Source organism: Scyliorhinus torazame, chromosome 2 (assembly GCF_047496885.1).
Source record: "Scyliorhinus torazame isolate Kashiwa2021f chromosome 2, sScyTor2.1, whole genome shotgun sequence".
In the NCBI taxonomy this organism is placed as follows: Eukaryota; Metazoa; Chordata; class Chondrichthyes; order Carcharhiniformes; family Scyliorhinidae; genus Scyliorhinus; species Scyliorhinus torazame.
In genome coordinates, this window is record NC_092708.1 from 307,803,063 (window position 1) to 307,947,241 (window position 144,179).

Sequence of the window (144,179 nt, forward strand, 5' to 3'; positions counted from 1 at the left end):
GAGATGAGTGGCCTCCTGCAGCTGCTACCAGAAATGGGAGCAGCTCGGTGTGCACACACATGTATACTCTGCCTACTGGGCGGAGCCAGCAGGCAGGGATCTACCCCCGTACCTGTAGTACAGGAGCCTTACCGTATTACCTCTAATGCAACTATTATACAAACAGTGGTGACTACCACATTCACCCCCTGTTAAAAAAGAGTCCAGCGGGGGTGGTGGAAAAAAGGTGATAGGTTTGTGAGAATTTAAAGTTTGCAATCTGGTGAAAATTTACAAATTCAACCGGTCGGGTGCCTTGATCCTCCGCTGTGAGCACCTCGGTCCCGGTGGTGATGCAGGCGCCGACTTGGTCGCCTGTGACTCCGGGAGCATGTTGTCCTCATCTTCATCCCCGGGTGGAACCAGTGGGAGGATGGATCGCCCTAAGGCGGGGGCTGTAGTGAGGTGCGCTGGGGGGAGGGGGAGTGGCCTGTGGATGGGGATCCAGCTGGTGCTAGGTCCCTGAGGGAGACTGTGTCCTGGCGGCCGTTGGTGTACGCCACGTAGGCGTACTGTGGGTTTGCATGAAGTAGTTGTACCCTTTCGACCAATGGGTCCACCTTGTGGATCCGCACGTGTTTGCGGAGGAGAACGAGACCTGGAGCTGCCAGCCACATTGGGAGCAAAACCCCAGAGGTGGGCTTCCTAGGGAAGGCAAGGAGATGTTCATGAGGGGTTTCATTAGTCGCAGTGCAGAGTAGCGATCGGACGGAGTGGAGCGCGTCGGGGAGGACCTCCTGACAGCGGGAGACCGGGAGATTTTTAGACTGCAGGGCCAGCAGGACGGCCTTCCAGACCGTCCCATTCTACCTCTCCGCCTGCCCGTTTCCCCGGGGGTTGTAGCTGGTCGTCCTGCAATGCCTTTGCCGAGCAGGAACTGATGCAGCTCATCACTCATAAAGGAGGATCCCCGGTCGCTGTGGACGTAAGCGGGGAAACTGAACAGGGTGAAGATGCCGTTGAGTGCTTTACTGACTGTGGCAGACATCATATCGGGGCATGGGATGGCGAAGGTTCTGTCCTGGGCATTGTACTGTCTGCTCCTGGTAGCGACGGGTTTGCAATCCGGGATGTGGTTTGCAAACAGGGAAGGTGGATCGACCTTAAGGATCGTGAGGCCGCAAATGGTGACGGGCGGTAGGGGTCCGCCGAATTTTAAAGTTCGACTTTGGAGGTTGCATTGGAAGTCCAGGCCAAGTAACAGGGCAGCGCAGAGGTTGAGGAGGACGTAGAGCCGGAAGTTGTTGAACTCTGCTCCCTGGATGGTGAGGGTGGCGATGCAATACCCCCGGATTTCCACGGAATGGGATCCGGAGGCCAGGGAGATTCTCTGGGTAACGGGGGCTACCACGAGGGAGCAGTGCCTTACCGTAGTGGGGTGGATGAAGCTCTCCATGCTCCTGGAGCCAAGAAGGCATGATGTCTTGTGGCCATCGACTTTCACGGTCGTCGTCGCGGTTGCGAGGTTGTGTGGCCGGGACTGGTCGAGCGTGATGGAGGCAAGCTGCGGCTGGTGTTGGTAGGCCCTGAGCTGTTCGGCGGCGGTGGCAGGCGATGAGCGACCGGATGAAGTGCCCGACGAGCAGGGGTCTTGAGGCGCCGTCCAAAATGGCGCCGACCATGGCAGTGCCCACGGGGCGCACATGGCGGGCGGCATTAATGATGGCAGCGCCAACGGGCCGCACGTGGTCTGCTGGGAGGAAGATGGCAGCACCCACGGGCCGCACGTGGTCTCAGCTGATGAAAATGGTGGCGCCCACGGGTCGCATGCGGTGGGTGCAGGAACACTGGGCCTAGATACAGCAGTGATCGACCGGGCCTGGCACACAGCAGCGAAATGTCCTTTCTTCCCACAGATCTTGCAGATTGTACTCCGCGCCGGGCAGCGCTGCCAGGGGTGCTTTGCCTGCCCGCAGAAATAGCATTTGGGCCCCCCGGGGTTGGCTGGCTGCCACGCGGCGTAGGTTTGGGGTTGGCTGGGGCAGCCGCTGGTGGGGCCCACGATGTCCATGAGGGCACCGTGCGGTCGGGGGCGTATGACTGTACGTTATGGGAGGCTACCGTTAGCGAGTTCGAGAGTTGCCTGGTCGCCGCGAGGTCGAGCGTACCCCCTTCTAATAGGCGCTGGCAGTTTACGCCGACCCCATGCCCGTAACAAAAGCATCCCTGATTAAGAGTTCTGTATGTTCAGTGGCCGAAACTGCCTGGCAGTCGCCAGGGTGTGCAGGGCACGCCAGAAATCGTCTAATGACTCACCGGGGAGTTGCTGCCGTGTGGACAGGAGGTGCCTGGCATAGAGTTTGTTGATCGGCCGGATGTAGTGTCCTTTAGAAGCTCCATAGCTCCAGGGTAAGTGGGCGCATCCCAGATAAGGGGAAAAATCTCACAGCTCACCCGTGAGTACAGGATCTGGAGTTTCTGTGTGTCCGAGGGTTGTCCAGTCGCTGATCTGAGGTAGCTTTCGAAACAAGTGAGCCAGTGGTCGAAGGCCGACGTGGCGTTGGCTGCTTGAGGGTGCAGCTGTAGGCGATCTGGCTTGATGCGTAGTTCCATCGCAGTAATAAATAAATTGATGCACTATCAATTATGACGAGACAAGAGTAGAGAGTAATCAAGGCTTTATTAAGCAGCGATGTGTGGCCTCCTGCAGCTGCTACCAGAAATGGGAGCAGCTCGGTGTGCATGCATATTTATACTCCACCTACTGGGCGGAGCCAGCAGGCGGGGATCTACCCCCGTACCTGTAGTACAGGAGGCTTACCGTATTATCTCTAATTCAACTATTATACAAATAGTGGTGACTACCACAGTGGTATCCTATGGAGGCATTTTGTGATGTGATTTTCTTTGGGGATATTTTGTGAGGTGATTTTCTGTGGGGGTATTTTGTGTTGTGATACTTTGTGATGTGATATCCCATGGAGGCATTTTGCGATGTGATTTTCTGTGGGGATATTTTGTGATATGATATTCTTTTGGGGTATTTTTTAACATGATATTTTGTGATGTGATATTTTGTGGGGGTAATATATGATCAATGTCAATGTCGCTGTCATGTTTTTTCAGTACAGCTGCAGCTGATAATATAGATTTCTATGTTCATGCAAACATAAATGCAAATAGAGAAACTGATCACACAATTGGTTAAAATATAAATTACCCAGATATGGAACAGATTTCCTAAGCCTCTGAAAAAGAAAATAGTAGGAGGCAAATCCTGTCAAAACAATAAATGTATCTAAATGTATGATATTATGTAAGAAAAGCGAAACCATTAAAGCTAAATAATAATTGTAAAAATAGGCAAGATGGAATTCTGAGTTATTCTGCAAAACATCTCGATATACTAAATGCTGAATGTAATGATTAACCACCTCGGGTGCAGTTTTCATTTGAGTTTAGTTTCTGAGATAAATGTCCATATTCTAATAAATCAAAAGTCCATCCTGTTATGTTCCTTTGATTGCAACATTAAAAAAACAGATTTATGATTTTGAAAGAAAAACTGAATGGAGGGAATCATCAACAAGGGGCTGGATTCTCCGGCCCGGAGGAAGTGTCTATTTTGAAGACATGTAAATCAGCGAGGCCCCAGCACCGATCCTCTGACCAGTGAGGGGCTAGAAGCTGCGCCATGTAAAATGCACGGCCTACCGGATATAAACAGCTGGAGAATTGCCAGGTCCGTGGCCGCGCATGCGCACGCGACGACCTGCAGCATCGCAGTGTACAACATGGTGCCAGCTGCGCGCAGACCCGACCTGCCAGATAGTGCCCCCCTGGACACCTGCTCTCTACCCGCTCTCCACCCGCGGGCCACACCCCACCACTCTCCGCAGTCCTCGCCGAAGCCCTACCGGCCAGCAGCACGGACCCCCCCCCATCACTGTGGTGACGCTGGACACAGTCCGCAGCCGCCATGCTGGGTTCACGAAAATTGAGAGCACATGTGTCCTGTGCCGACAGGAAATAGGCCCATCAGGGGCGGAGCATTGGGGAAGGGCCTTCAGGTAATGTCCTGGGGCTGTCCCAATGGCGTGCGGCGTACTCCTCGATGATGCTGTTCTGGAGTGGGTGGAGCATCCAAAAACAGGCGCTGCCCCCGATTCAGTCATAAACAGGGATTCTCCCCCGATCGCCGATTACAATATTGGCGTCGGACAACGGAGAATCCCACCCAAGGTGTTTACATACAGCTGAATACTGACCCATTAAAAAATGTTTTGCCTTATGTGTTGTAATCGGTGATAAATGTAGATCGAAAGGTCTTGACAACCTTGGGCTCATTCTGCTGAAATTACCAGGGGTGGGATTCTCCACTCCCGCACCGAAGTGGCCGCGCCGTCGTGAACGCCGTCGAGGTTCCTGACGGCGCGAAACGGCCCCGATCCCGACCGATTCAGGCCCTGACAATGGGCATGCGTGGTTGCCGTCCTCGCTAAGTCCGCCCCGTAAGAAGATGGCGGACGGATCTTGCGGGGCCGCGGAAGGAAGGAGGTCCTCCTTCAGAGACGACGGCCCGACAATCGGTGTGCACCGATCGCGGGCCACCCCACATTTGAGGTACCCCCCGGTGCAGGCTCCCCCCTCGACCCCCGCAGGCCGCCCCCCCCACCGTTCGCGCGCTGTTCCCGACGGCAGCGACCAGGTGTGGATGGCGCCGGGGGAACCCGCCGTTTTGGCCTGGTGGCTCGGCCCATCCGGGCCTGAGAATAGGGGGGTGCCGGAGAATCGCCATTTTGGGTGTCTGCGGCGATTCTCCGGCCTGCGGCCCACGGAACTCGACCGGGCCGTTCCCGCCGCTTGGGAGAATTGAGGGAGGGTGTCGGACCGGCGACCCGGGAAATCTTGGCGGCCCAGGCGATTCTCCCAACCGGCGCGGGAGTCGAGAATCTCGCCCCAGATCTTTTGCCTGATATTCTGTTCCACTGCAACCAATGAATTAAATATCTCGTGTTGTCTGCAGTGACCAACCCAATGCTGCCATTTTGCACCTCTACCTGAGTTCAAGTTTTTATCCCCCTGATTTTCTCTGAAGCTTTATCTGGAGTTGTGTTTATTTTACACATTTTGTACCATTTTAAGCACCTTAAACACTTGAGATATTTTAATTACATTTTGAAGAGCATGGACATTACACGCTGAGCTTCCCAGGCTATATTTTGGTTGGCCAAGATTGCTCAAACCGCTGCAGTCTCAGGAATCTGTAAATTCAGAACAACATCTAAAATAGCTCCTTTGGATCTTGCAATCGTGTTAATGCATTTTTCAGATCTCTTTATCTGTTCTATGGAACATTTAATACAAGTCACGCTTAACTTATAGAGTTCATACTTGTTATATTTCATGTAGCATTGACCTTGGCTCCTGTTTCTTGGTCGTCAAAAGAAATGTTATCAAGCTATAAAGCTTCTTTTTATATCATCTTCAGAAAATGGGTCAAACTATACCTTCTTCGATATTCACCTCGCAAGTATTAAATTATGTATTTGGCATGTTGTGCTCACTGGATTAAGTTATCTCCCTGTCTGTCAAAGCCTCAAATTTAAAATTCTCATCCTCATTTTCAAATCCGTCCATGGCCTCTTCCCTCCTTATCTCTGTAATCTCCTCCATCCCAAAGCACTCGGAGATCTGCAGGAGGTATTTCCAGTTTCAATGTGTCTCCAGCCCAGAGTCTTCAACACATAGAAGGTGTAAAAGCTGGATAGAATTGTGGCAGTAATATGGAGCATATAATTGCAGGGATAGGTAGTGTCCTCTGCAGCCAAGAAGGAGAATTCCAAAGTGTGTGTTCCCTACTGTGAGCCAAGGTGAGGGATATCTCATGGCAGCTGCAGGGAAATTGAGACTGGAAGGAGCAAATCCAGTCGTCTTGGCCATATTGCATCAAACAATATAGGTAGTTACAGGGAGGAGGTCCTGCTTAAATACTCTTTTTGTACTCTTACACAGGATGTAGGCATCACTGGCTGGGCCAGAATTTATTGCCCATCCCTAATTGCCCTTGAGAATGTGGAGCTGAGCGGTCTTCTTGAATCTCTGCAGTCCCTGTGTTGTAGGCACACCCACAATGCTGTTAGAGAGGGAGTTACAGGATTTTCACTCAGCGACAGTGTTACCACACCCTGGGCTAGGGCACGGTCAATTCCAGCCCCCCCTTGACCTGGAATTGCAACACAATTGAATTGGCAAATAATTCTTTGAAAAATACCCAAAGTCTTTGACCCTTGGCTGCCCATTAATTACAGTCGCCAAGTTTGTCAATGTAACCACAATTACTTTTTATTTATAACAAGAGCTATAATGAAATATGCAACAAGTACAATTGCTAACTATTCCCCCCACTCTCTACACACGCACACCCAAGACAAACCAACACAGAGGGGAAGGGAGAGTTGAAAATAATAGGTAAAAGATGAAAGCCTTTGTTTCAGATAGTTGTTTCTAGCACATTTGCTTTCAAACTAGGCTTTCAGGTCGAGATTTCTGCTTTCCAGTCCGTTATGATTTTCTCAGGAGATTCATTCAGGTCTCTGCAGTTTCAGAAATACAACAACTCACAGCATTTCTAGAAAAAACACAAAGGAGAGAGAGCAGTATCTGAAGAGTTACGAATGGTGCTGAACATTGTGCAATCCTTAGTGAACATCCCCATTTCTGACCTTATAATGGAAGGAAGGTCATCCATGAAGCAGGTGAAGATGGTTGGACCGAGGACAGTACTCTGAGGAACTCCTGCAGTGATGTCCTGGAGCTGTGATGATTAACATCCAACCAGCACAATCATCTTCCATTGTGCCAAGTAGGACTCCAACCAATGGAGGGTTTTCCTCTTAATTCCGATTGACTCCAGTTTTGCTAGAGCTCCTTCATGCCATCCTTGGTCAAATGCTGCCTTGGTGTCAAGGGCAGTCACTCTCATCTCATCTTTTGAGTTCAGTTCTTTTGGTCATGCTTTTCTAAGGCCATCATCAGGTTAGGAGCTGAGTGGCTTGAAGAACCAAAACTGTGCATCAATCAGCAGTTTATTGCAAAGTAAGTGGCACTTGATAATACTGTCAATTATACTTTCCATCATTTTTCTGATGAAAGAAAATAGATTGATGGGGGAATAGTTGGCCGGGTCTGATTTGTGCTGCTGTTTGTGGACAGGACATACCTGGGCAATTTTTCACATTGCCGGGAAGATGCCAGTGTTGCAGGTGCAATGAAGTAGCTTGGCTAGGGGCTTGGCAGGTTCTGGAGCACTTGTTAGTACTATTCCTGAAATGTTGTCAGGGCCCACAGTCATTGCAGGACATTTAGGCATTTCTTGATTTGGGTGAATCAAATTGGCTGAAGACTGGCAGCTGTGATATTGGGGGCCTCAGTAGGAGTCCTGGATGGATCATCCAGTTGGCACTTCCATCTGCAGATGGTTGCAAATGCATCAGCCCTGTCTTTTGCACTGATGTGCTGGACTGCCATCATTGAGAACGGCGATGTTTGCAGAGCCTCTTCCTCCTGTTAATTATTTCACTTTCCATTCCATCAGCATTCAGATGTGGCAGAACTGCAGAGCATAGATCTGATCCATAGGATCGCTTTGCTCTGTCTATCGCATGTTGCTTTCACTGTTTCGAACATAGAACATACAGTGCAGAAGGAGGCCATTCAGCCCATCGAGTCTGCACCGACCCACTTAAGCCCTCACTTCCACCCTATCCCCGTAACCCAATAACCCCTCCTTACTTTTTTGGTCACCAAGGGCAATTTATCATTGCCAATCCACCTAACCTGCACGTCTTTGGACTGTGGGAGGAAACCGGAGCACCCGGAGGAAACCCACGCACACACGGGGAGAATGTGCTGACTCCACACAGACAGTGACCCAGCAGGGAATCGAACCCGGGACCCTGGCGCTGTGAAGCCATAGTGCTATCCACTTATGCTACCGTGCATATAAATAGTCCTATTTTGTAGCTTCACCAAGGTGACACCTAATTTTTCGGTAAGCCTAATGCTGCCCCTGATATGTCTTCCTGTATTCTTCATTGAACCAGGGCTGACCCCTTGACTTGATGATAAAGGTAGAGTGTGTGCCATGTCATGAGGTTACAGATTATATGCGGTGGTCACTCCTACCAATACCCTCCTGGACAGATGCATCTGTGACCAGGTAGATTGATGAGCACAAGGTCAAGTAGGTTTTTCCCTCATTTTGATTCCCTCATTAACTGTTACAAACACGGTCAAGCAGCAACGTTCGTCAGGACTCAGCCAGCTCAGTTAATAGTGTTGCTACCGAGCCACTCTTAGCAATCGACATTAAAGTTCCCCCACCGAGTGTACGTTCTGTGCCCTTGCCATCGTCAGTACTTCCTCCAAGTGGTGTTCAACATGGAAGAGCACTAATTCATCAGCTGAATGTGGGGGTGGCGGGTGGCAGGTGGTAATTAGCAAGAGGTTTCCTTGCCCATGTTTGACCTGATGCCATGAGGCGCCATGGGGTCCAGAGTTGATGTTGATGACTCCAAGTACAACTCCCTCCAGGCTGTATACTGTGGGACAGGACATACCCAGGTGGTATGGTGGTGTCTAGGACATTGCATGCAAAGTATGATCTGTGAGTATTGTCACGACACCCCGGGCTAGTGCGCAGTCAATTACAGCCCCACTTGACCCGGAATTGCAACACAGTTGAAATTAGATTTTATTTGAAATATCCAAGCTCCTTGGTTGAGTTATGAGTTCAGTAAACTACGTTCACCAGGTTTGTAACCTTTTCTTAGTAAACTGAACTTCAGAAAGGCACTGGATGCAAGTAACCTTTTATTATGTACAGTATTATAATTAAATGAACAAAACATGTAAATATCCAATACTCTTTTCACAATCCCCCCTTCCTAACTACCCCCACTCTCTAGACACACAGACAAACAAATCAGAGAAGAAGATGTGGTGGAAAGGGAAAGAAAATATTAATAAAAATAAAAGAGTAAGTATCTTTGATGCACTGGGATGACTTCTATTTAGTGGACACGATCTACCGGCTGCTTTGCACCTGAATGGTGGTGCAACGCGGTCTGTAGATGCCGGGAGAGGCCTATGTCAGGCTTCCAGACAGCCGTTGCGCTTCACAGGGTATGATTGGATCTCGCGAGCTGTCACAATCTGGATCCCACCCTAAGTAGGTTTAAGAACCCACTCAATCATGCTGACACCGGATCTAACTGGCTCCTGGCATCAATCAGCCTTCCAAGGAGACCCCAGCCAGGTGCCGATTAGTACTGGCACCTGGGGAGGGGTCTCACAGGCCATTGAAGGCACCTGGGTGGTCAGGGGTAGGATAGGGTGGCATTTTAGCTCTTCTCCTGGCACCCAGGCACCTTGGCACTGTCAGGTTGGCATCTTGCCATTGCCACCAAGGCACTTCCAAAGTGCTGGTCTGGGCAGCAAGTTCAGCTCCTCATTGGTGGAAAAAGTAATAGTGGGCTAGCCCAAGGAGAAACTCCCCAGAGCTCGAAAAAATGACTAAGTGTGGTTAGATAGCGCTGAGGAACTCACAGACGGAGATCAGGAGAAACCCCCAGCCAAACCCGTCTGAAATTACACTTGGAACCATTTTCATTAGATTGCGTCAGTGTCTTTCTGAAGTTCAGTTTTTATTTTGATATTTCTTCCTTCCAGGTTTGAGATGTTTTTCTCTGGCAAGGTTGTCTACCTTCTCTGCAGACTCAGTGGGCGGGATTCTCAGTGAACCGGCACGATGGCCTGAACCCGGCGGCAAAACCGGCGCGAATCACTCCGGCGTCGGGCCCCCTGAAATGTCGCGAATTGTCCGGCCGGGAATGGGCAAGTGGCGGCGCGACGGCGTCACCCGTCACGGACGTGCGCGTCGTCACTGCATAAAAGACACCACCCCCCTACCTAGACCCGGCAAAATGTCCGCCCTCCGCGTAGTGCCAACTGAGAACCCCCACTACCTGCCCCCATTTCCCCCTTCCCCCTTCCCCATCCCCCTTCTCCCATATCCCCCCTTCTCCCATATCCCCTTCCCCATATCCCCCTTCCCCCAAATCCCCCTTCCTCCATATCCCCCCTTCCCCCATATTCCCCTTTCCCCCATACCCCCCTTTCCCCCATACTCCCCTTCCCCTATATCCCTCTTCACACATATCTCCCTTCCCCCATCCCCCCTTCCCCCATATCCCCCCTTCCCCCATATCCCCCTTCCCCCATATCCCCCCTCTCCTCCCCGGCACGCACCCTCCCCAACTGCCACCCCCTCTCTCCTCCCCGGCACGCACTCACTCCATCAATCACCTTCCCGCCCCCCCCCTACTCTCATCCCCGGCACACACCCTCTCCATCACACATCCTCCCCAACCCCCCCTCCCCCCCTGCCCCCCCAGTCCCTCGCCCAGCTCCCCACCCCCTGTCTCCCAAGTTTCTCCCCTAGCCCTTCCCCTCCCCTCCCCCCCAGCCGCTACTCCCTCCCCCTCAGCCCCTCCCCCGCAGCTGCTTCCCTCAGTCCCGCCCAACTCCTCCCCCCAGCCCCTCCACCTCCAGCCCCTCCCCAGCCCCTCCCCTCACCCCCAGCCCCACCCACAGCCCCTTCCCCCCCAGACCATCCCCCACAGACCCTCCCTTCCCCCCAGCCACTCCACCCAGCCCCCCCACCCAGCCCCCCCCACCCCCGGCATGCACACTCCAACGGCTCCTGCGACCCCCACACCACCTGCGGCCGTGCCGTCACTTCTCCGGTGGCCGCCCTATGCCGATCCCTACCTCCGCACTAGCATGTCAACTAGCATGACTGGTTGACACCATTAAATAGTTGGTTTGATTTATGCCGGCGTGACCCGTGGTCACATCGGCGGGACTTCGGCTCATCCGGCCCGGAGAGTTGGGGCGGCCCCGGGACCCGTTGCGTCGCGCCGATCCTCGACATTCTTCGAGGCGCACGCCGTGATTCACGGCAACGGGATTTTGGGGGGACCGGATAATATCACGGGGCGGCCAGGCAGGATTTACGCCGCCCCCCCCCCCCCCCCCCGGCGATTCTCCGACCCGCCGGAGGGTCAGAGAATCCCGCCCAGTATCATTACAGGTTCACAGCTAAGGATGTTCCAGGCACTCAATGCTTTCAGAACAATACAGCAGGTCTTACACTTCAGCAAGCAGGTGAGCGAGCGTTCCTTCACTTCCAATGTCTAAACCCTTCTGCCCAGTTCTCTCAGAAATCATTACGCAGGAACCAATCACTGTCCGTTGTCAGGCAGAACACTGTCCCTTGCCAATCAATCGGTTGCCAGCTAACCAATCAATCCGAGTCCCTCCAAACCTGATTCCTTGGATCCACTCGGTGCCGAAGTGTCTGGTTTCTCCCCTCCAAAGTCAAAACCTGGGAATGCAGTGACCTTGAACAAAGAACAAAGAAATGTACAGCACAGGAACAGGCCCTTCAGCCCTCCAAGCCCGTGCCGACCATGCTGCCCGACTAAACTACAATCTTCTACACTTCCTGGGTCCGTATCCCTCTATTCCCATCCTATTCATGTATTTGTCAAGATGCGCCTTAAATGTCCCTATCGTCCCTGCTTCCACCACCTCCTCCGGTAGCGAGTTCCAGGCACCCACTACCCTCTGCGTAAAAAACTTGCCTCGTACATCTACTCTAAACCTTGCCCCTCTCACCTTAAACCTCTGCCCCCTAGTAATTGACCACTCCACCCCAGGGAAAAGCCTCTGACTATCCACTCTGTCTATGCCCCTCATAATTTTGTAGACCTCTATCAGGTCGCCCCTCAACCTCCTTCGTTCCAGTGAGAACAAACCAAGTTTATTCAACCGCTCCTCATAGCTAATGCCCTCCATACCAGGCAACATTCTGGTAAATCTCTTCTGCACCCTCTCTAAAGCCTCCACATCCTTCTGGTAGTGTGGCGACCAGAATTGTACACTATACTCCAAGTGTGGTCTAACTAAGGTTCTATACAGCTGCAACATGACTTGCCAATTCTTATACTCAATGCCCCGGCCAATGAAGGCAAGCATGCCGTATGCCTTCTTGACTACCTTCTCCACCTGCGTTGCCCCTTTCAGTGACCTGTGGACCTGTACTCCTAGATCTCTTTGACTTTCAATACTCTTGAGGGTTCTACCATTCACTGTATATTCCCTACCTGCATTTGACCTTCCAAAATGCATTACCTCACATCTGTCCGGATTAAACTCCATCTGCCATCTCTCCGCCCAAGTCTCTAAACAATCTAAATCCTGCTGTATCCTCTGACAGTCCTCATCGCTATCCGCAATTCCACCAACCTTTATGTCGTCTGCAAACTGACTAATCAGAACAGTCACATTTTCCTCCAAATCAATTATATGTACTACAAACAGCAAAGGTCCCAGCACTGGAAAAGCATCCTTCCATTGCTACTCTCTGCCTTCTATGACCTAGCCAGTTCTGTATCCACCTTGCCAGCTCACCCCTGATCCCGTGTGACTTCACCTTTTGTACTAGTCGACCATGAGGGACCTTGTCAAAGGCCTTACTGAAGTCCATATAGACGACATCTACTGCCCTACCTGCATCAATCATTTTAGAGACCTCCTCGAAAAACTCTATCAAGTTAGTGAGACACGACCTCCCCTTCAGAAAACCATGCTGCCTCTCACTAATACGTCCATTTGCTTCCAAATGGGAGTAGATCCTGTCTCGAAGAATTCTCTCCAGTAATTTCCCTACCACTGAAGTAAGGCTCACCGGCCTGTAGTTACCTGGATTATCCTTGCTACCCTTCTTAAATAGAGGAACAACATTGGCTATTCTCCAGTCATCCGGGACATCACCTGAAGACAGTGAGGATCCAAAGATTTCTGTCAAGGCCTCAGCAATTTCCTCTCCAGCCTCCTTCAGTATTCTGGGGTAGATCCCATCAGGTCCTGGGTACTTATCTACCTTAATATTTTTTAAGACACCCAACACCTAGTCTTTTTGGATTTCAATGTGACCCAGGCTATCTACACACCCTTCTCCAGACTCAACATCTACCAATTTCTTCTCTTTGGTGAATACTGATGCAAAGTATTCATTTAGTACCTCGCCCACTTCCTCTGGCTCCACACATAGATTCCCTTGCCTATCCTTCAGTGGGCCAACCCTTTCCCTGGCTACCCTCTTGCTTTTTATGTACGTGTAAAAAGCCTTGGGATTTTCCTTAACCCTATTTGCCAATGACTTTTCGTGACCCCTTCTAGCCCTCCTGACTCCTTGCTTAAGTTCCTTCCTACTTTCCTTATATTCCACACAGGCTTCGTCTGTTCCCAGCCTTTTAGCCCTGACAAATGCCTCCTTTTTCTTTTTGACGAGGCCTACAATATCTCTCGTTATCCAAGGTTCCCGAAAATTGCCGTATTTATCCTTCTTCCTCACAGGAACATGCCGGTCCTGAATTCCTTTCAACTGACACTTGAAAGCCTCCCACATGTCAGATGTTGATTTGCCCTCAAACATCCGCCCCAATCTATGTTCTTCAGTTCCCGCCTAATATTGTTAGAATTAGCCTTCCCCAAATTTAGCACATTCATCCTAGGACCACTCTTATCCTTGTCCACCATCACTTTAAAACTTACCGAATTGTGGTCACTGTTCCCAAATGCTCCCCTACTGAAACATCTACCACCTGGCCGGGCTCATTCCCCAATACCAGGTCCAGTACCGCCCCTTCCCTAGTTGGACTGTCTACATATTGTTTTAATAAGCCCTCCTGGATGCTCCTCACAAACTCCGCCCCATCTAAGCCCCTGGCACTAAGTGAGTGCCAGTCAATACTGGGGAAGTTGAAGTCTCCCATCACCACAACCCTGTTGTTTTTACTCTTTTCCAAAATCTGTCTACCTATTTGCTCCTCTATCTCCCGCTGGCTGTTGGGAGGCCTGTAGTAAACCCCCAACATTGTGACTGCACCCTTCTTATTCCTGATCTCTACCCATATAGCCTCACTGCCCTCTGAGGTGTCCTCTCGCAGTACAGCTGTGATATTCTCCCGAACCAGTAGCGCAACTCTGCCACCCCTTTTACATCCCCCTCTATCCCGCCTGAAACATCTAAATCCTGGAACGTTTAACTGCCAATCCTGCCCTTCCCTCAACCAGGTCTCTGTAATGGCAACAACATCATAGTTCCAAGTACTAATCCAAGCTCTAAGTTCATCTGCCTTACCCGTAATACTTCTTGCAGTAAAACATATGCACTTCAGGCCACCAGACCCGCTGTGTTCAGCTACTTCTCCCTGTCTGCTCTGCCTCAGAGCCCCACTGTCCCCATTCCCTAGTTCTCCCTCAATGCTCTCACCTTCTGACCTATTGCTCCCGTGCCCACCCCCCTGCCATACTTGTTTAAACCCTCCCGTGTGACACTAGCAAACCTTGCGGCCAGGATATTTATGCCTCTCCAGTTTAGATGCAACCCATCCTACTTATATAGGTCACATCTGCCCCAGAAGAGCTCCCAGTGGTCGAGATAACGGAAACCCTCCCTCCTACACCAGCTGTTTAGCCACGTGTTTAGCTGCTCTATCTTCCTATTTCTAGCCTCACTGGCACGTGGCACAGGGAGTAATCCCGAGATTACAACCCTCGAGGTCCTGTTTTTTAACTTTCTGCCTAGCTCCCTGAACTCCTGCTGCAGGACCTCATGCCCCTTCCTGCCTATGTCGTTAGTACCAATATGTACCACGACCTCTGCCTGTTTGCCCTCCCCCTTCAGGATGCCCTCTACCCGTTCGGAGACATCCTGGATCCTGGCACCAGGGTGGCAACATACCATCCTGGAGTCTCTTTCACGTCCACAGAAGCGCCGATCTGTGCCCCTGACTATAGAGTCCCCTATTACTATTGCTCTTCTGCGCTTTGACCCTCCCTTCTGAACATCAGAGCCAGCCGTGGTGCCACTGCTCTGGCTGCTGCTGTTTTCCCTGATAGGCTATCCCCCCCGACAGTATCCAAAGGGGTATACCTGTTCGAGAGGGGGACAACCACAGGGGATTCCTGCACTGACTGCCTGCCCTTTCTGGTGGTCACCCATTTCTCTGCCTGCACCTTGGGTGTGACCACATTTATATAACTGCGATCTATGATGCTTTCCGCTACCTGCATGCTCCTAAGTGCATCCAATTGCTGCTCCAACCGAACCATGCGGTCTGTGAGGAGCTCTAGTTGGGTGCGCTTTCTGCAGATGAAGCCATCCGGGACGCTGGAAACCTCCTGGACCTGCTACATCTCACAGTCAGAGCACTGCACCCCTCTAACTGACATTGCGTCAATTAATTAAAATTAAAAGTTTTTTAAATTTTTTAATATATTTAAAAAAATTTTTTTTAAAGTTACTGTTAACTATCTGTTTCCTAGCACGAGATTTCTAATATAAATGCGAAAGCTAAATATAGTACTCTCCGATCTCTGACTTAGATACCCCTCTAAATTATAATTAAGTAATTATGTTTAATTAGTTACCAATGCTTAATTTTTAAATTTGGTGTAGATTCCCAACCAGCCACTCAGGTCACAGATTTTTTGTGATGTCACTTCAGTTTCCCCCCGACACACACAATTTGAAAAGGTAATAAAAGTAAAAATGAGTAAAAAGCACTTACTTACTTTCTTACCTTCTGAGTGTCTTAGATGTTCTCAGGTTCTCTCCCTGACAGAGACTGCTCCTCCTCAACGGCTCCCGAAACTAGGCCGCGAACTTTTAAAATCTCCGCTCTGACTCGCAGCTTGCAAGCAGGCTGTTTCAACTTTGAGTTTTCTGCTTAAAGGGACATCCCAATTATGGGTCCATGGACCAAAATAATGAAATAGAAGAAATGGGAAGAAAGGAGATAAGCAGGAAGTACTCTTACAGTATGAATGTGTCAGGCTGTTGCTGGACTCGTCATTAGGACTGCTCTCCCAATTTTGGAACAAGCTGCCAGTTGTTCGGAAGGAGGACTTTGCAGGTCAATAAGGCTAAAGACAGATGGGTGGGGGTGAATTCTCTGCCTCCCCAGCCGAGTGTTTCTCGACGGCAAGCTATTGCTTGCAGCGGGATTCTCTGCTGATCAATGGAATTTCCCATTGTAGCCACCCAAACCACCGGGAAACCCACCGGCAGGGGTACGCTGCCAGCGGAACAGAGAATACAGCCGGCAGGGAATTCACGCCAGGGTATCAGGAGTTAGGCATGCAATGGGAAACATTTATGTGTTTCATTAATGTCTGTGATCAACATGATTTCTGTGTGTGAGATGTATGTACTTTTACCTTGAGTGATAGTCCCAATTTAATCATTCCCAACAGCAAGCCGTTTGTAAATTCTAAAATGAAGAAAATGATTTATATTACATGCTTGCTTGAGAAGTTTAAAAATGTGGGGCTGGATTCTCCGATTTTGATACTATGTCTGGAGGAAGTATCTAGTTTACTGATGAAAAAATCGGCGAGGTCCTAGCACTGACTCTCCGACCGGTGAGGGGCTAGCCATGTAAAACACCAGGGGCAGGATTCTCCCCTACCCGGCGGGGCGGGGGATCCTGGCGTGTTGGAGTGGCGGGAACCACTCCGACGTCGGGCCGCCTCAATGGTGCGGAAGTCTCCGCACCTTTAGGGGCCAAGCCCTCACCTTGAGGGGCGAGGCCTGCGCCGGAGCGGTTTCCGCTCCACCGGCTGGCGGGAAAGGCCTTTGGCGCCACGCCAGCCGGGGCCGAAAGGTCTTCGCCGGGCGACGCGGGTCCGCGCATGCGCAGGTGTGTCAGCGGCTGCTGACGTCATCCCCACACATGCGCAGGGGAGGGGGTCTCTTCCGCCTCTGCCATAGTGAAGACCATGGCGAAGGCGGAAGAAAAAGAGTGCCCCCATGGCACAGGCCCGCCCGCAGATTGGTGGGCCCCGATCGCGGGCCAGGCCACCGTTGGGGCACCCCCCGGGGCCAGATCGTCCACCACCCCCCCCACCCCCGGCCAGGACGCCGGAGCCCGCCCGTGCCGCCTTGTCCCGCCGTTCAAAAGGTGGTTTAATCTTTGCTGGCGGGGCAGGCATTCCAGCAGCGGGACTTCGGCCCATCGCGGGCCGAAGAATCGGCGGGGGCTGGGCCTGCCGACCGGTGCGGTGCCGAATCTCTGGTGGCGGAGACTTCGGGACACGGTGGGGGTGGGATTCACGCCAGCCCCCGGCGATTATCCGACCCGGCGGGGGGTCGGGGAATCCCGCCCAAGGTCTTCACAAAATAAACGTCCGGAGAATTGCCGGGTCTGTGGCCGCACATGCGCACAGCGACGACCTGCAGCAGCCGGGCCGTAAAACATGGTGCCGGCCGCACGGACCAACCTGCCAGATAGTGCCCGCTGGACACCCCCTCGCCATCCCAGGCCAACCCCCACCAGTCCCCCCAGCCCTCGCCGAAGCCCGCCTCGGCCAGCAGCATGGCTTCCCCCCCCGACTGTAGAGCCGCTGGACACAGTCTGCAGCCGCCACACCGGGTTCGCCACTGCTGAGACCATGAGTCCACCACACGTTTCGGAACTCGGCCCATCCGATATCCCTGTACCTGCAGAGCTATTTCTTGCTGTTTAAATGCAGATAACAAACATAGCTGTCTCACTCATGTGATGTCCAAAGTCTTCTAAATAAGGTGCGTGGTCAGGTTGATAAATATCCTATGTTGTTTTCTGACTCTTTGCAATTTCCCCTATTTAGGCCTCCTTATTTAGAATGCCTGTGTGGGGGTCTCCCTATTTAAGGGGTCTCTGTGGGGGTTCTCTCTATTTAGGGGGTCTCCGTATTTAGGGTGTCTCTGGGGGGCGAGGCTCGGGTCATCCCCGAACTTGGAAAGAGAGGGACCCAGACCCAAGGTAGGGGACTGATTTGTGATCTGGGGTGGGGGCGGGGGTGGGGTCTGATTTGCGATATGAGGGGTGTGGCGGGTTAATTTGTGATGCAGCGGGTTAGTGGCAAGCCTCAGGACCTCGCTCTCGGCTATAAAATACAGTTATAGAATAGGAGTCTAAAAAGATGGATGAGCATAAATTGAAGTGAAATCCTATTAAAATAGATAAAATGTCTGGACTGCAGCCCAGAATTTCACATTACTGGATGGGTCACAGTGGCAGAAATGAAAATGTGCATTGTGCCTGCTCCCACTCAGCCCCGTGACCCTGGGAAAATAAGTTCTGGCCAGCCAATTAATGGCCAATCGACAGAACTGCCAGCACATATATTGAAGAATGTGGGTTGTCAGACGGCAGGGGGGCAGATACTCACCAGGGAGCAGCTACCATCCCATGGGTTACAGGGCTGTCGGGATTGTGGATCAGGGCAATGGAGGGGCGGCATTGGGATAGCAGTGGGCAGGGAAGGGCAGTCCATAAAAATCTCTGTTGTCAGACGACCTACTGCCATCTATGACAATCTCGGCCTTTCTGAGACCCCTACCATTGCTGTTGATTGTTTATCCAGATCTCTCCACATTTGTACTGATTGAGAAACAGGAACACCACTGTCTGCCTAGATCAATGGCAGAGACATGGACATGAATGGCCCACAATTCTATGATGACTCACTGCATGCCCTCCTCCTTGCTCTGACCACACAGCAGGAGATTCTCCTCCCAGGGGATGGGAAGAGGAGACACCAATGGCTGATAAAGCGAGCCTGGATAGAGGTGGCAGAGTGGGTCAATAACAATGGAGTCTTCTCTTTAACCTGGTCACAAAGCCGCAAAGGGATGAATGATCGTCTCCATGTTGCAAGGATGAATGAAGGTACTATCATTCGGTATGGGTAAACAGCGATGGGAGAGAAGTTTGAGTGTAGGAGGTGTTAGCCAAGCAAATTGATGAAAGGACTCAAGGAGCCTTGCAATTGCCTGGCCTCCTGTGGGGCTAAATTGTGGAGGTGGGAAAGGTTGGATGGCCTGGGGAGGAGTGCTGTGACATGGAGGAGACATGCATCCCCGCATTGGAGATCTCTACTGCCTCCCAAAAATACATAAGGCCAACACACCAGGCCGCCCTATCGTTTCAGGCAATGGGACCCTGTGTGAGAACCTCTCTGGCTACATCGAGGGCATCTTGAAACCCATCGTACAAGGTACACCCAGCTTCTGTCGCGACACGACGGACTTCCTACAGAAACTCAGCACCCATGGACCAGTTGAACCAGGAACATTCCTCGTCACAATGGACGTCTCGGCACTCTACACCAGCATCCCCCATGACGACGGCATTGCTGCAACAGCCTCAGTACTCAACACCGACAACTGCCAATCTCCAGACGCAATTCTGCAACTCATCCGCTTCATTCTGGATCACAACGTCTTCACCTTCGACAACAAGTTCTTCATTCAGACGCACGGAACAGCCATGGGGACCAAATTCGCACCCCAATACGCCAACATCTTCATGCACAAGTTTGAACAGGACCTACTCACCGCACAGGACCTTCAACCGATGTTATACACCAGATACATCGATGACATTTTTTTCCTTTGGACCCACGGCGAAGAATCACTGAAACGACTACACAATGACATTAATAAGTTCCATCCAACCATCAGACTCACCATGGACTACTCTCCAAAATCAGTTGCATTCTTGGACACACTCGTCTCCATCAAGGACGGTCACCTCAGCACTTCGCTTTACCGCAAACCCACGGATAACCTCATGATGCTCCACTTCTCCAGCTTCCACCCTAAACACATTAAAGAAGCCATCCCCTATGGACAAGCGCTCCGTATACACAGGATCTGCTCAGACGAGGAGGAGCGTAACAGACATCTACAGACGTTGAAAGATGCCCTCGTACGAATGGGATATGGCACTCGACTCATCGATCGACAGTTCCAACGCGCCACAGCGAAAAACCGCACCGACCTCCTCAGAAGACAAACATGGGACACAACCGACAGAATACCCTTCGTCGTCCAGTACTTCCCCGGAGCGGAGAAACTACGTCATCTTCTTCACAGCCTTCAACACGTCATTGATGACGATGAACATCTTGCCAAGGTCATCCCCACACCCCCACTACTTGCCTTCAAACAACCGCGCAACCTCAAACGAACCATTATTTGCAGCAAACTACCCAGTCTTCAGAACAGTGACCACGACACCACACAACCCTGTCATGGCAATCTCGAGTCCCCACTTGGAACACGTCCCTCTCAATTGAGCAGTGAGGTAAAATTGGACCTCATGATAGTGGATGAGCAACATATTTTTGCAACTTGTGGCCCTTTCTCAAGTTGCTCCTGATAGTGTTGGCATCCCCTCTGCCAGTGACACCAAAGCCTTAGCTTACTGTGAAAATGGAATAGACTCTTGCCATGGGGCAAGTGTACTCACAATGCTAGGGACCACCACACGTTCATGCAGACCAATGGGGCATCGAAATTAACAGCCATCCTCCAGAGAAAAGAGTAGCAATGGGGGAGCACCTCAGCTCAGCTCTTATAAAATTGAATTGAAGAAATAAATGTAAAGACCTCAAATATTGCAGCTGGCAGGTTCAGAATTGTGAAAATTCATCCTTGCCTAAAGTAAACTCACTCCCCATGCGTATTCCAAAGGACGTAGTCATAAGGTGTACTAGATGAGGATTTCTGTGCCTGGGAGAAAAGCAGCACATCCAAGCTCCTGTCCAAAACACCTCATAGCATTAGATCTTGGAATAGGGAGGCGGAAGGGGGGAGAAGGTGCGTACTGTGTTCCTGAAAATTCTCATTAAACTGCCAAGGGATTTTGTGGTGATGAGTTGCCTCAACTGAAACTAACCCCTCAAACTCACAGTCACTCACTCTTCAACATCAGGAAGAGGAGCTTCAGAGGCCAATGCTCACTCAAGTTTTTCTTCAGAGAAAATAATGTGAGAAAGATTAATTGTGCCTTTAACATTGACTTCATCAATGTGTGCAGGCAGGAGGAAAGATCGAGAAGAGTGCCATGTTGGTGCCAGGCTTGGCAAAGAGCAGCTCATCGCCCCATTGAGCAAGGGGCAGCTGGGCCACATCTGGACCCAGAGGGTGAAGCTCATAGATCGGCAGAGTGTAAATGGCTCACAAGGCCAAAGGTGTACAGAAGATACATCATTCCTCCAGATGAGTGATAATCAGTGGCAATGACAATCTGACAAGAGTCAATGCAATACAGTAACAGGAAAGGGTTTTCTTTGCTCAATTTACAGCTGGTTTGTGACCACCAGAAACACATGCAGGTATGTGCAGGATATCCAGGAAGCTGCCACAATTCTATCTGGAGTAAATCAGATTCCAGACATTTAAAAGAAAATTTAGAGTACCCAATTATTTTTTTTTCAATTAAGGGACAATTTAGCGTGGCCAATCCACCTACTCTGCACATCTTTGGGTTGTGGGGGTGCGACCCACGTAGACAGGGGGAGAATGTGCAAACTCCACATGACAGTGACCTGGGATCGAACCCGGGTCCTAGGCGCCATGAGGCAGCAGTGCTAACCATTGCACAACCGTGCTGCCCCGATTCCAGGCGTCTTTGATGGCCCAAACCACATCAGTCCATCAGGGGACCACAAACTCCATCTGAGGAAAGGTGCAACGATTCTCTTGCCACCACATGAACATTGGAAGAGAAAACTATTGGCATATTGAAAATGTGATTTTGATGTCTTGAGAGATCTGATGGTGCACTTCAGAACATTCCCCAGAGGATCTTACGGATCATTGTGATTTGCCGCGCCCTGCACAACCTGGTGCTGCAAGGAGGGAAGGAGTTGCCAGATGACGAGATGAAGGAGCTGTACATCTCCTCCGAGGATGACGACATCGAGAGGACTTATCGAGAAGGCGAAGAGGCTGTGGAAGCTGAGTTACAGGGGATGAGGCCATAGCACAGACCAGATGAGGCAGGCATTCATATGATGTGGTAATAGCCATCAGATTCCAGAAGGATGATGGCAAGATGCAATGATTATGCTCTCAGTTTACTGGTCTCGATGCTGGGACCACATTACGACCCACGTTGCTATCTGTAATAACCCACAAGTATCTTATGGAGGGGGAACAATTCATTTCCCTTGTCCATTGCAGAAAACGGGCTCCGCTGTTAAAGTCTAATGACCATCAGAATAATGTCGAACAAAATAATGTCTGTTTGTATGATATATAAAGACGGCCAGTTAGGCATCGGCAAGCAGATGCAGTTGGGATCTGCCGTGTGATGTATATAATAGTGATTTTAAATAAACTAAAGTTCTTTGAACGACTTGTTGTGGACTCCTTCGTGGCCTCATGAAATTATCCTTCTCATTTAAACCATCCTCTCCAGTGTGATAATGAGCACTTACACATTTGGGTAACCGTGTCCTCATCCTTTGAAGAATGGTGAGCCCTCAGGGGCACATGACCTTGCTGAAGTGTGGTACAGGCAGTCCTCAGCTTCACGATTTTCGAGTCACAGAGAACGCCCCTGACATCATTTATAAATTTACATTACTTTGGCTTTATCACGCTGGTTCTGACTTTACAACAGCACACCAGTGAATTATTGTTTTTTACCAACTGTTACGTTCCTTTGCATTTGCCTTTCAGAATCTCAGGAAGGACAAATTAGGCAGGATTCTCCATCCAGCGACGCCAGAATCGCGAAAGGTGGTCGGCCTGTGGAACTCGCTACCGCAGGAAGCGGTTGATGCCAATGTAGTATATGTTTTCAAGAAGCAGTTAGATGTTGCACTTGGGAGAAGGTCAAGGAAGGATCAGGCTTATGAGGTGGATGATAAGCCATAATCATAATTAATTGCGGAGCTGACCCGAATGCCCTCCTCCTGCTGCTATTATCTACGTTTATCTATTACCTAAGGGGATCAAGGGTTATGGGGAGAAGGCAGGAGAACGGGGATGAGAAAAATATCAGCCATGATTGAATGGCGGAGCAGACACGTAGGGCCGAATGGCCTAATTCTGCTCCTATTTCTTATGGTCTTAAGGGTGGAGATTCGTGCGTGAGGCGAAAATCGTGGCCACTGCCAGGTGCCCGACAGAATGCCATGCTCCACTGCCTCAACAGCGGCATCAATGCATTCTACTCCACAAATGCAGCAAACGTCGTTGGCATATCATTAATGAGCACAAGCACACTTTACACTGAGGGTGATGCTTCACTGATGGGAATGAGCTGAGAACTAAGACTCAGTGTTACGGGATGGCTGCACACAACATCAACCTGAGCCACATGATGTGATATCTGTGATAAGTGGAGGTAAGTGCAATTCTATTTACATTGTTGGAAAGTATGCACATCTGGTGTACACCCTTCCCACCACTATTCTCAGAGTATTTCTTGATCTTTCTCGCCTTATCGCTATGTCTTGGTTCATCCCCAACATCCACAGTGAAGGTGAAGGCAGCCTGCTCACTGCTGCACCCTGTTGTCGATGATAAATTTGGCAGGTGTCCTCTGGAGGGCCAAGACCTGGAAAGTCCTGACCTGCTTTGGGTCTCCTGCTGTGAGGCAGGTGCACCTTCCTCAGTCTGTGGAGCTGGGGGTGATGGGATCACAGGCAGAGGGAATGACTAGACACTCCTGAGTTACCTGGGTGAATAGCATGGGAGTCCAGCTGCTGGTCCTCGTCCATATCAATGACGGAGTGCCCCTGACTGATCCCTGGGGGGAAGGTCACCTGGAGTGAGATCATGGTGCCCTGGCCCCTTCTCACATAGCCACTGTTGCTTCCCACTAATCCCTATAGCAATGGCGTGCAACTCCTTAAGCAGCACATGGCCTGGGCGAAGGCCTCCACCATGGCCGTCACCCTAGTGTTGATCTCAGTTTACTGGCATGCTGTTGAAATGCCCTCAGAATGAACACAGACAGGCACATGTTATACATTGTAATCTGCAGAAAGGATCTGACAACCTTGTCTGGCATTCCTGTGAAATGGTGGATGCGTTCCTACAGTGTGTATGGAACTATTCAAGGAACCAGCTGGGGAATAAGCTATTTGAGATTTGATATTGTACAATGAGAAGGGGTTAATTAATAATCTTGATTGGGCAACTTCATTAAAAGGCATGATGATGGATAGGCAATGACTAATATTTAAGAAATGAATGCTGGCATTGCAACATTCAATAAACCTCTTTCACAAAGAATGGTTTCTATTATTATGAAGCCACTTGGTGAAAGAAAGAAGTTTCTTTGAGCATTACGTTTTACGCAAAAATTTGAGTCATATTTTTAATTGTAATAAATTGCAAAAGGCTTAACTCTGCTAGGAAAACATTCACAATTGAGGTGGGTTCTCCCGCGAATCCTTTGTCAGGAAAGTAACTTTTGGAAAAATTTGGAGTGAGGGAAAGGATTCTGGATATGTTTGTCCAATTGAAATATTTGTAAAGTATCCCTGGCAAATCCTGGCCAACCTGTAAGTAATATTTTTGATCAGTGTCATTAACCTCTAAATAGCTGTTATGTGTATCGTTGAACAATCCAGTCATTTATAAGTGGATATGTACTTGTTAAGGTAGGCTAACCCACTACTTGCAAGAATATGAAAATGTTGTCAGAAGTTTATGGATTTATCCTATCTACACATTTCTTGATAAACAAATAATGCACTGTGGATACAGTTTCCTCCACATACCTGTCCCTTTCTATAAAATCCTATTTGTAGTGTATGTGGGGGGTTGCCTGTTTATATTCCCTTAATTCTGACATCATTGTAAGTGGTTAGACCAAAGCGATTTTGTCCTCCAGTATAAATCCCATCAGTTTCATCTATTCCAAGATCTATGTTGAGTTATTGAATCTTGCTGGATAGAAGTAGGCCACACAATATTCGAACAGCAATTAAGATCCAAGTCAGGCAAAATGGCAGACTGTGGTCCCTCACAACTGAACTCCAATTGATATCGTAGCCCGCAAATAAATTCCATACTTAGTCCATCATTTATTTTTTCTAAAACCATCAAAATTATCCTGCAAATTGTCAAAATTTCTAAATCAAGTGAGTGAAAACAAAATTAGATCAATTGATTGGGGAAGATAATTATCAATATTGCCTTACTTGGAGAAAAATGGGATTCCTTAAGACATCTTGTTGAGTTTATAAGGTTTACTTTTATTCTTTAATGGGATGTGAGCATCACTGCTGTGGCCAGCATTTGTTGCCTATCTACAATTGCCCTCTGCTGTAGGTACACCGGGATGCCTTGTGGTGCAGTGGGCAGCGTCCCTGCCTCTTAGCCAGAAGTTCCAGGTCCATGTTTCATTCCGGGACTTGATGGCCTTGGAAGCTGCACTCAAAATCTGTTTACAAAGGCGATAGACCTGAAACCCTTCCAGTGTGCCCAGGGCTGGCAGTAAGAGTGAAAGAGAATTCTGGTCAGCTGCACGTGATATGGAGTGATGTACCTCAAGCTTTAGCCTCTGGCTTCAGGAAAATAAGCTGCAGAAAACAGATGGGAAACATGCGCTTTGTCTGCCCCATGCATCTCTAGATATGGGAAGTCTATGCCCAAATAGGGATACCTACACTGCCGTTGGGAATGACTTTTCTGAATTTTAATACAGTGATAGAGAAGTAACAGTGATATACTTCCAGGACAGGATGGTGTGTAGCTGTGAGGAAAATTTACAGGTGAAATTTTTCTGTTATGTTTGCTCCTCCAGGTGGTAGAATAAACATAAGTTAAGATTTGCAAGCACACAACATGCAAATATGATCTTGAATGAATTAACAAAACAATCCAGACTAAGACAAAAAATATAATCTAACTCTATAAAAGCCGAGCAGGAGGAAGAATCGCTGAGGTGGATACAGAATACTTCAGAAATAAATTTAAAGGCTGCTCAGAAGAGAATAGAAGAATCTAGAAATCAGTACATCTGCGGTTGTTAAGCAGGACAGAAAACAAATTATTCCAGTAAAAAAACAATAAGAGAGCTGCCAGATGAGAAGAAAGGTAACATCCAGGAGAAAAACTAAGAGTTAACTTAAATTTGTTGATTACTTTTTCCCATTATTCACTTTGGAAGGCATTAGCAGCACGTCGTTCATTATCGGAGATAATCCAGGTTGGTTTAATGACTTTGACATCAATGAGATTAAGTTCCAAGACAGGCTTAAAACAAACAAGTTCCCATGGCTGGTTTTTACTTATCTCAGAGTCCTAAGAGAGACTAACAAGATTTATAAAGTGCAAACAGTGATCAAAAGAAAGAAAATGAAAATTGGCAAGGTCCCACGAGATTAGAAACAAGCCAATGTAGCATCTATATTCAGAAAACAAGCCTATTAGTCATACAGCAGTCCTGGCGGCAATAATGGATTTGATTGTCAAAAGCAAACATGAGGAAATTCAAAGGCACATTTTTCAGGTGGAAAACATCTTCCATCCAAATTTCGATGCAAGGTGCACATGCTCATGACGTGATGGAAACGTGGCATTCACCATATTGATGAAAAGAGATAACGAGATACAAAGACAAAACAAGAACAACATGTTCTATTTATTTAGCACCTTCAAGATCAGAAAATGATAATAATATAATAATAATGATAATCTTTATTTTTGTCACAAGTAGGTTTACATTGACACAGCAATAAAGTTACTGTGAAAATACCCTAGTTGCCACACTTCGGCGCCTGTTCGGGTACACAGAGGGAGAATTCAGAATGTCCAATTCACCTAATGAGCACACCTTTTGGGACTTGTGAGAGGAAACCAGAGTGCCCGGAGGAAAACAACGCAGCTACGGGGAGAACATGCAGACTCCGCACAGTGACCCAAGCGGACGAACCTGGGACCCTGGCGCTGTGAAGCAACAGTGCTAACCACTGTGCTACCGTGCCGCCCCCAACACTTGACAAATAAAATTTGATGCCAAGTTTCATAACGATGACCAAAAGCTTCAGCAAAGTAATAGTTTATAAGGAATGTCTTAAAGGCGTTGAGAGAAATAAAGAGGTAGAGATGTTTAGGTATGAATTCCAGAGCTTAGGGCTTTGTTAGTTGAAGGCACACCCACCAATATTGGATGCTCAAAGGATGCTCCAGAAATGCTAAACCACAGCCACCTCAAGGGTTTGGATGAAGTTACAGAGACAGGGAAGCATGAGGCGATGGAGAGACCTGAATATGAGAAAACAAATGCCATAATTAAGGAATTGCAGGACGAGGAGCCACTGTCACAACAACGGATTTGAAAAGAAGAAAAATGCAGTTAACAAATCGAGGTGACGGGGAAATGGAACTTGGGTTGGGATGCAAGCTGCAGAGTTTTTAATGAGCTCAAAATTATTTAGGTGGGAGTTGGGTGGGTGACCAGACAAGCACTGAAATATTCAAGTCTAGGTATGACAAAGACTTGGATGAGGGTTCCAGCAGCAGATGACGTGAGGCAGTTGTGGAGTCGAGCAACGTTACAAAGATAAGGATGGACAGTCTTGGTGATCGAATAGACTTGAGGGTGGAAGTTAATTGTGGTGTCAAAAATAACACCAATGTTGTTGATAGTCTGGTTAAGCTCCATACAGTTGTTAGGGAGTGGGATGATACTGGTGCGAGGGAACTGAGCCTGTGCCAGGGACGGAACGCATTGGCTTGGATGTTGCTGTTATTAAACCTAAATTGGAGGAAAGTTATGTTAATCCAGTGACTGCACCTAAAACAGGCTTTATCAGCTTTGTATATTCAATAAGGGGCCAAACTGATGTTAAGACCTCATTCAATAAATCTAGCTACCCTGAATACTACCAAGGTAAGGCCATTGGCACTCAGAAAATAGAATTCAGGAAAATGTGTCAATGGAGGCCACTGAAAAACGGGCGAAGAATGTTCAATTATCTGAATGGGTAGCGTTCCAGATTCTCTAGCGTGACTGAGACTGCTGCCAACCCCTGCACAGTTCATTTCCATTGTCCCCATCTCTTCCAATTGGCCTGTCCACTGTTCCAAAGTCGACCCGAAGGCACAGAGCAACCCCAATTCAAAATCTTATTTGTTGGCAAACTGCCTGGGGCCACAAAAGTTTAGGAAGTCAATGCAAATTTCTCACATCTGCAGAGAGAGTTAGCTTGGGGAATGCGATGCAGTTCAGTCTGATAAAACCACACAAGGTTATGCATAATGAGCTGGATGAAATGTGCGAACGAGTGAAAGAATAGCACATTAAATTCAATAAGGGTTTAGTAAGATATTATCCTATGGAACTTTAACTGAAAACATAATAAATGATTTTAGGAGAGCCAAAGGTGAAGTTGAAAGTCATTTCGGCGATGTCAATAGATTGTACTCCGAGCATGCCCGTTCATGCTGCAGCAGCAATCAAAAAGACTAACAAGCAATCTGAACTTTATTGCTGCAAAATCAATTTTAGTGCAAGATGCAGGATGTCCTGTAGAGACTTCACAGTGTACTGGCCTGATCATGACTTGAGTACTGTCTCTCAATTTGGTCAGCAGGGCACAGGGGAGGCGTTCAGGTTGTGGAGGCAGTGTAGGAAGGAACCGCAAGCTGATTCTTCATGTGCTTCAGCTTCAGAAGATCACAGCTGAGAACAAGAACACTTATATAATGCATTGTTCACAGAAACAATCTCAAGACAGGCACAGTTAGGATCAAATGATAGCTGAATCAGCAGAGAGAAGGTATTAGAAGGAATTTTCGACCAAAAACCTGGTAACTTGGTTTTAGAGAGGGTCTTGAAAAAGAAATAAAAGTAGAAAATGTGGTGTTCTTTGTGTTGTTAAATTCATGATGGTTGACGTAGTGTTCACAAAGACCATAAAATAGCTTGAACTTGAATAAAGCTCTAAATTTATTACCACTACTAATTTGGATTCAACACGTACTCCTAAAGAATACACAGTTGATTATTATCCTATAAACTACATTCCTCTACCACTAATCTTTATGCTGATATAAATTGTGATCTGCTCTTACTCACACTATCTGTACTTCTAACTCTCTCCAGCTAACTCCTGCACACTCTCTCCCACAAGGCTTAGCATCAGTGCCTTACATACTTGTAACTGTAGCTCACTCTAGTGGCGACTCTAGACACTTCATTAACCCTTGCAGTTCTTACATTTATGATAATACCACAGAAAATGCTGGAAATACTCGGCAGATCATTTTGCTATTTAATCTTGCCTCGCTTCCTCCCTGTCACAGATCTTTCCTTTTATTCTTTCTTCTCCTGCCCAATTTTCCCTGCTTCTGTCCATCTTTATGTGCAGCTTTATTCAATTCTGCTGAAAAATTATCAGCCAGAAATGTGAAGCCTGTTTCTTCAGTTCTGGGAAGATACTGCAAGGGTTGTTGAGTATTTCCAGCATTTTCTGATTTTATCTCAGCTTTCCAGTATCCGCAGTATTTTACTTTTGTATTAAAGTAGCGGTCTGAGAGGCAGAGGGTTTGGGGCAGAGGATTCCTGAGAATACTGTTGCCTAGATGACTACAGGCAAGGATGCCAGTGGTGGGGCAAAGAAAATGGGGGGTGGGGGGGGAGGCACAGAATGCCAAAGTTGGAGGAAGGCAGAGTTCAGGGAGTGTTGCTCTGTTCTCTGGTTATGAATATGGCGGTCAATATGGTCACCTTCCTTAATCCTAATTACGTTTGCTTTAAAGTCGCCAGGTATCTTTCGATACAACCACAAGGTTCAAACCCGAATACTGATCAAAGAGCCGATACACCAGTTAGTTAGTTCAAAGTCAATACTATTTATTTACACACACAGTAAGATCTACTCAAGCACAAAGTACTACAAACTAAACTATCTCTAACGCTAATGCCTATACTTAGCTTCGGGTGCCCACTCAGTCAGAGGAACAATGGTCGTTGTTCGAATCTTAGGTTGTTGGGTTTGAAGTGGTACAGGAGAACAGCTAAGGTCGTCTGTCTGGTAGCGAGCGTTGACCTTGGACTTACTTGTTTCTGGTGCAGCTGGTGGACGGGTCTCTCCGCTTTGAGAGCCGAGTCCAAGAGAGCAATTCTCTCGTGGGTGTTCCTTCTCATACCTCGAGGGGCTTCGCGCACTTTTAGGCGGGCCTTAAACTTGGCCCCAATTAATTGGGCTGCTTCTTGATCACTGGTATTGATCTTGACCAAAAAGGGGTGGGTGCCCTGATGGCTGGGTGTGTCTTTGGTGGCCGTTGGCTTTGCTTTGTTTGTGCTTTTGGTTTGGGGAACTGGTGCCGGGATGTCTGAAACAGTATCGGTTGCTAAGTGTCTTTCCTTTGTTCCTGGAGATGGGCCATCAATATGTTAATTGACCTATAGTCTCAATTCCGTCTGGGAGCTGTCTCTCCAATATGCATACAGGCTCTGTGCCTGCTTGTTTTCCTAACATTGTCCACAGTTCGCTACATTCTTTGCGAGCATCCATTTTGTATTCTGAAAGTGGCCATCCCAGATGGCTACAGGAGCTGTATAGAACATAAGAACATAAGAACTAGGAGCAGGAATAGGCAATGCATAATAATAATAATAATAATCGCTTATTGTCACAAGTAGGCTTCAATGAAGTTACTGTGGAAAGTCCCTTGCCGCCACATTCCTGCGCCTGTTCGGGGAGGCTGTTACGGGAATTGAACCCGAGCTGCTGGCATTATTCTGCATTGCAAGCCAGCTGTTTAGCCCACTGTGCTAATTCAGCCCTCGAGCCCACGGCGCCATTCAATACAATCATGGCTGACCTCCTCTCGACCTCAACTCCACTTTCCTACCTGTTCTCCATAACCTTTCAACCCATTACTAATTAAAAAGCTGTCTATCTCCTCCTTAAATTTGCCCAATGTCCCGGCATCCACTGCACTCTGGGATAGTGAATTCCACTGATTCGCAATCCTTTGGAGAAATAATTTCTCCTCATCTCTGTTTTATATGTGCTACCCTTGATCCGAAAATTATGACCTCGCATTCTAGATGGCCCAACAAGAGGAAGCATCCACTCGATGTCTACTTTGTCAGTATCTGTTATCATTTCATATATATCTCAATTAGATCTCTTCCCATTCAATTGGTACATGACATAGTCAGACTCAGACAATTACCCAGTTATGTCCTGCCAACAAAAAGCATGAAGCCAACAAATTGCAGCCCCATCAGTCTACTCTCAAGCATCAGCAAAATGATGGGAAGTGTTGCAAAAGTCCAAAACGGCACTTACTCAGCAATAACCTGCTCATTGACTCTTAGCTTGGGTTCCGCGAAGGACACTTAGCTCCTGACCTCATTACAGTCTTGATCCAAATATGGACAAAACTGCTGAACTCCATAGATGAGATGAGAGTGAGTGCTCTTGGCGTCATGACCTGAGTGTGGCATCAAGCAAAGTAAAATTAAAGTCAATGGGGGAAAATTCTCCACTGATTGTTGTCACACCTAGCACAAAGGAAGATGATTGTGGTTGTTATAGGTCAATCTCTCAGTCCTGGGACATCGCTGCAAACATCCCTCAGGGTAGTGTCTGAAACTCAACCGCCTTCAGCAGTTATATAAATGGTCTTTGCTCCATCGTAAGGTAAGAAGCGGGTATGTTCACTGATGATTGCAGAATGTTCAGTACCATTCGTGACTCCTCAGATACTGAAACAGTCTGCGTCCACATGCAGCAAGACCTGGTTAAAGTTGAGGCTTGGGCTGACAAGTAGCAATTAACATTCGTACCACGCAATGACCATCTCCCCGTGACATTCAATTACTGAATCCCTAACTAGCAGCATCCTGGGCGTTACCATCGACTAGGAACTGAACTGGACTAGCCATATGAATACTGTGGCTACAGGAGCAAGTCAGAAGTTGGGAATTCTGTGGTGAGTAACTAACCACCTGACTCCCCAAAGTTTGTCCACCATTTCCTAGGAACAAGTCAGAAGTGTGATGGAATACTATCCACTTGCCCAGATGAGTCCTAGCAACACTCAAGAAGCTCAACATTATCCAGAACAAAGTAATACACTTGAGTGGCACCCCATTCACCTCCGTAACATTCACTCCCTCCACTACCGATGCACAGCGGCAATGCACATTTCCCACGAGTGATTAAATAAAATACTCCATGGGCGAGATTCTCTGACCCCCCGCCGGGTCGGAGAATCGCCGGGGGCTGGCGTGAATCCCGCCCCCGCCGGTTGCCGAATTCTCCACCACCGGATATTCATCGGGGGCGGGAATCGCGCCGCGCCGGTTGGCGGGCCACCCCCCGCGATTCTCTGGCCCGGATGGGCCGAAGTCCCGCCGCTAAAATGCCTGTCCCGCCGGCGTAGATTAAACCACCTACCTTACAGGCGGGACAAGGCGGCGCGGGCGGGCTCCGGGGTCCTGGGGGGGGCGCAGGGGATCTGGCCCAAGGGGGTGCCCCCACGGTAGTCTGGCCCGCGATCGGGGCCCACCGATCCGCGGGCGGGCCTGTGCCGTGGGGGCACTCTTTCCCTTCCGCCTTCGCCACGGTTTCTACCATGGCGGAGGCGGAAGAGACTCTCTCCACTGCGCAAGCGCAGGAATGCCGTCAGTGGCCGCTGACGCTCCCGCGCATGCGATGCCCGGAGATGTCATTTCCGCGCCAGCAGGCGGGGCACCAAAGGCCTTTTCCGCCAGCTGGCGGGGCGGAAATTCGTCCGGCGCCGGCCTAGCCCCTTAAGGTTGGGGCTCGGCCCCCAAAGATGCGGAGCATTCCGCACCTTTGGGGCGGCGCGATGCCCGACTGATTTGCGCCGTTTTGGGTGCCAGTCGGCGGACATCGCGCCGTTTCCTGAGAATTTCGCCCATTAGGTTTTGAACTTTCTGGTTCAGCCTGAGATAGTGAATCGGGAAGGGAATGGAATTGGTGACATGGGGTGGAGGCTGAAGTGGGATCTAAGACAATGGGCAGGATTCTCCGGCCTCCCAGCCACGTGTTTCTCAGTAGCAGGAGGCAGCCTTTCGTTTACTGGTGGTGGGATTTGGAGAACTCCAACCAATGTCTTTGGCCATTGAATGGTATAACTGGAGCGGGATTCTCCAATAATGGGGCTATGTCCCCACGCTCGTGGAACAAGGCGGGCGAATCACTCCGGACTTTCCTGAAGAAAGTCTGGAGCGATTCACTTACCTGAAGGGGGCTTGCAGGACCCTGGAGTACTCGTTGAAGCTCCGGCTGCTGAAATGGGGCCCTGCACTTCCGGTTGGGGGTCCGTACATGCGCACGGCGGCGGCCTGTGTCGACTGCCCCTCGCGACATTGCGGACTCGCACCGCGGACCGGCACCGAAAACGGAGGCCCCCCCCAGATCACGCGCACCCGCAGATCGTGGCCCCCGATTGGTAGCTTTACCGTCCTGAAGGCCCCCCCGGTGAAGGATCCCCCCGCCCCCCACCAGGGCGGCCGCGGACCCACACCAAATTCCTGATGGGTGGGACCATGAGAGAACCACGCCGTCAGGAACTCGCCAGTTGACGTTGGAGAATCGTTGCGGGAGCCTCTTTCAATGGCCCCCAACCGGCGGCGTCTGGACCATGTGCACGCGATTCATGGTAAGTTACGGCGATTCTCCGGGGACCTATTCTCCGCCCCCGCTCTGATCACGATTTCGGCACGGAAAATCCCAACTTGATCTATTGTCCAGACAAAATACCAGAAGGGTGAGGAGAACCTTTCTCTTTTTTTTCATTCAATAATAAGGGTTTTAACAAGATAGAAAGTCAGTTTACCAGAAGTATATCATAAAAGCCGATCTCCATATAATGACAGTTTATACTATAAACAATATGAGTCAATGCTCACCCTGATGGTTTGTAGAATTGGGACCCTTTTATCACCTGTATAAGATGCCAGTCTTCATCTACATTTAACCGGTGGGTGAAGAATTCAAAATGGCGTCCGTATTTCTCCTTTAACATGTCCATGTTGGAACTCACTGCCTCCTTCAGTCTTTAGGGCTCTGAGGGTAACTGAGTTTTTAGTGTGTAGAAACATTATTTCATATTTAAGGCTGTTTTTTAATGATGCCGGAGCATGCCTTTTCCTCTCACTTTACAGAATTTGCCGGCAGAGTTATTACTTGACTTACTTACAAAGGTCAAGTGGCTCATTTCTACACTGCTAATCTGACTAACAGGCAATTAGGATTTGATTGTATCAAAGTACAATTAAATGCTGCAGTGGTTCTTTGCCGACAATCAGTGGATTTAGCAAAATGCAAGCTATTGTAATGGCAGGTACTTACAAGTACTCAATGACTTTCAAATGTTTTCACTATAACAAGAGCAGTATCGAATCTTACTTTTACTCTTTTAAAGGGTCATATTATTATTGCACTTTCTCCGGTGGCCACTTGGCTTTCGAGGTGAAAATGGATATCGCTTCATACTTTTTGTGCGCTTTTTGGCAAAGATGGCACTTGACTGGAACACGTTGGTTGCCACATTCAAGCAGAAACTCCTTAGGCATTGCAAGCACCTGCCTAAACTAAATATGGAAGCAATTAAAATATTATATATGCACTGATTTCGGACACATGGAAAACTGATTTGTGCCAGCAATTTGTTTGTCTGTTCCTAACTCACCTTGTGCAACAGGTCTATGGCTTCAGTCAAATTATTCCTTGTAGTGAGGCTCCAGAGGTGACACCGTACCAGCCTCCCCGAACAGGCGCCGGAATGTGGCGACTAGGGGCTTTTCACAGTAACTTCATTGAAGCCTACTCGTGACAATAAGCCATTTCATTTCATTTTTCATAATGGAAACTGTGAGGAAGCAACCTTTACTGGTGCTTTAAAAGGGGTTATCAGGTTCATTATTCTATGCCTCTGGTTAGTAATTCCAGGCCTGAAGGATGCTGGTTTGATTGTAATTACAGTGCTTTCATGGGACTTTAAAAGACAGTGAAGGTACCAGCACCAACAGAAGAGATCACAGGCCTGCAGCAACTGCATGAAGAAGGAGAAGGAGGGGAGGCCACAGGGGACCATACATCATATGGACCACTAGAGACCGACTTTCATATCTCACCGTTGTTTAGGAGGATTGCGCAAGGCATCTCCACCTCAACAAAGTGGTCAAAGTTCTATATCATCTGTTCCAGAGCAAACTCTAGTCCTGCTATGCATAGCAGTGCCTGTGACTGTCAATATCATTCTGGCCCTGAGTTTTTACCCCATAGTCATTCCAGGCTGCAACAGGTAGCATTGTTGATATTGCTCAGCATGTTGTTTGCTGCTGCTTACAGAATGGCACTGAGCTTTTCTGTTCCTTCCCTATGGTCAGTGTAACACAACGGGAGTGCGAGGAGCTCAGTATTTCAGACTTCCCCTGGGTACATTGAATAATCGACTGCATCAACATCATTTTAAATGCTCAACAGTAAAAGTTTCCAGTCGCTCAATGGGAAGATGGTTTGTGACACCAGGCATGATGAAGCCTGAGCCTAGTTTCCTGGCAGTAGTCATCCTGCACCAAGTTTAAATACTTTTCCAACTCGGACATTGAGTGTTTGGCTGACTACTGGGGTTAAAGGCCTCCTCACTTCTGTCAGGGATCTGAGGACGGAATCCAAGAAGCGATATAACCAGAGTCACCAATTGATCAGAACTCTGGTTGACTCGGCCATTAGCCTTCTCATGCAGAGATTCTGATGATTTTTGGAAGTTACAGCTTGGATCACATCTTCACATTTCAGCTTGGCTGCTGCAGGCTTCATATTTTTGCTTCCAAAGGAGCCAATGCGTGAAACCTCTTGGAAGGATGAAGTTCAGGAACTGAAAATGAGGAAGATGAAGATAATGAGGAAGAGAGGAAGAGACAAATCTCACAAACTGCCACAGCAGTCAATGTGCAATTCATTGAGAATAGGTTCAAGTTAACAATTACTTCTCTTCATTATGCACCCAGATTACTAGCTCCCATCTTAAGATTTGGCATCCAAAAGTGGAAATGAACTCCATTTTCTATGCACAGCTGCTTCCATACCAAGTGCTTCCTACTCTCCAAATATTCCTTGGTAAAAAGTAGTTAATAGTCAAGCATGGTAGCACAGCGGTTACCAATGTTGCTTCACAGCGCCAGGATTTCAGGTTCGATTCCCGGCTTGGATCACTGTCTGTGCGGAGTCTGCACGTTCTCCTTGTGTCGGCATGAGTTTCCTCCAGGTGCTCCGGTTTCCTCCCACAAGTCCCAAAAGACGTGCTGTTAGGTAATTTGGACATTCTGAATTCTCCCTCTGTGTAACCGAATGTGGCGACTATGGATTTCTCACAGTAACTTCATCGCAGTAAGCCTACTTGTGACAATAAAGATTATTATTATTATAAATGAAAGCAAAATTGCTGGAAATCTGAAACAAAAACAAAAACAGAAAGTGCTGGAAAAACTCAATAGGTCTGACACCATCTGTGGAGAGAGAAACAATTTTAATGGCGGAGCTTTACAGCACTTTTGGGATGGGGGCATGGCCAGAAAATGCAGCGAGCATTCAAAACTCCATTGACTTCGGCGGATGGGAAAATCCCACCAGCGAGAGGGGTCGTAAAACTCCACCTAATCTTCCAAGTCCAAAATGAGTCTTCCTTGGAATCAGTTAATAACCATTCAGCTAGTGATGCCCATGCTTCCACCAATATTAACTCAAGCTGAAACTCAGCTAAGATTTATTTTTATAAGCGATTTGAAGTCAGAGCATTCCTTATTAGCAATGTTACTGTTGTATTTTTATCTATTTTAATCCCCAATAAATGAAACATTTGTGCTCTCTCAGGCATTAGTCATGTCTTAGTTAAGCTCATTAAACTCACATTATCATTCAATACACAACCTTCAAGTTTACCATGTTCCTAATGTTGCTTAATTTAGCATAAAATGCTTTAATTTGTCAATACTCTAAATATCCCTACTCAGGAAGTCATTTATTGAGTATTACTTTCTGACTTATTTATACCTCAGTTCTAAAATGATCTTTATCTTTGGTATTTGTTGCTTCTCATTCTCGTCTTCATTTGTCATGCTCTTTGGAGATCCAGTTTAAATATTTCATAATTACTTCAAACAAGTTCTGCTTCAAATTCTACTCAGATGTCACTCATCCATTTTAAAGAATTCCTACCTTCTCAAAACTTACTTTAATTTCAGTGGACTGCAATTTATACTCGTGATATGATCTAGCCAACAAACATCCAAAGCAATGAACAGATCCAACTTTTCTATTAACTCCACCCTTGAAGGTGGGGGATTCACCCCTTTAGTTTGTCTATAAACAATATATTTCAAAACTAATGGAAAGATTTCAGGGAAACTCAGTAAACTTTGGCAGCGTGGTAGCACAGTGCTGGGGACCCAGGTTTAATTCCAGCCTTGAGTGACTGTCTGTGTGGAGTTTGCACATTCTCCCTGTGTCTATGTGGGTTTCCTCTGGATGCTCCGGATTCCTTCTTAGTTTAAAGATGAGAAGGTTAGGTGGATTGGCCAGGCTAAATTGTCTGTTGGTGTCCAAAGATGTGTAGGTTAGGTGGGGTTTCAGGGATAGGGTGAGGGAGTGGGCCAAGGTACTCTCAGGTGCTCTTTCAGATGGTAAGTGCAGACTCAACGGGCTGAATGGCCTCCTTCTGCACTGTAGGAATTCTAGATTCTTTGATTCTATGAAATAGGGCATGGTCCAAGGAATAACTGGTGGGTTTCTGGCAAAGGATGGATCTGCATTCAGATCCTGAAATGTTTTAATCCATTAACATTGGTAGGCAGGGTGAATTGACTTTTTTCTTTTAGAATATTGTGGATTGTTTTATTTATAATGTTGTTGATTGTTTAAGCATGTTGTGGATTGTCTCAGCATCTGTGGTCCCATTTGTCACAGCTGTCAGAATTCGAGCAGAGTTTTCAGAGCAGGTTGTTGGATGTCGATTGGCCTGAAGCCTCCTTGATGGGATGGAAATTCTGGAAAAAATATTCCGCTTTGTAGTTACTGAGCATCCACTTTGAGCCCTATTCACTTGTTGTTCCATGTCATTCTTAATGCTTAGACATCTATGCTTCCAAACCTTCAAATTGCAGCCTCAAAAATGTGTCATCAAATGTATTTCTTTAGTCCTACAATTGTCTTTTGTATATATCACTAACCAATGGTTTTCAACTCTCTCAGATTTGTTATTTAACATTATTAACTTACCTATTATTTACATTTAAAACTGCATGTATCAGCTATACCAATATGTGACAAGAGACAACAATTAAGAACTACATTTAATACTTTAAGTATAAACCTCTCACTCACTCTCACTCACCTGATGAAGGAGCAGTTCTCCGAAAGCTAGTGATTCCAAATCAACCTGTTGGACTTTAACTTGGTGTTGTAAGACTTCTTACTGTGCCCACCCCAGTCCAACACCGGCACCTCCACATTATAGACCTCTCAACCTTTGGAAACAGTATGGATGTGATTTTGGTCTACCAGTGCGGCATAGTGGTTAGTTAGCCACCAGTTCAAAACACATTTCTCATTAACAGCTTGAAATAAATCGAACCCTACTGCAGGTTTTAAATGCCTGCAGCAGATTAAAGTGGGGATGTTTTTGTGTGGCATAAACAGGCATAATCATGGAGGTGCTGAATGTTATCTGTAGGCAGCAGGAGTTCTAGCAGGTCTCCAAGATTTCCAGAGTTAGCAGTGGAAATGCTGGTGGCGTAATTTAACAAGACAAAGAAAGTTACCTTCCTCACGGATAGTCAACAAGTACCATGGCCAATTAGTGACGAGGCATGGTCTGAGGAGGCACAACACACAAAATACCATCAACATGTTCTGCATCACCTGAAATAAACCTGATGATCTTTTCAAGTGTGTTGAGGTAAGCCTTCCCTTCATATCTCCCATACATTCTACATAGCTTTGCAAGGCCCTCCGACCCTGTCTAAAAACATCTTGGGTAGTATGGAAGAGGCCATTGACAATTTATGTTGAATTTTTCATGCAAATCATCAATAATCTTCAATCAGCCATGAAGTGTAGGTTCACCCCAATGGCCTCTGATCAGAGTCCTCAGCACAAGAGTCTGTAACTTCAGTAAGAGCATACCTCTGGGATGCTCATACTGGAAGCATGCAGTCCCCGGGCCCAACCATCTCCTCAAGTATGGATAGGCTGGGGTCTCTCACCCAGAACAGAGAGCCCATTCTCCTGTAGATCAGTAAATGTGCTGATCTTGTTGTGCAAAGGTATTGGAATATGGTGCCATTTCTCAAGCTGGAAATGCCCTTGTCTGAAAACCATCTGAGCTGATGCTCGCACTGAAAGGCCAGGTGGGCTCACAGCCCCAACAGCAACTTGTAGTTTGACGTCAAGCATTATCAAAGTCAAACTTCTAGAGATCAATGCTTCATGAGATTATCAGGGATCATTGAATGAGCCACAGAAGCCTTTATCTTCCCAGTGCATAGATTATCATAGAATTTACAGTGCAGAAGGAGACCATTCGGCCCATCGAGTCTGCACCGGCTCGTGGAAAGAGCACCCTACCCAAGGTCAACACCTCCACCCTATCCCCATAACCCAATAACCCCACCCAACACTAAGGGCAATTTTGGACACTAAGGGCAGTTTATCATGGCCAATCCACCTAACCTGCACATCTTTGGACTGTGGGAGGAAACCGGAGCACCCGGAGGAAACCCATGCACACATGGGGAGGATGTGCAGACTCCGCACAGACAGTAACCCAAGCCGGAATCGAACCTGGGACCCTGGAGCTGTGAAGCAATTGTGCTATCCACAATGCTACCGTGCTGCCCCACAATGCTACCGTGCTGCCCCGTGCAATGACTGTGGAACCTTCTCATAGATATGCAAGAGTAGGTGAAAGAGTACTTCCAATTTTTGAGACGTGTGCATGCAGAGGATATTCCTGTAGTAACTGCCACCCTGTTAGTTATCATTACGGTCAGTTTTGATATTTGGGTAAGTGCTTTTAATTCTAGGATAGAGAGATTGTGAGAGATGTTGCATGTGACATTTCGTACAGGGCAGCAGAGATTGTTCAGCGGAAACAGGAAACAGAGTGCGGCTGAATTGTCAATGCTTGGAGAACTCTCATGTCCTCACCATCACTTAAGTCAGCATTGTCCTCCCCCTCACCTTCCTGAAGACCCTTGTCCAGTGATGGCTCCATGTTTTTCTCCAGTTGCCGCCAAAGCTGTGCAATATGCAGTACATCACTATGAGACGGGACAATCTTTCTGGATTGCGGGAAGGCTGCACGTTAATCCAGTTATAAATTAGGAAAGACTTGCATTCACATAGCACCTTTCATTGGATCCGGATAGGCTGTGTTTTATGTTCCCCCCATGGACATATTTCCTGTGGGATGGGGGAGGGCATGTAAAATGGGATGGGTGCCCACCATTTTCCTACCCACACCTGAACTCTCCTCCATAGTACGGGGCGGGGGGAAGGAAGGGGTGGGAGGGGGTGGGTGAGCAGGCAGATAATTGGCAGCCTGCATTTTTAATGAATAAGAGTCAATGGGACTTATTTTCAATCCTATAGACCGTGATGATGCAGTGCCAAGGCCAAAAAACCTTTGGCATGGGCAGCTGTCGGTTGCCGGAAGCCCGATTTTGCAACTTAAATGTTAAAAGGACAGGGAGGAAGGGGAGTGTTACACTTCAAGGACTGCTCCCTTCCTTCCAAATCGCTCCCTCCCTTAAACCCAAGCCCTCCATTTCATTGTGTACCTTGTGTTGCCCTATTATGTACTTATGATCTGTTTGAGCTGCTCACAGAAAAATACTTTTCACAGTTCCTTGGTACACGTGACAATAAACAAATCCAATCCTCCCCTCTGCCTAATCTACCCTAACCCTCCCGGTCCAAACCCCGGTCTTACCTGCTCCAAGGATCCATGGGCCATGATCTTATTTTCCTTCTGCAACTCCTGTAAAGGCCACTAACACCTTTCTGGTATTGCTCGGACTGATAGAGCTGCCTTCAGCCCTAATGTGGGGTCCTCATTCGTCAGTTCTGCAGCACTTTATGGCTGTGGGGCGGGTCGGCATGGAGCACGTCGGCTCCAAGCTAACATGGATTCCATGGAGGGCCATGCCATTTGTGTTTAGACACCATAGAGTTACATAAGACACCCACTGATGCTCAGTTTGGGGTCCACCAGAGTCATTCAGCTCCTGGCCTCATTACTCCTCCATTCAAATAAGGGGCAGAAGAGCTGAACTCTGGAGATGAGGTCAGAGTGACTGCCCTTGATATCAAGGCCGCATTTAAGCAAGTGTGCAATCAAGGAGCTCCAGCAAAACTGGAGTCAATGAGAATAAAGGGGAATGGTCTCCACTGGTTGGAGTCATACCTAACACAACGGAAGGTGTTTGCGGTTGTTGGAAGTCAATCATCTCAGCTCCAGGACATCACTGCAGCAGTTCCTCAGGGTGGTATCTGTCCTAGGCCTAGCCATCTTCAGTTACTTTGTCAATTACCTTTCTTCTATCGTAAGGTCAGAAGTGGGGATGATCACAGATGACTGCATAATATTGAGCACCATTTGTGACTCCTCCAAATGCAGCAAGACCTGGACAATATCCAGGCTTGGGCTGATAAGTGGTAAGTGACATTCACATCACACAAGTGCCAGGTGATAAACATCTCCAACAAGAGAGGATCTAACCATCATTCCTTGACATTCAATGGCATTGCCATCGCTGAATCCCCTACTATAAACATCCTGCCACTCCGAGTGACCAGAAACTGAAATTGACAAGCTACATAAGTACAGCGGCTGCAAGAGCAAGTCAAAGGCTAAGAATCCTCCAGAGATTCTAACCTCCTGACCACCGCCCCCCCCCCCCCCACCCCCCCATCCATCCCCCAAGGCCCTAAACCTATGGCCAAGACCATCTAGAAGGACAACAGCAGTAGATACCTGGGAGCACCATTGTCTGGAAGTTCCCCTCCAAGTCCCACACCATCCTGACTTTAAAATATATCGCCATTCCTTCACAACCTCTGGGTGAAATCCTGGACCTCCCTCCCTAATAGCACAGTGGGTATATCCACACCACATGGACTGCAGAAGTCAAGAAGGCAGCTCACCACTACCTTCTCCAGAGCAATTAGTGATGGGCAATAAATGCTGGTCTAGCCAGTGACACCAAGATCCAGCAAAACTCAATGACTCCCTGGACTTTTTTAAGTTCTATATTTACTGAAATAATACTAGACACATTAATATTAGTAAATCTCCCATGAGATTGTCATGAGAAGTTTGATGATACGATGCAGTCCCTTGCTCTCAATTTCTCTCTGTCCCAGACCAGCCAATCTCTGCCCTTTCCACTAAAATACAAGCAAACTACTGCCGATGCTGGAAATCTGGAATGAAAACAGAAAATGCTGGAATAACACAGCGATGCGAATCTTACCAGAATTTGACGAAGTGTCAGGCTTTCACAGACAACTGGGGCAGATCTCTCGAGTGCCACAGACCAGTTTTCGTACTGAGTCTTGAGCCTTTTTGCCCCCAAAAAGTGAATAGGTGTGGTTTACGCCGTCACTCTGAAAGATCAGAGCCGGGAACCGGATCCACACAGATCGGGATGCCATCTTTAAAGGGTGGCGCGACCAGTTCTGCAATGCAATGGCCCCCAGCACACATAATGGAGATCTCGGGGGCTGTACCCCCCCCCCCTCTCATTCATCCCAGCACCACCCTTCCCACAATCTCTCTTTTCCCCTTCGAGAACCACATATCAAAACCCCCGCCCCGCCATGAGACTCCCACTAGGATCCGCCCTTGGCACTGCCCCCGGCACAGGTTGACACTGCCAGGTTAGAACTGCCATGTTGGCACTGCCAGGCTGACACTGCTGTACCAGGGGGCAGTGGCCATGTTCCTCTACACCACTGTGGGCTATACTTACCTCTGCGCACCCGGAAGGATACTCCCGACTGCCTCACGCCTGACCCAACCTGTTGTAAATCACGTTGGCGAGGTTTCAATATTCTGTGAGGGGGGCTCATTTGGTGGTGCGGGGGGCGGAGGCGCTAAGTACGCTTAAATGAACTCAAATTTATTAAAATGTGGTTCACGCCGTTGTGGGCGTGAATCCTCCGATGTTGCCAGCGAGGTTCAGGGAAAATCGGGGAGCGCGGCCTCTCTGACGGGAATCGCGTTTCCAGATTCTCACGAGATTTTCCGCCCTCTCTCTGCTGATCCCGCGAGCGGCAAGGATGACCTCAATATTCCACCCAGCAGATCTGGCAGAATCTGTGGAGAGAGAAACAGAGGGTGACATTGTCTGAAAAATGACAAGTGTGTATTTTTTGACGCGCAAATCAGCACAATTCTTGCCGACCCCAGCGGCGCGAGCCGGAGAGCAATTTTCAGGCACTCAGAGGATTTTTTCTTTCTTCACGTAAAATTCGCTGCACCTGAGGCGTTACGCGTCAGATTCACCCATTCCGGGGTCCATCTGAGCACTTCAGTGGGGCTGCATTTATACGCCTCTATAGTATTTGCTCTCATTCAAGCCAAGAGGATGTCAGTGTGGAATCCAGCTCCTCAATTCACAGAAGGAGCCCGCAGCCGAATGCTGGAACTGATGGAGGAGAGGTGGCCACAATATACCCTCTGGTAGGAAATCCCCCAGCAAGGTAACGCATCCCGCCAGGGAGATGGTCGCAGCACTGGTTAGTGCCAGGTGCCTGGCCAGGTATCATCAAAATTTGACCCCCCCCAGGCGGCCAGGTTACATCATCCCCATTTGTGTACCTGCATGAGAAGCTCGCCATAACCGCCGCAAGCGAGAGAAGGCAGGCTGTGGAATGCCCGACCTGAGGATCCTGACTCCTTACCTGAATTGTGCCTTGGAGCTCGCAGGGGAGAAACAGATGTCGGCCTGTGCTAAGAGTGAGATGGGCCTATGAGAGGAAAGTGAGGACTCACTGCACCTTCATCCAGATAACCAACTCCAGTGAGTCCTGTGTATTCCAAACCCTTGACCAGTCCATATAGTAATAACATTTTCCGTGCCTTGCAGGAACATCACCCGAAGAGCCTGGCCTCTCTACCAGCAGTGTTCCACCACCCATCCTCGACATGACCTCAGAAGAGATCTCGGAGAAGGACACCGATGATGTTTCACTGCGATCATCCGTACCATCCACCATCGAAGAGACAAGCACCTCGGTGGGCGGCCTTAGCAGGCAGGCTATCTACTGAACACGACGCAGCTTCTGATGCACATCAGGTGGAGGCAAGAAGGTTCCAGGAATCAGACCGTCAGAGGTCTACTGGATCCCAGGACTCATGTGTACCCCAGCCAGGGGCCACGCCTCTGGACATGTTCATCCCTCAACTGCTGGTGATGCAAAGGCAGAGTCGGGAATACCAGGAGGGGGTCAGTGACAGTCCTGCGACTGCAAGGTCGAATGATTTCGTTCCACAGCCTTTTGTTGCAGGAGATGATGCCGGCAATGCATGGCACCTCAGCCAACCCAACACTCCAAGGGTAACGTCGCAGTGGAAAGCCTGGGGAAAGAGATAAAGTCCATGAGGGGAGAAATTCCGTGAGGGGAGTGAGTGTCCTCCACTGACATGAGGTATCGCAGTGTCTCTCTGGTGAGGTGGAATCTTCTACAGGACATGTTGTCTGATAGTTTCACGAATGACACACAAGTTTTGCACACACTTGATCACTTTCTGCTCCTTCGTGTTGCCTGTATGGCTGGTGTGGTTTCTGATCCTTGAACCAGCCCTGAAACCCCCTAGTCTCCTTTTGTAGAGTCCTCCCTGGGTGCCGCCACTCATTGTTGCTAGAGTCTGTGCTCCTCCAGCACAGTAATAAGCAGAATGGCCAGTTCCACTGGCTCCTTACCGATATCGCTCAAATTACTGCAAGGGATATGAGAGAGAGTCAGGTTGATATAGCAGCTGGATGACCTGATTACCTCTCCTAACCCATTGGCGTTCCGGACCCGGAAGCAGCCAGTCCTAAACCTTATCCGGCGGCAACCGGTAACTTACAGCCCAGATACCCTCCCATCTCCTTACAGGACTGGCCCCGGCCTATGCCCCCACCAACTTAGACTCATCTTTGTCCTCAACTGTGGTTTTCCCCTCGATTATACTCCCGAACACTGGGATTTCACACAGGAGAATTATATGTTCACACATCCCTAATGGCCAGGGTCTACCGGATGGTGATGTCTGTCTTGGGGGCTAATGGATTCTGACTGGCAGGCATTGGGGTCTGGCATAGAAGTGAGTCTAGTGCCTCTTGATCCTCTATTGAACCAAGCATTGCGCCCTGAACCCTGAGTACTCATCCATTCCTTAACTGTGAGAATGTGGGCACCTGATATTGTTAAGAGTATAACTCTCGATGGACAATTACTTTGACGAGACTGAATCCTAGGAATGTTAGAGGTCACAATTTTCTTAAGGGCCAGGGAAGATGACAATTGGAAATCTCGCTGGTGCAAATTCCGTTTTTGCCTCTTGCAAGATTTAGTGGCCATGACAGAAGTTGCGCCAGTGGTTAATGGGTCCACTAAATTTGTCTAGAGTTAACGTTTCGAGCCCGTATGAATCTTCTTCTCCCCTTGCCATCATGGTCTAATTTCCATCCTGTCTCCTTTGTAGTATTTACTCACAGCTACATAACGTCCCCTTCCACCTTTCTCCAGAGCTTGCTGTAACCAGTGTGGGACTGTCATGTGACAGTACCTTTAAGAAATGGATGTTTAAGTTATGTACCTTTAAGAAAACAGTGATGTCAGAGAGTGGGTGGAGCTGAGCTCAGTTCAGCCATTTTGAAGTTTCAGTTTTGAGGAAAAGAGCTTGGGTGTGTGTCTGTGATTGCAGTGAGCTGGATTTGCTGTGATCTCTGCCATGAAAGACTATCTCTGGATCATTTGGGTGATTTAAACTCATAATAGTAAAGCCTTTAACCTGATGTATTTCTGTCTAAAGGTGTTAAGTCTCTCTTGGATGTTGAAAGGAATAACTGAAGGATTATTTACAGTTGTAACATTTTTGGGGTTATCTTTGAAGTAAGGGGTGTTAAGAGATCCAATGTTTATTTGAGAGGTTAAGTTGAGTTCATGGAATAAACATTGTTTTGTGTTTAAAAACCCACGTTTCCATAATTGTAATCCCACTCCTAGGGAACAAGCCGTGTGCTCGGAAAAGCAACAAAACATTAGAGGGGGAGGTTGGTTGAACTCCATGATACATTTTGGAGTTCTGAACACCCTTCGCCCATAACAATTGGGGGCTCGAGGGGGATAAAAGTCTATTTATTGAACTTAAAGACAGTGAAGGATTGTTGCTTTTCCGGTGTGGTATTTTAGTTTAAGTGGGGAGAGTGTTGTGAACAATGGCTCTTTGGGAGGCTCAGAAGTTTTTGGGATTGGACGCGGTGACATGTGATATCTTACGGACAGAGACGAAAAACAGACTGTTGGGTCTGGCAAAAACATTGCAGTTAACATTACCTGACAAAATGCAGTTAACATTACCTGACAAAATGCGAAAAGGTGAGGTGATTATGGCGGTGGGTAAGCATTTAAAGTTGCCTGAGATAGAGTTCGACTCATGGGAAATGGCAAAAAATTCAGTTGCAAATTAAACAAATGGAACATGAGAAAGAATTAAAGTGGCTTGAATACGAAAGAGAGAGCGGAAAAAGAAAGAGAAAGAGAGAGAGAGGAAAAAGAAAAGGAGAGAGAAGAAAGGGGAAAAGAAAGAATAGCCCGAGCAGAACAAAAAGAAAAAGAAAGGGAGATACTGTTCAGGGAAAAAGATAAAGAGAGGGAGTTTGAACTTCAGAAAATGGCCATGAAACATGACAATCAGTTAAAATTGGCAGACGCAAAGGGAAACGTACAGTTGGATGATAGTGATGAGGATAGTGAAAAAGAGCGTCATAGTCGAAGGCTTTGGTGGGAATCTATTTAAATATGTCCAAGCATTGCCAAGGTTTGACGAGAAGGAAGTGGAAGCCTTTTTCATTTCATTTGAAAAGGTAGCTAAACAAATGAAATGGCCACAGGACATGTGGGTATTATTGATTCAAACAAAGCTGGTAGGTAGAGCTAGTGAAGTGTTTGCATCGCTACCGGAGAAGGTATCTGGAATGTATGAAGAGGTGAAGAAATCCATCTTAAGTGCACATGAGCTAGTACCTGAAGCTTACAGACAAAGGTTTAGAAATTTAAGGAAAGAATTTGGTCAAACATACATCGAGTTTGAAAGGTTCAGAGTAATTTTGATAGGTGGATCAGGGCTTTGAAAATAGACCAAACGTATGAAGCTCTCAGAGAAATTATACTTTGGGAGGAGTTTAAAACTTCAATTCCTGATGTAGTGAGAACTCATGTGGAAGAGCAGAGGGTTAAAACTGTGAGATTAGCAGCAGAAATGGCAGATGAGTATGAGATTGGTTTTCAACATCAGTTTCAGCCTCTGAGGGATAGAAACTGGGGACATGAGAAATACTCAAGTGGAAAAGGTAAAGGTGATCTGATGGGAGACAATAAAGAGAGTGTAACTCAGATTAAAAAAGAAATCCAGGAGGGTGGAAAAGAGATGAAAAGTTTCAAATGTTTTCACTGTAATACACTAGGCCAACTGGTGGTTGAAGAAAAGCACTGGGAAGGCTGATGTGGTAAAACAGGATAAGGCAGTGGGATTTATTAGAGTGGTAAAGGAAAGCACAAGGGAAGCGAAGGAGGTGCAAATGATTGTACAGCCTGTTCAAGATGTAATTGTTAAGAAGGTGCCTGATGTCTTTAAAGAATTTATTTGTGTGGGTAAAGTTTACTCATGTGTATCAGGAGGAGCTGGTAAAGAAATCACAGTTTTAAGAGATACAGGGGCTAGTCAATCTTTAATGGTAAGAGATGAGGAATTATGTAGTTTGGGAAGAACGTTGCCATAACAGGTGGTGATATGTGGAATTCAGGGTGAGAGGAGTAGTGTTCCATTATATAAGGGATGGTTGGAAAGTTCAGTGAAGAGTGGTGAAGTGGTAGTAGGAGTAATAGAGAAACTATCTTGTCCAGGAATAGAGTTTATCTTTGGTAATGATATAGCTGGATCGCAGGTGGGAGTGATGCCGACTGTGGTTGATAAGCCAGTGGAAAATCAGTCAACTGAAGTGTTGAAGAACAAAGAACAAAGAACAAAGAACAAAGAAAAGTACAGCACAGGAACAGGCCCTTCGGCCCTCCAAGCCCGTGCCGACCATACTGCCCGACTAAACTACAATCTTCTACACTTCCTGGGTCCGTATCCTTCTATTCCCATCCTATTCATATATTTGTCAAGATGCCCCTTAAATGTCCCTATCGTCCCTGCCTCCACTACCTCCTCCGGTAGTGAGTTCCAGGCACCCACTACCCTCTGCGTAAAAAACTTGCCTCGTACATCTACTCTAAACTTTGCCCCTCTCACCTTAAACCTATGCCCCCTAGTAATTGACCCCTCTACCCTGGGGAAAAGCCTCTGACTATCCACTCTGTCTATGCCCCTCATAATTTTGTATACCTCTATCAGGTCGCCCCTCAACCTCCTTCGTTCCAGTGAGAACAAACCGAGTTTAAACAATCGCTCCTCATAGCTTATGCCCTCCATACCAGGCAACATTCTGGTAAATCTCTTCTGCACCCTCTCTAAAGCCTCCACATCCTTCTGGTAGTGTGGCGACCAGAATTGAACACTATACTCCAAGTGTGGCCTAACTAAGGTTCTATACAGCTGCAACATGACTTGCCAATTCTTATACTCAATGCCCCGGCCAATGAAGGCAAGCATGCCGTATGCCTTCTTGACTACCTTCTCCACCTGTGTAGCCCCTTTCAGTGATCTGTGGACCTGTACTCCTAGATCTCTTTGACTTTCAATACTCTTGAGGGTTCTACCATTCACTGTATATTCCCTACCTGCATTCGCCCTTCCAAAATGCATTACCTCACATTTGTCCAGGTTAAACTCCATCTGCCATCTCTCCGCCCAAGTCTCCAGACAATCTAAATCCTGCTGTATCCTCAGACAGTCCTCATCGCTATCCGCAATTCCACCAACCTTTGTGTCGTCTGCAAACTTACTAATCAGACCAGTTACATTTTCCTCCAAATCATTTATATATACTACAAAGAGCAAAGGTCCCAGCACTGATCCCTGTGGAACACCACTGGTCACAGCCCTCCAATTAGAAAAGCATCCCTCCATTGCTACCCTCTGCCTTCTATGGCCTAGCCAGTTCTGTATCCACCTTGCCAGTTCACCCCTGATCCCGTGTGACTTCACCTTTTGTACTAGTCTACCATGAGGGACCTTGTCAAAGGCCTTACTGAAGTCCATATAGACAACATCTACTGCCCTACCTGCATCAATCATCTTAGTGACCTCCTCGAAAAACTCGATCAAGTTAGTGAGACACGACCTCCCCTTCACAAAACCGTGCTGCCTCTCACTAATATGTCCATTTGCTTCCAAATGGGAGTAGATCCTGTCTCGAAGAATTCTCTCCAGTAATTTCCCTACCACTGAAGTAAGGCTCACCGGCCTGTAGTTCCCGGGATTATCCCTGCCACCCTTCTTAAACAGAGGAACAACATTGGCTATTCTCCAGTCCTCCGGGACATCCCCTGAAGACAGCGAGGATCTAAAGATTTCTGTCAAGGCCTCAGCAATTTCCTCTCCAGCCTCCTTCAGTATTCTGGGGTAGATCCCATCCGGCCCTGGGGACTTATCTACCTTAATATTTTTTAAGACACCCAACACCTCGTCTTTTTGGATCACAATGTGACCCAGGCTATCTACACCCCCTTCTCCAGACTCAACATCTACCAATTCCTTCTCTTTGGTGAATACTGATGCAAAGTATTCATTTAGTACCTCGCCCATTTCCTCTGGCTCCACACATAGATTCCCTTGCCTATCCTTCAGTGGGCCAACCCTTTCCCTGGCTACCCTCTTGCTTTTTATGTAAGTGTAAAAAGCCTTGGGATTTTCCTTAACCCTATTTGCCAATGACTTTTCATGACCCCTTCTAGCCCTCCTGACTCCTTGCTTAAGTTCCTTCCTACTTTCCTTATATGCCACACAGGCTTCGTCTGTTCCCAGCCTTTTAGCCCTGACAAATGCCTCCTTTTTCTTTTTGACGAGGCCTACAATATCATTCGTCATCCAAGGTTCCCGAAAATTGCCGTATTTATCTTTCTTCCTCACAGGAACATGCCTGTCCTGTATTCCTTTCAACTGACACTTGAAAGCCTCCCACATGTCAGATGTTGATTTGCCCTCAAACATCCGCCCCCAATCTATGTTCTTCAGTTCCCGCCTAATATTGTTATAATTAGCCTTCCCCCAATTTAGCACATTCATCCTCGGACCACTCTTATCCTTGTCCACCAGTACTTTAAAACTTACTGAATTGTGGTCACTGTTACCGAAATGCTCCCCTACTGAAACATCTACCACCTGGCCGGGCTCATTCCCCAATACCAGGTCCAGTACCGCCCCTTCCCTAGTTGGACTGTTTACATATTGTTTTAAGAAGCCCTCCTGGATGCTCCTTACAAACTCTGCCCCGTCTAAGCCCCTGGCACTAAGTGAGTCCCAGTCAATATTGGGGAAGTTGAAGTCTCCCATCACCACAACCCGGGACGAATATCCTGGGATTTTAGCGGATTGTATCGTAACAAGGTCGCAAAGTCACAGGTTAAGACAAGAGGAGAAATCAAAGAGTGAAGATGAAGTTGAAGTGCAATTATCAGAAAGGATTTTTGATCAGATGGTTGAAAAAGAACAAGAACAGGTGGAGGATGAGGCGGATATTTTTAGTTCAGGAAAATTGGTGGAGTTACAACAGGAAGATGTTGAAATAAAACGGATATATCAGAACGCATATACGGAAGAGGAATCCGAGAGTATACCAGAGTGTTATTACCGTAAAAGTGATGTCTTGATGAGAAAATGGAGACCTGTACATATGCAGGCGGGTGAAAAGTGGGCAGAAGTTCATCAAGTAGTATTTCCGGTAGGGTATAGAAAGGAGGTGTTGCGAGTTGCACATGAGGTACCAGTGGGAGGTCATTTGGGAATGAGGAAAACTCAAGCTAAAATCCAGAAACATTTTTATTGGCCTGGACTACATAAAGATGTAGTTAAATTTTGTCAATCATGTCACACATGTCAAGTGATAAGGAAACCTCAAGCAGTGACAAAACCAGCACCCTTATACCCATTCCAGCATTTGAGGAACCTTTTACGAGGGTCATAATTGATTGTGTAGGACCGCTTCCTTCAACAAAAAGTGGGAATCAATATCTTTTGACTATAATGGATGTGTCTACTAGGTTTCCAGAGGCCATTCCGTTACATAATATTACAGCTAAAAGGATTGTGGAGAGTTACTTAAATTCTTTACTAGGTATGGACTACCCACAGAAATTCAATCGGATCAAGGATTTAATTTTACTTCAAAGTTATTCAAAGAAGTTATGGATAGCTTAGGAATAAAACAATTTAAATCAACTGCGTACCATCCAGAATCCCAGGGAGTGTTAGAAAGGTGGCATCAGACATTAAAGACAATGTTGAGGGCGTATTGTCAAGATTATCCAGAGGATTGGGATAAAGGAATTCCTTTCGTTTTGTTTGCAATTAGGGATGCACCTAATGAGTCAACCAAATTTAGTCCTTTTGAACTAATTTTAGGTCACGAGGTAAGAGGACCACTTAAATTGATTAAGGAAAAATTGGTGGGTGAGGAATCGGAAATTACAATATTGGATTACGTGTCAAATTTTAGGCAACGATTAAATAGAGCAGGTGAATTGGCGAGACATTTGAAAGTTGCAAAAAATGTGATGAAACGGGTATCGGACAAGAAATCCAAAGTTCGTAGTTTTGTCAGTGGGGATAAAGTTTTAGTGTTGATACCAGTGGTAGGTGAACCTTTACAAGCTAGGTTTTGTGGACCGTATCAGATTGAAAGAAATTAAGTGAGGTGAATTATGTGGTAAAAACACCAGATAGAAGGAAGACTCACCGAGTGTGTCATGCAAATATGCTTAAAAGGTACTTTGAAAGGGAAGGAGAGAAAAAGGACGTTTTAATGATTCTAACTCAAAGTGACAAACCAAATCCAGATGACTGTGAATTTGACATACCTCAAATTAAATTGGAAAGTGAGGATGTTCTTAAAAATAATCTTCCAGAGGAAAAACAAACTGACCTGAAAAAGTTATGGATATCACATGGGCTAGTTTGGAGAGATAAATTGGGAAGGACTAAAATGGCTATATATGATGCAGATGTGGGAAATGCTGTTCCTATCAAACAACATCCATACAGACTTAACCCTTTAAAATTGGCACAGGTTGACTAAGAGATTGAGAGTATGCTTAAAAATGGCATAATTGAAGTGGGTTGCAACCAATGGAGCTCATCCATAGTGATGGTACCTAAACCAGACGGTATCCAAAGGTTGTGTGTGGACTATTGAAAGGTGAATGCAGTTACAAGAACGGACTCTTACCCTATCCCACGTTTGAAGGATTGCATTGAGAAATTGGGACAATCTGCTTTTATTTTCAACTTCCAGACATGGAAAGAACATTTAAAACATCGTATGGCGTTCTTCGATCGACTTCAGGTGGCGGGTTTGGTGATGAACCTAGCCGAAAGTGAATTTGGAGAAGCCCAAATCACTTTCCTTGCGGAGTTTCCGATACCCTCAAGACGAAGGAAATAATGCGTTCTCCTAGCATGAATGAATTTGATCGAATCTTTGTGCACGAGATTTGTGGCGTGATTACTCCACTGATGGATTTGCTAAAGAAACATCAAAAATTTCAATGGACAGCGGAGTTTCAACAGGCATTTGACTGCCTGAGAGCTGTGATCACCAATGTTCCTGTATTTGAGAATTGCAAGGGTCTCTGTGGTCAGATTGAACTAAAGTATCTGATTCTAAAGAGAAATACCGAGGAGTAGAGGAATGGATGGATTGTGTTGTTTTTTTCAAAACAAAAAGGTATATTTACTGTCTACATTTCTTTGTGGATGGTGCAAAAGTGAAAAATGAAACCATCTTGAAGTTGATGTTTTTTTTTCTTGAGGGGGAGGTATCATGTGAGAGTACCTTTAAGAAATGGATGTTTAAGCAATGTACCTTTAAGAAAAATGTGATGTCAGAGAGTGGGTGGAGCTGAGCTCAGTTCAGCCATTTTGAAGTTTCGGTTTTGAGGAAAAGAGCTTGGGTGTGTGTCTGTGTTTGCAGTGAGCTGGATTTGCTGTGATCTCTGCCATGAAAGACTATCTCTGGATCATTTGGGTGATTTAAACTCATAATAGTAAAGCCTTTACCTGATGTGTTTCTGTTTAAAGGTGTTAAGTCTCTCTTGGATGTTGAAAGGAATAACTGAAGGATTATTTAGAGTTGTAAAATTTTCGGGGTTATCTTTGAAGTAAGGGGTGTTAAGAGATCCAATGTTTATTTGAGAGGTTAAGTTGAGTTCATGGAATAAACATTGTTTTGTGTTTAAAAACCCACGTGTCCATAATTGTAATCCCACACCTAGGGAACAAGCCGTGTGCTCGAATAAGCAACAATACATTAAAGGGGGAGGTTGGTTGAACTCCATGATACATTTTGGGGTTCTGCAAACGCCTCGCCCATAACAGGCACTGTCATCCGTCTTTATACCCCCAACATTTGTCTCCAATGAAGATGTTAAGGAAAAGTTCTATTCTGATCTTGGTGAAGTTCACACTGCCATCCCAAAAGATGAAATGGTCATTTCAAAAGAGTAAAGATCACCCTTATGGAGGACATTAATGCCAGGTTGGCCATGACTCCAATGTCTGGAATGGAACCATTGGGAAAAATGGGGTGGGGAAAGCACAACGGCACCCCCTGCTGACAAAGTGTTCTCAGCATTGCTTCATTATAGCAAGCACCCTCTTCAACCAGAAGGACAAATCCAAATCCATATGTGCATGTTCTGGATCAGAGCATTGGCACATCCTGGATTATGTCAGAGTTCAGGTCAATGATTGATTCCTGCTGGGAAGATTATCAACTTGTTCAAACATGATGAACATCCACCTAGCACCATGACATAACAACACCCAAAAGTCCAAGAGAAAGAAGATCAATGCCTAGCTCTCAAGCTGCCTAACCAAGTGATGAATTCCAATTGTAGCTCATGACCAGTGTGGAAAATCCTGACCCAGCCAACTCAGTTTCAGAACAGTGGGGTGAAATAAAGTCAACTCTACTAACTCCTGTGCCCAGACCATTGGGTTTGTGCATCACCATCACTAGGGTTGGTTCAACAAAAATGATGTTGAAATATGTGACTTCCTGGAACAAAAACAAGCCTTCATTGCCTGGCACAATAGACCAAGGTTGCCAGTCAAGACAGCGGCATTCAAATATCTCAAGGTATAAAAAATCTAAGGACAAACCTGGAAGATAAAGGATATGTAGTGGGAAGAAAAACCTGAGAGATCCAACAATATCATCAAGGCATGAAAAAACACTTTTGAAGCCAGCAGGGTCATCTGTAGACAAAGATCACATGGACAAAATCCCCTTCGCTCACAGGAGGGTGTCTCTCTTCTCAAGGATGACAATGCCGTGCGTCAATGCTGGAATGAAAATTCTGAACAGATCCTCAACTCCTGAATGTACAGTGGCAGCTGATGCCATCCATGCCACACCCCGGTAACATTAGTAGAATCCATGGGTAAACCACCATTGATGGGAAAGTTGTGCACCTTTACTCACATCAAGACTCCATGCATTCATTCTACAGATTTGGGAGGGAAAAGAATCCACCTCCGTGAAGTATGGAATATTACAACAGTAACTATCAAGAGAGAAGATGTGAACTATTGAGATATTCATAGCAGAAAAAATCCTGACAAACATTCTTCTGAATTGTTTACTTCCTGATGCTGAGGAAACCGTCTCTGGGGCACAGTGTAGTTTGAGACCTTCCAGAGGAACCTCAGGCATGTCCTTTGTTGCCAGGTGAATCCAAAAGAATGTTGAGACCAACAGCAGGAACTCTTTATTACACTCATCAACCTGATCAAACCATTTGACTCAATAAAGCACAAGGCTCTGTGGATTGTGCTCCTAAGTTTTGGATATCTAACAAACTTATCACCATCCTGAAATTGCTTCATGATAATATCCTGAGTGGGATATCTGAGATAGAAGTCTTCAAAATCCAGACTAGCATCAAGCAAGGCTGCATGGTAGCCCCAGAGTATTTGCAATACACTTCTTACAATGACTATTGCTCTCATCAATGGCTAATTGTCCTCTAGTGTCAGTATTAAATACTGTCCAGATGGAAAACTCTTTAACCTCAGTCACCTCTGTGCCAAAACTAAACTCACTACCCAAGGCTTACGTCTTAACAGTTTGTGGAGAGTCATTGCCCTTTCTGCACCAGATTTGCAAAGCCACTCTCAATCCCTTTAATTCTGCATACAGGAAACTCAGCCTGTGCCTGAATGATGCCAAAACAAAACTTATATATTAATCTGTGTTTGGGCACCAAATATTCCACCTCCCATACATGTTGATTGAGAATCTCTGGAATATGTTGATCATTTCCCATACCTTTGCAGCTGCCTCTTTCAAAAGGCCACTATTGACGAGGTGATCCAACATCTGACCAGATGCTTTCTACAAACTACGACAGGGGGTGTTTTGCAACAAAAACTATGCAAATCAACAAAAGTTCAAGAGTCGAAAGCAGTTGTCACCATGCTCCTGTACTGCAGTGAGAACTGAACTGTGCATCAGCATCATATTAAAAAGTGAGAGAAATTCCCCTAGCAATGCCTCTGCCAGATTCAATGGGAGCTCCATCGAACAAACATCAATGTTCTTGAGGCCAGCTCCACAAGCATTCAGGCAAATCTCCCAAAAAACTGCATCCCCTGCCATTTCTTTCAACTCTCAAATGGCCAATGTTCCAGGGGGGAACAATGAAAATGCTTCAAAGGCACTCTGATGCTCTCCTTGAAGCATGGAAGCATTGACATCAATAACTGGGGGGAATCAAACTACATCACACTTTGGGTATTGATGACGTGGCAGAGCAACAGCAGAGAAGGAAGGAAAAGGATGCAAATCCTGTACTCCAGATCCCGTTGTCTCCTGGAAAGTTCTGCCCCATGTGCCCAAAGATATACAGGTTGACAATCAGTCTGCTCAATCACATGAAGACTCATGGCAGAAACTCATGATCCTGAATAGATTTATCTTCGAATCGAGGGACAGCAGATGACAATCTAACCTCCTTCACCCCAACCTCATCTATCTATCATCCTAGATTCACCCATGTCCTTCCTTATGTGCTCCTCACTCCCCAACTCCGACTGATCTCCACATATTACTCTTGGGCTAATTACTTCTCTGTCCCTCTCTCCCAACCTCCCTTCCTGTGCCTGATCCTTTGTAACAGATTGGATTTTGGCTGAGTTTCTTATTTTAAACTTTATTTCTGTGATCAGTTCAGCTATATTGAATGATGGAGAAATACAGCACACAAGGTGCCCATTTGGCCGTTAGTGTCCATGCCACCCTTTGCTACAGCTATGCAATTAATGCCAAATTATCCTGTGTTCTTTCCACATTCAAGTCTGTATCCAATTCTCTTTTGAATGGTATGATGGTATCTGTTTCTACCATCCTTTCAGGCAGTGAATCCCAGATCACAATAGCTCACTGTATAAACAAATATTACCTCCTCCTGCCTCTGGCTCCTTTACCCATTACTTTTGACTGTGTCCCATGGCTCCTGACCCTTTTACCACTGGACCTGGTTTCTCTTTATTTACAAAATTAAAGCCATTCATGATTTTGAGCATCTCCATCAAACCACCTCTTAGCCTTCAAGGATCTCAGGAGAGGAGCCCTAGTTTCTCCAGCCTTATCTGCCTGAAGTTCCTCCATCTTGAAACAATTCGAGTAAATTTGCTCTGCACCCTCTCTAAGGCCATGACATCCTTCTTACAATCTGATGTCCATAATTGAACATAATACTCCAGTCAACCAGTATTTGAGAAAGGTTCAGCATCACTCATGTCTTTTGGACTTTATTGCTCTATTAATAAAGCCAAGCATCCTATATGTTTTTAACAACCTTCTCAACTTGTGCTGACAGGATTTGTGTAGTTACATTCCGAGTTCTCTCCAATGCTGCACCCACCCCCACTTTAAAATTGTACCGTTTAGTTAATGTTGTCTTATCTAATCCTTCTTACCAAAATTTATGACATCAAACTTCTCTGTGCTAAATTCCACCTGTTATGTAACTGCCTATTTTATCAGTCTGTCAGTGCCGTCCCGATTTCTGCTCTTGTCCACCTCATTATTTACTACAGCTCGAAACATGGACAAACTTTGAAATTATGCCCCGCACATCAGATCATTAATACATATCAGAAAAAAAACTGATTCTGATACCAACCCGTGAGGAAAACCATTGTTTACTTTCCAGGAGTGTGAAAAATAATTATCCACCTCTATGCTCTGCTTTCTGTCCTTTGTGATACAAAGCCATGCTTTATTTAAAAAAAAACTTTATGAATTTACAGGCTGGAAACCACTGATTGAATTTTGAAAAAGACTGAAGACTCATTCCAATGACTTGAAACTGTAGCTTCTCAGATGGCTGAAAATTTGCATTATTATACATGGTAAATTCCAAGGTCATTAAGTGGAGACAACCTTTTCTAGAAAACCCCAGCAGAGACAATTATCTTGAAGGAGTTTAAACGGGATCATCTTGGAACCCATTCACAGGACATTCCAATAATACCCTAAGTGGGGACAACACATTGGATGTAATCACCTCAGACAGTAAACTGTGGCTGAGAAATGAATCCGCCGCAGTCATAATCTACTCACCTCAAAATCCATCTCCTGGAATACACTACCCATGACCTCACTTGGGTCACTGGTCAGTTGGAGAGATAGAATCATGCGACAAGCCAGCTCACTCTTTCAGTATTCAACAAAATATCTTCTCACGATCAAAGGCAAAAGCAGAAAAGACATCAAAGTGGCAATATACCTTCTTTGTCACTATGTTTCCTCTCCATCCATCTTTCAAGCTTAAACCCTGTTTGCTATTTGGCGATCCATGTTCCGCAGACAGAGAATTTAAAAAGAAAAGAGCTCAACCTAAACAACTGCTGTCTCCAGAAGAACAGATAAGCCATCTGCCTACTTCTTTAAATTGCCTTGATGTTGAAACCAGAAGGACCACTGACCCCAGCCTGGATTCACCCTACACCATCAACCTACAAGAACTGTATAACTTTAATCTTTATTGGGCTTAAAAACTATCCATTCATTTATTTTCCCACCGTGTAATCTGTATTTGTGTGTGTGAACATGAATGTGTGTGTGGGTTTCTTTTTATGTGTGTACATTGGAGAATTTTTATTATTTTTCTTAGACTGGGTTAAGTATATACAAACCTTTTCTTTTTGAAAATCTCAAGGAAATCTGACTGTTTGTGTCTCTTATAATCAGTGTGTAACGGTTAAGCACTCAGTGAATTGGAAAGCATATCTTTAAAAAATCGTAGTTGCGGTTAAACGAGCAGTGATAGAAGGAAGCCATTCAACCCCTCCTCCTCATGTGGTCGTAACGCTTTTCATATGTTTGTATCAATGTTGTCACTACCTTTTTAATTCTATAGGTTTTAATCTTACGAACAAGACTGTGGATTAAATCTGTCACTCAAAAGTTTTTCTTGGATGAATAGTGGGTTTCCTCCAGGTGCTCCGGTTTCCTCCCACAGTCCAAAGATGTGCAGGTCAGGTGGATTTGCCATTCGAAATTGCCCTTAGTGTCCAAAAATGTTAGGTTGGGTTAAGGGGATAAAGGGGATAGGGTGGAGGAGTGGGGCTTAAGTAGGGTGCTCTTTCCAAGGGCCGGTGCAGACTCAATGGGCTGAATGGCCTCCTTCTGCACTGTAAATTCTATGAAATTCTATGAATAGGGATCACAAGTGTAAGAACCATCCGATAGCAATGCTTTCTGATATGAAGAACCCGGTTGAAAAAAATTGAATTGAGTAACTGACATGGTCACATCATCGAACATCATAAGCTGTCAATAATAATGATCTTCTTCACTTTAAATCAATATTAGTGAAAATTCCATTCTGGATTAATTAAATCATGAAAGATAGGCAGCGGGATTCTCCGCCGGCAGAATTCTCCGTTGCACTGGCAGCGCACCCATGCCCACAGGTTTCCCGGCGGTGTGGGATAGACACAATGGGAAATCCCATTGGCAGGTGGCATAAACAGAAAATCCCGCCCCCAGTGAGGACACGTCGTGTGTGAAAACTTGGCTCGCATACCGGAGAATCCTGCCCATGTTGTCTAAATACAGAGCAAAAGGTAGCAATTCAAGGAGAGCTTTGGCTGAATCTTAATGAGCTGGAGTCCATGGGCGGGATTTTCTGGCCCTTCCCACAGGTAAGATCTTCTGGTCCTGGTTTTCCCGGTGGCAGAACAGGTGAGCCGGCATAATTGGAATGGATATCAGGTGGACTGCAAGATCCTGCTGGCAGCCAGAAAGCATGCTGTGGGGGTGGAAAGTCCCATCCATTGGGTTTGGGAATAGGTGGTGGGCTGGAATTCAAACTGACAAAATTGACACGGCTGCCTGTGCCTTGTACATTTCACTGCTGTGTGATAGACTGCGATCGAACATCCGCCTTCGGAGAAATGGGTTGCCACTTGACATATGTTGATCACCCAATCAGAGTGATATTGTCATGGATTTTTAACTTTAACTTTAGCTTCTGGAAGTCGCCAGTGAAAACAAAGTGATAGTAGCAATGTCACTTTGAGGAAACATGTCAATAGAGTACTTAATAGTCACAGTTGTGTTTTTAATATCTATTTGTGTGAAAGGGTTTGTTGGCAGCACTTGTGCTGAGAGGCTACTTTACACATTTTGCAGGTTTGCAGGTCTGATCTGTCATTTGAAGTTCTGATCTGGCAGATCAGTATGGGTATCACATATGCTGCTTTAGACAGAACATCAAATGAAGACCAAGATGATCAGATGAGGACTAGTATGAGCAACACCTCAACAGCCGAATGCACACAGTTCTGGAGATCCACAGGAGAGAGGGTAGCAGCAGAGATGTCTAACTCACAGGAGGCAATACCTGGCGCATAGAGTCTGCAGGTAGAGGAAAACATTCCTTGATATATCTGAACACCAGCATCTCATGAGGTTTAGAATATTACGTGTGGTATTGATGGTGATTTTCAACCTACTAGAGCAAGATTTGCTATCAGCTAAACCTGGTGGCAATAATTTAGCTGTTCCTGTCGAAGTCAACGCCGCCTCAACATCTTTGCCTGTGGATTCTTCCAGGTTTCTTTCAGAGAGACCTGAGGCTCTCCAAGCCATTGAACACCAAGGCAACAGATAGATGACCGGTGGCTTGTTTGGCAGGGCCACTAATTATGCCAACATTTCCTGTGATGGCAGCAAGTCAGAATGAACAGGATGATTTTTGATGCTTTACTGCTTTCCCACAAGTGTTGGGTACCATTGGCTGCACTGATGTGGCAATTAAGGCAACCAAAGGTCGCCAGGGAGTTTTCACCAACGGCAACGTCTTCCATTCCGCCAAAGTACAGCTGGCGTGCAACCGCAAAAAGAACTTTCTACAAGCCTGCCCAATATTTCTGGGCAGCTGCCATGGTGCTTTTGTCCAGCAGCAGTGCCCCATCCAAAAGGTATTTGCACCTGAAAGCAGTCTCCAACTGGCTGCTGAAAGGCAAGGGGATCCAATTAAAATGAGCATCCTCTCCGCCACCGTAATACTGCTCTTGACTAGCAGCGCCACACCTCCCCCTCTTTTGCCTCCTTCTCTGAGCTTACTAAAACACCTAAACCCCGGAACCTGCAACATCCATTCCTGTCCCTGCTCTATCCATGTCTCCGAAATGGCCACAACATCGAAGTCCCAGGTAGCAACCCATGCTGCCAGTTCCCCTACCTTATTTCGTATACTCCTGGCATTGAAGTAGACACGCTTCAAACCACCTACCTGAACACTGGCCCCCTCCTGCGAAGTCAAATCTGTGCTCCTGACCTCTATACTCTCATTCTCCCGTACCCTAAAACTACAATCCAGGTTCCCATGCCCCTGCTGCATTAGTTTAAACCCCCCCAAAGAGCACTAACAAATCTCCCCCCCAGGATATTTGTGCCCCTCAGGTTCAGATGTAGACCATCCTGTCTGAAGAGGTCCCACCTTCCCCAGAAAGAGCCCCAGTTATCCAGAAATCTGAATCCCTCTCGCCTGCACCATCCCTGTAGCCACGTGTTTAATTGCTCTCTCCCTATTCCTCATCTCATTATCACGTGGCACGGGCAACAACCCAGAGATAACAACTCTGTTTGTTCTCGTTCTGAGCTTCCATCCTAGCTCCCTGAAAGCCTGCCTGACATCCTTGTCCCCTTTCCTACCTATGTCGTTAGTGCCAATGTGGACCACGACTTGGGGCTGCTCCCCCTCCCCCTTAAGGACCCGGAAAACACGATCCGAGACATCACGTACCCTTGCACCTGGGAGGCAACATACCAAACGTGAGTCTCTCTCGCTCCCACAAAAATCTCCTATCTGTGCCCCTGACTATCGAGTCCCCAATTACTAATGCTCTGCTCCTCTCCCCCCTTTCCTTCTGAGCAACAGGGACAGACTCTGTGCCAGAGGCCCGTACCCCATGGCTTACCCCTGGTAAGTGCCCCCCCCCCCCCACAAGTATCCAAAGCGGTATACTTGTTACTCAGGGGAACGACCGCAGGGGATCCCTGCACTGACTGCTTCTTCCCAGTCCCTCTTACAGTTACCCATCTATCTCCAATCTTTGGTGTAACTAATTCCCTGAAGCTGCTATCTAAAACACTGCCTCCCAAATGATCCGAAGTTCATCCAACTCCAGCTCCAGTTCCCTAACTCGGTCTTGGAGGAGCTGGAGATGGCAGCACTTCCTGCAGGTAAAATTAGCAGGGACACTAATGGCATCCCTCACCTCAAACATCCTGCAGGAGGAACATTGCACTCCCTTCCCTGCCATCCCTCTAACTTCCAACCAAGATCTGGCTAATCAGTAAATTTAAAAAAAAAGAAAAAATAATAATATAATATGGCACTTACCTCACACCAATGGGTCTTATTATTAGGTTAGAGGAGGAGGGTGGGTGGGAGACACTACACGTGTAGTGTCTCGGGTTTCCTCTCCACCAGAATCTATTGGTTGGGGGGGGGGGGGGGGGCCTTCCCAGAAGTTCGCGGGTCGAAAAAAATAAAACAGAAAAGAAATGCTTTAGTGTTTTTAAAGGAGAAACTTACCTCCCAGAAATCACTTGCTCACCGCTCCCGCTGAAATCCAATGGCCTGCTCCTGTGAAAGTAAGTGAGTAAGTGTTTTTAAAGGAGAAACTTACCTCCCAGAAATCACTTGCGCACCGCTCCCGCCGAAATCCAATGGCCTGCCCCTGTGAAAGTAAGTGTTTTTAAAGGAGAAACTTACCTCCCAGAAATCACTTGCGCACCGCTCCCGCTGAAATCGACTGGGCTGCTCCTGTGAAGGTCAGTGTTTTTAAAGGAGAAACTTACCTCCCAGAAATCACTTGCGCACCGCTCCCGCCGAAATCCAAAGATGTTCAGGTTCGGTGGGGTTACAGGGATAGGGTGGGGGAGTGAGCCTACATAGGGTGCTCTTTCAGAAGGTTAGTGCAGGCTCAATGGGCCAAATTCCCTCCTTCTGCACTCTAGGGGTTCTATGGATTCTATTCTATGTCCAGCAATTCTTCACTTTGATGTCGACCAGGAATGTAATTGGGGATGTGAATGAATGAATTAAATTTTTCTGGAGTCAGGTTTCCCTTCAGTAGGGGGCTGACTTCATTACCAAGTGGAAAATATTGTCATGGTCTTTAATGCCATCTCTCCCTTCAAGGAGATAATTTTAAAACAATGTTCGCTAATTCGTCTTTAGAAACAGGCAGCCATGCTTACTGTGGGGGTGCAAATTGTGTCAGATTAAGGAAGAAGAAAATGCTTTTGATTAAAGGGAGAAGGACCAAAGGTATTGAAAATAAAAGTGGGGCTTTTTTTTTTTTAAAAGCCGCAGAACCGGGAGTAATTTTAAGAGGCAGCAGAATTTTTTTCAAGAGAAGAAAGCAGAACAGAAAGAGTCATCTTCACATAATGTCAGGAAAAAATTGGTCTCCCAAGCTTTTAAATGGAAGTTGGCGTTTTGGGTCATAGAACACACTAAGGAGTCACTCTCAGGAGCATCTTCCTCGATTGTGAAATAAGAAGAGCTGGTTAGAAAGGATTCTCAGGGCAATTACTTTGATTTGTTTGTTGATAGGTGAAAAACATGATCACAGGTGCCTTTATTCAGAAATGTTGTCAGCTATTAATACTTAAATACCTGCCAAACTTATTTTCAATACAAGCTTTGAGGATTCTGCCTCGGGATTATTTTCAAAGTCTTTTTGGGAGCAGCAAAAGTTTCTTATCCTCAGAGGATAAAGAGATCCACGCAGCCTTCAAATCTTTGTTGATATTCAGATTGCATACTGGGAAATTCTTCAAACTTCGCATGATAAGAATGCAGATTGTCCACTGGGAAGTTACTCAGAATGAATGAGTTCTGCACAGCCTTTGCAAGTTAAAAATAACCAGTCCTTTGAATGAAAATAAGGCCTCGAAGTAATAACACAACATAAAAGTTAAAATTAAAAAAGATATCAATGGATAAATTAAATCATGTCATTGCATAACATGTAATTTTAACAAACATTATTTTTAAGAATCTTGTAATGGAAATTATAAATTCCAGTTACTGAGGAAATGATAGACAAAAGGTTTTGGACAATATTTTGAGAGTTTTATGGAAAACCACATTCTGCTTACGACCATGATAGGCAACAATTACATGATAGTTTTCATTTGAGCACATGTCATGTGCAAAATTTTTATATATTATATGAATATATTTACTAACATGTCTTCCATATTTATTGTAAAGAATGGACTGATTTTTAATGAATATCTATCTGTTATATATTTAAAATGCTGTTAAGTGGGAACATGCCAAAGACATTGGTCTGGATTATCCACCGGCGGGTTCCTCCGCTTCGCTGGCAGCACACTCACGCCCGCGGATTTTCCGACGGCGTAGGGGTGGCCACAATGAGAAACCTTATTGCCGGCTGCTGGGACGGAGAGCCCCACTGCTGGCTCTGGCGCGCAGCATATCCGAACAGAGCGGTCAGGCTTTAATACAGGAATGATGTGGGTTGCCTATTCTGGAACCTGCACGGGTGTGATAATTCCCAGTTCTTCCTGGCATTAAAGTTTAGCTTCCACTTTTTGGTGCAAAGCGTATGGGACCGATATTTCTTGAAAAACCAAGGTGTTGAGTCTGGGTTGACATACCCCTTGACCTTCACTCCCTTTATTCAACACAACTTGTTCTGGTCATCCTAGTATCTGTTCAAGATTTTCTGAAAAACACTGTCCGAGATTTTAATAATTCCCAACCAGTTCAACTTGATTTTACGCAACCAATCCTGTCCCATCAAGCTTGATTGATGTCCCTCAACAATGATCATAGGTAACCGGGCATCTTGTTGCTGATATGACACTGGACTCACGGTTGGTCCCAAAGTTCTTAGGGTCTTCCCCGTATATGTCGTCAACTTGGCTGTTGTCACAATCAAATCCAAAGACTAAACACCTGCTCGAAGATATTTAAATGTTTTTTCATCCACAACTGTGGCTGGTGCTCTGGTGTCAGCCATCGTCTTCAGCGGTCTTCCATTTACAGTGAGGACTATCTCACTTGGGGATGTTTTTCTCACTCTCATCATGTTTAATCTGCATGTTTCAGGTTTGTCATCTGATTCGTCTTCACTTTGTTCACTGGTGCTGTGATTTGCTGCTTTTAAAAAAAATTGCCACACTCTGACCTGTGTGGCCAATGTCCCTGGATATGGTCCTTCCTATTGCACCGAAAACAAATAAACTCCCTGCAGGGGCACGATTCCTGGGGTGGTCTCTGTATTACAGAGTCCCGTGGGGGATAGGTTGGGTCATCCCCTTACTTGGGAGTGGGGGCGGGGGGGGGGGGGTCACTTAGGCAATCTGAGGATGGGGGGCTGCAGTGCAGAGTTGGGAAATGGGGGGTGGGGGGGGGATTTGCGGCTGATTTGTGGTGCGGGATTAGAGGGTGGCCGGCTGACATATCTCGCTAGTGGGCCTCCTGCTCAAAATGACGGCCCAATTTCTTTTCCCAAAGGTAGGGGAGTCTAAAACTAGAGGGCATAGGTTTAAGGTGAGAGGGGAGAGATTCAGAAGGGCCCAGAGGGGCAATTTCTTCACTCAGAGGGTAGTGAGTGTCTGGAATGGGCTGCCAGAGGTAGTAGTAGAAGCGGGTACAATTGTGTCTTTCAAAAAGCATTTAGATGGTTGCATGGGTAAGATGGGTATAGAGGGTTATGGGCCAAGTGCGGGCAACTGGGACTAGCTTAATGGTAAAAAACTGGGCGGCATGGACTGGTTGGGCCGAAGGGCCTGTTTCCATGCTGTAAACTTCTATGATTCTATGATTCTAATAGCGGGATCCCTTGGGAATCCCTCATATTCTAAACAGAGAATCTTGCCCTAAATTGTTATTGACAACTAACAAGGGTAACCTATGTACAAACACAATCTCCAATATAGGCGTTAATACTTTGGCTCCCGATTTCACTCTAGCTAGGACCCCGCTCCCTGTGTCCCATGATTTTCACTTATTGCCAAGGCTCCCATGCTTCCACAGGATAGACTCCAAGCCAGTCACGTGGACCACGAGGGCAGGCTCCTTAAAGGGGCCGAGCTAACCCAAACCTTTCACCCGTCTTATGAGCATCGTGCGACAAGACATAATACACGACATGACCAACGAAATGAAAATTAAAGACTTGCTTTTGGAGCCATGAAACAGAGTGAAGTACGGAAAAGATTCTGTAAAGAAATGGAAACATCAAAAAAGATCATAGAGTTCTAAAAGCAAAACTAAAATTAATTACATGAAGCAGGTTAAAGTTAATCACAACTAGATTCCTGCACAACAGAATCGGTTTCAAAAAACCAGGCAGAAATTACATGAAAAGCTTCTAACTTTCACAGAATGATGAAGTGCGAGTGAAACAGCAGCAAACACTGGCACTCACTGAGGTATCTGACACAGTACTCTCTCATAGTACATCGATAATCAGTAGTTTCCGATTCCCACCACTCCCCCCCATCTTCATTCCGAGCCACATCTCTCCTCAGAAGCAGCACAAATTTGGAACTGGTGACTCTCAACGTGAAACTTAAATTAGCATCCATTCTGCCCAAATTCTGAGGCAGAAGCTATCATTTAAAGTAGTTCACCCCACATATTTCCCCTTCCCGCAGCCCAGTTGATCACATTCACCTCACCTGGGCCTGCCATGCTGGATTTAGCAAGATTCCAGATTTTTCTCCATGTCTGAGGTCCATGCTATTCATCCACTGAGACTGTCCAGAGGGACCACAATCCCAGTGTAAAATATAGCCCAATATCTCATTTCCGTCCCACCGGTCTCTCCCTTCTTAAAGGGGTTGGATGGACCCTACTTCTTTTAGCCTCCAACCCATTCTGACAATCTCCTCAACATTTGATTCTTAATCTTCTCTCTAACATTTGGTAATGATTGTGGTATTGCCATTTGTGGTAGTATCAGGTATTGCAGTACCCGAGAGGCTGTAGACCATTGGGTAAACCTAGCAGCTTACTATTGGCTGTTTGGTGTGTGGCTCCGCCCTGACAGGCAGGGTATAAGAACAGGTGCCGTCCCAGCAGCCCTCATTCTGTACCGAAGCTGCTGGGGAACAGATCTAGTCTATTAAAGCCTTCAGTTATGATACAACCTCGTCTTCGAGTTTAATTGATCATGCATCACCATTCACATCTCCTCTGAACACATCTTTTAATTTCTTTACTTGTCATTTTATCATTTAATCTCTGCACTTTTCGACCTGTTAAACGAGCTTCACTTTTGTTCTTTTCTTCCCTTTACCATTACCCTGCTTCTGCACTTGTTAACATTCCGTTGCATCCCTACGTTTTCTCAGTTGTCATGAAAGGCCATCAACCTGAAAGGTTTCTTTATCCAGGCCTACTGAATATGTGCAGCATTTTCTTTTCTGTGTTAGACTTCAAATATCCACAATATTTTGTTTTTCACTCAGTTTATTTTCTTTGATTGTATTTTTCTCAGCTCCATTTTTATTTACCACACCCCTGTTGCTCTCCTCTCCTCCTCGATCTTTTGTCTTGCCTCCTCCCTCCATCCTTATTTGTCAATCCATTCTCCCTATCGTTTGCCACATTCCTGCCATATTCGTTTTTCCCTGTATTCTCCACATTTTTCCCCTGCCACATTTCTTACCCCACCCCACTCCAGACTCTTCATTTCATGCACCTCCTCCCCTTAGCTTCTGGCTCATCCCTCACCCTGCGCTTCACTTTCACAGAATTGGGTAAACTCTGGGTTGAAAAGTATAGCTGGGGCCCAATTCCAGGATTCCATACCACATTCCCGTGGTTTCTGATTTCCAGAAGTGCCTTTTAAGGGTGTGGGCTCATTCTGGTTGAGGGCTCTCATCCAAGAATACATAAAGAGGCTTGGCTAAGAGCTAAAAATTCCATTGGAGTATGAAAACACCTGAGCCCCAGTGAAAACATTGTTTGACTGACAGCTCTGGCTCTTTGATCTCTTCTGTCACTTGCACAATATTAATTTACACATTGTAAAATATTTCAATTGCTTCTGGTTTCTGGTATTGATCATTTAAAGGGTCTGGATGATTGATGCATTTATTAGCCTTTCGTACAAATGAGTTTTGTTCAACCATTTTCTTTATAAAGATTTTTTAAATGTCTCGTTGTCACGAAAGAGTCCATTGGTTCCATACAGTGTATAATGGGTGAATGGGCTTGGAAGTGACATTGTTTGACACTGAGGCCATGAGGACATAGGGAGTGGGTGTAAGACATGTCTTGACATGGGAGACATGAGTGTTATAAATGATGGGTAGTCGCATGGAAGTGTGTGCGGGGTGGGTGAGGAGTTGTGAGGGCTCGGGAGGAGATGGTCTTGCTATTTTCATTGTAACTCTGATGAAGATCTAGAGCGCACAGACCACTTTCCTCTGCACCTGCCACCCCTGTGGTTGCTGCTGAACTCTTTCACGATCTGCTGACCGACTCCAGCCTGCACCCCCGCCCCGCAATGAAAATCCTGTCTTTCCTGGCACTTTCTCCCAAGGTGGGAGGACCAAAGCAGGAACTATCCAGACTCCCAACCCTGCCTCGATGATGACAATCCAACCTCATATCTCTTTTCTCTTTCCATCTATTCCTTCTTAATTGTTTCAATTGTGTCCATCTGCTTCTTCTAGTTTCCACCCCATTCTGACATCCGCCTAATGGTGCAATTCTCTGCTTTCCAACTCGCTTCCTCCGACTGTTCAGTAAAATCTTTCCTGTTTTTAACTTGACTATTAATATTGTATGTAACCTTGTTTAATTTATTCAGTATGATTTTCTGCAGTCTTGATGACTGGTAGTAGTGCAACTCCTTTTAACCATCCACTATCAGAGTTTACAACGCTGAAAAGTGCATGTGTGCCAACGTGGTGGGTGCTGTTTAAGCATGTGCTATATATTCTGGTCTAAATGAACTAACCAAGATATGTTATCATCTTCTATGCACTGACAGATGCATGAAATCTGTTTTCTATAGCTCGATAATAACATTTTCACTTTGTGCTGCTCTGAGGAAAAGGTTATCTTTGCTATGCAGGGCAGGAAGGGGGTCAGGCATTTCAGATAATAAAATCACTAGTTTCTGAAAATAGATTCACACTTATATTTGGCGTAAAACTGTAGTGTAAGAGCATAGATCAATTATCATGTCAGAACAAGAGAGGGGGCATTATACAATCAACAACAGTCCAGAAGGTCCTGTCCACTTCCCTGTCATGTAGATCCTTTTCTTTCAAAGTCAACATGAAGAGTATGCAGACCTCTGTGCTGGGGTGAAAGTGAATTAAGTGCAAATTAAACTCTCCCCAGAGATTATTCCCCTTTTAGTAGCTATGATATATTGAACATGTACGCAGCAAACTAAAAATCATTACATTCGAAACATAAACAGTGGGCGGCTCATAACATGGCAGGTGAAATAAAATATCATTAAATTGGAAAAGTGATTGTATTCCCATTGCAGCAATGGAAGATGCTCGAAAATATATTGGAAAAATGACAGCAGGCACAATCAATTATTTGAGGAACAAAAGCCAAAGAGGAGAAGGTGCATTTATTTATGAAGCATTTGCAACCCTTGGTCCGAATGGTGTTAAAATCCGAACAGCAATGACAGCATATGGATCACTTTGTTTGCACTTTTAATCTAAGTTTTTAAAAAAATAACTCAAAAGGAACATACGAGTGACAGCTAAACTCTGCAAATGCTGACAATCTGCAATAACAGCTGAAATTGCTCGAAAATTCTCAGCACCTCAAGTAGCTTCTGTTGGGGGAGAAATGTCTGAGAGCAAAGACCTTCTGAGGAAAGGTCACCGGCCTGAAATGTTTCTTTCTCCACAGAAGCTGCCTGACTGGTTGAGTGGTTTGCAGCATTTCCTGCACTTAAACATGAAAACCATTTATGCACGGTACCACAGTGGTTAGCACAGTTGCTTCACAGCTCCAGAGTCCCAGGTTCAATTCCCGGCTTGGGTCACTGTCTGCGGAGTCTGCACGCTCTCCCCTTGTCTGCGTGGGTTTCCTCCGGGTGCTCCGGTTTCCTCCCACGATCCAAAGATATGCAGGTTAGGTAGATTGGCCATGCTAAATTGCCCTTAGTGTCCAAAAACAGTTAGGTGGCATTACGGGGATAGGTTGGAAGTGTGGGCTTAAATGGGGTGCTCTTTCCAAGGGCCGGTGCAGACTCGGTGGGCTGAATGGCCTCCTTCTGCACTGTAAATTATATATATGCATGTGACATGTTTTATTTGTGTATGTTTGCATTTATTATTTGCGGATCTTCTGCGTCACTCAGAGGGAGCGGGGAGAAGCAGCTGTGGAGAAGCAGACCTGCTCGGGGTCTGTGGGGGAGAAGAGTAAGTGAGACTCTGGCTCAGGGGCCTTCACTCATTCAGAGAACAAAGAACATTACAGCACAGGAACAGGCCCTTCGATTCATCAAACCTGCGCAAATCCAGATTCCTTCTTTCGACCTACTACTAGGGAGTGAGAGAAGTCGTGGCAGAGAGGCAGAGCTGCTTGGGGCCTGCAGACAAGTGCAGCTTCAATTTCCAATGCTGCTGAGTTGGAGAGGGAAATAAAATTTAAACGGTGATCTCGCAGGAAAGCCGTAAGTCCTTTGGTTGGTGAGCAAGGGTTAAGGCCAGTCTAAAAATAGTTGGAATTTAGAAAAACATAAACTTTTAACTTACCCTAAAATACCTACCATGTAATTAGTTCAGAAACATGAGCAGAAACAAAGTAAGAAACTAGTGAGTTCATTATTTCTTTTATTCTTAACTGATGGTGTTTGTTGGATTTCTACGTACAGTAAGTGGGGCGAGAGGAGGCATTCATTTAATTCAAATTAATTAAGAAAATAATTAATTGGTTACTTAATTAAGATACAATAAGGATCGCAGGGAAGATGATGTGCTGTGACTGCAGGATTTGGGAGCTCCTGAATGCCAGTGTGACCCAGGGCAAACACATTTGCAGTGACTGCCTGTGGCTTGACGAGCCTCAGCTCAGAGTCATTGGGCTGGATTCTCTGATTTTGAGGCTATGTCCGGAGGATCCGTGGCAGTTTAAGTGGGAAAAATCGACACCGCCCCAGCACCGATCCTCCGATCGGCGAGGGGCTAGCAGCCGCGCCACGTAAACCACCTAGCCTCCGAGAAAAAGAGAAAAAGTGGCCGCGCTTGCGCACACTAACCTGTAGCGATCTCTGCGTGCAATATGGCACCGGCCATGCACAGACGTAACCATCCAGATAGTGACCCTCTGGACACCCCCTCGCCCACCCCCCTTCCCCTTGCCATTCTCCACCAGTCCCCCCAGCCCTCGCTGAAGCCCCCCCCCCCGGCCAGCAGCACAGCCCCCGCCCAACTGTTTCAGCGCTGGACATAGTCCGCAGCCTCCACGCTGGGTTCCTGACCGCTGAGACCACAAGCCAACCGAGCAGTCAGGAACTCGGCCCATCAGGGTCGGAGCATCGGGGAGGGCCTTCGGGTGATGTCCTGAGGCCGTCCCAACGGCGTGTGGCACGTGCCGCGATGATGCCCTCTTGGAGGGGGTGGAGCATGCGCAACCTGCGTAAAACAGCCACCACCCCCAATTCGGTCACAAAAATGGATTCTCTGCCCGATCGTCGATTACAAAATCGCGTCGGGAAACGGAGAATCCCACCCATTAAGTTTGAAGCAGAGGTCTGGGGCGAAATTCTCCCGAAACGGCGCGATGTACGCCGACTGGCGCCCAAAACGGCGCCAAACAGACAGGCATCGCGCCGCCCAAAGGTGCGGAATGCTCCGCATCTTTGGGGGTCGAGCCCCAACATTGAGGGGCTAGGCTGACGCCGGAGGAAATTCCGCCCCGACAGCTGGCGGAAACGGCCTTTGTTGCCCCGCCAGCTGGCGCGGAAATGACATGTCGGGGCGGCGCATGCGCGGGAGCGTCAGCGGCCGCTGACAGTTTCCCGCGCATGCGCAGTGGAGGGAGTCTCTTCCGCCTCCTCCATGGTGGAGACCGTGGCGGAGGCGGAAGGGAAAGAGTGCCCCCACGGCACAGGCCCGCCCGCGGATCGGTGGTCCCCGATCGCGGGCCAGGCCACCGTGGAGGCACCCTCCAGGGCCAGATCGCCCCGCGCCCCCCCCAGGACCCCGGAGCCCACCCACGCCGCCTTGTCCCGCCGGTAAATAGGTACTTTAATTTACGCCGGCGGGACAGGCAATTTATCGGCGGGACTTCGGCCCATCCGGGCCGGAGAATCGAGCGGTGGGGCCCGCCAACCGGCGCGGCCCGATTCCCGCCCCCGCCGAATATCCGATGCCGGAGACGTTGGCAACCGGCGCGGGCGGGATTCACGGCAGCTCCCAGCGATTCTCCAACCCGGTGGGGGGTCGGAGAATGACGCCCACGGCCTTTGTTGCCCCGCCAGCTGGCGCGGAAATGAAATGTCGGGGCGGCGCATGCGCGGGAGCGTCAGCGGCCGCTGAAAGTTTCCCGCGCATGCGCAGTGGAGGGAGTCTCTTCTGCCTCCGCCATGGTGGGGACCGTGGCGGAGGCGGAAGGGAAAGAGTGCCCCCACGGCACAGGCCCGCCCGCCGATCAGTGGGCCCCAATCGCGGGCCAGGCCACCGTGGGGGCACCCCCCAGGGTCAGATCGCCCCGCGCCCCCCCCCCAAGGACCCCAGAGCCCGCCCGCGCCGCCTTGTACCGCCGGTAAGGTAGGTGGTTTAATCAACGCCGGCGGGTCAGGCATTTTAGCGGCGGAACTTCGGCCCATCCAGGCCGGAGAATCGCGGGGGTGGGGCCCGCCAACCGTCGCGGCGTGATTCCCGCCCCTGCCGAATATCCGGTGCCGGAGAATTCGGCAACCGGTGGGGGCGGGATTCACGCCAGCCGTCGGCGATTCTCCGACCCGGATGGGGGTCGGAGAATCTCGCCCGTGGTGCTGGGACTTTTGAAACTATGAGCTGAGGGCGAATAGACAAATGGCAAATGAGTGGCCAGGTGACTCGGCGGGGAATTTGTGTGTGCATAGTCAATAAGGGTCTAAGTAGGTTCCAAGTAGATATAGGGGTTGGTTTAGTTCACTGGGCTAAATCGCTGGCTTTTAAAGCAGACCCAGGTAGGCCAGCAGCACGGTTCAATTCCCGTACCAGCCTCCCCGAACAGGCGCCGGAATGTGGCGACTAGGGGCTTTTCACAGTAACTTAATTGAAGCCTACTCGTGACAATAAGCAATTTTCATTTTTCTTTTTCAAGTAGGTCAGCACGATGGCGGAGTGGTTAGCACTGCTGCCTCATGGCGCCGAGGCCCCAGGTTCGTTCCCGGCTCTGGGTCACTGTCCGTGTTCAAGGCATGGCTCAGTCTCTGAGGACCTTGGCTGAGGACCTCGAGAGCATGGTCCAGACACAAAGGTCGCCTGCTGAGGGATTTGAGAGCATGGTCCAGGCTCAGAGGACCATTGCTGAGGACTTTAACACCATGGTGCAGACAATGCCGGGCCCCCTGGACTGGCAATGCCAGGTGGCGTTGAGGCTTCTGGAGCTTGCTGCAGCTGCCATTCTATCTCATGGAGTTACCCAAGTGCCTACGGGCACTCATAGGGGGGAGGAAATGCTGGAGCACATCCCGTGTGTCTTCCACCAAGGAGACTCTGGCAATCTTCAGCCCTTCCAAATCCCCCCTTCCTGACACCGACACATCTCGGTGGCAATGGGCAGAACAGGGTGGCATGGCGACACCAGCGACTCCCGAAAGCCCAGGTCATTCCAGGTCCTGGCCCTCCAGAGGCTACCTGCTAATGGCATTTCTGACTACAAAATGCAGAAGGCAGAAGGCCACCTCCATCTCTGATGTAGCTGAGGCATAATGGTAGGCCTCGTAAGGTTTAGGAGTTCTCGGTCACAGAATGGGCATGGGTTAAGTTAGGCACCGGTAGTTAAGTTTAAACGATGTGTCGCTGTCACTAGCCACCTAATTAAATTCTTTTCTTGTTCAAAGCCTGAATGCCTCATTGTCTTTCCCCCTCTACTACAGGGAAAGGTCATCACCCCATCTATACTCAGCTCCTCCCACAGACCCTCCAAGCAATGCCAACGGTGGGAGCCAGTGAACCCACAGTAACAGACATCCTGGGATGATGGTGCCATCACTCATCGTATCCTTCATCTTGCCCCTTTGGAGCTATAGAACAAGCAATGTGGCCCCAACCCCCACTCGGACATGAGCCTGGGAGTCAGTGCGCAGCCAGTAAATGGACAGGAGTCAGACATAAGCAGAACCCCAGGAGTTTCACAGATTTCCTCACTTCAAGTCATTGTTACCCCTTGCCTTGCCAGGTGACTCCAGAACATAGACAACCCAGACCCAGCACCCTGTTCAGATATCAATGAACTCTTTGGATAGTGGGCGAGGGGGGAGTGCACAAAGCTTATTGGGGGGTGGTATGTTGTGGAGCTGCCAATCGACAAACCACCTAATGGGAGAATCTGGAAGAGATGAGGGTATCCCTGTTTCCCCTACTCACACAGCACATCACAACAATAATGGAGACCCTTTGGGGGCTGTACTGAAGGATCCCCCCTGACCAGGCGAGGCAGCAGAAGCACATACTGCGACCCCCAATACACCGTTTGATAACTGGCGTGGTCGCACTGTGAACCTCATTATAACGGGACTGCGCATCGGTCTCAGACCTCGTGCTGGCATCATCAGCCAAGACCTCAATGGGTACCTCTTGTCCCCCATGTCGCCTTCATCCTAGCTCATCTTCAGTTTGTGTTGTTCAGGAGGCAGGGCTAGTTTGAGCCAATACAGTTGCAGGAATCCACTTCTCGCTTATGGTATTGCTGCACTGCAACACTTAATCTCCTTGTTAAAACAAGTTTCTTCCTGAATTACCCTCCCTTCTCAAGATTTGCGACTGCTGATTGCGTTCCATTATCTCACCTGTCTCTTGCAGTAAGGGCAGACCAAATGTAGTTCTCAGCTTTCTCTTCAGTAGTAGTAAAGTTGGGGAAAGCTGAGTAATCACTTGTATAGTGTTGCAATATGTCCCCAAGACACTGTTTAGGTGGTGATGTAATAAACCATGATCCTCGGTGCATTTCAGTGCATGCTTCAAGGACTGTGCAAACATTTTGGCCAAACAATTTGTGGATGGGTGGGAAGGTGCTGATTTTATGTGTTGGATACCACTCATCTTTAAATTGTCTTCGAACACTTGAACCATGAACTGTGGAACATTGTCACTCATGGTTTGTTCTGGTTCCCAAATCTGACTAATATCACACATGGAGTGTGTATCTACGATGATCGGGAACATGTGCCTCTCGTATGGACCAGCAAAGTCAACGTGTTGATGTTGCCACGGCATTTTATGCCACGACCATGAATCCAATGGCGCAACACTGGTGCATTCCTTGCCCCACACATGACTGGCACAGTCCTGCTTTTTCCTCTGTCTTCCTCACCACCAAAAGCAGCTCCTCCCAAGTTTCTTCATTCAAACTATACCTGGGTGACATTAGTGTAATTATTCTGTTAAAGAGTATGTCTTTAACCCGTATGCGATGGACAAATGACTACGAGTCTACTTCATTTTAAATTAATAGTCTTTATTCACACTCACACAATGTTACAGTTAATCAATCATTCCATCAGCACAAGTTATTCTACAGGGTACTAAAAGTTCATACTAGACCTTACCTTAACATTTGAGTGACTAGCAAGTCCCCAGACAGATATTGGCCTTTATCTGTGTGCTGACTCCTGTAGTCCTCGATGCTTGGCCCTCACTCTCCTCTGATGCTCTGGCTCTGATCTTCTTTCTGTTGGCGGCGTGATGGTCCTCCTTGTGGTGGCTGGTGAAGATCACCATTATTCCATTGCTGTTGCTGGCTGCTGCAGTGGGGGTTTCTAAGGTGGTGCAACACCTTATAACCTTCTTGGATTTTGTGCCCTTTTGGGCGGTCTCTGGGTCATGACCAGTCAATTGATCAGGGTTCCATCACCCTGATTGATCAAGTCCAATCAGGGGCCATCACATCGATTTAGGGCGGTGCACTCACCGTCCATGTCTGGAGGTGTTAGGGACATGTAGGCTTTCCAAATAAGCAGTTTAGGTGTCGCTGCATCTGGTAAACAAGTGTGATTGAGTGTAGTTCCATTGTTCCTGGGATGGCCTGTCTCATGTGTATTGCGATGTCTAGGCTTTAGCTTGCTGCTCAATGTTTATTTAAACTGCAGCCTGCATGGCCTTAACTTGGCTAAATTTCCCAGCATTCTTTGCAGGACTCAATCTTAGGTGGCCGTTCGGTCACAGTTCCAATACACTTTGTTGCAAATTTGAAGGAATTATCCCCGGTTCCCCACAACATGCCTCCGCCTTGTACTGACAACCACAGAGGTACTGACGAAATTTTCTCACACCAAAAATAATACTCAATGCCCCCTTCTCCAACTGACAAGCACATCTTTCGGGACTTGAGGGAGGAAGCCGGAGCACCCAGAGGAAACCCATGCAGACACAGGGAGGACGTGCAGATGCCACACAGATAGTGACCCAAGTCGGAATCGAACCTTGGACTTTGGTGCTGTAAAGCAACAGTGCTAACCACTGTGCTACCGTGCTGTTAGTAAGGGTATCTTTATTTAAAATAGACAAGGTACCAGAACCGAATGAGATGCATCCATGGGGACTGGCAGAAATGAGAATGGAGATTTCAGAGACACTGGTGATAATCTTCCAGTGTTCCTGAGACACAGGGGTGCAAAGATATAGTCAGCAACTACACATGAATCAGTTTGACCTCAGTCAAAAGGAAACTTCTGGAAACTACAGTTTGGGATAAAAGCTATAGTCAGTTAGACAACTGCAAGGTAATTAAGGAAAGCCAGCATGAATTCCTGAAGGGAAAATCATGATTAACCATATTGCTGGAGGTTTTGAGGAGGTAACAGAGAAGATTGATCAGGGAAATGCTGTTGATTTGGGACAACATTTTCCAATATTTACTCTGAGAATTTCTGGCTCTGGCAAGTAAACCAACATGTGGCTCCACAGCTGCACAGCTACCTCTTACCGCCTGATAATGCAGCACTCAGAGTTAAAAAATGCTGCAGGCATATCCGACGCTGTCACGCCGGTAGGACAGGGCCTGATAGAGCCGACAACGCTAACTCTGCAGAGATCGGGCACTCTGATCTGCATGAAAACAAATCTTACCCCCTCACATGCACAAGGACAACCCCCCCCCCCTCCACCCACCACATGTGTCATATGAGAGTACCTTTAAGAAATGGGTGTTTAAGAAATGTACCTTTAAGAAATGGGTGTTTATCAGTGATGTCAGAGTGTGGGTGGAGTTGGGCTCTCTGTCAGCTTTTTTACTTTCGTTTCAGGCTGTTTGCTGCAGGGTGTGTTTTAGTTTCGTTGTCAGAGCTGTTTAGCTGCAGTCACAGCCAGAAGGGGTATTAGTCTCTCTCTCTGTAATCTAAAGACTGTAAATCGATCCTTTGGTGATTTAAAACTAATAACTGCTCTCAGTAGTGACTTTAACCTGATGTGCTTCTGTTTAAAGGTTTTTTAAGTCTTATGGATGTTAAAAGGACAGCTTAAGGATTACTTAGCGTTGTATTCTTTGGGGGTTGTATTTAAATTAATGGTTGCTGAGATGTTCATTGTATGTTTTAAAGAGGTAACTTAGACTTCCGGCGGCGATTGCGAACGGAGCGGCCGCAGCAAAGACGCTCCCGCACAGCCACAAAATCACGGCCAGGCACCAAAGCTCCGATCCACGGAGCTGGAGAGGGAGAGAAAAAAAAGGAGAGACTGGTCCCGGTGAGCTGAATGTGGAGGAGGAGTGAGGATCGCTCAGAAACAGCCTGAAAGTCGGAGCACGGAGAATAAGAATTTTTAAATTCAACCTTCCTTGTTCCTCTCCTGCAAATTTTTTTTTAAAAAGAAAAACTTTTTTAAAGGGAAAAAAAGCTTTCAAAAAAATAATCCCTTTTTATAAAAAAAAATAGTTTTTAAAGGTTTTTGTTTCTTTGGGGGGGAACAAAAAAATGAATTTCTTTTTCGCACCAAAACCCAGGAAAAAAAGAGAAAGGCACAGACAGAAATATGCCTCCAAATAATAAATTGGGGGGACGGCATGATGCAAGAAGGGACAGCAGCGAAGGCGAAGGAAAAAAGCAGGAGCTGCGGCCGCACAGGCAGACGACCACACGGGGCGAGGCGGAGGTTCAGGCGAATCAGGAAGCGGAAAAGCTGGCGAGCCGAGCAGTGGAGCAGGAACAGGACGCGGCGACTCCCCCCCGTCCGCACAGGGGGAGAAATGGAGAAGCGTGCTGAAAACAGAAATAAACGCCATAAAGGAGGGAATAAAAACGGAGATAAACGCCATGAGGGAGGCACTCAGGACGGAGCTCCACACAATGATGAAGGAGATGCTGGCGGAGACAACAGAAAAACTATGCAGCGGACCATCAACGGCCTGGAAAGGAAGATGGAGGTGCAGGAGAAAACTATTCAGGAGTTGGAGAGGGTCGCCTCAGACCAGAGCGACAGGATGGTAACTCAGGAAACCGAGGTGAAAAGGCTGGTAACAACCCAAGGGAGCCTAAGAGGGAAAGTGGAGGACCAGGAAAATAGGTCCAGATGGCAGAATGTTAAAATAGTGGGTCTGCCAGAGGGGATGGAGGGCAGAGATCCAACAGGCTCCGCCACCCAAATGCTGGGCAAGCTAGTGGGAAGGGAGAAGTTTCCAAACCCCCCAGAAATCGACAGGGCGCACAGGTCGCTCCGACCCAGGCCCAAAGCCGGGGAGCAGCCCAGAGCGATTATCAGGAACCTGCACAGGTTCCAAGACAGGAAAAAAATCCTAAAGTGGGCCCGGCAGACGAAAGCGAGCACGTGGGAAGGGAAGACCATAAGGGTGTACCAGGACATTGGGGCGGACCAGGCCAAAAGAAGGGCTGAATTCAACAGGGCCAAATCAGCACTCTACAAAAGTAATGTGAAATTTGGGATGTTATTCCCGGCCAAACTCTGGGTAACATTTGAGGGGACGGAGTTGTTTTTTAACACCCCAGCGGCAGCGGAGGAGTTCGTTAGAGCGAACAAACTGGGGGAGGGACAGCCACAACGGCCATCATGAAAGCGACGGTGATGGAAAAGAAAGGAGGAATCGGAACACAGAGCAGCGGGCAGACCGCAAACAGAGACAATACAATCACGAACTGTACACACGTGTTTGGTGCACTGTGCGGGACTGTGCTGACTCGTTCCACCTCTCAATGCAATGGGGGGGAGCGAAGCAAGGTGAATGAGGGTGAAAAAGGCGGACAGGAGGGCGAGACAAGGGCTAGCAAAAGGAAGGTAAAACAGGACCAGAGCAGGGCAAGTGCTGGGAGAGGGGCCACCGTGCTAGCGAGGAGGGCTAACACGGGAGGGCAGGAAGAAAGGAGGGCTTCTCAGGGGAGAGGGAGCGCCTGGCACAAAGAGAAGGGGGGGGCAGGGCAGAAGGGGGGGAAGAACACGGGGGGGACAGAGGAACAGGGACTAAGGGGGGGTAGAGGAGTCGGGGGGAGAGCGCAGAACAAAAGGGATGTGAAAACAAAGGTTATTGGGGAGCTTCCGATACCCTCGACACGACGGGAAATAATGCGATTTCTTGGTATGAGTGGATTTTACCGGAAATTTGTACCGAATTTCAGCAGTGTGGTCGCTCCACTGACGGACTTCCTCAAGAAGCGTAACAATTTCCAATGGACAGCGGAGTGTCAATAGGCATTGGACGGCCTGAAGGCTGTGTTAACCACTGCTCCTGTGTTAGCCATCTCAAATTATGTGAAGCCATTCAAAGTGTCGGTTGATGCGAGTGATGTGGGTGTAGTTGCGATGCTTCTACAAGGCAACGACGAAGGGCTAGAGCGGCCTATTGGTTACTTTTCAAAGAAATTGAACTCTCACCAGAATAAGTATTCAATGATTGAGAAGGAGACGTTGAGTTTGGTGCTAGCTTTGCAACATTTTCACATTTATGTGACCAGCAATCCGTCTGACACCATTATATATACTGATCATAATCCGTTGACGTTTTTGGAGCGATTCCAGAATAACAATGCATGGCTGTTTCCCTGGAGTTTATTGTTACAACCATTTCATTTAAAAATAGTACATAAGGCAGGACGTGAAAACGTGATAGTCGATGCTTTGTCACGAATGTGATGAACTGAAACAGTTTCAGGTGAAGGAGTAAGGACGAAACAAACAAAATGGACTATATTGTTATACCTATTTGCGTGTGTTGTTTTTTGAAACGAAATGTTTCTTAACGTATGGTGAAAAGGTGAAAAATGAAACCATCTTGAAGTTGATGTTTTATTTTTTTTTCTTGGGGGGAGGTGTCATGTGAGAGTACATTTAAGAAATGGGTGTTTAATAAATGTAGAAATGTACCTTTAAGAAATGGGTGTTTATCAGTGATGTCAATGTGTGGGTGGAGCTGAGCTGTCTGTCAGCTTTTTACTTTCGTTTTAGGCTGTTTGCTGCAGGGTGTGTTTTAGTTTTGTTTTCAGAGCTGGATAGCTGCAGTCACAGCCAGAAGGGGTATTAGTCTCTCTCTCTGTAATCTAAAGATGTAAATCTATCCTTTGGAGATTTAAAACTAATAACTGCTCTCAGTAGTGACTTTAACCTGATGTGCTTCTGTTTAAAGGTTTTTTTAAAGTCTTATGGATGCTAAAAGGACAGCTTAAGGATTACTTAGTGTTGTATTCTTTGGAGGTTGTATTTGAATTAATGTTTGCTAAGATGTTCACTGTGTGTATTAAAAAGGTTAACTTGAGTTCATAGAATAAACATTGATTTGCTTTAAAAAATACTTTTCAATTTCTGCTGTACCACACCTGTAGAGTGGGCCGTGTGCTCCCCATACCACAATCTATTAAAAGTTGTGGGTCAGGTGAACTCCATGATACACTTTGGGGTTCTCTGAACCCTGGCCCATAACACATGCAAATGGACTGCCCTCCCTCATGGAGAAAGGGAACTCCCCCCACCCCCCCCCCACAAAGGGTTCCCCCTCACTGCCCCTTGGCATCCTGGCACTGCTCCAGCACCTTGGAACTGCCCTCTAGAGCGGAGAGTGCACGAGGGCAGTGCCAGGGCCACTGCCAGGGTAAGTGCAGGCAGTGCCAGAATGCCAAGGGACAGTGCCAGGGGACAGTGCCAGGGTGCCAGTGGGTAATGCCAGTGGCAGTAAAAGTGTGCCAGGAGAAGCATCAGAGTACTGGCCAGAAACATTGCTCTCCCCCTGAGGGGCGATGCTTACCTGTGGGCCCCCGGCGGGTTCCCATCACCTGGTTCCCATTTTTTAAAAGGAGCTGTAAACTTCTGCTGATGGAAACAGCTTCTTCCCATCTGCACCATTCAGACCCCTCTTGGTCTTGAACACATAGAGAACATCTCCGCTCAAACTTCTCTTCTCCAAGGAAAACAGCCGCAGCTTTGCCCAATCTATTCACATATCTGAAGTCTCGCATTCTCTGAATTATTCTCATAAATCGTTTCTGCACCCTTTCGAAAATGTTCACACCCTTCCCGTGGAAGCTGAACCAGTGTTTCATGAAGGTTCATAGCTTACTTGGTTGTGTGCTCTGTGCCCCGATTTACAAAACCCAGGATTCAGTATAATGTATTAACTGGTTTCTCAACCTGTCCTGCCATCTTCACTGATTTATACACATATGTACCTGGGTACCTCTGCTCCCTTATTTCATTTGAAATTGTCTCCTTTAATTTATATGACCTCCCATTGCTCTTCTAACCAAATTGTATCACTTCACACTTCCCTACATTTCATTTCATCTGCCAGGTGTCTGCCCATTTCACCAGCCTGCCTACATCCTATTGAAGTCCATCATTATCCCCTTCACAGTTCACAATACTGACAAGTCTTGGATATTCTTCACATTTTGAAATTGTGCATTGCACACCCAGGTCTAGGTTATTAATATGAATCAAGAAAAGCTATGATCCCTCTAGACACCATTCCCCAGTCAGAAGGAAGCAAAACTCTCTGTAATTCCTGTTCTAATAGGCTTGCATTAAACGATTAAACTGTTCCGTAATGAAATTTGACTACGTTAAAGACTAATGATTTGAAATACCACACGGCGTGAAATAAACTGCTTACGGGCACTAATATTTTTCACTTAAAAAGCTAACTTTTACTGACATTTGGGGACTCACGTGATTAATACATAGGAACATTCAGAAATGTTACGGCCAAAACTTATTTCTCAGGGCACCTGCATTTCAAAATGTTCCATTGCACCACTGTAAGTAATATGAGTGAGTACATCTATGTAAGTCTATCAATGACTTAAAAGCAAAATTTACCATTTTTATTTGAAATGTTCTTCACTTAATTAAATGTATGAATTATGTTGATTTGATTTAGTTGGCTATAGTAAAGGTTTTATGAAGGGAAATCTTGTCCGATGGTTTTCTTTCTGCTGGCAATTTGGAGACTCCAATCGCATTCCTCCCCTTCCCCCCCCCCCCCCCCCCCCCCACGATTAAATCTTAGATATGACAGCCTCTTTTGAAGGTAGTGATTTGCCACCGCCTGGGTGTGGTTTACTCTGCCTCCCTGAGCTCAACATCAACACCTTGTAAACAGCCCTTCCAGACTCTAGTGTAAATATCGGACCATTGAATGACAGCATGATAACGAAAACACCTTCTAAGCAATCCTTTTAGCTCAGAATTTTATATGACTGCTTCAACTGTACAATAATGTTTTTTCACCCACAGCTCACACTTCACCGCTTTTCTTTGAAACCTTTCCTGCCTGGCAGTCGTCGGAGATTAAAGAAAAGAATTTGCATTTATATAGGGCCTCTCATGTCCTCAGGACATCTGAAAACATTTCACTGCCGATGAATTACTTTTGAAGGATAGTCACTGTTGTTGGCAGTAGACAAGCACACATCAAGTCATAAAAGCAGCAGATGAGATCAATGACTCGTTAATTTGGTTACTGGTGTTGATTGGGGTATAAATATTGACCAAGTCGCAGGAAGAACTTCTTTCTCTAGCCTAGAGATTATTTATGTCCATCTAAACTAGCAGATGGGACTTTAACCAAATGCCTCATCCAAAAGATTGGACCTTTGATAATGCAGCTTCCCATGAGTATTTCTCTGAAGCATCAGCCTAGCATATGTGAGCGAGTGCTGAATTTATTAGTTCTGTGGGAATGGGGTGGAAACCACAATTTAATGGATGTGTATTAAATTCTCTGTCACAGATACAGTCTACATGAACTTTAATTCTCTGGCTTAATTGAAAGATTGTTTTCAACTTGATTATTGTGCAAAATAAGCAGTCATGGCATACTTTTGAGCCTTGTATCAGCAGAATGTAAATGGGAGCTGCCTCTCCTACTGAGTGTTTCCTGTATTTTACTGTAGTTGCTCCTTTGTCCTGAGACACCATGTGGTCCAGGGTAAGTGACAGTGATTCAGGGTAAATAGAGTGCTGTACAGTGTTATGGGAGAGGTGCTTTCAGAACCCCAAAATGTATCATGGTGTTCAACCAACCTCCCCCTTTAATGGATTGCTGCTTTTGAAGCACACGGCTTGTTCCCCAGGTGTGATATTACAATTATGGACACGTGGTTTTTAACACATAACAATGTTTATTCCATGAACTCAATTTAAGCTATTAAATAAACATTGGATCTCTTAACACCCCTTACTTCATAGATAACCCCGAACATAATACAACACTAAATAATCCCTCAAAGTGTTCCTTCAAACATCCAAAAAGCTTCAAACCTTCAAAACAGTAACACACCAGGTCACAGTTAATATATATATTTTCTGTTTTATGGCAGAGATATATCAGCTTGGTTGACTTCAGCTCCAGATCCTTGCTTTTCTTCCTGCAACTCTCTGGAAATACACAGACACACCCAAGCTGCTTTTTCAAACTGGCTTTCTCCCTTCAAGCAACTCACAGCAAACCAGAACTTCTCAAGCTGCTGTCTCAAACTGGCTTTCTCCTTTTAAGCAGCTCACAGCAAAACAGTCGGGCACCTTTAATCTGCTCTCAGCAAAACCAGCCAGGCACTTTTCAGCTGCTCTCAGCAAAAACTAGAGATAAATTGGGAAGTACTCAAATGGCGATACATGATGTAGATGTGGGAAATGCTGTTCCTATCAAACAACATCCATACAGACTTAATCCTTGAAACCAAAAGACGAAGTGAGCTCAGCTCCCCCTTGTGACATCACTTCAGTAATATGATCACCTCCATTCCTTAAAGATACATTGCTTAAACATCCATTTCTTAAAGGCACTCTCGCATGACACCTCCCCCCAAGAAAAAAAAACCATCAACTTCAAGATGGTTTCATTTTTCACTTTTGCACCATCGACTAAGAAATGCACACAGTAAAAATACTTGTTTGTTTCCCCCCCGAAAAAAAACACATGCAAACAGGCATAATAATACAGTCCATTTTTCTTTGCTCTTCTTCCTCCAACCAAAATCCTTCTCGATTGACAGTCCCTTTGAACAAAGTCTCTGCACGATCCATCCATTCCACTACTCCTCGGCATTTCTCTTTAAAGTCAGATACTTGAGTTCAATCTGACCACAGAGTCCCTTGCAATTCTCCAATACAGGAACATTGGTTACCACAGCTTTCAGGCAGTCAACTGCGTGTTGAAAGTTCGCTGTCCATTGAAATTTTTGAGGTTTCATTAGCAAGTCCATCAGTGGAGTAATCACGCTCAAAACGTTTGCACAAATGTTCGATCAAATCCACTCAGGCAAAGAAATCACATTATTTTCCTTTGTCTTGAGGGTATCGGAAACTCCGCAAGGAAAGTGATTCGGGCTTCTCCAAATTCACTTTCGGCTAGGTTCATCACCAAACCCGCCGCCTGAAGTCGATCGAAGAATTCCATACGATGTTTTAAATGTTCTTTCCATGTCTGGAAGTTGGAAATAAACGCAGGTTGTCCCACTTTCCCAATGCAATCCTTCAAACGTGGGATAGGATAAGAGTACGTTCTTGTAACTGCATTCACCTTTCGATAGTCCACACACAACCGTTGGGTACCATCTGGTTTAGGTACCATCACTATGGGTGAGCTCTATTGGCTGCAACCCACTTCAATTATGCCATTCTTCAGCATACTCTCAATCTCTTTGTTAACCTGTGCCAATTTTAAAGGGTTAAGTCTATTTGGATGTTGTTTGATAGGAACAGCATTTCCCACATCTACATCATGTATAGCCATTTGAGTACTTCCCAATTTATCGCTACAAACTTGCCCATGTGATATCAATAACTCTTTCAAGTCAGTTTGTTTTTTCTCGGGAAGGTAACTTAACAATTTATCCCAATTTTTAAGAACATCCTCATTTTCCAATTTAATTTGAGGTATGTCAAATTCACAGTCATCTGGATTTGGTTCATCACTTTGAGTTAGAATCATTAAAACCTCATTTTTCTCTCCTTCCCTTTCAAAGTACCTTTTAAGCATATTCACCTAACACACTCGGTGAATTCCAAGTGTCTGGTGTTTATACCACATAATTCACATCACTTAATTTCCTTTCAATCAGATATGGTCCACAAAACCTAGCTTTTAAAGGCTCCCCTACCACTGGTAACAACACTAAAACTTTATCCCCACTGGCAAAACTACGACACTTTGGATTTCTTGTCCGCTACCCGTTTCATCACATTTTGTGCAACTTTCAAATGTTGTCTAGCCAATTCACCTTCTCTATTTAATCGTTCCCTAAAATTTGACACATAATCCAATAGTGTAATTTCCGATTTCTAACCCACCAATTTTTCTACAATCAATTTTAAGTGGTCCTCTTACCTTATGACCAAAAATTAGTTCAAAAGGACTAAATTTGGTAGACTCATTAGGTGCATCCCTAATTGAAAACAATACGAATGGGATTCCTTTATCCCAATCCTCTGGATAATCTTGACAATAAGCCCTCAACATTGTCTTTAATGTCTGATGCCACTTTTCTAACGCTCCCTGCGATTCTGGATGGTACGCAGTTGATTTAAATTGTTTTATTCCTAAGCTATCCATAACTTCTTTGAATAACTTTGAAGTAAAATTAAATCCTTGATCCGATTGAATTTCTGTGGGTAGTCCATATCTCGTAAAGAATTTAAGTAACTCCTCCACAATCCTTTTAGCTGTAATATTACGTACAGGAATGGCCTCTGGAAACCTAGTAGACACATCCATTATGGTCAAAAGATATTGATTCCCACTTTTTGTTTTAGGAAGCGGTCCTACACAATCGATTAGGACCCTCAAATGCTGGAATGGGTATTAAGGGCGCTGGTTTTATCACTGCTTGAGGTTTTCATATCACTTGACATGTGTGAGATGATTGACAAAATTTAACTACATCTTTATGTAGTCCAGGTCAATAAAATTGTTTCTGGATTTTAGCTTGAGTTTTCCTTATTCCCAAATGACCTCCCACTGGTACCTCATGTGCAACTCGCAACACTTCCTTTCTGCCGGCAATACTACTTGATGAACGTCTGCTCACTTTTCATCCACCTGCATATGTACAGGTCTCCATTTTCTCATCAAGACTTCACTTTTACGGTAATAACAGTCCTGTATACTCTCAGATTCCTCTTCTGTATATGCTTTCTGATATATCCGTTTTATTTTTACATCTTTCTGTTGTAACTCCGCCAATTTTCCTGAACTAAAAATATCCGCCTCATCCTCCACCTGTTCTTGTTCTTTTTCAATCATCTGATAAAAAATCATTTCTGATAATTGCACTTCAACTTCATCTTCACTCTTTGATTTCTCCTCTTGTCTCAACCTGTGACTTTGCGACCTTGTTGCTACACAATCCGGAAAAATCCCAGGATATTCGTCCTTCAACCCTTCAGTTGTCTGATTTTCCACTGGCTTATTCAGCTATATCATTACCCAAGATAAACTGTATTCCTGGACAGATAGTTTATCTATTACTCCTACTACCACTTCACCACTCTTCACTGGACTTTCCAACCTTACCTTATATAATGGAACGTTACTCCTCTCACCCTGAATTCCACATATCACCACCTGTTCTGGCAACATTCTTCCCAAACTACATAATTCCTCATCTCTTACCATTAAAGATTAACGAGCCCCCGTATCTCTCAAAATTGTGACTTTTTTTACCTGCTCCTCCTGATACACATGAGTAAACTTTACCCACACAAGTAAATTCTTTAAAGACATCTGGCACCATCTTAACAATTACTTCTTGAACAGGTTGTACAATCATTTGCACCTCCTTCACTTCCCTTGGGCTTTCCTTTACCACTTTAACAAATCCCACTGTCTTATCCTGTTTTACCACATCAGCCTTCCCAGTGCTTTTCTTCAACCACCAACACTGTGACTTTAAATGGCCTAGTTTATTACAGTGAAAACATTTGAAACTTTTCATTTCTTTTCCACCCTCCTGGATTTCTTTTTTAGTCTGAGGTACACTCTCTTTATTGTCTCCCATCAGATCATCTTTACCTTTACCACTTGAGTATTTCTCATGTCCCCAGTTTCTATCACTCACCAGCTGAAACTGATGTCGGAAACCAATCTTTGATTTACGAACTAATTCATAATCATCTGCCATTTCTGCTGCTAATCTCACAGTTTCAACCCTCTATTCTTCCACATGAGTTCTCACTACATCAGGAATTGAATCTTTAAACTCCTCCAAAAGTATAATTTCTCTGAGAGCTTCATACGTTTGGTCTATTTTCAAAGCACTTATCCGCCTATCAAAATTACTCTGTTTGAGCCTTTCAAACTCCATGTATGTTTGACCAAATTCTTTCCTTAAATTTCTAAACCTTTGTCTGTAAACTTCAGGCCCTAGCTCATATGCACTTAAGATGGATTTCTTCACCTCCTCATACGTTCCAGATACGTCCTCCGGTAGTCATGCAAACACTTCACTAGCCCTACCTACCAGATTTGTTTGAATCAGCAATACCCACATGTCCTGTGGCCATTGCATTTGTTTAACTACCTTCTCAAATGAAATGAAAAAGGCGTCTACCTCCTTCTTGTCAAACCTTGGAAATGCTTGGACATATTTAAATAAATCCCCAACTCGTCTTCGACTATGACGTTCTGTCTCATTATCCTCATCCATCTCCTCCAACTGTACGTGTCCCTTTGCGTCTCCCAATTTTAACTGATTTTCATGTTTCAGATCCATTTTCCGAAGTTCAAACTCTCTCTTTTTCCCTTTCCTCTCTATCTCTTTCTTTGTTTCTATCTTCTCACTCCTTTTCTTTTTCCTCTCTGTCTCGATCTTTCTTTTTCTTTCATTGCATATTCAAGCCGCTTTAATTCTTTTTCATGGTCAAATTGCTTAATCTGCAACTGGAGCTTTGCCATATCTAGTGAGTCAAAATGTATCACAGGCAAACGTAAATGTGCAGATACCGCGTTAAGTACCTCACCTTTTTGTATTTTGCTAGGCAGTGTTAACTGCGATGCTATTGCCAAATGTAACAGTCTGCTTTTCTTCTCTGTCCGTAAGGTATCACCTGTTACCGCGTCCAACCCCAAAAACTTCTGAGCCTCCAAAAGAGCCATTGTTCACAACACTCGCCCCACTTAAACTAAAATACCACACCGGAAAAGAAACAATCCTTCACTGTCTTTAAGTTCACAAAAGCCAATCCAATAGAATGACTTTTAGCCCCCTCGAGCCCCCAATTGTTATGGGAGAGGTGTTTTCAGAACCCCAAAATGTATCATGGAGTTCAACCAACCTCCCCCTTTAATGGATTGCTGCTTTTGAAGCACACGGCTTGTTCCCCAGGTGTGATATTACAATTATGGACACTTGGTTTATTCCATGAACTCAAATTAACCTATTAAATAAACATTGGATCTCTTAACACCCCTTACTTCAAAGATAACCCCGAACATAATACAACACTAAATAATCCCTCAAAATGTTCCTTCAAACATCCAAAAGGCTTCAAACCTGCCAAACAGTAACACACCAGGTCACAGTTAATGTATATATTTTCTGATTTATGGCAGAGATATATCAGCTTGGTTGACTTCAGCTCCAGCACCTTACTTTTCTTCCTGCAGCTCTCTGGAAACACACAGACACACCCAAGCTGCTTTTTCAAACTGGCTTTCTCCCTTCAAGCAGCTCACAGCAAACCAGAACTTCTCAAGCTGCTGTCTCAAACTGGCTTTCTTCTTTTAAGCAGCTCACAGCAAAACAGCCAGGCACTTTTAATCTGCTCTCAGCAAAACCAGCCAGGCACTTTTCAGCTGCTCTCAGCAAAAACTGAAACCAAAAGCAGAAGTGAGCTCAGCTCCCCCCCCCCCCCCCCCCCCCCACTGTGACATCACTTCAGTAATGTGATCATCTCCATTCCTTAAAGATACATTGCTTAAACATCCATTTCTTAAAGGTACTCTCGCATGACAATAGTCTGGAATCCCATCTTTCAGATGAGATGTTGAACTGGAGCCTTGTCTGCTTGTTTGTGATCTTGCAGCACTGTTTCAAGGAATAGCAGGATAGTTCTCCCCAGGGTCCCAGCCAATGATTGCCCTTCAATCACCAATTCCAAAGGTACAGATGGTCTGGTCATTGTTGCGTTGGTGTTTGTGGGAACTCTCTATCCGCAGTCTGCTGGCCGCATTTCCCACATTGCTGCCGGGGCTGTTCTTTGGCAATGCTCCATTAGCTGTGTGGTGCTCTGGAAATTCCTGAGGTCATGACAGACAAATTGGCTGGAATTCTAAGTCAGTTCACATCGGCGAGATTCTTTGGTCCAGCTGCAGTGAATGGAGATTTGGCTGAGTGCCAACTTCTCCGTTCTCGCTGGCAACGGTGGCGGGACGAACACAGATCAGAGAATCCCGCCCACTATGTCATTGCAAGTGAATTTGATGTGTGACTCTGGTTAGTTGGTTAAGGTGCAGATTATACAGTGCAAGTTCACAAGTTTATCATGATTGGCCTAGTGTTAGGCCCCCATTTGAAAAGAACTGACCCTGCAAAGTTGCAGTGGAAAGTCATGGGCAACTGGCAAATAGAAGAAATCTATCATTTAAAAGCCAGGTTTAACTCATTTGGATAAAAACAAACTGAATTACTCTTCAACCTTACCACTAAGTGGGGAAAGAAATACATTTTTGCATTAAATTTCAACAAATGTCTGAATGATTTGCGAGGTACTAAAAATACTAGACAGCAGTCTATATCGGGAAAATGATGCTGACTCTGTGCTATCGTCTTAGGCATTAGTTGCAAAGCTTATCAAAATGGTTGACTACTTTGGATAGTTCAGCAGCTTTTGACTGTGAGGTTTCAGACTTTAATAGTTACTGATGAGAAGTCTCGCTGTCCAATAAACTACCAAAATGTAAGATTATTTCAGTTGAAGTGAGAGGTGATGAGCAATAAGGCAATGCATTGTTACTTTTTCTTCCAGATTTAGACACGTGACCAAACTGATTTTTAAGTGCTTCCAAAGCAACTTTCATGATTCAGCAGCGCAGTCTGAGTGGCATAAGGCCCTCTCCCCTCAGCAGTGCTGGAATAAATCATTTTTCAAAAACATTCGGGTCAGCCGAAGCTTTCCAGTAACATTTACTCTTCTGCTTTTGAGCTAACATTAAATCCGATCGACTTAGAACCTATTTCCGCTTCCAATAGACCTTGAAGAGAGATGTGTTGCGGCGGCCCTCTGGGTCGTGGTGAATGGACTGCCAATCAGGGTTGACTAATGAAAGATGGTGGGCAGGATTTTCCGACATATTTTCAACGTGTCGGTTTCAGCGAAAAAAATGGAGAGAATGCCGCCACTCGTCCTCGGCAAGAAAAATCACCAACTCTTCAGCCACTTTGGAGATGTTTTTTTCCATGAGTTGCACGCCGTACTCGTGGTGGCCTGCCTCTGATTTGCTTGCCTGGAATTAGTCCTTTTACATGTCTCCCCATTGCCTGTTCCAAGTACAATCGGCGGCATGCCAGCCAGGAAGATAGCCCCATGATTCTCGGAGGGAGCTGTGATCAAGATGTTAAATGGGTTAGAGCAGAGGTGTGACATCCTCTACCCTCACTTGGGGAGAAGGTTAGCCAGCAAGGTGACCAACCCGACATCTGGAGGGATGGTGCTCTTCTCCAGTACACCTGTAACCAGTAGTGTCTCCTCCGAGCCACCACCACGTGTGGCCTTGCCCCGGTACCTCAATAGGTCCTGCTACACCCACTGCTGGTTCTGTCCACATGCAGCCACACATTGATGCTGTTGCTGTTCGCCCCACTGCCAGAAGTAGCACAGCCAGAGAGGGTGCAGGGGAATCAATGTGACTACATTCATCATCCCCTTTGTGTCAGAGTCCTCTTGCCCTCATGGAGCTAATCACCACCCCATGTCAGAGGTCCGCACATTGCACATGCAGCCTGGCATTTTACCGGAGCCCACCTTAGGACCACCTGTGCTGACCCGGTAAATTTTCCTGCTCCGACCCACCTACAACTACCACTTCAGAAAGGCAATCCCTCTGAGAAAACCGGCACCGAGAATGACTTGGCTGTTTTCCCCACGATCTTTCTGGTGTCCCCTCTCCATTTGACTCCCTGGTGGGCAATGACGACCTGCGCGCTCACCTCCAATATCCCCATTGGAGGTGAGGTCGCCAGGCTCATGTTTTTACACAGCTGTTGTCAACCTCGTCAGTATGACATCACTTTAGCGTGGAATGAATATTCAGAGGGTGAAAGTCCTGGGGGGGATGGCTTGCTAACAATATTCTCATTTATTAAAATGAGATTCCCGATCTTCCTGGGGGGCTGGAGGGGATGGGGGGACCTCATTAACCACAGGTGAGGGGCGAGGGAAATTAGATCTCGCCAGTGGGAATCTTGATCCTCGACTCAAGCAGGATTTTGCACCTGTGTCGCTGTTTCCGCTTACGTTTATGGTGCCAATAAGCTTCCAGATGAAATGCCTCATTATTGAGGGCTCCCACATCTCCTCGGCACCCACTGTCTGCTGACCCTCACTGGTGCAGAATGCTGGTATGGATCCTGATGCTCCTCATCTAAATCATCGTTTGACTTTTCATCTGAATGAGCCTTCAAGATGAAAAATGTTCTCATCTGAAAGGACTCCACCTCACTGCAGAACCAAGTTCTAGCAGAGCGTGGCAAATGACAACGGCATACTGCAGGGAGCAGGCATCAGAAAGTTAATGTTAGAAGACTGAGAGTCTTCTCAATATTCACCCTGGTGACAGCATGGCTTATATTGTGCAATCCGTGTACATCAGCATAGCGATGCCTGGCTGTGGCTGCCAGTTAATCATAATACTGATTTTTAAATTCCCATCCTTGTTTTCAAATCACTCCATGGTGTCATCCTTCCCTCTCTCTGGAATCTCTTCCAGCGCCACCATATTGTGAGATATCTGCGCTCTTTGCATTCTTGCCTCTTGTGTACCCCCAATTTTAATCACTTCCTCTTTAGTGGCAGTGCCATTAGTTGCCTCGGCCTTAAGTTTTGCACTAAATTCTCACTTTCTCAGAAAGGTAGTCACAGGCCTGAAACATTGGGCTGGATTTTACTCAGCCTCTTGATGTGGGTTGGGTGGAAGAGGGCCTGGAAAGTGGTAAGGGAAGGTTGGGAGTGGCATTCCCATCATCTTCCCACTGCAATGCCACCCTGTCAGTGGTGGGGGAGGTGGCAGACTGCCCTTCCATTCCAGCCCAATTAAGCCATTTAATTGCCCAATTGACAATCTCTTTGGACCTCTGCCAGGATTTTACCTGGGACAGGATCATTGGTTTACCATATTTCACTACTTACAGACTGTAAATTGTTCAATTCCTAGACCCTACCTTCTAGACGACATAAAGACCTCTGGTCTCTTAGCGACCCATTCAAACCAACCATTATTGATTTCCTAATCCTTAACGCATCAAATTCATAATCCCTGTCCTCCTCCATGACTTTGCCCTTCAAATTTGTAACCACCTCCATACCAGCCATAACTGAGCCACCAAATGGGGGTCAGGTTTTGTCTGACTGACCACGCTACGCATTTCATATTCTACCTTCACATTTATTGATTTTTTTTTTTTGTCCCAACGGATTGTTAGACTTTTCACCCCCTGAATAGTCTTTGGAAAAGCTCAAAAATAAATCAAAACTATTTACTGCTTTATTTGAAAAGGAGAAAATTGATCTTGCGGCCTTGCAATATGGTTTCCATGGCATTCTAAGATGAAGCAAAAATTTTTGAGAAGAAGAACGCACAATTAATATTGATTAGCAATGCCTGTTAGGTTGTGTGAAAGCATTTCAGGTCAATTTTCTATCAAACACATCCTTGATAAAGGTCAAAAGAAACCAAGGTAAATCTGTGAAGCATTTAAAGGGAACACAACATTTTTGGAACAGAAAGGTTTCTATTTCAGCTGAAGACATGGATGTGAGAAGAAATATGGTGGTGGTGGGTTGAGTGGAGGAAGAGTCATTCTCTTGATTGATAATGAGGTTGTGAAGGTAAAACTGAAGGATACGCAGAATATTCAACTTCAGCACAGCAGAACACACTCCTGTGAAGACAAGAACTGCAAAATGCTTGGTACATCGAGTGAGAGTAAGTATCAGTATCCATTGAGGACAATCTAGATTTGTCAAACTATTAGTATTGGGCTATAATGCAGATAGCACAAACACTACTTTATTTCTGTAAACAAAGAAGGCCATTGATGCAGACTCAATGGGCCGAATGGCCTCCTTCTGCACCAAAGCATTCTATGATTCTGTGATTGATGCATCACTAGCAAGGCAGCCTGCAAAATGTGGAGGCAGCCAAGAAATTTTGCTTCATCATGGGGCAGAACTCAGGCAAGGGAATAGAAACTGGGACAAACTGAGCATATTAGGGAATTAAGGGCTCCTTATGAGGGAGAAACTAGATTTGTGCAGGCTGTTGTGTGGCTCCCGACACCTCCCGAAGGATTGGCAGGATCAGTACTGGAATCTCGGCAGCTCTGAGGGAAGTCTTAATTGGGAGAAGGTGGGACTGGAGGGGGGCAAGACCGCAATTTTGGATTCCCGGTCGAAAGTGCTGGCTTTCCAACGTGATCCTGTCTCCCAGCGATTTTGGAAGAGATGTCGGGGCCAGTATATTGGCAACCCGAACGTGGCGGTTCAGTTATTGATCATGCGAATAAGCCACATAAGAGCTTTTTTAAAAAGCAGAAAGAGATTTTAGTTTGAGAACCACAAAGGATCACTATCACATCCCCTGAGTAGAAGGCAGTATTGCAGTGAAGAAGAAGGCATGGATGTGAGCTCATTTATTTTAGTTGCATGAAAGGGAACAGGATGGGAAAGCTGCTTATATAGTGGCACAATGGTCACTGAGTGTGCAGAGGCTGTAAAGCTCAGCTCTGTAGGCAGTGGATGGGGGGGGGGGGGGCGGGGGGGGGGGGGGTGGAGTGACCCAACAGAGGTGCATGAGGCATAGCAGGAGGCTTCTGGCAGCTGTGGTATCACGTCTGGGGACAAAGAAGGCCGTTGATGCAGATAAAATGGGCCGAATGGCCTCCTTCTGTACCTTAGCAACTCTATGATTCTGTGATTGATCACTGGAGTTGGAGCTGAGCTACTCAAAACTGCATGGAGACTCTGCAAGGATGAGCAGCTGCTCCCACAGCAGATGTAGGCCATTGGTCCTGAGCCTCTCAGACATGTGCAAGGGGCAGGAAGAGAGATATGGCTAAACCCTCCATTTAGGGCATACTGTTACATCGCTCTGGGCTAGTGCATGGTCAATTCCAGCCCCACATGACCCAGAGTCCCAACAGAAGTGATTCAACCAATAATGTGTATGCTTTCATAAGATCGTTGACCCTTGACTGCTCCAATGAATTGCAGACACCATATTTGTCAGTAAAACATTTTAAAAAACTTTATTTATAAAAAGAGAAGAGGTAAACATACAATGGAAATAATAGAATGATAGTCTACGAATCTAACTATTCCCCAAATGCTGTCCCACCCTCCATCAAGGCACATGGTGGGTGGGAAGGAAAGGTTAAAAAATAACAGGGATCGTGGGCAGCACGGTGGCTCATTGGTTCGGAATGCTGCCTCACGGTGCCAAGGTCCCAGGTTCGATCCCGGCCCTGGGTCACCTGTCTGCGTGGAATTTGTACATTCTCACCGTGTTTGCATGGGTTTCGCCCCAACAACCCAAAAGATGTGCAGGGTAGGTGAATTGGCCACGCTAAATTGCCCTTAATTGGAAAAAATGAATTGGGTCCGCTAAATGAAATAAATAAATAAATAACAAGGGTTAAAAGGGCTGAGATGAACCTTTGCTGTTGAGATGGTAGCCTTTGCACTCGGTGATCTTGAAATCATCGGTTGGTTTGGATTTTCTGATGTTTGTCTCCAGCAAGACCTCTGAGTCTTCCTCTGGAAGTTACCTTCACTTCCACTCACCAGATGGACCATCAGCCTCACTGAGTCAAACTGAAATTCTCACCATAAGAATTTACAGGAGAGTCTTCTGTCCACTCTGCCTCTGGAATGCTTGTTCGCTATTTCTGCAGATCAATATTAAATGTAGTGAAGAGAAAGTAAAGGGTCCCTTCTTCCAGACCTCTAGAGATCTCAGGGGAGAGCTATCAGACTGTGCCTCCCCCGGTCTTCCAAAAAGAGGTTAGGCTTTCACAGATTTGACTGGAGACTGCTTGCAGCATTTAAATCGATGGGTAAACTTCACAGCACTGATAGAGTGGCAGGACCTGCTCACACCAGCTGAGATATCAGAGAGAGAAATTCCAGCCTTTCTGGGGGAGATATGTAACAGCTCTCCATTCAGCCCCTTTTCAGACCAAAACTGAAAGCAAAAATGGAACTTGCCTTCTGCCCCAGAATCTTCTGAAAAGTTCTACCAATCCCAATCAAAAACAGAAAATGTCCCATAGTTTCCAAAGAGGAGATTGGCTGCTAGACACGTCCATCAAAATGACATCGTGAGCTATGCCACTAAAGCCCATTGCATCAGAGGGTGTGCCTGGATCAGTCAAATAACAGCTTTCAGCGGGGGAGTTTCAGTTCAAAACCAAAAGTCTACAGTTTTAAAAACGGCCGGCAGGTCAGGCATTAACTGGAAAACAGGATCAGCCAAGGATTTAAAAGCGGTTCCTTATAATACTGACTTCACATGAGCTTCCTGAATCTGAGTATCTGTGACACCAAAGGATCAGCCTATCAAATTAGATGGTGGCAGAGTTGCGTTCCTTGGCAGAGGACCACTCCATTATTTGCTGGGCTGCTTAGCATGTATGCCCTTTGGTCACAGACCAAAGGCTGCTTTCCTCTTTGAGGGGGAGAGCTGACTGGTGGTGATTTAACGTGAGGATCATTGCACCTCAGATGAGGGCACGATTGAGAAGGTGGGGCCTTCATGGTTAACCTTAGCTGGTCCAGGGATTGAACCAGCGTTGTTGGCCTTGTTCTGCATCACAAACCAGCTGTCCAGCCAACTGAGCTAAATCAACTTTTAAAGCGATAGTGGCAGTGAACCTTTTCGTCTCTAGATCTTTTCAAGGGACAGCAGCAGACCTCAGTGGCATCTTGCAGTCGGTTGCCCATCACAGTGTAAAACAGGAGGTGACAGTGCCTTTTTTGAGAGAGCCTCATATGACAATTAGTTCACCACTGATTGGGTCACAGGCACAGAAACCTATGGCTATCCTTCACCCCTGGACTCTGTCCAGTGCAGAGAATTATCAACTGCACCCATGTGGCCATGAAGGCCCCGGCTGTACACACAGGGATGGCGTAAACAAGAAAGAATTCCACTCTCTCAATGTTCAATTGGTATGAAACCATCAGAAGCGTTTCCAAAAGATCTGAGGATTGTATTCTGGCAGCTGAGAACACTCTTTCTTCCTCAGGTAGGCGATGCAGCTGGTCATGCCATTTGAGAGACTATATGGATGGTTGCTAAGTTCAAGAACTAACCATGCAAGAGATGACTGTTGAACATATTTGCAACCTTTCAATGGAGTGACAGAGGTGCTATGACTGCCAGTTGGGGCACTCCTGGCATAAGCTCCATTATTCTTTGCACCCTTACTGCTACTGCCTGGTCAATGCTACAGATTGTGGCATACATTCTGTACATGCAGTGCTGCGTATGACTCTCCACGAGCTTGGCCACCTTTTCAATAGATGAACTCATGCGCTTAAATGCCTGAGACAAAACAGAGCTTGTCATGGATTCTTATATTCTGTGCCTGTGACTACACTGTCTCAGGGGTTCCTGACATTTTAGCACACATTTCCTGCTGCTGCTCCAGGAAGAGCCATCCTGTGCAGGACTTTTGGAGGTTCTGCATCTCTGTCCAGATGATCAAGATTGTGTCTGTCCTCCATTCTCTGTGGGAGACTGCCAACAGCTGCCTCTGCCTCCCTCACCTCCTTTTGCTCACACACACAAAGCGCTCATCACCTTGTGTTACCTCTAAACATGTGTGTGTGGGCTCTGCTTAGGTGAGTATATCGGTGCTGGTGGGAAGTGTGTCTGACTGATGTGAGAGTGCTGGCTTGGTTGATTCTTCCTACGATGAAGGCGACGTTATTCATTCCTGTCATGACTCCCCACTCAGTTGATCTTGCGGGAGGCATAAGAAGATGGTCTTAAAACCTCACCTATGGCATCAGCTGCTTCTGCAGAGCTGCAACATTCTATTACATTTAATTTATAGGAATTAAGTGTATGGAACTTTCTTTTGAGGTGGATTTGCTAAACAAAGGACAGGGACTTGAAGGAGCTGCTAATTTGCCCCTGTGAAGTCACATTCCATTCCATGGAGATGCAAAATCTCTGGAGACCCCTAGAGTAACACCACAAGAGGAGTAAGCAACTCCTTCCTACCTCATGAAGTTGTAGATAGGTCATTTTGGAGTCAATGGCTGGGGCATTAAAAAAGCTGGCTAGAAACAATGGTTAAAGGGAAGCTTTGTGATACATGAGCTAGTTCTTTATATTCTTTAGAACATACAATTGACATAGAGAGATCACATGATACATGTTGTGTGAATACTGGAATTTAGATGTAAGCAGAGAACACACAGGCTGCCATGGGAAGCCAGAGTCTCCCTCTTGCTCTCTCTATCTATGCAACATTTCACTTCAATGTGCATCTTGTTTGGATGTGAAACGGATGGACATCCGTGCATCAAACAGAGACTCTTCTACACCGGTAATTTCAGGAGAAATAGTGGGGGGCAGAATTCTCCACCCCGGAGCATGGGCGAGGAATGTAAATCACCATCCACTTCGGCAGGAAGATCCTGCTGGTGCCCATGGCAAGCGGCCTCTGCCTCAGGGGAGCTGGAGAATTCCGCCCAGGGATCTACCAGCTGCAATTGAAAAGCAACTGATCTAATGCACAACCAGAGTCCAGACACAATTAATGAATCTTTACTCATTTTCATTTTTTACCTGCAACTTACTTGGCCGAGTTTAACATCTGATAATCTGTGACGTTTTATTATTTTTTGCATACTTGGGGTTCGATTTGTGAGCGGTGGTACTAAGTAGAACGTATTTGTGCATGATTTATATTTTGACTCGTGTGAGGTTTAGCACAATAAACCTAATCCCCTGTGAGTTTAACTCAAAAATACCTGCCTAGTTTATTTCCCACAAGACTGCAAACATGCAATTGGCAATAAAGCATCCTTATTTTAAATTCAATCCTCTGCGATAACCAAACGGGGAGTTATCCAGCCTCACCTGGTTGCAACAGAAGGAAACTAAGGAAAAGGGAGTTCCATCCTTGTCACCTGGAGTGAATAAGATCATTTCACCCTGAATGGACTCCCATCTCGCCCTCGTCGACTTCCTGATGTGCTGCTATCCAATAAGGGCCCGTAGCTTCCACAGAATGGCAATCTCAGTTGGATTACTGCTCTAGCTCGATTTACCTTTGCTTGGATTCCAAAGCCCCTTTCTCGGCAGTAGCTGTCATGAAACGGAAATCGAAAGGGACAATTTAAAGGGAGCAGGTAACCTTTATAGTTTAGGTAATGAGGGAAATCCGAGAGATGGGGATCAGACCAGAAATGGTGGGGCGCAACAGTCTGCGAAATGGAAGGGGGTTCAGTCCAGAAGCCCGGGGGGGAGGGGGGGGGATTGGGTTCGAACCATAGGATGGGTCAGTCCGGGACGGGGAGGTCCAGAGTGAGTTGGGGGGGGGGGGGGGGAGTCCGGGAGGGGGTGGTGGTTAATTCGGAAGATATCTCTGTGATAAACACTGAAAAACAAGGCTTGACTTCAACTTCAATTTTGTTGTGTTCTACTATCACTTCTCATACAACACCACAGTGCGACAGTCTATCAAACAATAAACAATTAAAACTCCAATTCTAGCGTAAGCACTGGGCAATATTAACTCTTATCTAACAGATTCCCCCTCTTAAAGAAACGTTTGACCTAAATTACCATAACACAAATGTACATTGAGGCGAAACGATGGCACAGTGGTTAGCACTGCTGCTTCACAGGGGAAGGGACCAGGTTCAATTCCGGCCTTGGCTGGCTGTGTGGAGTTTGCACGTTCTCTCAGTGTCCGCGGGGGGTTACCTCCAGGTGCTCTGGTTTCCTCCCACAGTACAAATATGTGCGGGTCAATGGAATATGTACAGGTTATGTTCTGAGGATGGGGCGGGGTGGATGGAGGAGCGGACTTTGGTGGAGTGCTCTTTCGGGCGGTTGGTGCAGACTCGATAGGACAAGTAGCCTTCTTCTGCACTGTTGGGATTCTTCTATTCTATATAGTTTCTTTTCTGCAAAAAATTCACTCTATTGCCCCCTTTTCAAAAATTTTAATATCCACTGTTACAACTCCCTGGTCGAGTGTGCAGTCAGTCCCAGCCCCACTTGATCCAGAGTCACAACACAGGTTAAATTAGATTTAATTAAAATACCTGAGGTCCTTGGCTGAGCCCAATAAACTACAGTCACCAGGTTTGTAACTTTAACACAAGTAACCTTTTATTATGTACAGTATTATGAATAAACTGACAGAAAATGTAAGTGACTATCTAATACCGCTTTCCTGACCTCTGTCGTGTTGGGTGCTCTGCTACATAGACGAACCAACACGGTTGTGGATGGTACAACTCAGTTTTATTACGAACAATATTTACAGTGGTAAACTGGTTACTGTGGTTCGTTCATTACCCTTGAATCTGTGGACCTATCCCTAACACTATCTTGGAGTGGCACTCAGCACATGGTGGATGTCTGAGTGGCTTGCTGTGAGCTCTGTGCCCTGAGCTGTCACCTGCTGGAATCCGCGGGAAGTGTTGTGTTCCCCGTTTTATAGTGTGTATGCTCTTGCCTGTGATTGGTTGTGGTGTTGTGTGTGCATTGATTGGTCCGTTGATCTGTCCATCAGTATGTATGTATGTTTACCTGAATATCATGACAACCTCCACTCCTCCCCCAGACAAACAACATGGAGGGGAAAGGATGATTGAGAGGGGGAAAAAAATAAAATAAAGGGATGAAATCTTTGATGAACTGGGATGACTTCCAGTTAATGTCTTTCTGAAGTTCAGGCTTTCGTTTTGGCACTTCTTCCTTCTAGGCTTGAGATGGTTTTCTCTGGCAAGGTTGTCTACTATATCTGCAGTCTCAGCATCATTTAAGTTCACAGCAAAGATGTGCCAGGCACCTATTGGTTTTAGAACAATAAACAGTTGTTTCACTTCAGCATGCAAGGGAGACAGAGTGAGCGTGACCCTTCTCCTTCCAAGGTCTAAATACTCTGCTAAGTTCTCTCTGAAAGCATCATGCAGGAGCTAATCATTGACCATTGTCAGGGAAAACATTGTCCCTCGCCAATCAACCGGTTACCAATCGAACCAACTTCCTCCAAACCCGAGAACACAGACTTGATTCAACTAAATGGGAGCAAAGTCCCATAGCAAGCACATTTAGCCATGTGGTTTCTGTCTCTCAAAGTACCGTGAAACACATGGCTATGCAACGTTCCTGCGTTAAATAAGGGGCCTCAGCGGGGAACACACAGCGGATGCCGCACAAAGCCCCGTTTAGTACTTTTAGATGGCGTCCCAATCTCCAAGGCCCCCAAAGCAATCCCCGACCCTCCCCCAGCCCGAACGCACAATAGGAGGTCCCCACCATCCCTGTGACCAGCACCGACAAGGGCCACACACCCCAGCCTAATTACACACTCACAAAAATGCCAGCTTGAACAGGACGAACTGTTGGACGCTTTTCCCCAGGGCGGAAATGACAATTACAAGGTGAGGGGGGAAAGGTTCAGTGGAGATGTGCAGGGGTAGTTTTTTTACACAAAGGGTGGTGGTGGCCTGGAATGCACTTCCAAGTGAGGTGGTTGAGGCAGATATGTTAGCGACCTTTAAGATTTATCTGAATAGGCACATGAACAGATTGGGTATAGAAGGTTACAGGCGGTTGGTCGAGATCGGACATGTGATTGGCGCAGGTTTGGAAGGCCAAAGGGCCTGTTCCTGTGCTGTATTGTTCTTTATTCTTTGTTCTTTAATGTGTCACCCCGTACACCGGAGAAAAGATAGGTTTGAAGTTTAGGTATGTCGCCAAAACAGAACAGTGGAAGTGGAACAGGTATTTTAGCACAGTTCGAAGAAGTGGACAGCATGTTTGCGTGGGTCTCACCCCACAACCCAAAGATGTGCAGGGTGGGTGGATTGGCCACGCTCAATTGCCCCTTAATTGGAAAAATAAAGAAATAAATAAAAAGTGGAACGAAATTTGAGATAGGGAAGTTAAAGGAACCGAAGAGCGGAGTGAGAGAGTAGTGCAAAATTATACAGGAATTTCAGCTGGAAACTACTGTGTGAACCAAAGAATTCCGGAAACATTCGTTAGGTCAGTCAGCACGGAGAGGTCAGGTGAGCTATCTTTCTCAGGTACAGATCTGAGTCAGTGTTGTAGGCAAGTGAGGGGAAAAGAAATGTGGGTGTCAATGTGAGTTGTTGCAAAAAAGAGAAAAGGAGATAATAATTAAGGTGAGTAAGATATGAATAAAAAATGAAATTAATCAAATGAGCCGATATACATTTCTGGCATTTTCTGCACCTATTTCAAAAATGTTTTATTCTTTTTAATTTTCTTTGCATGTTTTGTTTGTGCATTCAGGAAAAGGCTGTGCATAATTAAACCCCTACCAGAGGGGGATCTCTGAATCAGCCCTACTTTGAAGAAAATGTCCTCTAAATACTCGGACCCAAGTTCATCAAAAGAAAGGGGAAGGAAGTGTTTGTGCCTTGGTGTAAGCTCACAGCAAGCATTCTTTTATTCGCTTTATTGTTCTTTAACTCATTCGTGTACTTAGTCACTGACCTGTATCTTCTGAGCCTCCGTCGGTGGGGTGTTTGATGAGTTTATGTTATCCTCGAAGCAAGCTAGCCAGTGATTAAAGTCTTTCCTGGCGTCGGTCGATTGCGGATCGAGCTGCAGGCGATCTGGTTTGATTTGGATGTCCATCTTGTAGAAATCTTACTACAATAATTTGATGCCGATCAATTGTACAAAGAATCAGATTGGGTACAACTGTGGCTTTATTGCAGTAAGATGCGTGGCATCCTATATCAGCTGGCGAAATGGCAGCTGAATGGAGGACACTCCTCCTCCTGGGAGGAGCCAGCAGGCAGGGGCTACCGGCGAACCTGTAGTACAGGTCCTACATCCCCTAATACAGGTGTACAGTGGTTCACCACATTCACCCCCTGTTAAAAATGAGTCCGGCGGGGGTGGTGTAGAACTATATACTGTGTCGAAAATTATGTACAGCGTTTTATTAAAAGGAAGTGAGAAAAAAAGTGTCCTCTTGAAAGTCCGGTGCCCATTAGAGGTTCAACCGGTCTGGTGCCTTGACGTTCCACTGGGAGCGACGTAACAGTGGCGGCGATGTTGATGATGGCGACGTCGGTGTCGGCCTGATGTTGGATGACTCCGGGAGCGTGCCAAAACCCTCTTCATCCTTTTGCGTGGGCAGGGGAAGGAGGGATGGACCTGGTGGGGTTAATGTTGGAAGCGCCGGGGAAGGGGAGGATGGCACCTGGACGGGAAAATGTGTATGGTTGGAACCTGCTGGTGCTAGGTCCCTGAGGGAGACAGTATCTTGGCGGCCAGTTGGGGTACGCCACATAGGCATACTGGGGGTTGGCAAGGAGCAAATGTACCCTATCGACCAACGGGTCCACCTTGTGGAGTCGGACATGTCTACGGAGCAGGATGGGTCCTGGAGCTGCGAGCCAAGTCGGGAGCGACACGCCGGATGTGGACTTCCTGGGGAAGGTAACGAGACGTTCATGGGGTGTGTTATTCATAGCGGTGCACAGTAGTGACCGGATGGAGTGTAGTGCATCAGGAAGTACTTCCTGCCAGTGAGTGGCTGGGAGGTTCCTAGACCGTAGGGCCAGCTGGACGGCCCTCCAAACCGTCCCGTTCTCCCTCTCTACCTGCCCGTTTCCCCGGGGGTTATAGCTGGTCGTCCTGCTGGAGGCGATACCCCTGCTAAGCAGGAACTGACGCAACTCATCACTCATGAATGAGGATCCCCTGTCACTGTGGATGTAGGCGGGGAAACCAAACAGAGTGAAGATTGTGTTGAGGGCCTTGATGATGGTGGCAGATGTCATATCGTGGCATGGCATGGCGAAGGGGAACCTGGAGTACTCATCGACCACACTGAGGATATACGTGTTACGTTCGGTGGAGGGGAGGGGCCCTTTGAAATCCACGCTGAGGCGTTCAAAGGGGCGGGAGGCCTTCACCAGGCGCGCCCGGACCGGCCGGTAGAAGTGCGGCTTGCACTCCGCGCAGACCTGGCAGTCCCTGGTGACTGTCCCTACTTCCGCGACAGAGTAGGGCAGATTGCGAGCCTTGACAAGATGGTACAATCGTGTGACTCCCGGGTGACAAAGGCTGTCGTGTAGTGCCCGGAGTTGGTCTACCTGGGTGCTGGCACATGTAACTCGGGATAGGGCGTCTGGGGGCTCGTTGATTTACCGGGGCGATACAAAATCTCGTAATTATAGGTGGAGAGCTTGATTCTCCACCACAAGATTTTATCATTTTTGATCTTGCTCCGCTGCGTGTTATTGAACATGAAGGCTACCGACCATTGGTCAGTGAGGAGAGTGAATCTCCTGCTGGCCAGGTAATGCCTCCAATGCCGCACAGCTTCAACGATAGCTTGGGCCTCTTTTTTGACGGACGAGTGCCGAATTTCGGAGGCATGATGGGTGCGGGAAAAGAATGCCGCGGGTCTGCCTGCCTGATTGAGGGTGGTGGCAAGGGCGACGCCTGATGCGTCGCTTTCTACTTGGAAGGGCAGTGTCTCGTCTACTGCATGCATCTCGGCCTTGGCAATGTCTGCTCTGATACGGGCGAAGGCCTGTTGTGCCTCGGCCGTCAGGGGAAACTGGGTGGACTGTATGAGTGGGCGGGCCTTGTCCGCGTAGTTTGGGACCCACTGAGCGTAGTACGAAAAGAACCCCAGGCAGCGTTTGAGGGCCTTGGGGCAGTGGGGGAGGGGAAGCTCCATGAGGGGGCGCATGCGGTCGGGATCGGGCCCCAGAACTACGTTCTGGACCACATAACCGAGGATGGCTCAGCGGGTCGTGCTGAACACACACTTCGCCTTATTATAAGTAAGGTTTAGGAGAGTGGCGGTGCGGAGGAATTTAGCAAGGTTGGCATCTTGGTCCTGCTGATCATGGCTGCAGATGGTGACATTGTCTAGGTACGGAAACGTGGCCCGCAAACCGTACCGGTCGCCCATTCGGTCCATCTCCCTTTGGAAGACCGAGACCCCGTTAGTGACGCCAAAGGGAACCCTAAGAAAGTGATAGAGACGACCGTCCGCCTCAAAGGCAGTGTATGGACGGTCCAATTTACGGATGGCGAGCTGGTTGTAGGCAGATTTCAGCTTAACCGTGGAGAAGACCCGATACTGCGCAATCTGATTGACCATATCAGATATGCGTGGGAGTGGGTACGCGTCGAGCTGCGTGTACCGATTGATGGTCTGGCTATAGTCCAGGACCATTCTATGCTTCTCCCCAGTTTTAATGACTACCACTTGAGCTTTCCAGGGGCTGTTGCTGGCCTCCATGATACCCTCCCGAAGCAACCGCTGGACTTCGGACCTGATGAAGGTCTTGTCCTGGGTGCTGTACCGTCTGCTCCTGGTGGCAACGGGTTTGCAATCCGAAGTTAGATTGGCAAAGAGGGAGGGGGGGGTAGATCTTTAGGGTCGCGAGGCCGCACACAGTGAGGGTTGGTAGGGGCCGCTGAATTTGAGGGTGAGGCTCTGGAGGTTGTACTCGAAATCCAGACCTAGTAATAGTGCAGCGCAGAGATTAGGAAGGACGTAGAGGCGGAAGCCGCTGAATTCTACGCCCTGGACCGTGAGAGTGACCGTGCACAACCCTCGGAGAGGGACGGAATGGGATCCGGAGGCCAGGGAGATCCTTTGATTGCCGGGGTGGACCACGAGTGAGCAGCGCCTTACCGTATCCGGGTGAATGAAGCTTTCGGTGCTCTCGGAGTCCAGCAGGCAAGAGGTCCCGTTGTCGTTGATTTTCACCGTAGTCAAAGCGGTGGCCAGATTGTGTGGGCGAGACTGGTCTAGCGTCATCGAGGCGAGCTGCGGTTGATCATCATTGGTGGCAGCGTGGAATGTCGTCTGCATCCATGCCTCTGGGGAAGACAAGATGGCAGCGTCTGAAGATCCTGCGGGGGACAAAATGGCGGCGCCCATGGGCCGCACGTTGCAGGGGCGGGTCAAAATGGCGGCACCCGTGGGCCGCATGTTGCTGGAGGTGGACAAGATAGCGGCGCCCATGGGCTGCACGTGGACTGAGTGGGGGGGAGATGGCAGCGCCCTCTGGCTTGTTATGGCCCCGAAGGTGAAGATGGCGGCGCCCTCTGACTGCACGTGGTCCGGGGGGTGAAGATGGCGGTGCCCATTGTCCATGTGTCAGGGGGGAGGGTGCGATAGCAACGACTGCGCGGGCCTGGCACACTGTGGCGAAGTGGCCCTTTTTGCTGCAAGCCTTGCAAACGGCAGTGCGAGCCGGGAAGCGTTGGCGAGGGTGCTTCTGCTGGCCGCAGAAGTAGCATCGGGGACCTCCGGGGTGCGCGGATTGGCGGGTGGCGCAGGCGTATTGGCTGGGTAAGGCCCCGGCTGGGGTGGCTGTTTGCAGGGTCCAGGATTGATAGGAGGGGTGGGCCACGCAGCTGGAGGGATAGGCCTGGAAGTTACGTGAGGCGACCGTCATAGAGCACTAGTTTTTTTGTTTGTCTCTGCTAGGTCGAGCGTGGCCCCTTCAAGCAGTCTTTGTCGGATGAGGTCCGACCCAATCCCTGTTACAAAAGCATCGCGTATGAGGAGATTAGAATGTTCGGTGGCCGTAACGGCCTGACAGTCACAGTCCCGGACGAGTAGGATTAGGACTCGCCAGAAGTCTTCAATGGATTCACCAGGGAGTTGAGAGTGAGTGGCGAGTACGTGCCTGGCGAAGAGTGTGTTCGCTTTCTGCGCGTAGTTCTCTTTGAGGAGCGCCGTGGCTTCCGCGTAGTTCGGGGCGTCCTGGATCAGCGGAAACACGCTTGAACTCAAAGTGGAGTACAGGACCTGTATCTTATGAGCCTCCGTCGGTGGGGTGTTCGCTGAGTTTATGTAAGCCTCGAAGCAAGCTAGCCAGTGATTAAAGTCTTTCCTGGCGTCGGTCGATTGCGGATCGAGCTGCAGGCGATCTGGTTTGATTCGGATGTCCATCTTGTAGAAATTTTACTGCAATAATTTGATGCCGATAAATTGTACAAAGACTCAGATTGGGTACAACTGTGGCTTTATTGCAGTAAGATGCGTGGCCTCCTACAGCAGTTGGCGAAATGGCAGCTGAATAGAGGACACACATATTTATACTCCTCCTCCTGGGCGGAGCCAGCAGGCAGGGGCTACCGGCGAACCTGTAGTACAGGTCCTACCTTACATCCCCTAATACAGGTGTACAGTGGTTCACCACAGTCACACAGTGGTTCATCTTTCATAGCCACAGCATGGCACACAATATATTAATAACTCACATCTGTTAGAAGCTCTTCCTTCCTGACATAGCTGTAACTTATTTATTTGTCTATGAGTTTCCCAAGGAGAGATAACAAACATAAATAACTCAAACATGCAATGTGCATCAAGATAAGCTACACATTCCAACTGGCACCAGCACCAGCACAGATGCAAAGGCTTCATAGCATTTGGCATTTGAAGTTTATGTTTGCAATGGGAGCACTGGTTGAAGCACATAGCATAAGGTGGAGGAATTGGAGGTGGAAGAGGAAGCAGCTGGCGACAATGCCAGTCCCAGGCTCGCATGAAATCCGTGGGCATGGAGTTGCTGCCACACAAAGCCAATCTTCAGAATAATGAGCAAGGGGCCTTCGTGATATCTTCAGAGAATGTACGTAACCTGATGAGAGGCAGACAATGTGCAGATGTTCCTGATCGATTGAACACAACAAGAAAGGTGGCCCAGCTATGGCGAACAAAATAAATTAAGGATAGTGTTCGCTCCAAAGAGGAGGCATATAAGGTTTTGAGAGAAATTATTAGACCCAAAGAGGAGTCATATAAAGTTACTAGAAAGAGGATTGGGACAGTTTAGAATCAGCAGAGAAAGACCAAAAGATTGGTTAAGAGGGGAATTGGTTAATGGATTATGAGAGCAAACTTGCAAGTAACAGAAAAGTGGACTGTGAAAGCTTCTGTGTAAAAAGAAAAAGAGTAGTCAAGACAAATGTAGGTAGGTCCCTTACAATCTGAAATGGGAGAATTTGTAGTCGAGAACAAGGAACTGGCAGAACAATTAAACAACTACTTTAGTGCTGCCTTCACAGTGTAAGGCACAATTAACTTACCAAACATTATAGGGAAGCAATTGTATGGTGAGAATAAGGAATTGAAGGAAATTAGTATTACCAAAAAAATGTGCAGGAGAAATTAATGGAACAGAAAGCTGATAAATCCCCAGGGTCTGGTAACGACATCTCGGGGTACTAAAGGAGGTGATCATTGAAATAGAGTATGCGTTGGTTGTCATCTTCAAAAATTCTGGAGATTGGGAAGTCATGGCAGACTGGAGGGTGATAAATGTAACCTTGCTGTTTAAAATAGTGGGAGGGAGAAAATAGGGAATTACTGATCGGTTACCTAACCTTAACGGGATTAGACAAAGTCAACATGGATTTATGAAATGGAAATCATATTTGACAAACTTACTGGGGTTTTTTGAGGCTATAGCTCGCAGAATAGATACGGGACGAACAGTAGATGTGGTGCATTTGGATTTTCAGGAAGATTTTCGTAAAGTTTCACATAAGAGGTTAGAGTGCAAAATTAAAACAGATGGGATTGGTGGGAATGTATTGACATTGATTAAGAATTGGTTAGCATACAGGAAACAGTGAGAATAAATAGGTATTTTTCAGAGTGGAGACTGTGACTAGTTGAGTTTCGCTGGGATCAGTGCGTGGGCCACAGTTATTCACAATATATATCAATAATTTGGATGGAGGAACTATGGGCAGCACTGTAGCACAGTGGTTAGCACAGTTGCTTCACAGCTCCAGGGTCCCAGGTTTTATTCACGGCTTGGGTCACTGTCTGTGTGGAGTCTGCACATTCTCCCTGTATCTGCGTGGGTTTCCTCCGGGTGCTCCAGTTTCCTCCCACAGTCCAAATATGTGCAAGTTAGGTGGATTGGCCATGGTAAATTGCCCTTGGGTGGGGTTACTGGGTTATGGGGATAGGGTGGAGGCGTGGGCTTGGGTGCCTCTTTCCAAGGGACGGTGCAGATTCGATGGGCTGAATGGCCACCTTCTGCACTGTAAATTCTATGATTCTAAATGTAATGTTTCAAAGTTTTATTATTAACACTAAGAAGGTAAGTAAGTGATTCTTACTCATTTTTACTTTTGTACCTTTTTCAAATTGTGTGTGTGTCGGGGAGAAACTGAAGTGACATCACAGAAAAGCTGTGGCCTGAGTGGCTGGTTGGGATTCTACACTAAATTTAAAAAATTGAGCATTGGTAACTAATTAAACATAATTACTTAATTATAATTTAGAGGGATATCTAAGCCAGAGATCGGAGAGTACTATATTTAGCTTTCGCATTTCTATTAGAACTCTAGTGCTAGGAAACAGATAGTTAACAGTAACTTTGAAATTTAAAAAAAAAATATTCAAAAAAAAAAAAATTTTTAATTTTAATTTTAATTAATTGACGCAATGTCAGTTAGAGGGGTGCTGTGCTCTGACTGTGAGATGTGGCAGGTCCGGGAGGCTTCCAGCATCCCGGATGGCTTCATCTGCAGAAAGTGCACCCAACTGGAGCTCCTCACAGACCGCATGGTTCGGTTGGAGCAGCAATTGGATGCACTTCGGAGCATGCAGGTGGCGGAAAGCATCATAGATCGCAGTTATGTAAATGTGGTCACACCCAAGGTGCAGGCAGAGAAATGGGTGACCACCAGAAAGGGCAGGCAGTCAGTGCAGGAATCCCCTGTGGTTGTCCCCCTCTCGAACAGATATACCCCTTTGGATACTGTCGGGGGGGATAGCCTATCAGGGGAAAACAGCAGTAGCCAGAGCAGTGGCACCACGGCTGGCTCTGATGTTCAGAAGGGAGGGTCAAAGCGCAGAAGAGTAATAGTAATAGGGGACTCTATAGTCAGGGGCACAGATAGGCGCTTCTGTGGACGTGAAAGAGACTCCAGGATGGTATGTTGCCTCCCTGGTGCCAGGGTCCAGGATGTCTCCGAACGGGTAGAGGGCATCCTGAAGGGGGAGGGCAAACAGGCAGAGGTCGTTGTACATATTGGTACTAACGACATAGGCAGGAAGGGGCATGAGGTCCTGCAGCAGGAGTTCAGGGAGCTAGGCAGAAAGTTAAAAGACAGGACCTCGAGGGTTGTAATCTCGGGATTACTCCCTGTGCCATGTGCCAGTGAGGCTAGAAATAGGAAGATAGAGCAGCTAAACACGTGGCTAAACAGCTGGTGTAGCAGGGAGGGTTTCCATTATCTGGACCACTGGGAGCTCTTCCGGGGCAGGTGTGACCTGTATAAGAAGGACGGGTTGCATCTAAACCGGAGAGGCATAAATATCCTGGCCGCGAGGTTTGCTAGTGTCACACGGGAGGGTTTAAACTAGTATGGCAGGGGGGGGTGGGCACGGGAGCAATAGGTCAGAAGGTGAGAGCATTGAGGGAGAACTAGGGAATAGGGACAGTGTGGCTCTGAGGCAGAGCAGACAGGGAGAAGTTGCTGAACACAGCGGGTCTGGTGGCCTGAAGTGCATATGTTTTAATGCAAGAAGTATTACGGGTAAGGCAGATGAACTTAGAGCTTGGATTAGTACTTGGAACTATGATGTTCTTGCCATTACAGAGACCTGGTTGAGGGAAGGGCAGGATTGGCAGCTAATCCCTCCAGGATTTAGATGTTTCAGGCGGGATAGAGGGGGATGTAAAAGGGGAGGCGGAGTTGCGCTACTGGTTCGGGAGAATATCACAGCTGTACTGCGAGAGGACACCTCAGAGGGCAGTGAGGCTATATGGGTAGAGATCAGGAATAAGAAGGGTGCAGTCACAATGTTGGGGGTTTATTACAGGCCTCCCAACAGCCAGCGGGAGATAGAGGTGCAGATAGGGAGACAGATTTTGGAAAAGAGTAAAAACAACAGGGTTGTGGTGATGGGAGACTTCAACTTCCCCAATATTGACTGGGACTCACTTAGTGCCAGGGGCTTAGACGGGGCGGAGTTTGTAAGGAGCATCCAGGAGGGCTTCTTAAAACAATATGTAGACAGTCCAACTAGGGAAGGGGCGGTACTGGACCTGGTATTGGGGAATGAGCCCGGCCAGGTGGCAGATGTTTCAGTAGGGGAGCATTTCGGTAACAGTGACCACAATTCAGTAAGTTTTAAAGTACTGGTGGACAAGGATAAGAGTGGTCCTAGGATGAATGTGCTAAATTGGGGGAAGGCTAATTATAACAATATTAGGCGGGAACTGAAGAACATAGATTGGGGGCGGATGTTTGAGGGCAAATCAACATCTGACATGTGGGAGGCTTTCAAGTGGCAGTTGAAAGGAATTCAGGACCAGCATGTTCCTGTGAGGAAGAAGGATACATACGGCAATTTTCGGGAACCTTGGATGACGAGAGATATTGTAGGCCTCGTCAAAAAGAAAAAGGAGGCATTTGTCAGGGCTAAAAGGCTGGGAACAGACGAAGCCTGCGTGGAATATAAGGAAAGTAGGAAGGAATTTAAGCAAGGAGTCAGGAGGGCTAAAAGGGGTCACGAAAAGCCATTGGCAAATAGGGTTAAGGAAAATCCCAAGGCTTTTTACACGTACATAAAAAGCAAGAGGGTAGCCAGGGAAAGGGTTGGCCCACTGAAGGATAGGCAAGGGAATCTATGTGTGGAGCCAGAGGAAATGGGCGAGGTACTAAATGAATACTTTGCATCAGTATTCACCAAAGAGAAGAAATTGGTAGATGTTGAGACTGGAGAAGGGTGTGTAGATAGCCTGGGTCACATTGAGATCCAAAAAGACGAGGAGTTGGGTGTCTTAAAAAATATTAAGGTAGATAAGTCCCCAGGGCCTGATGGGATCTACCCCAGAATACTGAAGGAGGCTGGAGAGGAAATTGCTGAGGCCTTGGCAGAAATCTTTTGATCCTCGCTGTCTTCAGGGGATGTCCCGGAGGACTGGAGAATAGCCAATGTTGTTCCTCTGTTTAAGAAGGGTAGCAAGGATAATCCCGGGAACTACAGGCCGGTGAGCCTTACTTCAGTGGTCGGGAAATTACTGGAGAGAATTCTTCGAGACAGGATCTACTCCCATTTGGAAGCAAATGGACGTATTAGTGAGAGGCAGCACGGTTTTGTGAAGGGGAGGTCGTGTCTCACTAACTTGAAAGAGTTTTTCGAGGAGGTCACTAAGATGATTGATGCAGGTAGGGCAGTGGATGTTGTCTATATGGACTTCAGTAAGGCCTTTGACAAGGTCCCTCATGGTAGACTAGTACAAAAGGTGAAGTCACACGGGATCAGGGGTGAGCTGGCTAGGTGGATACAGAACTGGCTAGGCCATAGAAGGCAGAGAGTAGCAATGGAAGGATGCTTTTCTCATTGGAGGGCTGTGACCAGTGGTGTTCCACAGGGATCAGTGCTGGGACCTTTGCTCTTTGTAGTATATATAAATGATTTGGAGGAAAATGTAACTGGTCTGATTAGTAAGTTTGCAGACGACACAAAGGTTGGTGGAATTGCGGATAGCGATGAGGACTGTCGGAGGATACAGCAGGATTTAGATTGTTTGGAGACTTGGGCGGAGAGATGGCAGATGGAGTTTAATCCGGACAAATGTGAGGTAATGCATTTTGGAAGGTCTAATGCAGGTAGGGAATATACAGTGAATGGTAGAACCCTCAAGAGTATTGAAAGTCAAAGAGATCTAGGAGTACAGGTCCACAGGTCATTGAAAGGGGCAACACAGGTGGAGAAGGTAGTCAAGAAGGCATACGGCATGCTTGCCTTCATTGGCCGGGGCATTGAGTATAAGAATTGGCAAGTCATGTTGCAGCTGTATAGAACCTTAGTTAGGCCACACTTGGAGTATAGTGTTCAATTCTGGTCGCCACACTACCAGAAGGATGTGGAGGCTTTAGAGAGGGTGCAGAAGAGATTTTCCAGAATGTTGCCTGGTATGGAGGGCATTAGCTATGAGGAGCGGTTGAATAAACTCGGTTTGTTCTCACTGGAACGAAGGAGGTTGAGGGGAGACCTGATAGAGGTCTGCAAAATTATGAGGGGCATAGACAGAGTGGATAGTCAGAGGCTTTTCCCCAGGGTAGAGGGGTCAATTACTAGGGGGCATAGGTTTAAGGTGAGAGGGGCAAGGTTTAGAGTAGATGTACGTGGCAAGTTTTTTACGCAGAGGGTAGTGGGTGCCTGGAACTCGCTACCGGAGGAGGTGGTGGAAGCAGGGACGATAGTGTAATTTAAGGGGCATCTTGACAAATACATGAATAGGATGGGAATAGAGGGATACGGACCCAGGAAGTGTAGAAGATTGTAGTTTAGTCGGGCAGCATGGTCGGCACGGGCTTGGAGGGCCGAAGGGCCTGTTCCTGTGCTGTACATTTCTTTGTTCTTTGTTCTTTGTTCTTGTTTGGTCACATCATGAATCCTGATGAGAATATGAGTGGTGAGGAGGATGTTCAGAAACTTCAAGGTGGTTTGAGTGAGTGGGCAAGTATTTGGCAGATGTAATAAAATGTGGATAAGTGTGAAGTTATCCACTTTCATAGGAAATGACAGAGTATCATTTCAATGATGATAGATTTGGATATGTTCATGTACAAAGGGACCTGGGTGTCCTTGTACATCAATCACTGAAAGCAAGCATGCAAGTCCAGCAAGCCTCCAGAAGGTAAATGGTATGTTGGCCTTCATTGCAAGAGGACTTGAGCACAGGCATAAAAATGTCTTACTGCTGCTGTACAAGGCCATGATGAGACCATACATGGAATACTGTGTTCATTTCTGGTCTCTTTGCATAATACTTGTAGCGAATGCTTACCAGACTAATTCCTGGGATGGCAGAATTGTCATCTAAGGAGAGATTATGTCAACTAGGCCTATATTCCCTGGATGAAGAATGAGAGGGGATGTCATTGAAATATATACAATTCTGACAGGGTTGGACAGATTAGATAAAGGGACATTCCCTATGGTTGTGGTGTCCAGAACTAGGGGGTCATAGTCTCAGGATATGGGATCAACTCTTCAGGACTGAGATGAGGAGAAGCCTAACTCAGAGGATGGTGAGCCTGTGGAATTCTTTACCACAGAAGGCTGCAGAGGCCGTGCCAACTGACTATATTTAAGGAGGAAATATATAGATTTCTTGATTCTAAAGGTGTCAATGGATATGGGGGGAATGCTGAAGCATGGTGTTGAGCTAGAGGACCAGCTATGATCATATTGAATGGCAAGGCAGCATTGAAGGGCCCAATGACTTACTGCTGCTCCTATTTTCTATGTTCCTACATAATTGCTATTTACTTTGGAACCTTTGTCAACTTCATTGCCACCCGAGGGAAAGTCCCTAAGGATGAAGGACCAGGGTCCGGCTTTAGCTACTTCAGCCAAAGTTGGTAAACTGAACGATCAACTTCAGAGAACATTTTTGGTGGAGTCATCGGAACCATTTAAATGTCCAAAATAGTACTGAGGAGGTTAGTGTAAATACTAGCTGATTAACAGTAATGAGAAATGGAGTTCAAGGGACCAGTTTTATTGGCCAGGTGATGGATCGCTTCCTGGACAAAGTCAGAAGGATAATTACTGTATGAGACTGGTCGTTGCAGCTGCCATGGTGAGGCTACAGACAAGATAATTATAATGTCCAGGATTCACAGGAAGTTGAGGACTATCGGGCAAATATGTGGATTTTACGCCAAGTTATCTCATTCAATGAGGCAATTGAGTCAACATTAATGGCAAGGCTTTCCACCAGTTGCCAAATGCAGTCAGGTGGATGAATGAAACACTCCAGTTACCATAAATACCACTGTGTATTAGAGTAGGGGAGCCATTGGCAGCAGCTCTTAATTTTGAAAGTATAAAGTAGAGGTTTTACATTATTAATTCATTCATCCAGTTCTCCAACTTTGAAGATTCAAATCCTGAGGTTTTAAGGAACTCTGAATAATTGAATTTCTCACTCTTCAATCCAATACTTTTTCTTTTCAAAATAAATCTTATTTTATTAGAAATTTGAACATGTCGCATCCATTTTTGCAAACTAAACAGGTGACTGAGTAGTGTGAGCTTTCATGGAAGCTATCAGAGCTGTCAGAGAGGCTTCATCATGATCAGCCTTCATTTTTCAGTCTACGAGTAGACAATACCTGTCCTGTACACGAGGTGACTTCTCATCTCATGTTGGACAGCATGACCCAAGCCTGTTGGAAAGTGGTGCCAGTCATGTTCCTGCAGATGCTGAGGAAAGGTACCTCCATTTATTCCTTGACATTCTTCAATGCGACCTCCAGAGGGACATGAAACAACCTGGGGGCTTTTCTGTGACCCCCTTCTTCCGGCAGTGTAACAGCAAAATGTAAATCCGACCTCACTTTAAGACACAGTAGCACAGTGATAAGCACTATTGCTTCACAGCTCCAGGGTCCCAGGTTTGATTCCCGGCTTGGGTCACTGTCTGCGCGGAGTCTGCACGTTCTCCATGTGTCTGCGTGGGTTTCCTCCGGGTGCTCCGGTTTCCTCCCACAAGCCCTGAAAGATGTGCTGTTAGGTGAATTGGACATTCTGAATTCTCCCTCTGTGTACCCGAACAGGCACCGGAATGTGGAGACTAGGGGCTTTCACAGAAACTTCATTGCAGTGTTAATGTAAGCCTACTTGTGATAATAATAAAGATTATTATTATTAAATTATTATTACATGCACTCCTGCTTTAAAAAGACCTCAAGGTGCCCACCAGAAGTGGACCATTTCCTGGCAGATTGACTATGCAGAATATCAATTACATCAAAAATGAGGCCGAGTGGTTAAAATCACCAAAGCTTCATACTGACGATGCCGTAAGGGCTTGCTGCTTGTCCACCCTTGTCCAGTTCCCACCTGAGTTAAAATCGGGGCTACATTTGCAGTCAGCAAAGAATAAGTTCATTTGATTATCATGATCTGAATCAGCTCATGGTCAGCTTCACTTCACTCAACTGAGCACGTTGCTCAGATGCACAATTGTTGTCTTTACTGCAGACACTGCACAACATGAGATTCAGCCTGTGTGTAGAACAGGTAACATGTTACAAACAGAAACCCTCAAAGCACTGGCAACTTTTTGTTCAAATGCAGTACCATCTTGATAACCACCGTTTAGATTTTTTTTCGCAATGTTCACAACAGACTGAAAAAGCAATATGCATCAGTGATGTACCGCAGAAGGCACTTTGGAAAGACTTGGCAGTGTATGCTTCAACGTCAGCATAAAGCACAAGATAAAATAAAATCTTTCTGTAGATAATATAAATGCATCTCTTAAAATCAAATACTGGATAGGATGAGCATTTACTCTCAAAACATTAATTTAATCTTGAGACAACTTTGTTGTGGTAATTCAAATTTGAGCTTAATTGTATTTTGTTCTTTCCTCCATTTATAATGCATGACTCTGTTGAGAAACCTGGTTAGACATCCTGCTAATCCAATAATCCAATTCCAGCACTTTAAATTGCATAAACAGTATACTCAGCTACAAATTCTCCAATTGAAATGATTTGCTGGATTGTCTAGGCAGCATGTAATAAACTTGTCATTTTGTTTCCCTTACTGGAGGATACATCCGGCCTATGTAGTTTTCTACCATTGAATAAAATCCTGTTACTGGGGAGAAAAAAGAGACTCCAAGGTCACCCACTTAATTTGCTGAGATGGTAGTCGAAAGTTAGGTCACAAAATTTGGTCCTGTTGTACCGACACAGTGGGAACTTTCGTGCGGGCATGTGGTATGCTGAATGAGGTGATCATGATGTCAAACAGTGTCTAGATCTGATTAGACCCCAAAACTGTCATTTTGCACCTTGCAGGTTCTGTTAACCACCTCTCTTAATCAATCCCAGTTGACCACGTGTCAGATGCATAAGGAACCCCTGACCAGCACTATTTAATGGGATCAAGCGGGAACTTTCAGGTGAAGTGCTGTTGACTTTCTTTTGCTCTTACTGAGTGAGGAGGCAGCACTGTGTTGCATGTTTTAGAGGAGTTTGGTAGGTTTTCAGATTCTCAAGGGCGCTAGCGGTGCTGGAATTTGGCAAGGAGGCCAGAGGAGTCGGAATACCTCTGTGAAGAAAGCTGGAGACCGTAGTTCATCTCCTTTTTGAGCTGCAACATGATAGGAACATGGAGAACAGGCATCAGAGACAGGAAGCTGTTCACAGCAAGGGAAACAATGACTTCAATAGAAGGCTATACTCCCAAGAATCTTCAAAGGGAACCTCTCCCAACTCCACCTTAGCCAGGAACCATGTCTGAAATGTCTCTTTTTTACCAAAGAGGGAGCCACTGAACTATGCAACTTACAACTGGGCATTCGGCCTCAGTACAGAACGTGAACGGTACTGTCAGTGGCCATGAAGATCACCATTGCTCACAATTTCTATACTAATGGATCCTATCAGGCAAGAGTAGGTAGCATTGTCAACATTTCAGAATGTGCCATAACTCGCTACATCAAGGAGGTAACATAGGCACTCTCTGCCAGAAGAGGGCACTTCATAGTAGTCTTCTTTCCTACCAGAGAGAAGCAGGAGGAATGAGTACGCTGCCTTCCCAGGCTAACAGGTTTCCCAGTAATGTGGGCAGTCATAAACTGCACTCATATGTGCCTCTGTGGGTGCCACATATTAATGGGGAGATGCAGTTCAATTGCAAGGGTTACAGCTCTATGAATGCATTGGTATGTGAGCATGCACAAAGCATCATGTTGGTGAATGTCCACTATTCTGGCATCAACCACAACCATTGTGAGTCAGTTGTGTTCACCATGATGAACTAGAAGTTGGCGACCCACTCTACAACGAGTTCATGACTCTCTTCGGCCATCAACCACATTTGGCCAGCTTCCTACAATGATAGTCATGTTATCATTGGCAACATCATGGAGCAAACCAATGGCATTTTGAAACATCAGTTCTGAGTTTGGATTGCACAGGGATAGAGGAGACCAGGAGGAGATAGATAGTTTTTTGAAGAATAAAGGGATTAAGGGTTATGGTGTTCGGGCCGGAAAGTGGAGCTGAGTCCACAAAAGATCAGCCATGATCTCATTGAATGGCGGAGCAGGCTCGAGGGGCCAGATGGCCTACTCCTGCTCCTAGTTCTTATGTTTTTATGTTCTTATGAACCCTGGTAGAGGCCAGAATAAGATTTTAGGTATATGGTGGTTTACCGTGTCCTCACAGCATTGGTTTCATGGGCCAGAACCCTTGCCACCAGGACTTCAGAGGACACCTTAGGGTGAAGAAGAGGAAAAGGAAGTAGCAGAAGAGAAGGAAGGGAGGAGACATCTGGAATTCATTCTCCCTGAACATGCTTTTCGTAACTGACTACTCAGAGCCCAGTTCACCTGTTAGGGAAACAAAGGTAGTTTTAAGGCATTTATAAAGAATATAAACATTAGAAATTAGATAGTTTTAATTGTGTTTAATTTAATATTTCTGTGCCTGGAAGGGTAAAACTTATAGTTTGATTAAAGCTGGGAACAGTTGTTTGTATGTTCCTCCTGCAGGATGTTTGAGGTGAGGGATGCAGTTAGTGTCCCTGCTGATTTTACCTGCAGGAAGTGCTGCCATCTCCAGCTCCTCCAAGACCGAGTTAGGGAACTGGAGCTGGAGTTGGAAGAACTTCGGATCATTCGGGAGGCAGAAGGGGTCATAGGTAGCAGCTTCAGGGAATTAGTTACACCAAAGATTGGAGATAGGTGGGTAACTGTAAGAGGGACTGGGAAAAAGCAGTCAGTGCAGGGATCCCCTGCGGTCGTTCCCCTGAGAAACAAGTATACCGCTTTGGATACTTGTGGGGGGGGGGGACTTACCAGGGGTAAGCCATGGGGTACGGGCATCTGGCACGGAGTCTGTCCCTGTTGCTCAGAAGGGAAGGGAGGAGAAGAGCAGAGCATTAGTAATTGGGGACTCTATAGTCAGGGGCACAGATAGGAGATTTTGTGGGAGCGTGAGAGACTCACGTTTGGTATGTTGCCTCCCAGGTGCAAGGGTACGTGATGTCTCGGATCGTGTTTTCCGGTCCTTAGGGGGAGAGGGAGCAGCCCCAAGTCGTGGTCCACATTGGCACTAACGACATAGGTAGGAAAGGGGACAAGGATGTCAGGCAGGCTTTCAGGGAGCTAGGATGGAAGCTCAGAACTAGAACAAACAGAGTTGTTATCTCTGGGTTGTTGCCCGTGCCACGTGATAGTGAGATGAGGAATAGGGAGAGAGAGCATTTAAACACGTGGCTACAGGGATGGTGCAGGCGGGAGGGATTCAGATTTCTGGATAACTGGGGCTCTTTCTGGGGAAGGTGTGACCTCTACAGACAGGATGGTCTACATCTGAACCTGAGGGGCACAAATATCCTGGGGGGGAGATTTGTTAGTGCTCTTTGGGGGCGTTTAAACTAATGCAGCAGGGGCATGGGAACCTGGATTGTAGTTTTAGGGTAAGGGAGAATGAGAGTATAGAGGTCAGGAGCACAGATTTGACGTCGCAGGAGGGGGCCAGTGTTCAGGTAGGTGGTTTGAAGTGTGTCTACTTCAATGCCAGGAGTATACGAAACAAGGTAGGGGAACTGGCAGCATGGGTTGGTATCTGGGACTTCGATGTTGTGGCCATTTCGGAGACATGGATAGAGCAGGGACAGGAATGGATGTTGCAGGTTCCGGGGTTTAGGTGTTTTAGTAAGCTCAGAGAAGGAGGCAAAAGAGGGGGAGGTGTGGCGCTGCTAGTCAAGAGCAGTATTACGGTGGCGGAGAGGATGCTAGATGGGGACTCTTCTTCCGAGGTAGTATGGGCTGAAGTTAGAAACAGGAAAGGAGAGGTCACCCTGTTGGGAGTTTTTTATAGGCCTCCTAATAGTTCTAGGGATGTAGAGGAAAGGATGGCGAAGATGATTCTGGATAAGAGCGAAAGTAACAGGGTAGTTATTATGGGAGACTTTAACTTTCCAAATATTGACTGGAAAAGATATAGTTCGAGTACAATAGATGGGTCGTTTTTTGTACAGTGTGTGCAGGAGGGTTTCCTGAAACAATATGTTGACAGGCCGACAAGAGGCGAGGCCACGTTGGATTTGGTTTTGGGTAATGAACCAGGCCAGGTGTTGGATTTGGAGGTAGGAGAGCACTTTGGGGACAGTGACCACAATTCGGTGACGTTTACGTTAATGATGGAAAGGGATAAGTATACACCGCAGGGCAAGAGTTATAGCTGGGGGAAGGGCAATTATGATGCCATTAGACGTGACTTGGGGGGGATAAGGTGGAGAGGTAGGCTGCAAGTGTTGGGCACCCTGGCTAAGTGGGGCTTGTTCAAGGATCAGCTACTGCGTGTTCTTGATAAGTATGTACCGGTCAGGCAGGGAGGAAGGCGTCCAGCGAGGGAACCATGGTTTACCAAGGAAGTGGAATCTCTTGTTAAGAGGAAGAAGGAGGCCTATGTGAAGATGAGGTGTGAAGTTTCAGTTGGGGCGATGGATATTTACAAGGTAGCGAGGAAGGATCTAAAGAGAGAGCTAAGACGAGCAAGGAGGGGACATGAGAAGTATTTGGCAGGAAGGATCAAGGAAAACCCAAAAGCTTTCTATAGGTATGTCAGGAATAAGCGAATGACTAGGGAAAGAGTAGGACCAGTCAAGGACAGGGATGTGAAATTGTGTGTGGAGTCTGCAGAGATAGGCGAGATACTAAATGAATATTTTTCGTCAGTATTCACTCAGGAAAAAGATAATGTTGTGGAGGAGAATGCTGAGCCCCAGGCTAATAGAATAGATAGCATTGAGGTACGTAGGGAAGAGGTGTTGGCAATTCTGGACAGGCTGAAAATAGATAAGTCCCCGGGACCTGATGGGATTTATCCTAGGATTCTCTGGGAGGCCAGGGAAGAGATTGCTGGACCTTTGGCTTTGATTTTGCCCCTAGTGTCCAAAAAAGGTTAGATGGTGTTATTGGGTTACGGGGATAGGGTGGAAGTAAGGGCTTAAGTGGGTCAGTGCAGACTTGATGGGCCGAATGGCCTCCTCCTGCTCTGTATGTTCTAAAAAAAAAAAAAATTTTTATGTCATCATTGGCTACAGGAATAGTGCCAGATGACTGGAGGACAGCAAATGTGGTCCCTTTGTTCAAAAAGGGGAGCAGAGACAACCCCGGCAAATATAGACCGGTGAGCCTCACGTCTGTAGTGGGTAAAGTCTTGGAGGGGATTATAAGAGACAAGATTTATAATCATCTAGATAGGAATAATATGATCAGGGATAGTCAGCATGGCTTTGTGAAGGGTAGGTCATGCCTCACAAACCTTATTGAGTTCTTTGAGAAGGTGACTGAACAGGTAGATGAGGGTAGAGCAGTTGATGTGGTGTATATGGATTTCAGCAAAGCGTTTGATAATGTTCCCCATGGTAGGCTATTGCAGAAAATACGGAGGCTGGGGATTGAGGGTGATTTAGAGATGTGGATCAGAAATTGGCTAGCTGAAAGAAGACAGAGGGTGGTGGCTGATGGGAAATGTTCAGAATGGAGTACAATCACAAGTGGAGTACCACAAGGATCTGTTCTGGGGCCGTTGCTGTTTGTCATTTTTATCAATGACCTAGAGGAAGGCGCAGAAGGGTGGGTGAGTAAATTTGCAGACGATACTAAAGTCGGTGGTGTTGTCGATAGTGTGGAAGGATGTAGCAGGTTACAGAGGGATATAGATAAGCTGCAGAGCTGGGCTGAGAGGTGGCAAATGGAGTTTAATGTAGAGAAGTGTGAGGTGATTCACTTTGGGAGGAATAACAGGAATGCGGAATATTTGGCTAATGGTAAAGTTCTTGAAAGTGTGGATGAGCAGAGGGATCTAGGTGTCCATGTACATAGATCCCTGAAAGTTGCCACCCAGGTTGATAGGGCTGTGAAGAAGGCCTATGGAGTGTTGGCCTTTATTGGTAGAGGGATTGAGTTCCGGAGTCGGGAGGTCATGTTGCAACTGTACAGAACTCTGGTACGGCCGCATTTGGAGTATTGCGTACAGTTCTGGTCACCGCATTATAGGAAGGACGTGGAGGCTTTGGAGCGGGTGCAGAGGAGATTTACCAGGATGTTGCCTGGTATGGAGGGAAAATCTTATGAGGAAAGGCTGATGGACTTGAGATTGTTTTCGTTGGAGAGAAGAAGGTTAAGAGGAGACTTAATAGAGGCATACAAAATGATCAGGGGGTTGGATAGGGTGGACAGTGAGAGCCTTCTCCCGCGGATGGAAATGGCTGGCACGAGGGGGCATAACTTTAAACTGAGGGGCAATAGATATAGGACAGAGGTCAGAGGTAGGTTCTTTACGCAAAGAGTAGTGAGGCCGTGGAATGCCCTACCTGCTACAGTAGTGAACTCGCCAACATTGAGGGCATTTAAAAGTTTATTGGATAAACATATGGATGATAATGGCATAGTGCAGGTTCGATGGCTTTTGTTTTGGTGCAACATCGTGGGCCGAAGGGCCTGTACTGCGCTGTATTGTTCTATGTTCTATGTATGTGTGGGGGTTCATTAAGTTCCAACTGTGATCTTCTTATGCTTAGAGAGGGTTACAGCATGAAAAATAAATAGAACGCATAAGCATGTGGCCATTATTTAGAAACTGGAGGCCTTTTAAGTTTTAGTTTTAGCTGGATACATTGCAGTTGAGGACAAGATACCGGAAGTAAACATCTCACAAACCTGCCAGGACAAGCTGAATAAGGCAAGAAAGTTGAAAGATGCAGAGGATTGGGACAGAAATAATATCTTAAGGTGACTGGAGTGAAGAGAACAGAGACCAAGATATTGTTCAGAAGTATTCAGTGAAGAGTAAACAAAGTGTTCTGAGTTAAAGAGACAATTGCAGTAATCAGATTTAAAATGGTAAAGCAGACTGTGATACATGTAAGAAATTGTTATATTTTATATTTGTTGCCATTATTAAAAAAAGGTTTAAAATACATACAACCAGCATGCCTGCTAAATCTGTGATTAAAGGAGTTGTAAAAGTGGGGTAATCATTGATTTTAACCATTTACTTTTTTACAGATACTGGGCTAATGGAATATTGCTTTGGTGGATCCTTGGGATGTAGATAATTCATGAGAGACTGTGTTTTGGTCTTGGTTAACTAGACCGTGAGACATTTTGTGGGAGGAGATAGTAGAATGCCTTATGTTGAGTGTAAAGATGGTGGAATTGAGCGGAGGAACCAGGTCTGTCTGTAGTTTCAGTTAGCCATTGGATTTTAAGTTGAATAGAAGTGTCTTGTGATGACTCCTGAAAGGTTTTCTCCAATGTCTCAGCACAGAGAAAAGCAGGTAAACCTGATTGTTAACTTTATGTATAAGTGGTCTTTGAACTATATTATTTTGCTTAATTGGAATATATATAGTTGCAGGTGTAGGGATTAAGTTACATTTTCCTTTTATTTAAGAACTGTTTTAACTGTTAACTGTGGAGCTATTGCTTTGCTACTAATGTGATTGATTTTGTGTTTAAATTAAAGCTTGTTTTAACATAAAATATATTGGTCAGTGTTGCCACTCTTCCTAGTTTCCTCCTAGTTTTACAAGTTGCAAATAGTTGGGTTCTCATCTGGGATCCTAACAAAATTTCAGCGGTAAATCAAATGTTTGATGCCATTTTACTGCAGTCTAGGAATTGAGAGTTAAAGCAATTGTGAACAATTTGTGCAGCAGTCAAGAGAAATTAATCCTAAAGAGAGTTTTGTGAATCCTGGACTGGATTCGCTGTTAAAAGTGGAACAATCACTTTATTTAAAAGGGTCATTTGGAAAACCAGGACTGGATTTAGCCATGCAAATGACTAAGATAAATCATTCTTGTGAGAGAAGATTTCAAAGTGTGTTTATTGGGAGTGAAGTTTGGAAACTCATGTGACAATTATCTGGGGGGCTTCTGCAGAGAAAAGCATAGACATTTACTTGAGGTTCAGAGTAGAGAGTATATTTGATCACAGTCATCTTGTGTGCTTAAAAAGGACTTTGTGTGTTAATGAGATCATTGTCACTTAAGATAGACTTTTCTGTTAATCTTAAATCTGTGTGTAATAGTTAAGCTTTTTAAAAATTTAAAGTGCCCAATTCTTTTTTGTTCCAAATTAAGGGGCAATTTAACAATCTACCCTGCACATCTTTGGGTTGTGGGGGTGAGATCCACACAAACACAGGGAGAATGTACAAACTATACATGGACAGTGACCCAGAGCTGGGATCTAACCTGGGACCTCAGCGCCATGAGGCAGCAATGCTAACCACTGCACCACCGTGCTGCCCTATATTCACTAATTTGACCACACACGGGAGATGATTGAACTTTTTCTGTCACTCAGCCAGGTCCTCAAGGTCAGAGTCTAGGAATTCACCTCCCTGACCACCTACCCATATTTCCTCTTCATATTACCTGGACTTCGTGACTCCCTGTGGGAAAATGTTCTTTCTCGTTCTTTCGGCTTTAGTTTTACAGCACGGAAAGAGGCTCTTCGGCCAATCATGTCCAGGTTTAAGGCCACCAGCACCACTTTGTGGTCTGCTTCTCCAGGACCAGTCTTTTTTTTTCCATCAAAGTTATTCAGAGATGGTTTTATCAGCTGCTACAGCTGAAGTGCACTATCCTTTCAGAGGAGCAGGCTAACTTCAAGAAGGGCAGCCTACCTGTCCATTGTGCTAACAGCACAAGCTCCAGATCCACCTGCTAGGTGCATCGCCAGATGACCACTCCTTCCCATAACGACTCACCCTGCATCACCTCCGCCCCCTTGCAACTCACTCCATCATTCCTACCTGCCTCACTACGGGTGCATGCCCTGCGTTTGTAGCAACAGTGGATCTGGTCCATGGGATGGAGGATGCTGATGACCCGCCCTGGGACGACCTCTGGTGCTCTGCATCGTCTGAATTCTGGCCACGGTAGCACTTTCCACTGCCCACCAGGGTGATCCTTGCATGTGAGTTGGCCATTCCATCACACGGTCCCACCAAACTCTTGGGTTAGCAGAGGTGGGGACGGGGAGCGGTTGGGGGATGGGGTGGCGTTTTGGGTCAGAGAGGGATGGAGATGGGGGAGGGTAACGGGGCAGTGAGCAGTGGCTGAACTGGGGTGCTAGCCCGTGCCCACCCCAACATCCGCCCATCTCCCCCCAGCCCCCACCAGCACCCCTGCAGCCAGCCGAGCTCAGCCCATCCCTGACACCCTTCTGACAAAGCAGTGAGGCAGGTTGCAACAGTGTGAACAGGTGTTTATTGTGAAACAGCGAACATTTCTGTGCAGGTTTGTGCCCTAGCCCCTAACGTCATATAGTGTACTGTACCCATGTCAACTTAACTGGTGTCTACCTTTCTGGCCTTACAGGCCCTAATGCTACATCTAGGTGGGTCTCCAGGCTGTACATCAGTGGAGGCAGCCTGCTGCGTTTCCCGTCTTGTGGAGCGATAGGCCGCGCAGTCACTCGGGTATCCCAGATGGTGTGGTGCCACCCTGTTCTGCCCGCTGTCCATCAGATGCATCAGAGATGGGAAGGGGGACTGGAGTCTGAGACAATGTGGTGTTCCGTCACCTCCCCTGCGGGAGTCAGCGGCACAGGCCCCATCACCTCCTCCTCCTTCAGCGTGCCCAATGGTCCCCGGGCTACTGCTTGTGACGCGGATGTGACCAGAGCCAACCCGTGAGGTTGCCAGTCCTGGAGGCCCGTTCCTGCCTCAACCAGGGTCTCAATACCAACGGCCATGGAACACAGGGAGTGGCCCTCTACGGCTGTGCCAAATCACCCAGTAACTGTTACACCTCCCTCTGTGACTGGCTCAGGTTGGCCAGCGTGCTGGCAAACCTGCCAGTGCCCTCAGCCATGACCCGTTGTGACTGGACCAAGCGTTGGAACGTCACTGCAATGTCCAGGTGGTCTGGTACATGGCTGCCTGTGACCGGGTGACCCTGTCCTGTGCCTCGGCCAACGCCCACACAGAGTGTCCCAGGCTTTTGACATCTTGACCCATGGCCGATATCTTCATTATCAAAGGCTCCACCGTGGACGCCAACCATGCAGTGTTGGCCTGGGTGGCACGCATGGTCGGCACTGCCCCCTGCCCTTGCAGATGGTTGGACTCCTCTCTCCTTGGAGAGAGAGAGAGACAGAAAGGGCAAAGTATTTGGCAATTGGATCCATGTAGCACAGGGGAGTGGACAGCTGGTGGCCTCCATGGCCAGGACACCCGACCATGCCGGCCAGTATGCGTCCTGGCATGTGGTGCAGGGTGAGGAGCATGCGCACTGTCAGCGGGGGGGAGCCCAGTCGCCGTCCGGCTAGGGGGTCGTTACAGATGTGTGGGACAGATTTAGTGCCAGGGACATAGTACTGCCTACTGACGGCCCTGAGGAGATTGTGCAGCTTCTTCCTGCACTACTGTCCGGTTGTGACAATGGGGCCCACGGGGCTCACAACATCTACTAACTGTGCCCAGACCCAATGTACGGCAACGGGTGGTAGCCTCCTTCCCATCCTGGGGCACTGAGTAACCTGCCTCTCCTCCACAGGGTCCAATTGCGTCTCGAGCTCCGCATCTGCAAAAAGGGGGGTGCCGTTCTTCGGGTCTTGTTGGCTGGAATGAGTGTGTTTGTGGAGTGGCATACTCTTATGGAGCTGCAACTTGTCAGCCGCTCGAGTGTCAATCCCAACCCTGGCGAATCGGACACCTTTTTCCATCGGAAACATTGGTGTTGGACGTGGCGCCGGTGCTAGCCCATTAACGGTTCATGAATTGATCCGGGACTGGCGCCAATTTTGTTTTATAGATGTCCACCAATTCATTCCCCGCGTCAAAACTTAAGTCTCTGAAACGTCGAATCACGGCCCAAGTGTTGGCCATGAAAGAGGAAGATGAGCTCCTCCTTGAATGTGACAGTTGTCCTCCGGTAGCTTTGTAATCCAGTCAACTGGTAAATAAGTACTGGAACAAGACCCCAGTACGTCATATCCCAGTCTTTTGTGAGAATTCCTGTTTGGTTTCGAGATTAATTGTTTCACAGACTTTTTCTCACATGCCCAGGCAATGTTCCTGACTGGAAGACCAGCTGAGGTCCACTTTAGACATGGGTTGGATTCTACAGACCCCCGCCAGACATATTTTCTGTAGTTGGGTAGTTCATCGCCTTCCCACCCACCACAACAATCTTCTCATAATTTAGGAGGGATGGTAAGGTGCTCCTTATGCCACCCACCTTAAGCCTATTGAGGCTCTTAATTTCCCTATTAAATGGCAAGCAAGGGCTTCAATCCGCCTCCACTGCCATAACATGCTGGCAGGGGAAGGCAGGTGAAAGTGGGAAGGTCCTTCTTTCACAAACCTTGGTTAAAGGCCAGGAAGAAAGCGGGACGTCTCTTTGGGGTGGGAGGGGTGGTGGCGAAGGGCTGGAGTGCACTGCGTGCATCGGGGGACCCTCCTAAAAGTGGCCCCCAATTTGGGCCTACCCACTCATCCTCCCAAAATCCAATCCTCTCGCCTTCGTTCCCAGGGTGCCTGATTCCTCCCACCCGAGAAACCGCAAACTCACCTTTTCCATCATCTGTGATACTTCATGGGCCTCCTTACAGTCCCAGCAAATACTCTCTTCTAGTTCTGCAAGAGCTGCCAGCCGTTCGGATTTGCTGACAGCTCGAGGGCAGAACTGAGAGGTGGCGGTCTCACCCCTAACGAGTTAAGGCCACCCACAGCATGTTGTTGCTGCGGGGTTGCCTTACTTAGAGGTGGTCATGGTGGGGGCAGGAGGGGGGGGGGCATGGGGGGAGGGGGGGATATGAGAAAAACTGAATAAAATCCACTCCAGCATCTGTAATGGACATCCGTTATCATTTCAGCATTGACCCTGCGCCAGAACCCTGTGAAGGCTTAGAAAGCAGAAGCAGCCATGGAATCATAGAACCATAGAATGCCTACAGTGCAGAAGGAGGTCAAACCGACCCTCTGAAAGAGCTCCCTCCCTCGGTCACTGGCCTTGTAAAGAACAGGCAAAAGGTCCATGCCATGCAAGGCTGAGAAAATGGCAATACAATGTTCGCACCTGATAGCTCGACTCTGGCCTAAGTTCCAATCCGACCAGAAAGTGCTCATAGAGGATGATCAATGTAGTTTTTCAGTTATCACCTGAAGAGCAGGTTGAGGAGCTGTGGGAATGTTTTCAGCCTTTGGTTCTCACGTAGAGATTTTGGGTTATGCACGAAAAGCTGTGAGTGATCCCAGCTGCGTATGTGTGTCAGATTTATAAAGTGTGCAGAAAGATGTACTGAGGAATGTGCAGGAGTTGTTAGAGCTGGAGATTAATCGTCCTTCACAGTTTTACCAATAATATTCCAATAAGGATAAAATGACTCAGTTTTGCATGGATTATTGGAGATTAAATGAGTTGGCGGTAGCTGGCGCTTATCCTATAACACGCTCGAAGAAAAATTTCACAAAGCTTGGGGCGACTAGTCTCTGAAAACCATCAACTGCAACTTCATTCTAAGTTATAACCACGACACGTTCTCCCCGTGTTTGCGTGGGCTTCGCCGCCACAACCCAAAGATTTGCAGGGTAGGTGGATTGGCTACGCTAAATTGCCCCTTAATTGGAAAAAATAATTGGGTACTCTAAATGTATTAAAAAATATATAACCATGTAATTAAGCCGTTAATGCAAATAAGAAAACAGTGTACAACATGTCATGATATTCAGATAAACATCATGGTGCAAACACACATACACACTGATGGACGGATCAACGGACCAATCAACACACACGCAACATCACAGCCAATCACAAGCAAGGGCACACGCACTATAAAACGGGGAACACCACAGTTCCCGCTCAGTTGTACCATCTGCAACCGTGTTGGTTCATCTGTATAGCGGAACACCCAACACGACATATTACCAGGATTGGAACCCAGCAACTGTGAGACCTACCTACACATCTTCAGGAATCCGCCATCCTGCGCCATGGACACCATCAGCCCGCCGCAGCCGCTCCAGATTGCTGGAAACCTCGGCGTCAACTGGAAGCTGTTCAAACAGCACTTCCAGTTCTTCCTAGAAGCCACAGAAAGGGAGAATGCTTCGGACACCAGGAAAATCGCCCTCCTCCTCTCCAGGGCAGGGCAACACGCCATCCACATCTACAACTCCCTGGTGTTCGCGGAAGGTGAGGACAAGACAAAGTACAAGACGGTCCTTCTTAAACTCGAGCAACACTTCAGCGTCGAGGTAAATGAGGGCTTCGAGAGCTACCTCTTCCAGCAGGGTCTGCAGGGTAAGGATGAGCCTTTTGAATCTTTCCTAACACACCTCCGTATCCTCGCGCAGTCCTGCGGTTACGAGGCCACCTCCGATTCCATGATTCGGGACCAGTTAGGTTTTGGGGTCACCTCGGGCACGCTACGCCAGCAGCTCCTCAAAATTAAAAGCCTCACCCTAGCCACCGCCATCGAAGCCTGCGTCCTCCAGGAAAATGCGACCAGCTGCTACTCCCAATTCCAGGCGGCCGAATCGGCACGGCAGGGGTCCTATGCGGCCGAATCGGCAAAGCAGGGGTCCTACGACGCCGAGCAGGACCAGGCGATCAAATTCCTCCCGGCCCACGGCCCGAATGAGTGCGGCCATTTCGCGCGCTTTCCGCAGCCTCCCGCGCTTGTACGCTCCAAAAGAGATGTCGACGCAGAGGGACGTGACGCGCAGGCGCGTTCTATGCAGGACCGAACTGCGCAAGCGCGGTGGCGCAACGAACGCCATGACGTCACGACGTGCGGCAACTGTGGATCCGCACATTTAAAGCGGCAATGTCCAGCAAAGAACCGACAATGCCTCCGCTGTGGCAAGATGGGCCACTATGCTGCCTGCTGTCGAGCAAATCTGCCAACACTCCCCAATTCCGCCAGCCTCGCAGGGACGTGCGGACCATTCAGCCTCCGTACACCGAGTCATACCCTGACGATATACAGACCGGTGATACAGACGACCGGGAAGCCTTCCGTGTTGCAGTCATTGACAGGAACTGGATGTCCCCAAGCAGGACCCACCAGCCGATGCCAGTGAACAGTGTCAATCCGGGTGATGAATGGTGTGCCACCCTAACGGTCAACCGATCACCAATCACATTCCATTTAGACACTGGTGCCTCCGCCAACCTAATAGCATGGTCAGCCTTCTACGCCTTGAAGGTCAGACCACCAATTCGGCCATCCCGTTGTAAGATGGTCGACTACAATGGAAACGTTATCCCGGCTATGGGATCCTGCCAGCTCCAGGTGACACACAATGCATACACAGCATCACTGTCCTTTGAGATAGTTGGATCATCGAAGGACTCCCTGCTAGGCGCACAGGCCTGCAAGGTTCTCCACCTCGTTCAGCGGGTACACGCGCTGTCTCCAGAAGGCAGACTTCCCGGATGCAGAATTCAGGGCACAGCTCCACTCGCTCCTCGCCCACAACCAGGAGGCATTCCAGGGCATGGGCACACTGCCCTACACTTACAGAATACGGCTCAAACCGGACGCCACCCCAGCCATTCACGCACCTCGTAGAGTCCCAGCACCACTCAAAGACCGCCTCAAGCAGCAGCTGCAGGATCTCCAGGACTAAGGAGTGCTATCCCGGGTCACGGAGCCCACGCCATGGGTCAGCTCCATGGTGTGCGTTAAAAAGCCCTCTGGCGAACTCCGGATCTGCATCGACCCGAAAGACCTGAACAACAACATCATGAGGTAACACTACCCCATACCCAAACAGGAAGACATGATGTGGAGATGCCGGCGTTGGACTGGGGTGAGCACAGTAAGAAGTCTTACAACACCAGGTTAAAGTCCAACAGGTTTGTTTCGATGTCACTAGCTTTCGGAGCACTGCTCCTTCCTCAGGTGAATGAGGAGGTATGCTCCAGAAACATATATATAGACAGATTCAAAGATGCCAGACAATGCTTGGAATGCGAGCATTAGCAGGTGATTAAATCTTTACAGATCCAGAGATGGGGTAACCCCAGGTTAAAGAGGTGTGAATTGTGTCAAGCCAGGACAGTTGGTAGGATTTCGCAGGCCAGATGGTGGGGGATGAATGTAATGCGACATGAATCCCAAGTCCCGGTTGAGGCCGACCTCATGTGTGCGGAACTTGGCTATAAGCTTCCTCTCGGCGATTCTGCGTTGTTGCGCGACCTGAAGGCCGCCTTCGAGAACTCTTACCCGGAGATCAGAGGCTGAATGCCCTTGACTGCTGAAGTGTTCCCCGACTGGAAGGGAACATTCCTGCCTGGTGATTGTCGCGCGATGTCCGTTCATTCCCGGGAAACGGGAAGAGATCACGAGCGAAATGTCCCGGGCTAAAATTTTTACAGAGCTGGATGCCTCGAAGGGTTTTTGGCAGATTCAACTGCATCAGTCCAGCAGGAAGCTGTGCACCTTCAAAACTCCTTTCGGCAGGTACTGCTACAACAGAATGCCGTTTGGCATCATCTCGGCATCCGAGGTATCTCACAGAATCATGGAACAGATGATGGAGGGCATCGAAGGGGTGCCCGTCTATGTTGACGACGTCATCATATGGTCCACCACATCAAAGGAGCACATCAGTCGTCTCCAGCGTGTCTTTGCTCGGATATGAGAACACGGCCTGCGCCTCAACCGAGCCAAGTGTTCTTTTGGCCAAACTGAGCTAAGGTTTCTGGGAGACTACATATCCCGGTCAGGAGTGCGTCCGGATGCAGGCAAAGTGAGCACCATTACAGCCGTGCCGCAGCCGGCAGACAAGAAAGCAGTGCTACGCTTTCTCGGGATGGTCAACTTCCTGGGGAAGTTCATTCCCAACCTTGCCTCCCACACAACGGCTCTTCGCCACCTAGTGAAGAAGACTACGGAGTTCCAGTGGCTGCCTGCACACCAGAAGGAATGGGAAGAGCTCAAAATTAAGCTCACCACAGCCCCGGTATTGGCGTTCTTCGACACCTCTCGAGATCTGAAGATCTCGACTGATGCCAGCCAGTCCGGCATTGGGGTGGTACTCCTGCAACGGGATGGCACTGCATCATGGGCCCCAGTTGCCTATGCCTCGCGGGCCATGACCCCCACAGAACAGCGCTATGCGCAGATCGAGAAGGAGTGCCTGGGTTTGTTAACCGGCATAGATAAGTTCCACGACGACGTGTATGGTCTCCCTCAGTTCACCGTAAAAACCGACCAACACCCCCTCGTCAGCATCATACAAAAGGACCTGAATGAGATGACCCCTCGCCTCCAGTGCAAGCTCCGGAGGTACGACTTCCAACTGGTCTACACCCCGGGAAAGGACCTCATCATCGCGGATGCCCTGTACAGAGCAGTGAGCACACCGCCCGATTCAGAGGGATTCGTCTGTCAGGTCGAAGCGCATGTGGCCTTCACATCGGCCAATCTGCCAGCTAATGATTCAAGTCTGGCCCGTATTCGCCGGGAGACTGCGGCTGACCCCTTTCTACAACGTGTGATGCGCCACATGATGGGGGGTGGCTCAAAGGACAGTGCCCACAATTCTACAATGTCCGGGACGACTTGGCCGTCATTGACGGTGTCCTCCTAAAGTCGGACCGGATTGTGATCCCACACAGCATGCACAGGCTGGTCCTCGAACAACTACACAAAGGCCATCTCGGGGTTGAGAAGTGCAGGCGGAGGGCCTGAGAAGCTCTCTACTGGCCGGGCATCAGCGACGACATTGCCAACATGGTGCTCAACTGCCCCACCTGCCAAAGGTTTCAGCTGGCGCAGCTCCCTGAGATGCTTTAACCCATATGAGTTGGTGACGTCCCCCTGGGCGAAGGTGGGTGTGGACCTTTTTCATGCGCTTGGCAGGGACTACGTCATCATCTTAGATTACTTTTCGAATTATCCAGAGGTCATACGCCTCCACGATTTGACATCGTCCGCTGTCATCAGGGCATGCAAAGAGACCTTCGCTTGCCATGGCATTCCACTTACTGTCATGTCGGACAATGGGCCCTGTTTTGCAAGCCAAGAATGGTCTTCTTTCGCTGCTTCGTATGCCTTCACACACGTGACGTCCAGCCCTCTGCATCCCCAGTCCAATGGCAAGGCGGAAAAGGGCGTTCATATCGTCAAGCGGCTCCTCTGCAAGGCTGCTGATACCGGATCTGACTTCTGTTTAGCCCTGCTGGCCTATCGCTCGGCCCCACTAGCCACTGGCCTCTCACCAGCCCAGCTGTTGATGGGTCGCGCCCTCAGGACCACTGTGCCATCCATTCTTATTCCTACACCCGACTATGCTCCAGTACTGCAAAGGATGCGACAGCAGCGTGCTCAGCAGAAGGTGGCACATGACACTCGGGCAACTGATCTTCCTGCCTTGGCGCCTGGAGACAACATCCGCATACACCTACCAGAGGGTGGCTGGTCGGCAACTGCCGAAGTTCTCTGATGCGTGGCTCCCCGCTCGTTCCTGGTTCACATGCCTGATGGCTCCATTCGCCGGCGCAATTGCCGGGCTCTTCGCCTGTGATCATACACCGGTGCCACGCCCTCCTGTTGTTCCTGATGTCGACTTCATGGAGCTTCCTGCCACCATGCCCATTCCTCTGTCGCCTGTGGCCAGGCCCATTCCTCAGCCGGTGGACCCTGACCCACTCTTGAGGCGGTCAACCTGAATTCGTCGCCCACCTACTAGGCTGGACTTATGAGCCTGTTTGAAAATTGGACTCACTAAAGTTTTATGCCACAATGTTAATATGTTTCTCTTTTTGTCGTTACAGGAGTTCGTTTTGATGCTTGATGTTTACTCTTGTTTTGTTTATGGTACAACCTCGTTGCTATGTTGCACCTGACACCTTCCTATGTATATAGTTTAGCCTCATGTACATGTTGTAGATATTGCACACACACATTCAGCTGCGCTCAGTACACATCTATATTTATTAACACAAAGGCACATATTTTTGTAAAAAAGGACGGATGTCATGATATTCAGATAAACATCATGGTGCAAACACACATACACACTGATGGACAGATCAACGGACCAATCAACACACACGCAACATCACAGCCAATCACAAGCAAGGGCACACGCACTATAAAACGGGGAACACCACAGTTCCCGCTCATTCCAGCAGGAGACAGCTCAGGGCACAGAGCTCACAGCAAGCCACTCAGACATTCACCATGTACTGAGTGCCTCTCCAAGATAGTGTTAGGGCTGGGTCCACAGGTTAAAGGGTAATGAACGAACCACAGTAACAAGTTTACAGATGTTGTTATTGATAGTAATAAAACAGAGTTGTACCATCTGCAACCGTGTTGGTTCGTCTGTGTAGCAGAGCACCTAACACGACACAACTGTCCCAACGTCATTAACAAACTGAGAAAATCCTGTCCTCGCCAGTTCAGATTACATTTGGGAATTTGCAACATGGCTGACAGAGTGGACATTTTGGCATGACACTAACAGGAACATACTTGGATGGGAGCAGGAGCCCCGAAATGGAAGGTCAGCTTCGAGGCCTCCTCCAACTCACTTTGTACTTTCTTGTTTTTTCAAATGCTCCCACTGGCACCAAAACCGACAGTGCAACACAATACCATGTGCCTCATCCTCCTACATTTCCAAGGGTAATCATGATGGAAACCTTGTAATCCATGGCCAGAAAATCCCTTGGAGCTGCTTCAGTTCAAACGGTATTATTTTGCCGTAAGTGCATCAGAAACCAAAAATGATTTCACCACACTTCCTGGTGCAGTGAAACATGAAAGCAGCTCTGGAAAATTCCCAATTCCATGCTCAAGTATTCTATTTCAGTCTTTACCCATGACAGATTCAAACACTGTTAACCGTGTCTGCAGATCCTGAATTCTGAAGTAATGGGATGTTGTTCTGTCTGGCTCAGGTACAATCTTATACTCCTGGCAAACCTCCTTTGCTTGCATTTAGTTCAATCAATGTGACTATAGTAGTTCAATGTACTCTCACTTGTTTCTGGCTACTCGCTTCATACCAAAATAAGCTGATCGAGTGAGTAGAAAATCAATTCTTATGTCTTGAGAATTGAAAGAAATCAGACACGTTCTACATAATTCAAGGGCCTTGTTGAGATCTAGATACAGTCATCTACTGTCAATGTATAAAGACTGGAGATTATGTGCCTTCAGGCAGGGTTTTTCAAAGGTCGTAACTCACGGGTAGTTTGCGGGTGTGTGTCGGGAGGGTCGCGGAGTGATCAGTCGTGGCGTTCCCATGGTGGTCCCAATTGCGGGAGAAGCGTCCAATGGCCGCTACCAGCATTTTTATTGAGAATGGCAGCTGCTGCCACCTTTTAAGTGAGAAGGGAATGATGCCATGTGTAGTCTTCTGGCCATGAACGGCAGTAGTGGGCATGTCATGCACCCTGCACTTACACTTGACATCAAGTGCCCTCTATGAACGTGCTTTTGCCGCCAAATCATGGAGGGTTCCTTTTTTCCTTTTCTAGCTGCTGGCAAGCAAGGTAAGAGCTGGCCAGAGGCATAAATAGACAGTGCACCCACTGGCCAGGATCTCACAACTGAATCTGCTGGAGAGAGTTGCTCAGGATAGTCCAGGGCAGGACAGAGCATGCAGTGTTGGCTCTGGTCAACAGCCTATAAAGAAAAAGCTTAACTCTGGAACAAAGCAATATAAAGATGATTTCTTGAGGTATCGTTTAGCACAGGGCTTAATAGCTAGCTTTTAAAGCAGTCTAAGGCAGGCCAACAGCACGGTTCAATTCCCGTACCAGCCTCCCTGAACAGGCGCCGGAATGTGGCGACTAGGGGCTTTTCACAGTAACTTCACTTGAAGCCTACGTGTGACAATAAGCAATTTTCATTTCATTTCATTTCATTTCAGTTGTACCAAATAAGGATGCAAAGTCCATTTGTGTTATATGCAGGGAAGTACTGACAAATGCAAGAATTTTTAGATTTTGAAAGAGAAGTGGTGGATGAAAAATTCCCAGGAATCTTGAACTCAGCTGCAGTGTCTTTTTGTGGCTATACACCAACTTCATATTGATGACCTGATGGTTGATGAATCCTCCTGATTTATCTTCAGGAGCTAGATCATGAGTGTACAATTGATGATGAAATACACTTATGACATAACCAAGACACGTGGACCCAAGAGCCTATTTACTCTGACTGGCATCATCATTGACAATGTTCCCATTATTGCTGATACTTGCAAACAAACCATCAGTCTTATACGTCTGTATGCCGCTGCTGACTGATATCCTGGATATGACTACAGTTAAACTCTGACAGGATCCAATGGCCAGAATCTTTAGGAGAATTATGACTTTGACAGACACTGATGAGGTATGATCACAAAGCCCAACAGTCCAATTCCAACAGCAGGGAGCCGGATTCCCAATGCACTGTTTTCATTCGCCACACTCAACCAAACCCACTCGTTCCTCGAAGTTAAAATTCCTCCCATATGTCCTTCACAGCCTATTTTAACAAGATTGTTGCTCATAATAGCCCAGTTGCAACCAAATCCCTATTTTCATTTCATTTCTAAATAGTTTGAGGCACTGTGCTTTGACTTTCCTATTGGGAAGCTGCTTGCCTAATTCCATTTAATTTCTCTTCCCTCTAGTGAGATGTATCAGTTTCTCTCTCAATCAGTTCGACAGGGTTTACTGCAAACATGGGTCAAATGCCTTGTTGAGTGCTTTTTTTATGCCATTAGCAAAAGGAATGATGTCCCAGATTTATAAAGTGTGGCCTCAATAGCAAACGGTGAATAATTACCTCTCATCACATGTATTTTACTGAGTGATTATAAATGTGGATGTTAGCAATACGGGATGGTGGTAAACCAGAAAAAAAAGAACTCTAAATGAAAATTTCCATCTTCATTGACACTGCAGCCACTGTCATTAATTTTGAGTGCTATCTTTAACCAAATGTGTTCGTTGAAAATCTAGCAATGCGCATTACGCCTTTATCTGCTGATAATTTCCTACAGTAAAATTAATGCATCCTATTGACATTGATAAAGTAGGTAATACTGTCACTAAATATCTGAAGCACTGCAGCAAAAGCCTCTGCATGAAAGCAATATCATTCAGCAGCCCATTAAAAAAATACAATTAGATAAGCCAGCATGTATTTCACACCTGTTAATGAGAATACTTAGTTGTATGCCACACACAGGAATGTTTCTTTCTCATTATATATTGTCGGCTATTCCTACCACCTGGGTTCGGAGGTATACTATGCATATTGATGACCCAAAACTCAAGATTCCGCCCTTAACAACTGCACTTTATTATTTGATTTCTGTTAGAGGCAATTCAATGATACCGTTGCCATTGATTGTTCACCCCGTGCATCAGTTGTTTGATTTCCCTGAAAGACAGGCAAGATCAGGTGGTTGATATTCCTTGTCCTCTCTTTGTTCAGATAAATGACCAGATTATTGCCCCCCCCCCCCTTGTCCGGCTGCACTGACGACCTCAGTTTTAACTAACGCTGTCTTAAATAGGTCTCTACTTCCTGCCCTGTGTCATGTGAGTGTCTCTTTAGGAATGTTTTGTCTTACCTGATGGCCTGTAGCACAGCTTCAGTGATGTCATTTGTGGGTGGAGCTGGGCTGTGGCTGTCAGGTGAGAAATGGTTTAGGTTTTTAGGGTTTCAGTTTTGGTTGGTTGCTTTGGACTGCAGAATAAAAAAACAGTGTTTCCTGTTTTCTCTGTTTTTACTTTAAAGCTGTTCTAGTGAACTGAAAGCACATTGGGTGTGGCAAACTGCCTTGGTAACTTTAAAGATAGAGTTGCTTTCCGGAAGGAGTTTTGAATCTGCTGATTGGAGGCTGGATCTCAGGGAAAGGACCAGCCCCATTCAAGTGAGATTACAGTGTCCTGGGCCACGCCCTTGAAATGGGTTTTGGTTTATTGGATTTTGTATTGAATTGGAACAGCTGCATCGCTTCTCGGCCTTTTGGCTAAGATCAAGTGTCTGTAGATTGAGCCTTTGGGTTCAGATCTGGTATGTCTCTCTTGTGGGGACCATGAATTCGATTCAATTTGAATTAGTTTTTTGGAGCAGGCGAGGAGCTGGATTAGGGGTTCGCCCCTGACCCACACTCTGAGCCCTGGCTTGGTAACTCAGAAAAGGAAAAATTTATAAATAAAAAAATTTAAAAAAAGAATTGGAACAGCTGCTAAGGGGGATTCATTAAGAGTTGTATACATAGATTATTGCAGCTGTTGTGTGATTTTCCATGTTTGTAATTGATATCAAATTCCTGATAAGCATTTTATATATGTTAACTACATTCTTATAATAAACTTTGTTTTGATAAAAGTGTGTAGGAAGTCTGATGAATCACACCTGAAGTGAAGGCTCTTGTGCTCATCCTAGCCAAATTCAACATAAAAGTTATAGGTAAGGTGAACTTCGTAATACACTTTGGAGTTTCTAAGCCCTGGCCTATAATACCTGCCACTTACTTTCTGATTGGCTCATTTCTCTGAGAGCGACAATCCCATGATTGGCTCATTTTCACCCTGGACAACCATCCGTAGAGCAGGGAGGTCTTGACTGCAATCTGCTCCGAGATCTCTTTTGACAAAGAGTCATCGAGACTTAAAATGTTAGGTTCCTTCTCTCTCCATAGATGCTGTCAGATCTGCTGAGATTGGCCATCATTTTCTGTTTTTGTTTTAGATTCCAGCATCCGCAGTAATGGGCTTTTATCCTCCTCGATCTGCTTGATTCAGTGATGTTTGTCTGTTCCATTGTATATGCAGTTTTGCAAATAGAAGGGGCCCAGCTCCACCACCACTCCTGGTTCCACAAACAACAATTCCATCAGGGTGTTTACGAACTGCTGAATTATTACTTAATGATATTTTAAACTAACAGCAATCAGTTGCATTATATTAAGACATTGACTTTTGACTATACTTTCTGTGTGATACAAACTATGACATCATACAAATATACAGCATGTGAAGGGTTAGTGTTATGTTAAGCTTAGCCACTAGAGGGAGCTAAGGGACAGTACTATAAATTGTAATGGCTCTTAAGCTAAGGGGAGGAGATTAGACTGGAGCTGACGAAAAGATTCATAGTGTATTGCAAAGTTAGTTAAGATATAATAGAAACATTAGTAGATAGAGATAGTGTCAGTGAGTGTAGTTTAATTCTTACATGTATGTTTGCTATTCAGAATAAGTGTCAAACTCAAATTTAGTAGTGTTAATAAAATTAGTTTAGTTCTTCAGGAGAGCGTTGTGTGTCTTTGTGATCATGACGCATTCCATCATGGAAACCCCTCACAATGATTACCACACAAACAATTTTGCACATGATATTTGTAATCAAAAAAGGTCACAAACTGTGGATAAAATAATTGTTGCCTGGCCTTTAACCAGACACCTGCTCTTAGCTAATTTACACAAGTTTGTTAGCCTTATAAATAATGTCAAATAGTAATTGTAAGCCTAGCTTTTCCCTGTATCCATAAAAGCTTCCACAATATAATGATCCTTTTAGTAAAGGGAAGCAATGGTGTTTTCTACTGGCCTTGTAATCCAGAGACCTCCGGTAATGCTCTGGGGTCGTGGGTTCACATCCCGCCTTGATAAGTGGTGACATTTGAATTTGATACAAAATAAATCTTTAATTTTAAAAAATGTTGATTAGAATTGTTGCCATAATCATTTGGTTAATTAACACCCCTTTAGGGAAGAAATTCTGCTATTTGTACTCGGTCTGACCTACATGTGCCTCCAGACCCACAGTGGGTCTTATGATTGGGCCAGTATCTATTGGTTTACTCTTAATTGCCCTCTGAAATGGCTGAGCTGGGCAATAGATACTGGCCCAATCAGCGATGCCCACGCCTAATGAATAAAATAAATATATATTTGAAATGCAGCTGCTGTCTCATATATGTATATTTCCTTTAATATCATGTTTTACACCAGTTGGTATGTCTAGGGACCCTCGCTATTCCTGATGGATGCTTTTAACCAGCATGGTTAATTCTGGCAGCAGTAAGAAGTTAAAAAGCGAGAAGAACCTTGAAAAATGGTGGCGATCAAAGGTCAAGGAGCAGCAAAGGTCAGCGAGAGGAAGAGTCCACAGCTCCTGGATGGGTCAAGGTGGGGGATGTGTGACGAACAAAAGGTTTGGCAAGCTGGATCTGCAGTGAGCAGGCGATGCAGTGAGTGGGAGGTCAGTAAAATTTAGCATATTTCTTTTATATTTTAAAATGTATTTTATTTGAAAAGTTATTTCATTTACCTGGACAGGAATTTAGTGACATAAAATCTTTCAACTTACAGGGTATTGTTATTTCTCTTAGATAGCCACAAAGAGAAAATGTATAGAGGCACCCACACTCTGGATTCTTTCAAACATGAGGGGAAATTTTATTCAGAGGTGTTGCTCACAAAATCTAAGATGGAGAACTCAGCAAAGCCCACGCAAACACTCTGTTGAGTTCACGATACATCACATGACACTTCACCAGCAGGGATGCATTCTTTGAAACATAATCCCTCCCCCTTTACTACATTAGCACAATGACAACAACTTAACAATTATACAACAGATCCACTTTTGCATTATCTCTATACATATAAATACAATTCAATGAGAAAGTCTGTCAGATGGACGTCTATTCCTTTTGGGTTGAATTCACTGCTCTGGAACCTGGCTACCCAAATTGTCCTCATTTCCTTCAGTAGTTGGTACTTCCTGGGAAGTTACTACAGTGTCCGTCTCTATGGGGATTATAAAGCCCTCAGAAACAGAATCTGAAAGAGTCTCTGTGTTTGAAACGTATTGCAATTATTTGTATGGGAAATTATTATAATCCTGCAATCTTCTAATTAGGAGAGGCAGTGGTGTAGTAGTACTGGGCTACATAACTAGAGACCCCGAGTAATGTTCTGGAGACCCAGGTTCCAATCCCACCATTGCAGGTGGTGAAATTCGATTTCAATAAAAATCTGGAATTAGAAGTCTAATGATGACCATGAAAGCATTATTGATTGTCAAAAAAACATCTGGTTCACTAATGTCCTTTCGGGAAGGAAATCTGCTGTCCTTACCTGGTCTGGCCTACATGTGACTCCAGACCCACAGCAATATGGTTCACTCTTAACTGCCCCCTCAAGGGCAATAATAATAATTGAATAATAATCTTTATTAGTGTCACAAGTATGCTTACATTAATATTGCATTGAACTTACTGTGAAAATACTCGAGTCACCACATTAGGAATTGGCAATAAATGTTGGCACAGCCTGCGATGCCCATGTCTCATGAACAAATAGAAAAACATTAAACTTTATTTCTATTCTCAGAATTGACCATAGCTATGTCATAAACAACAATTACCTGTTGTATTTGTATCGTTATCACAACTGCCACAATGATGATTTTTTTAATAAGCCAATTATCTGCCTATCTATGGAATGATTGATTTTGGTGGATTTTGTTTGAGGATTGTGGTGAAGAGGACATTGTGATGGTCCATAACTGAGGGGTAGTAAGGTGTGGGACTGTTGTACAACAGGAATCTGGGGGTGCATTCTTGGGAACCAGAGTCAAATTTGGCACTCATGGCCAGCCTCTCCAGAATGTGCCAGTGATTCCTCTCGCCCTCCCTTTCATCCTCCTCCTTCTGGCGCGGTCACCAAATCTATGGTGGCAAGGGCTTTGCCCTCCTGAATGCTAGGCTGAGGAGGATGCAGCGCACCATTAGAAATTGAAAGAGACACTTGGTATCTCTTCCTGAGTGCTTGAGGCAGTGGATCAATCGCACCAAACATCTGTTTGATAAGGTTTCCTGTGGCAGGGTGGCTCTCACTGTGGATATGCTGATTGAGTTGTAGAGGGAAGTCATGAACCAGATGTAGATTGGAGAGATCTTGTCAACCAGCCAAATACCCATTTGTTTCATGTGGTGGTTGCAAGATTAATGGAACAGCGGATTGAACAGAATGAAAGCATTATCACCGTTGCCATGATAATGGGCATGCACCAGCACATTGTGTTGAGAACAGTCAGAAACCAGCTGTGCAATCAGTGAGGGATAGCCTTTGACGTTGTGGTGTATCTCACATCAACTCAATGACAGTCCACATCAGGAGGAAACCTACTTTCATGTGTGTGCTCCATCTGATTCCCTCTGTTAAGAGAGAACACAATTAAGTCTTCTCTCCTCGCATAAAGAGCCTCTGTCACTCTTTGGCAACATTTTTGGAAGACTGGGAGATGGTAAATATGTTAACCCTTGCCGCCTGGAAGTGTCTCAGTGTGACGAAGGTCTGTGCTTTGGTTGCCTTCATAAAAACTGGCAACACTGTCCTTGATGCTGCAGGTCTGGTTGCAAGAGGTGGCAGAGTTCCATAACCACTTCTTTCATTATTCGCAGATGCTGCACACAGACACTGCTCCCAGCCTACATGGCACTAAGGATACCTACCACCTAGAAGGAACAGGACAGCAGAAACATCGAAGACCATCACCTGCAAGTTCCCCTCGAGTTACACACCCTGATCTGGAAATATTTTGTCGCTCTTTCACTATCGATGGGTTAAAAACTTGGACTCTTTTCCGAACAGCACTGTGGGAGTCCCTGCACCACATGGACTGCAGCGGTTCAAGAAGGCAGAATCACCTTCCCAAGGGCAAGTAGTGTTGTGCAACAATTGCCAGACATGCCAGCAACGCTCATGCCCCCGGAAAGAATTAAAAACAGAGTGTTCCCTGGAGAATCCAGTTTGATAAGGCCTCTTCCTGAGAGTCCTTCTCCCCCTCCTCCCTCTATGAGCTGTTTGCCTTATTATTTACTCCTTCTACACTGTCTCAAGAAATACTGAAAATAGGTGCAGGACCATTTAGCCCCTCAAACCTGTTCTGCCATTCAATCTGATCAAGTCAGCAGGGGCCCTCCGACCCAAGTCCTCCAGAGAGTGCCTGGCAGGGGCAGCAAAGGCCAGAGGATGCGATAGGAAGGAGGGTGCCTCTGATGTGCCACCCAGGGAAACATTGAGACATAGCGGTAGTTGGGGTCACTGTTGTACTAAAGTATGTGCACCAGTAAACATACTTTGGACCCGAGACATGTGAAGCGTCTATCACGTTATTCAGCATTGTGGGCCTGTCTGTGCCCCCTGCTCCCCATTTGGCCTCTGCCTGCACCAGGATCCAGCCCCCAGACACCCAATTACAGGTCCTGCCCCCACTCCACCCAACGCATACCATGTGCAGGTGATATGTGTCAGTACACTGTCAGCAGACAGGCAGGAGTTAGACTGTGGTATAGATTGAGGAGAATCAGAGCTCAACTCACAGTGGGTTATCATCACCCTCCTGCCTTGTATATTGACCCACTGACACAGGCTCATCACACTGGATGATGTAACACAGACTGTGGGAGGCTGGAACAGGGTGATACATAGATACATAGAAGATAGGAGCAGGAGCAGGCCTTTTGGCCCTTCGAGCCTGCTCCGCCATTCATCACGATCATGGCTGATCATCCAACTCAATAGCTTAATCCTCCTTTCTCCCCATAGCCTTTGATCCCATTCTCCCCAAGTGCTATATCCAGTCGCCTCTTGAATATATTCAAGGTTTTAGCATCAACTACTTCCTGTGGTAATGAATTCCTCAGGCTCACCACTCTTTGGGTGAAGAAATGTCTCCTTATCTCTATCCGAAATGGTTTACCCTGAATCCTTAGACTGTGACCCATGGTTCTGGACACACCCATCATTGGTAACGTCTTCCCTGCATCTACCCTGTCTAATTCTGTTAGAATTTTATAAGTCTCTATGAGATCCCCCCTCATTCTTCTGAACTCCAGCGAGAACAATCCCAACCTAGTCAATCTCTCCTCATATGACAGTCCCGCCATCCCTGGAATCAGTCTGATAAACCTTCACTGCACTCCTTCGAGAGCAAGAATATCCTTCCTCAGAGAAGGAGACCAAAACTGCACGCAATACTCCAGGTGTGGCCTCACCAAGGCCCTGTACAATTGCAGCAACACATCCCTGCTTCTATACTCGAAACCTCTCACAATGAAGGCCAACATACCATTAGCCTTCTTTACCGCCTGCTGCACCTGCATGCTTATCTTCAGCGAATGGTGCACAA

At 46.7% G+C, this 144,179-nt stretch overlaps 1 non-coding gene across 1 annotated transcript; it reads left to right on the top strand.

Annotated features, from left to right (window-relative positions):
• The first annotated feature begins 137,980 nt into the window (after positions 1-137,980).
• Positions 137,981-138,175, top strand: LOC140408109 (U2 spliceosomal RNA). Its single transcript, XR_011940033.1, has one exon. It is a non-coding gene; the product is annotated as a U2 spliceosomal RNA (small nuclear RNA).
• Positions 138,176-144,179: the final 6,004 nt, after the last annotated feature.